The 121,896-nt window shown below is 41.4% G+C and overlaps 6 protein-coding genes and 2 long non-coding RNA genes across 9 annotated transcripts in view; 4 read left to right on the top strand and 4 right to left on the bottom strand.

Annotated features, from left to right (window-relative positions):
• Window positions 1–19,896: 19,896 nt before the first annotated feature.
• LOC142947864 (ATP-sensitive inward rectifier potassium channel 11-like) lies at window positions 19,897–21,054 on the bottom strand. Its single transcript, XM_076089735.1, has one exon. The coding sequence runs from the start codon at window positions 21,052–21,054 to the stop codon at window positions 19,897–19,899; it is 1,158 nt and encodes a 385-aa protein (XP_075945850.1).
• Window positions 21,055–32,873: 11,819 nt separating this feature from the next.
• Window positions 32,874–33,696, top strand: LOC142948066 (uncharacterized). The gene is made up of 2 exons (XR_012953434.1): window positions 32,874–32,981; window positions 33,274–33,696. It is a non-coding gene; the product is annotated as an uncharacterized LOC142948066 (long non-coding RNA).
• A 400-nt stretch (window positions 33,697–34,096) lies between these two features.
• LOC142947312 (uncharacterized) lies at window positions 34,097–37,084 on the top strand. The gene is made up of 2 exons (XR_012953348.1): window positions 34,097–34,738; window positions 34,943–37,084. It is a non-coding gene; the product is annotated as an uncharacterized LOC142947312 (long non-coding RNA).
• A 3,942-nt stretch (window positions 37,085–41,026) lies between these two features.
• Window positions 41,027–42,285, bottom strand: LOC142947863 (ATP-sensitive inward rectifier potassium channel 11-like). The gene has a single exon (XM_076089734.1). It carries the CDS (start codon window positions 42,182–42,184, stop codon window positions 41,027–41,029), a length of 1,158 nt encoding a protein of 385 aa, XP_075945849.1. The 5' UTR covers window positions 42,185–42,285.
• Window positions 42,286–43,320: 1,035 nt separating this feature from the next.
• Window positions 43,321–91,133, bottom strand: abcc8 (ATP-binding cassette, sub-family C (CFTR/MRP), member 8). 2 transcript variants are annotated; one of them, XM_076089828.1, is made up of 38 exons: window positions 90,971–91,133; window positions 88,465–88,606; window positions 88,002–88,123; window positions 86,662–86,828; window positions 84,739–84,981; window positions 81,429–81,617; window positions 79,932–80,096; window positions 79,677–79,832; window positions 76,820–76,954; window positions 75,187–75,349; window positions 74,154–74,194; window positions 73,545–73,690; window positions 70,197–70,311; window positions 69,808–69,984; window positions 68,582–68,654; window positions 68,357–68,462; window positions 62,612–62,641; window positions 61,447–61,485; window positions 60,978–61,076; window positions 56,767–56,851; window positions 56,322–56,402; window positions 55,342–55,479; window positions 54,807–54,932; window positions 54,489–54,585; window positions 52,791–53,038; window positions 50,929–51,086; window positions 50,244–50,471; window positions 49,584–49,676; window positions 48,883–48,985; window positions 48,368–48,481; window positions 47,555–47,675; window positions 46,379–46,509; window positions 46,206–46,284; window positions 45,917–46,025; window positions 45,140–45,243; window positions 44,583–44,716; window positions 43,935–43,997; window positions 43,321–43,458 (listed from the first exon to the last, which is right to left on the bottom strand). In XM_076089828.1, the coding sequence occupies exons 1-38, from the start codon at window positions 91,116–91,118 to the stop codon at window positions 43,321–43,323; spliced, it is 4,806 nt and encodes a 1,601-aa protein (XP_075945943.1). In that variant the 5' UTR covers window positions 91,119–91,133. The 2 variants fall into 2 exon arrangements, with proteins under 2 accessions (XP_075945943.1, XP_075945944.1); XM_076089829.1 differs by having other exon boundaries at window positions 69,808–69,927.
• A 3,835-nt stretch (window positions 91,134–94,968) lies between these two features.
• Window positions 94,969–112,885, bottom strand: ush1c (Usher syndrome 1C). Its single transcript, XM_076089733.1, has 26 exons — window positions 112,850–112,885; window positions 110,754–110,821; window positions 108,976–109,119; window positions 108,594–108,732; window positions 107,380–107,488; window positions 107,245–107,269; window positions 107,086–107,143; window positions 106,800–106,988; window positions 106,650–106,709; window positions 106,272–106,328; window positions 105,122–105,264; window positions 104,350–104,415; window positions 104,110–104,249; window positions 103,383–103,432; window positions 102,939–103,103; window positions 102,558–102,674; window positions 101,352–102,050; window positions 100,665–100,718; window positions 100,346–100,474; window positions 99,213–99,278; window positions 98,243–98,284; window positions 97,568–97,621; window positions 97,338–97,437; window positions 96,866–96,975; window positions 96,603–96,658; window positions 94,969–95,428 (listed from the first exon to the last, which is right to left on the bottom strand). The coding sequence occupies exons 1-26, from the start codon at window positions 112,883–112,885 to the stop codon at window positions 95,416–95,418; spliced, it is 2,889 nt and encodes a 962-aa protein (XP_075945848.1). The 3' UTR covers window positions 94,969–95,415.
• A 623-nt stretch (window positions 112,886–113,508) lies between these two features.
• ccdc77 (coiled-coil domain containing 77) lies at window positions 113,509–119,328 on the top strand. The gene is made up of 12 exons (XM_076088805.1): window positions 113,509–113,578; window positions 114,204–114,252; window positions 114,587–114,773; window positions 114,869–115,011; window positions 115,981–116,077; window positions 116,261–116,351; window positions 116,653–116,741; window positions 116,830–116,978; window positions 117,103–117,364; window positions 117,489–117,614; window positions 117,745–117,897; window positions 118,179–119,328. The coding sequence occupies exons 2-12, from the start codon at window positions 114,218–114,220 to the stop codon at window positions 118,323–118,325; spliced, it is 1,479 nt and encodes a 492-aa protein (XP_075944920.1). The 5' UTR covers window positions 113,509–113,578; window positions 114,204–114,217; the 3' UTR covers window positions 118,326–119,328.
• Window positions 119,329–120,777: 1,449 nt separating this feature from the next.
• hdhd5 (haloacid dehalogenase like hydrolase domain containing 5) overlaps window positions 120,778–121,896 on the top strand; it is a 4,112-nt gene continuing 2,993 nt past the window's right edge. The window contains exons 1-3 of the mRNA XM_076088804.1: window positions 120,778–121,137; window positions 121,554–121,769; window positions 121,876–121,896. The exon at window positions 121,876–121,896 is cut by the window's right edge and continues 92 nt beyond it. Coding sequence (XP_075944919.1) covers window positions 121,027–121,137; window positions 121,554–121,769; window positions 121,876–121,896 — 348 coding nt within the window. The 5' untranslated portion in view covers window positions 120,778–121,026. The remainder of the gene's footprint in view (window positions 121,138–121,553; window positions 121,770–121,875) is intronic.

The following is a 121,896-nucleotide window of genomic DNA, read 5'->3' as shown; positions in this document are numbered from 1 at the left end:
GTACTAAAGAAAAGCTTTAGTGACAAATGTTGGAAACTTTTTCTGGAATATTTAGAGTCAACAAGACTGATGAATATAATTTGAGAAAAAAAGGTAAGGAGAACTGTTTCCCGCGCGTGCGTGTGCAGGCTGTTTCTTGGCGCCATTACGATTAAAACTGTACCCAGGACCCCGCCCATAGTACTACTACACCTAGCAGATTCACATAATACTATATAGCTACATGGGACGGGTGTTACACTTAGTTGTGTAGTAACATAATGTGAAGGTGATATGTATGTTAACATTAAGCTAACATGGTATTGCTCTCAAGTGTAATGTTAGGTGAATTCAATTTTAGTAGCTTTTAGACTGTTTTAGTAGCTAACTGAAATCACGTTAGTAAATGGTGTTGAAGATGCTCTCAGACAGCAAGGGGTTAATGTTACCGTTGCAGCCCTGACACAGTAACTTTATATTGCAGCAGCAAGCTGCCTTTAACGTTAACGTTATATTGCTGCAGCAAGCTGCCGTTAACGTTATATTGCAGCAGCAAGCTGCGTGCGTGTGCAGGCTGCTTCTTCTGCGCTCTGCCTGCCGTCCATTACCCAGCTTCCCCTCTGAACATGCCTTGGATTCGTGAGTACTGACAAACGTGCACGTGCTTTTTTGTTTATTGCTTGTGTGAACAAGTGAAGCGGCCATCACAGTTTTTAGGCCTCGATGCTCCCAAGCCACGACTCAGGCCTGCAAAGAGGGTTTTCTGATTATTCTGATTGTGACATGACATCAAAGCCATAGAATCTATGACGTCACAAAGCTCTCTGTGTTGTCATAGAGTCCATCACATCAAAGCCTGCCTTCAAATGAATCTGACTTCTCCAGCTCACATCTCAGTCGCACATCTCAGTCGCACATCTCGAGATCAGAACAAAATATTAAAGATGGGATCCCACAGTTTCTGTCCATATGGACTCAATAGTTTGGTGGAGTGTATTGCAAGAGCTACACTCCTCTCACAACCTGGGGATATCACAGCCTTTATTACACAGTATTTGTTTGATATGAACAGTTTCACTGAATCTGAAGCTGAAAATACCAAGGTTGGTATTTTCAGCTTCCAAGAGATGTGGGAGAATAAGTTCCTGAAAACCGAAGAGTCTCCACTCACCACCATGAGGCGAAGCAGAGTGAGGCTTCAACCTCTTCTAAAAGTGGGCACAAATAGTGAAAGAGGGCCTCCACAAAAGCGTCAGCCCTTTATTAAAAGACCCATCCAGGACAAACCAGAGTGGCGAGACCCATCACCTGTGAGGCCTAGCAGAGGGAGGCTTCCACCTCTTCTAAAAGTGGGCACAAATAGTGAAAGAGGGCCTCCACAAAAGCGTCAGCCCTCTATTAAAAGACCCATCCAGGACAAACCAGAGTGGCGAGACCCATCACCTGTGAGGCCTAGCAGAGGGAGGTTTCCACCTCTGGTAAAAGAGGGCACAAAAAACCAGACATGCCCTCAATCAGTGTGCCCTCCTTTAACAAAAGTTAGCATTGTTAGACACACCAGAGTCCAGATTACATGCACAGACCCATCACCCGAGAGGGTCAGAGTGAGGTTTCCACCTCTGGTAAAAGAGGGCACAAATAACCAAACATGCCCTCAATCAGTGTGCCCACAATTAACGAATGTTAGAATTATGAGATACACCAGAGTCCAGACAGACAGTTTCATGTCCTGAGTGAGTCAGACAGACAGACAGTTTTATGTCCTGAGTGAGTCAGACAGAGTTTTATGTCCTGAGTGAGTCAGACAGACAGACAGTTTTATGTCCTGAGTGAGTCATACGTATGTATATGTGTATGTGTATACGTATGTATGTGAATACGTATGTGTATGTATGTGTATACGTATTCGTATGTGTATACACAACACACAAACACACAGCCAAGGAAACTCTCAACTGGTTTCAGAGAAATAAAATAAAGCTGCTAGAATGGCCCAGACGATCAGCTGACTTGAATCCAATAGAAAATCTATGAAAGAACTAAAGATCAGAGTTCATATGTATATATGTATACGTGTGTATATGTATACGTGTGTATGTGTATACATATGTATATGTGTATATGTATACGTATGTGTATACATATATGTATGTATATACATATATGTATGTATATGTAGTATATGTGTATATGTATACGTATGTGTATGTATATATTAGTGCTGGGCAAGTTAACGCGTTAATATCGCGTTAACGCATTCATTAATTAACACCGACAATTATTTTATAGCGCGTTAACGCATTTTTAAATTTTTTAAAATTTATTTGTAAAGTGCATTGCTCACTGGCAGCCATGGAGGAAGTCTTCAGACTATGTTGATATCCGGTTTTCAGAATAAGATATTTCAGAATAAGATAACAAAGTATGAATTATACTCACATTAAGTATAAAACATGCTGCATCTCATGAGCTAAAGGGGAAATACACCTAAATTGTGCGTAAAGTGTCTTTATTCTTTGATCGCTGGGTAACCATCATCACCTCGGAGTTACAGCATTATATTGATGAACAGTAGAGCTGCATTCACATGCTCTCACTGTCATGAAGACAGACATTTTTGCTGAAACGTGCTGAAACATTTTATTCCTGTTGCACAGCAGTGGAAAGCACCTGATTTGTTTTAATAAGTGTTTGCAAACCAAATGTTATTGACCTTTTGTTCATATAGCAGTACTTTTAAAATAAAAGTGCACAATACACTACTTTTGAATTCATTATTGAACTTTGCCATAACAATGCGATTAATCACGATTAATCGCAAAAAGTCCATGCGATTAATCGCGATTAAATATTTTAATCGTTGCCCAGCACTATTAAATGTATAAAAAGACATCCAAACTTAAAGACCAGCAATTTTGGGGTTAAGTGTCTTGCTCAAGGACACATCGACATGCGCCTAGCGGAGCCGGGGATCGAACCTCCGATCCTTTGATTGAAGGACAGCCCTGCTCTCCACTTAGCCATAGTCGCCCAAGATCAGTTCGAGACTATGGCTGTGTGGCATAGGGGTCGGCGCGTAAAACCTTGTTGGGAAAACTGGATGTAATACAAGCATCAAGAATATGTAGTGGGGTCTTTAAAACAACATCTGTGCCGGCATTGCAGGTAGAAATGGGGGAAATGCCATTGGAGTTGAGAAGAATCCAGATCATGATGACATATTGGGTCAGTTTACAAGGACATAACAACCATCCAACAATACGTGCAATTGAGCCATGCTGGGAACATGAAGAAAAGGCCAACAAAGAGCTTTGGTTGGGTTGTTAAGAAGAAGGCTAGTGAATTAGGTTTACTGGAGTTATTCTCCAACTGTGGTTCTGCCAGCTATTCCTCTCTGGTTACTGCCACAGCCTGAAAATGATCTTGGCCTCCTTGAACTGATGAGAGATGAACGTGGGGGAAACTGTAAGATCTTCAAGTCATACATCAGTTACCACAATTAAATACAGATTTATGGATCTAAAGACCCTAACACTGGTAGAATAGCAGCAGCAGCAGCAATCCCAGAATTCCATTTGGAGTGTGGGAAGAGACTCAGTGATTTATCTGTGTTTACATGTGAGATGATGGCCATAGTTATTGCCTTAGAGTGGGTAGAGGACGTCAGGCCAGAGAGAGTGGTAATTGCATCAGACTCATGTGCAGTGCTAACAAGTTTGAAATTTTGCCACTCCAGAAGCAGAGAGGATTTACTGTTTGAAATACTACAATCATTTTTAAGAATCCATCAAATGCGGATGGCGGTTAATTTAGAGTGGGTCCCTGTCGGAGTCGATGGAAATGAGAAGGCGGATAAAGCAGCAAAAAGGGCTTTGAAGAGTGGAAGAAATAACGTTAATGTAAATATAAGTAAGTCAGAAGCTAAAGCGGTGATTAAGGGACAAATCAAAAAGATATGTCAGAATGAATGTAATAAAGGGAATAAAGGAAGATATCTGTTTAAAGAGGAACCATTGGTTGGGAGTGCAGGACCTAGTGGACAAACCAGAAAAGAGGAGATGATTATGACAAGACTAAGGAATGGCCATACTGGTCTTAACAGTTCCCTCTATGTTATTAGAAAGCATAATAATGGGAAGTATGCATTTTGTGAAGAAGAAGAAACTGGGGACCATGTTTTATTGTCCTGTCAGAGGTACGAGTCAGAGAGAGAAGTTTTGAAAAAAGGTCTAAGAGAGATTGGAGAGGAGATTATCATTAATGTACTAAAGAAAAGCTTTAGTGACAAATGTTGGAAACTTTTTCTGGAATATTTAGAGTCAACAAGACTGATGAATATAATTTGAGAAAAAAAGGTAAGGAGAACTGTTTCCCGCGCGTGCGTGTGCAGGCTGTTTCTTGGCGCCATTACGATTAAAACTGTACCCAGGACCCCGCCCATAGTACTACTACACCTAGCAGATTCACATAATACTATATAGCTACATGGGACGGGTGTTACACTTAGTTGTGTAGTAACATAATGTGAAGGTGATATGTATGTTAACATTAAGCTAACATGGTATTGCTCTCAAGTGTAATGTTAGGTGAATTCAATTTTAGTAGCTTTTAGACTGTTTTAGTAGCTAACTGAAATCACGTTAGTAAATGGTGTTGAAGATGCTCTCAGACAGCAAGGGGTTAATGTTACCGTTGCAGCCCTGACACAGTAACTTTATATTGCAGCAGCAAGCTGCCTTTAACGTTAACGTTATATTGCTGCAGCAAGCTGCCGTTAACGTTATATTGCAGCAGCAAGCTGCGTGCGTGTGCAGGCTGCTTCTTCTGCGCTCTGCCTGCCGTCCATTACCCAGCTTCCCCTCTGAACATGCCTTGGATTCGTGAGTACTGACAAACGTGCACGTGCTTTTTTGTTTATTGCTTGTGTGAACAAGTGAAGCGGCCATCACAGTTTTTAGGCCTCGATGCTCCCAAGCCACGACTCAGGCCTGCAAAGAGGGTTTTCTGATTATTCTGATTGTGACATGACATCAAAGCCATAGAATCTATGACGTCACAAAGCTCTCTGTGTTGTCATAGAGTCCATCACATCAAAGCCTGCCTTCAAATGAATCTGACTTCTCCAGCTCACATCTCAGTCGCACATCTCAGTCGCACATCTCGAGATCAGAACAAAATATTAAAGATGGGATCCCACAGTTTCTGTCCATATGGACTCAATAGTTTGGTGGAGTGTATTGCAAGAGCTACACTCCTCTCACAACCTGGGGATATCACAGCCTTTATTACACAGTATTTGTTTGATATGAACAGTTTCACTGAATCTGAAGCTGAAAATACCAAGGTTGGTATTTTCAGCTTCCAAGAGATGTGGGAGAATAAGTTCCTGAAAACCGAAGAGTCTCCACTCACCACCATGAGGCGAAGCAGAGTGAGGCTTCAACCTCTTCTAAAAGTGGGCACAAATAGTGAAAGAGGGCCTCCACAAAAGCGTCAGCCCTTTATTAAAAGACCCATCCAGGACAAACCAGAGTGGCGAGACCCATCACCTGTGAGGCCTAGCAGAGGGAGGCTTCCACCTCTTCTAAAAGTGGGCACAAATAGTGAAAGAGGGCCTCCACAAAAGCGTCAGCCCTCTATTAAAAGACCCATCCAGGACAAACCAGAGTGGCGAGACCCATCACCTGTGAGGCCTAGCAGAGGGAGGTTTCCACCTCTGGTAAAAGAGGGCACAAAAAACCAGACATGCCCTCAATCAGTGTGCCCTCCTTTAACAAAAGTTAGCATTGTTAGACACACCAGAGTCCAGATTACATGCACAGACCCATCACCCGAGAGGGTCAGAGTGAGGTTTCCACCTCTGGTAAAAGAGGGCACAAATAACCAAACATGCCCTCAATCAGTGTGCCCACAATTAACGAATGTTAGAATTATGAGATACACCAGAGTCCAGACAGACAGTTTCATGTCCTGAGTGAGTCAGACAGACAGACAGTTTTATGTCCTGAGTGAGTCAGACAGAGTTTTATGTCCTGAGTGAGTCAGACAGACAGACAGTTTTATGTCCTGAGTGAGTCATACGTATGTATATGTGTATGTGTATACGTATGTATGTGAATACGTATGTGTATGTATGTGTATACGTATTCGTATGTGTATACACAACACACAAACACACAGCCAAGGAAACTCTCAACTGGTTTCAGAGAAATAAAATAAAGCTGCTAGAATGGCCCAGACGATCAGCTGACTTGAATCCAATAGAAAATCTATGAAAGAACTAAAGATCAGAGTTCATATGTATATATGTATACGTGTGTATATGTATACGTGTGTATGTGTATACATATGTATATGTGTATATGTATACGTATGTGTATACATATATGTATGTATATACATATATGTATGTATATGTAGTATATGTGTATATGTATACGTATGTGTATGTATATATTAGTGCTGGGCAAGTTAACGCGTTAATATCGCGTTAACGCATTCATTAATTAACACCGACAATTATTTTATAGCGCGTTAACGCATTTTTAAATTTTTTAAAATTTATTTGTAAAGTGCATTGCTCACTGGCAGCCATGGAGGAAGTCTTCAGACTATGTTGATATCCGGTTTTCAGAATAAGATATTTCAGAATAAGATAACAAAGTATGAATTATACTCACATTAAGTATAAAACATGCTGCATCTCATGAGCTAAAGGGGAAATACACCTAAATTGTGCGTAAAGTGTCTTTATTCTTTGATCGCTGGGTAACCATCATCACCTCGGAGTTACAGCATTATATTGATGAACAGTAGAGCTGCATTCACATGCTCTCACTGTCATGAAGACAGACATTTTTGCTGAAACGTGCTGAAACATTTTATTCCTGTTGCACAGCAGTGGAAAGCACCTGATTTGTTTTAATAAGTGTTTGCAAACCAAATGTTATTGACCTTTTGTTCATATAGCAGTACTTTTAAAATAAAAGTGCACAATACACTACTTTTGAATTCATTATTGAACTTTGCCATAACAATGCGATTAATCACGATTAATCGCAAAAAGTCCATGCGATTAATCGCGATTAAATATTTTAATCGTTGCCCAGCACTATTAAATGTATAAAAAGACATCCAAACTTAAAGACCAGCAATTTTGGGGTTAAGTGTCTTGCTCAAGGACACATCGACATGCGCCTAGCGGAGCCGGGGATCGAACCTCCGATCCTTTGATTGAAGGACAGCCCTGCTCTCCACTTAGCCATAGTCGCCCAAGATCAGTTCGAGACTATGGCTGTGTGGCATAGGGGTCGGCGCGTAAAACCTTGTTGGGAAAACTGGATGTAATACAAGCATCAAGAATATGTAGTGGGGTCTTTAAAACAACATCTGTGCCGGCATTGCAGGTAGAAATGGGGGAAATGCCATTGGAGTTGAGAAGAATCCAGATCATGATGACATATTGGGTCAGTTTACAAGGACATAACAACCATCCAACAATACGTGCAATTGAGCCATGCTGGGAACATGAAGAAAAGGCCAACAAAGAGCTTTGGTTGGGTTGTTAAGAAGAAGGCTAGTGAATTAGGTTTACTGGAGTTATTCTCCAACTGTGGTTCTGCCAGCTATTCCTCTCTGGTTACTGCCACAGCCTGAAAATGATCTTGGCCTCCTTGAACTGATGAGAGATGAACGTGGGGGAAACTGTAAGATCTTCAAGTCATACATCAGTTACCACAATTAAATACAGATTTATGGATCTAAAGACCCTAACACTGGTAGAATAGCAGCAGCAGCAGCAATCCCAGAATTCCATTTGGAGTGTGGGAAGAGACTCAGTGATTTATCTGTGTTTACATGTGAGATGATGGCCATAGTTATTGCCTTAGAGTGGGTAGAGGACGTCAGGCCAGAGAGAGTGGTAATTGCATCAGACTCATGTGCAGTGCTAACAAGTTTGAAATTTTGCCACTCCAGAAGCAGAGAGGATTTACTGTTTGAAATACTACAATCATTTTTAAGAATCCATCAAATGCGGATGGCGGTTAATTTAGAGTGGGTCCCTGTCGGAGTCGATGGAAATGAGAAGGCGGATAAAGCAGCAAAAAGGGCTTTGAAGAGTGGAAGAAATAACGTTAATGTAAATATAAGTAAGTCAGAAGCTAAAGCGGTGATTAAGGGACAAATCAAAAAGATATGTCAGAATGAATGTAATAAAGGGAATAAAGGAAGATATCTGTTTAAAGAGGAACCATTGGTTGGGAGTGCAGGACCTAGTGGACAAACCAGAAAAGAGGAGATGATTATGACAAGACTAAGGAATGGCCATACTGGTCTTAACAGTTCCCTCTATGTTATTAGAAAGCATAATAATGGGAAGTATGCATTTTGTGAAGAAGAAGAAACTGGGGACCATGTTTTATTGTCCTGTCAGAGGTACGAGTCAGAGAGAGAAGTTTTGAAAAAAGGTCTAAGAGAGATTGGAGAGGAGATTATCATTAATGTACTAAAGAAAAGCTTTAGTGACAAATGTTGGAAACTTTTTCTGGAATATTTAGAGTCAACAAGACTGATGAATATAATTTGAGAAAAAAAGGTAAGGAGAACTGTTTCCCGCGCGTGCGTGTGCAGGCTGTTTCTTGGCGCCATTACGATTAAAACTGTACCCAGGACCCCGCCCATAGTACTACTACACCTAGCAGATTCACATAATACTATATAGCTACATGGGACGGGTGTTACACTTAGTTGTGTAGTAACATAATGTGAAGGTGATATGTATGTTAACATTAAGCTAACATGGTATTGCTCTCAAGTGTAATGTTAGGTGAATTCAATTTTAGTAGCTTTTAGACTGTTTTAGTAGCTAACTGAAATCACGTTAGTAAATGGTGTTGAAGATGCTCTCAGACAGCAAGGGGTTAATGTTACCGTTGCAGCCCTGACACAGTAACTTTATATTGCAGCAGCAAGCTGCCTTTAACGTTAACGTTATATTGCTGCAGTAAGCTGCCGTTAACGTTATATTGCAGCAGCAAGCTGCGTGCGTGTGCAGGCTGTTTCTTCTGCGCTCTGCCTGCCGTCCATTACCCAGCTTCCCCTCTGAACATGCCTTGGATTCGTGAGTACTGACAAACGTGCACGTGCTTTTTTGTTTATTGCTTGTGTGAACAAGTGAAGCGGCCATCACAGTTTTTAGGCCTCTATGCTCCCAAGCCACGACTCAGGCCTGCAACGAGGGTTTTCTGATTATTCTGATTGTGTGTGTGGCACTGTGGGGGCACAGTATATTGATGACCGCATGTAATAAATGTCAAACTGTTTTTCTAATGCCTTTGAAGTATATTTGGTGTGTCAAAGTTCATCACATTCATGTTTTGATAAGAGTTTGTTAAAAGGGGTAAAATACACTTAAAACACAAGATAAAATGACTTAATAAGAGGCATAGACCTTTTATTTTACTTCCTTAATTCTATTGGAGGCACTGCCAGTTATTTTAGTTTCATAATAAGGGAACAAGAGTTGAAAGAATAATAATATTCATGTAAGAACAGGTAATGGCGCCATTACGATTAAAACTGTACCCAGGACCCCGCCCATAGTACTACTACACCTAGCAGATTCACATAATACTATATAGCTACATGGGACGGGTGTTACACTTAGTTGTGTAGTAACATAATGTGAAGGTGATATGTATGTTAACATTAAGCTAACATGGTATTGCTCTCAAGTGTAATGTTAGGTGAATTCAATTTTAGTAGCTTTTAGACTGTTTTAGTAGCTAACTGAAATCACGTTAGTAAATGGTGTTGAAGATGCTCTGACAGCAAGGGGTTAATGTTACCGTTGCAGCCCTGACACAGTAACTTTATATTGCATCAGCAAGCTGCCTTTAACGTTAACGTTATATTGCAGCAGCAAGCTGCCGTTAACGTTATATTGCAGCAGCAAGCTGCGTGCGTGTGCAGGCTGTTTCTTCTGCACTCTGCCTGCCGTCCATTACCCAGCTTCCCCTCTGAACATGCCTTGGATTCGTGAGTACTGACAAACGTGCACGTGCTTTTTTGTTTATTGCTTGTGTGAACAAGTGAAGCGGCCATCACAGTTTTTAGGCCTCTATGCTCCCAAGTGTTAGGTTCATGGAACCTCTAGACTGTGGGGAAACCGCATGTAATCCAGCCTCTTACACAAAGAGAACCGGTTTCAATTATAAACAAAGCATTAAATACCTCTCATGCTAAAACAATTGCATAGTGGAGTACATTATTTACAGTTACACCGAATATGACCTGCTCACCCCAAAAAGCGTTACCACCCACCCAGTGGTACAGGAGCAAGAGGCCGGACTTTCTTTCTTCCCCGCCTTACATAGTTCAAAAAACATCCCCTCGTGTCCGTGGTTCCTATTGGCTAAATCCAGTTGGCTCCTCCTCCTCGCAGGACCCTCGCGCGGGTATGACCTGTAATTGCCTATCTAGAAATCTATCTGTCCCTTACTCCCAACATACTATTCTTTACAGTTTAAAACATTCAATGACTGTATTTTATGGCTTAACACTTCTATGGTAAACATTCTATATAAAGATAAGGATTTGCAACTTTTGGCAAAAACCTTCACAAGTTTCACAAGCAAATATAAAGGTGCTACTAAGATACACTTCTAACTACAAATTCTAAAACTACAAATCCTAAAACACTTCTACAATTATGAATCTTCTAATTATGTATTCCAAGACACTTCTAATTATGATTTCTTAATTATGAATTATTAAACACTATTATAATTTCTTAAAGCACAGTTCTAAACCCAGATTTCCTACACAAGCCACGACTCAGGCCTGCAACGAGGGTTTTCTGATTGTGTGTGTGGGACTGTGGGTGCACAGTATATTGATGACCGCATGTAATAAATGCCAAACTGTTTTTCTAATGCCTTTGAAGTATATTTGGTGTGTCAAAGTTCATCACATTCATGTTTTGATAAGAGTTTGTTAAAAGGGGTAAAATACACTTAAAACACAAGATAAAATGACTTAATAAGAGGCATAGACCTTTTATTTTACTTCCTTAATTCTATTGGAGGCACTGCCAGTTATTTTAGTTTCATAATAAGGGAACAAGAGTTGTAAGAATAATTATATTCATGTAAGAACAGGTAATGGCGCCATTACGATTAAAACTGTACCCATATTGCAGCAGCAAGCTGCCTTTAACGTTAACGTTATATTGCAGCAGCAAGCTGCCGTTCAGTCAATTCAATGACGCTTAGTCATTCCAGAGCAACAGCAGCTCACTTTGTGTAAGTCTAGTCTGAGTTCACCAGAAGCAGGCTTCAGTAAAGTGAAAGTAATCACCAGGTTGTGCTTTATGATAATATAAGTAAAGGTAGTAGGGTCATGTAAGCAGAACTAAGATAATTAATTATTCCATTAAGATCATGTATAATGAAGTCAGTGTATTTTTTAAGGTCACCATAGGTCCTATATATATTCTAGACATTTTTCGTAATTATTTGTTTTGAGGGATATTTCAACAACTGTAAAATAAATAAAACATGTTACTGGTTTGCAAATACAACTAGAAAATTCCTAAAGAAATTTTGACAGTGTGGCTTCTACTGCCTGAAGAAATCGCAATATATATACACGCCAATATTACCGGTAGTGTCATTCAGGTTCAATTGAGATAGTGCTACTCTCTTTTCTGCATTTTAGATTCATACTCTTGGATTGAATCTTGTATTTGTGGGGCTTATATTTGGACTGGGTGGGTGAGAGAGGGGGAGAGGAGACAGAATCATAATGTTTGACACTAAAATTAGAGGCTTCATCACAAGCATTCCAGTTAGAATTCATTTTGTGGGGCTTTTCATTTGAAATGGGGGGGAGAGGGGAAAAGTCCTCTAAAAATATCGAAGACCTGAATGACTGTATGATAGAGAGGGAGAGAGACACAGATGGAGAGAGACTGAGTGAGACAAGCAGACAGACAGTTAGATGGACTGAGTGAGTGGGGGAGTGAGACAGGCAGAAAGACAGTTAGATGGACTGAGTGATTAGGAGAGAGAGGCAGACAGGAGGTCTAATGATCTTTCCTTGAATATCGTGTGTGTGTGTGTGTGTAGAGAGAGACAGACAGACAGGAGGTCTAACAATGCCTTTGACTGAATATCTCCATGTCGTGTGTGTGTGTAGAGCAGTGGTTCTCAAACTTTTTCTGTCACGCCCCACTTTGGAGGAAGAAAAATGCCCCACCACCCCAACAAAATTGTAACAAAATGGTCCATGTTGAACTTTTATTGAAATAACAACATTTTGACTCCTCCATCTGTGCTTTTTCAAATAATAGAATAAAGAAAATTGCAATCACTTTCAAGTAAACCAGATTGGTCCATCAGACAAAAACAAATACAATGTGCAATCACTTTGTTAGAACAATGCAAATAAAGTTCAATCTGTGCAAAAAATAACTAATATTTGGCAAAAAAATAGCTTATTGTGGCTGCAATTAACCTGTTTTGCACTGAATATCTTTCTAAGATAATAACAATAAACTGCAACCTGTGAAAAACTAAACAAGTTCAAATATTTGGCAATAAAGAGTTTTACTGAGTTTTACACTGCATATCTTTTCAAAACAACAATAACGTGCAACCTGTGCAAAACTAAACAAAATGAGTGCAGATATGTGTGAGCCATATGCTCACACATACCAGGAGCATTTTATTTTTAATATGAGCTTTAAAATGTAGCATTCTAAAAGTAAAATAATAGCTGTGATAATAATAATAATTGCTGCACGTGGGACTGTTAGTACACTGGCTGTGGTCATTACAGTGAGCATTGTGTACAGTGTGATGAGAGGGCATGTGAGCCCTTGTTCCTGTACTTTATCTCCTTGGAGCAGAGGCTGCATTTAGCATACCCTGCCTTATCAATGTATTTAAAATACTGTGACAGCAGGAAGCTGTACTCGCGTATGTTTAGACCTCCACCTTTATCCAGGCCCAGCTCCACTCACATCTCAGCCCTGCGTCAAGCTGCGCTACACAAACAGCCTCCTCTTCCTGAAGCTCTTTGACCTCATCATCTCATCAGTATCATCCTCATTCTACTTTGAGTTAAAACAAACAACCTGCAACCAGATCTGCCGGTGTTCTGGTTTAACGTTAACGAGTGACCGCGTGAACTGAACCGGACCACGGGGGGCTGCATGTTTCATCACGTTACGTTTTTTCTCCTAAATCGTGATAATGACGAACGTTAACGGTCAACAAAGTTCCGCATGCAGTGGACGTTAACTTAACCCAGCAAGTCTGAACGGTAACGGAACATGACGTAACTTAAACTTTAACGGAGGGAAAGACGCTGTAGACATCTTAATGCTGATTGGCCAAGACTTGACACGTCACATCAGAGATGTTTTATTGTGAAGATCACGACATCACCTTTTCTCCGCGTCTCACTCCCATCTGACAAACGCCGATTTTGAACAAAACCCCTAACTCCTTTTAACAAATTAGCAGGAGTCTGAGTGCCAAAATATGGATACCGTGAGAAAGATAAGACTCTGGCAAATGCGGTAATGTGTTTTTTATGTTTGTGGTGTTAAAAATGTGAGCTCCAGAGCAATATACAAAACTGGTACCGTCTGCTTTCTTTGAGAAATGAGTGGTCAGGTTTAACATGGAGTCTAATGGAGCAGTTGGTTGGAGTTCATGTCGCTCTGCGGCTCTTTGAGCCAAATGTGTAAGTACGTTGGATTCCACAGACATCTGTGTGCGACAGCACAACATTTGTGTATGAAGAGTAAAAATTGTGGGAGCTGGAGCAATTTGTTTGGAAAAATCACAGAAGATTTTCAAGCTCCACTCCACTCTGACAGTTATGCTCTCACTCTAGCTCTTAACGAGCCGTGCAATACATACCCATTATAAAATCTGAAACGGACCCAAAATTTTCCTGAAACTTGATCTGTGACTTCATGAAAACTGTGCTAGCTATCAAAATGTCCCTTTGGCTCAATAAAGTGCAGCGTTTTGTCTACGTTTTAAACTTTGAATCATGTTTCTACGGTAATATACGGCTAGTCAATATGGGCCCAAAGTTAAGTGTTTTTTTTTAGCTCTCTTCACGCCGAAACCCCATTCAAGTGAATAAAGAAATTTTGCTCAGTTTTTGGGAATTTTCGGGAAAACCGCTTGGCGAATCTCTCCGAAAAATAGATAGCACACTATTCCCGATCAGGCCGCACGTTTTGATGTATTTTTCACGCCGCTGTTGGCAACGCTGTGTGAGGAGAAGCGCGCCAAACTTAATTTTGCTCCGTTTTTTCCGGGATTTTCGGGAAAACCGCTGGGTGAATCTCTCCGAAAAATAGATTGCACACTATTCCCGATCAGGCCACACGTTTTGATGTATTTTTCACGCCGCGGTTGGCAACGCTGTGTGAGGAGAAGCGCGCCAAACTTTTGGATAAACCTGATTATTAGTATGATTAAGCCCGATGGATAATATACAGTGTGCTTTGGCACAGGCAGTTGTACTGCCTTTGTGCTACAAAGCCACACTGAACTAGAAAATTTCTAAAGAAATTTTGACAGTGTGGCTTCTACTGCCGAAGAAATGGCAATATATACACACGCCAATGTTAGCGGTAGTGTCATTCAGGTTCAATTGAGATAGCGCTACTCTTTTTTTCTGCATTTTAGATTCATACTCTTGGATTGAATCTTGTATTTGTGGGGCTTTTATTTTGAAAGGGTGGGACTGGGTGGGTGAGAGAGGGGGAGAGGAGACAGAATCATAATGTTTGACACTAAAATGAGAGGCTTCATCACAAGCATTCCAGTTTGAATTCATTCAGTGTCATCCAGAATGTGAGACGTTACTGGGAGTTTGGTTTTTCCTAAATGACGAAATAGGTTATGTCTCACAGCTCACCTGTGTGTCGTTTCTCTTCCTGCTTGAATGAATCATTTGTGTACCAGGAAATACTCCTTCTTGTGTCTGAGCATCTCCTACTGCAAGCGTTCCTCAAAACTTTAACTATGATGAATTAATACTCGGCTCACATAGTGGTGTCCTGCTCCTCATTGATCACGTCTTAAATGCTGTTTTGAAAGGCGTGCATGATAACAGTCATGTTTTCTTTGCCGTTCTCTCTCTAGAATATACTACTGGTATGACGAGAGGGGGAAGAAGACAAAGTGCACTGCTCCACAATACGTCGACTTCGTAATGAGTCTTTGTTAGAAACTGGTCACAGATGAGGAAATCTTTCCTACGAAATATGGTGAGTGTCCCTCTTCTGGTTTCCTGTCTGCTAGAAGTCACTGATGCTGTGCTGCTGCCCCCTGCTGCTTCAGTTGGAGGGTCTGAATGAGTGGAAATGAGTTTTTGCTATTTGCCATAGCACAAGTTGACATATTGTGATTGTTTGAGCAACCTATCAATGCATCAACCCGTCATTTTAGCTTTTGAATTTGTCAAACTTTTAGTGATTATTTTATTATATTTCTTTATTGTTCTATTCTATTGTGCCATAGATCTCAATTGTTGTCAAAAAAGTATTAAATACACAGCAAGGAGCCACACTGGGCAACATTTTAGTAGATATTATAATAAACATGAATAAACGTGTTTGAGCACCAATTGTGTTTTAATCCGCAGCTGGAAATATTCCCCAACAAATTTCCTGATTAAGTAATGTTTGCTAAACGCTTCAATGCAAAGGAAAGTTTTTAGCCTTTAAAAAAATATACATATATATTCGTGACCTTTTTTTTCAGTTTACGTCTTCATTGGGAACAAATCGGCTTATGGCTCAGTGTAGTATTGTACAGAAAGTATTTAGAGAGTAACACATAATTAATTTATTTGTTGATAATGTAAAAATAATGCTAGACGGAAACAAGCCTCTCTCATGGTGATTCCTGTGCCTAATCCAGTCTCTCCTGTCTGGTTTTGTTTCCTTCTCTTTCTCTCCCTCCAAGCAAAGAGTTCCCCAACTCCTTTGAGTCCTTGGTGAAGAAGATCTGCCGGTATCTGTTCCACGTGCTGGCTCACCTCTACTGGGCGCACTTTAAAGAGACAGTGGCTCTGGAGCTGCAGGGCCACTTGAACACTCTGTATGCACATTTCATCGTTTTCGTAAGGGAATTCAACCTGGTTGACCCCAAGGAGACCTGTATCATGGACGACCTGTCCGAAGTTCTCTGCACCCCCGCCCCGCCCCCCGCACCCACCCCTGCCCCCTCCGCTCCGGCCTCGGCGCCCTCCCCTTCTTCACAAAACCACGTGACGGAGAGATGAGCGGGGGGCGGCGGTGAGAATCTGACTTCTCCAGCTCACATCTCAGTCTCACATCAAATCTCAGTCTCACATAAAGTTAGTATGTTTACACTAGGAAGATTTTGACTTGGACAAAAGACTTAAAGATGGCATCCCAGAGTTTTTATCCATATGGACTGAAGAGTTCGGTGGAGTTTATTACCACAGCTACACTCCTCACAACCTGCCGATATCCCAAGCTTTATAATGCAGTATTTGTCTGATCTTACCCGCCCCCCGCTCCATCTCAGGCCGAGATAAAGGGGGCCCTGGGTACGAGCTTCAGTGGTTTTGAGTCTTCTGCTGAGAAAGTAGAAGCGAAGCCTGCACCACCTCCCTCTAGAAGAGGGGCACGAGGAAAGGTAAAGGCCAGGAGCAGGCCTCCACCAAAGCGTCAGCCCTGTAGAAGAAGAGGAACCATCCAGGAGAGACCCATCACCCGAGAGGCCGAGCAGAGTGAGGTTTCCACCTCTTGTAAAAGAGGGCACAAATAACCAAACATGCCCTCCATTAACGAATGTTAGAATTATTAGATACACCAGAGTCCAGATAACATCCTAGAAGAGGGGCACGAGGAAAGGTAAAGGCCAGGAGCAGGCCTCCACCAAAGCGTCAGCCCTGTAGAAGAAGAGGAACCATCCAGGAGAGACCCATCACCCGAGAGGCCGAGCGGAGAGACCCATCACCCGAGAGGCCGAGCAGAGTGAGGTTTCCACCTCTTGTAAAAGAGGGCACAAATAACCAAACATGCCCTCAATTAACGAATGTTAGAATTATTAGATACACCAGAGTCCAGATAACATCCTAGAAGAGGGGCACGAGGAAGGGTAAAGGCCAGGAGCAGGCCTCCACCAAAGCGTCAGCCCTGTAGAAGAAGAGGAACCATCCAGGAGAGACCCATCACCCGAGAGGCCGAGCGGAGAGACCCATCACCCGAGAGGCCGAGCGGAGAGACCCATCACCCGAGAGGCCGAGCAGAGTGAGGTTTCCACCTCTTGTAAAAGAGGGCACAAATAACCAAACATGCCCTCCATTAACGAATGTTAGAATTATTAGATACACCAGAGTCCAGATAACATCCTAGAAGAGGGGCACGAGGAAAGGTAAAGGCCAGGAGCAGGCCTCCACCAAAGCGTCAGCCCTGTAGAAGAAGAGGAACCATCCAGGAGAGACCCATCACCCGAGAGGACGAGCGGAGAGACCCATCACCCGAGAGGCCGAGCGGAGAGACCCATCACCCGAGAGGCCGAGCGGAGAGACCCATCACCCGAGAGGCCGAGCGGAGAGACCCATCACCCGAGAGGCCGAGCGGAGAGACCCATCACCCGAGAGGCCGAGCAGAGTGAGGTTTCCACCTCTTGTAAAAGAGGGCACAAATAACCAAACATGCCCTCAATTAACGAATGTTAGAATTATTAGATACACCAGAGTCCAGATAACATCCTCACCTCATCAGTAGTCACATCATCTGGGTTTTGTGTGACTACTTAAAAATGTGTTAAATTAGCCCTGTTAGTTAAGATATTTAAATTTAGAAACATTTTTAAAAAGCATTACAATTTTGAAGATTACAGCTTAAAAAAGTATGAAATTAAAAACAAGACAGACAGACAGTTTTATGTCCTGAGTGAGTCAGACAGACAGACGATTTTATGTACTGAGTGAATCAGACAGACAGACGATTTTATGTACTGAGTGTGTGACGGCCTCTGGATTTAAGCAGGACCTGCTGTGGGCGTTCCCTTGTTTTCAGGACCAAGACCTCACGACACATGAACAGTTTCTTCCCGTCGGCAGTCGGGCTCATTAACAGAGCCCGGGACCCCGACTGACTCTGTCATCCCCAGGACAAATTCCTACCGGTCACTCCCCTGCACATCCCTTCTATTTCACTCGACACTTTTACACTACACTTACATCTCACTTGTTTATAGTCCTGTTATCTGTTCGCTTGTGCACTTTATTTTACATTCCACTTTATTTTATATTTTATTTTATATTCCACTTTATTTTATATTTTACTTTATTTTATATTCCACTTTATTTTATATTTTACTTTATTTTATATTTTTCTGTAAATTTTAATATGTTTCTACTTTGCACTGTTGATTGTTGTTAAATGTTATGCACCTCCCGTCATGTCAAATTCCTTGTATGTTCAACATAATATGGCAATAAACGGTTCTGATTCTGATTCTCTGTGCTGTCTTGCACAGACAGCTGTCTGTCCCTTGTAGGCGGAGCCTCTTGGTACAATTGGCACCTGGCCAGTCTCCCAGGGGTATATAGGACCTGCCTGCCGCAGTCGGGAGCACTCTGTGTCCTCTCGGTTGCCGCCCAGTTCCTGGATCGAACGTGGCTGGGCGCAATCACTGATCAGTGCTACGGTGAATAAAAGGAGAGGAACTCCAGAAGGACAACCCCTTGGGAAATGCGTAGTGGTGGAGCTGTGGATCAGTGGATCACCCCGGATACAGCCGTGTGGGCTGTTGCCATCATTGTGTTCATCAACTAGTGTCGCTCTCTGGTTATCAGAGAGTTGTTTTCTTTTTCTGCCTTGTGAGCAGCTAGCTATTTTTACAAATAAATATTCCTTTGTTAAACAAACCCTTTCCAGTACTCACTCTCTCTTTCCCCGGGAAAAATAACATCCTTACTCCCCGCATCCCTTAGATGCCAAACGGGGAATGTAACACTCATAGTATAGTATGTTGTAAAAACAGTTGTAAAAATGTCATAGTATAAAGACAAAGCATGGAAGAGTAAAGCATGCTTACATGTGTGTTGACTCAGCAGTAATAACATTAAATGAAAAGTTGATCTAAAGGAGAATTCATATTTGACAGCAATACAGACTGCCTGGCAGCCTTACTGCATTATATTCTATCCAATTATATTTTGTTATTCTTTACATGAATGTAGACTCTTCATAACACATCATGAATTTGTTCATGAAAATTCACCAGGAAATTATGTTTGACCCTCAAACTTGTTTAGTATAGTTTGACATAACAATGTCACAAGCCAGTCATAGCATGGTATAGTCTATTCATCTGAAAGACATTGTTCTCAATTCTTAAATAACCAATTTGCAGTAATCCTTATCAAAAATGTTGCTGGATCAATACTTGATTTTTCCAAACTCACAAATATTGATATTGACCTCAAACCTTGCGTCTGGCCTTGCTTGTGAGACCCCTAACTTTATGGAAGGGCAATGCTAAATCATTGAGGTGTCCCTTTTAAATCATATAATTTCGTCTTTCCAGCCACAAAAACACTTTACATGAAATATTCTCCTTTATTGCTTACATGCTTACACTCTTGATAATAATAAAAAGATCAAACACATCCAAACTGTACTTTGTGTTCATTGTTGGTGAATTCTGTGACAATGAGTGAAAAGCTTCTTGATGTGCGCACATCTGACTGCATCTGATGTGAATTATTGATTAGAGGTATTCCATAACACACATACATTAATTATAAAAGAAACATCACTTTGTCATTTAACTATCCATTTTAAATAATCAATCCTAAGATAAAATGCTGGCAGTCATGGTTTACATGAACCGGTCCTAGTTACATCTCCTTCCTGGACCTGCGGACCACCGAGCCCCGCCGCCTTCTCACAGTCGCCCGCAAGGTGACGCCCTCGTTTAGTTTAAACCGAGCGATGCCACCTGCCTCATCCAGTTTCTTGGCGCTGCAGCACGGCGTCGAGACCTTCGTAGTGTTACCGAACTTGCAGTAGTCCACCGCGTACATGCCGTCCTCCGCGGAGACTGTGGGCACGAAGCGCTGACCCCACAGGATCTCCTCCGACACATAGGAGGTCCTGGCCTGGGTGGTGATGCCCGTTGTCTCCACCACCCCCTCCAGCACCACGATCACCTCGATGTCCTCGTGCTGCAGGTCAAAAGCGGACAGCTCATACAGAGGGCTGTCCTTGTCGATCACATGACAGATGATGAGGGGGGACACCAGGAAGACGCCGTTCGTGCCCACCGGGTTATCAATGTGGATGTCGATCTGGTCCAGAGGCACCACCTCGCCCTCGTTGGTGGTGCTTCTCCTGACAACCTGCAACCGCACGGTGGCGCTGATGATCATGCTTTTCCTCAGATCCCCGATGCGGATCATGAAGCACAGCTTGTTGTTTCGGACGGAGATGACTGCGTGCTTGCTGAAAATGAGCGTCTCTGCGCGCCGATTGGCCTGCGCAGTTTTCATGAAGATGCAGCCGAGCATGATGGCGTTGATGACCAGACCGACTATGTTCTGCACGATCAGGACGATGATGGCGGAGACGCACTCCTCCGTGATCATCCGACCCCCGAAGCCGATGGTCACCTGGACCTCTATTGAGAAGAGGAAAGCGGAGGCGAAGGAGTGAATGCCCGTTACGCACGGGACAAAGTCGCCTCCTCTCTGGTCCATGTCGCCGTGCGCAAACGCAATAAGCCACCAGATCATCCCGAAAAGGAGCCAGCTGCACAGGAAGGACATGGTGAAGATGATGATTGTGTGGAGCCATTTTAAATCCACGAGAGTGGTGAAGACGTCCAGCAAGAATCGACCCTGTTCTCGGATGTTGGTGTGCGCTACATTGCAGGTGCCGTTCTTGGCGACGAACCGTGCTTTCCCCGGTTTGGCCTTAAACAATTTTGGCTGCAGGACACCTTCAGCCAGACGTGTCGGCAAGTAATCCTCAGGAATGAGTCCTTTCCTGGACAACATAGCGCTCCCATGCTATGGACCCACAGCCTTTTGACTTTGTGTGATTCGTCTCTGCCCTGCTAAAGATGAATTATTTTCCTCTTCCCCGGTGTCTTTTCTTACAGCTCCTCAGCTTTCGAGCACAGTAGAGTCTTGCTGTCCGTTTTCTGGAGGTATGTGCGCTCCTCACGTTGCCTCCAGATCAGGCGCTCCACAACCGCGAAGTTCCAGGGGAAATTCCTCATCCAGCTCCGCAGCTGTCGCTGTCACTCACACCACCCACAGACAGGGCATAGATGCGCCACACCGCTGCGTTCCATTGAGGATCGGCCCAGTGTGCACTCTCCGTGGAAATTCAGCGAGATGTCAAATATTGATGCTGGAGCATAATGGGCCTCTAGGTTGAGTTTTATCATCCCTTTGATCAGAAGGCAGGCTTTAGTGGCGCATTCGGCTCTGTGCTGACTCCGCCACTTCACAATAGCATGGTAACGTCACATTAACTTGGTAACGTGAGATAAGGTAGGCCTACTCGATCCCTCCACCATCTCTGTTGTGCCCTTCCTTTGATTTTCAACGAGAATGCTAGAGTGGGCCCATTTAGCTTAAGCCACAGGCAGCTCTGAATATATAATGGGTTAAATATAGAGCACTAAATCAGTAAATCATCTTCAGGCTGTTTGGAATTTACTTTGAATTTACATGAATAGAAAGTAAGCTGTCCAACGACAGGATCCTTTTCATACATCCAGGGTTTTAAAACGGCTGGGCTCCTTCTCCTTTCCATTCCATCTATGGAATCTTTATTTTACAGGTGGCTGTGCTCCTCTATAACTTTCTAATGTCACATGTCAGTCCTGGCTGTGACAGACGCAGCTGCTCTTCCCACTGTGACACCCCTGAGTATGTGGAGATGATCAACACTCATAAAGTTTCACTCACACAAGCACAAAAAAACTTTGGAAATTATCCCAGTCCTTTTCCTGATCAACCCCAACAAAAAACCACACATGTTTATGATAATTTACATTTTATTAATAATAAAAACCTTCATTTAAAAACTGCATTTTGTGTTTACTTGTGTTATCTTTGTCTAATATTTAAATTTGTTTGATGATCTGAAACATTTAAGTGTGACAAACATGCAAAAAAATAAGAAATCAGGAAGGGGGCAAACACTTTTTCACACAACTGTATATTTGTGACCTTTTTTTTCAGTTTACGTCTTCATTAGGAACAAATCGGCTTATGGCTCAGTGTAGTATTGTACAGAAAGTATTTAGAGAGTAACACATAATTAATTTATTTGTTGATAATGTAAAAAATAATTCTAGAAGGAAACAAGCCTCCCTCATGGTGATTCCTGTGCCTAATCCAGTCTCTCCTGTCTGGTTTTGTTTCCTTCTCTTTCTCTCCCTCCAGGCAAAGAGTTCCCCAACTCCTTTGAGTCCTTGGTGAAGAAGATCTGCCGGTACCTGTTCCACGTGCTGGCTCACCTCTACTGGGCGCACTTTAAAGAGACAGTGGCTCTGGAGCTGCAGGGCCACTTGAACACTCTGTATGCACATTTCATCGTTTTCGTAAGGGAATTCAACCTGGTTGACCCCAAGGAGACCTGTATCATGGACGACCTGTCCGAAGTTCTCTGCTGAGAAGAGGCGTTTCTCCTCACCTGCAGGCTCCTCCCTCCCTCCTCCTGCAGCCACTACGCTGGCCAGTAGGGAGCCACGTTACTGCCTGACGGGCCGATACTAGCCAATCACTGTTTGGGTTGTTTATGTGGGGGATGATTGAAGCGCTTCCTACTCAGGACCTAAGAGAATATGTCACTGCTGCCAGAGAGAAGTTAGTCTCTTTCTTTTTTCATTCTCTGTTCCTTGGTCACCAGACTGCTCAGCCCTTCATATGGCCGATGTTGATCGCGTTTAACTACAGTATAGTCACATAATTGCCTGGTGTACCCCTAACAGACATGTCCCAGAGTCCACCTGTAGAGGGCAGCAAACACAAAGAGAAGGCAACAGAAACAGGGAGATGGAGAAGAAAATATAAAGATTGTATGATAGATATTTAATCTGATCAGAGAGTCAAGACAGACTGGTGCCGATATGAGGCTGAATCAGAGTTGCGTGCTGGTGCTCAGCATAGCAGCAGCCACTTGAACCACCACCGCCACCCACTTCAGCAGCACAGAAGGACAAAGACATGAGGTAATGTCTGCAGGCCCAGATGGAGACAGAGTGAGGGGTGGGAGTAGATGATGTGGAGCTGCTCTGCTGTGTAACAGTCGGCTGTACTCCCAGTGCAGAACTCAAATTCTCCACTCCTGGTTTATTATTTTTTACCTGTCCCGTTTCAAATTTGCTTTTTTTAAAAGATTATCAGAGGAAAACTAGTTCTTATCGTTTTTATGTATTTTAATTATTAACTAAATTAAAAGCAATTTAATATTTTAAACTCTGCGGATTATAATCTAATAAAAGAGAGAAATGCCACTTTGCCTCAGAGTCTTTTGTATTTATGTTTGTGAAAATGATGCAAAAGGGAAGAAACATGAGCGTGTTGTGTGCAGCTTCATAAAAAGAGGACTTGAATGAATCCTCCCATAGTTTACTCGGGCTTACCCGAGGTAGAACTAAACAGGACCATGTTTTTTCATCATTTTGATGATGATGTTGTCACCAAACTATTTTATACAGGAAAATACAACAAAAAGTGATTGAAATTGCTATGGAGCTCAAGATTTCTAAATGTATCTCCTCTTTCAAGTTTTTAACTAGACACTCCAAGCTCCACTAAAACAAACTGTTACCACATAAGACTTTATACAGATTTTTGAAATTCTTTTTAGTTTTGTTTTTCTCATTTCCATACCCGTTTCTGTTTGCTACAACTTATAAGAAGAAAAATTATGAAAATTGAATAAGATGCAAACACCATTCCAACTTTTATATCTTCATTTATATCAAAACTGACTCCATACTAAGACTTCATGTTGGTTTTAGAACCCGCCTCAACACCGTAATGCCCAATCATGTTCTCTACATCAGGACAAACTCCTGAAAATATTCATCCTGAAGGGATGTCGCATGAATGAATAAATAGTTGTATCACCATAAACACAAAAGAAAAACCAAAATGTAAATTGAATCTCAGATAATTTAAATCACAATTAACACAATAGTGAACAAGGCTTTAAACATTGTCCATTCTTGGTGATAACGGGGAAAGACAAACTGTAGCCAAACAGTTTTCACTTTCAAGCTTAATTGTTATAAAATCAGAGACAATCAGAGCAAACGTTCAACTTGAAATGAATGCAACTTAAAATGCTGACTTGATTTAGACTTTTATTCACCCGATCTTTGTTGTCCGGTCTTCTTTGTTGGTTCTAAGAGAAAAGGCATAAGGTGTTTGGGGAGGAGCGGAAAACTGAATGGAGATGAGGACATCAAGGTCATCTACCGTCTGGACACAATCAATAGTCACGTTGATTTAGATTTTTAATTAAATGATTTTATATTTGAATGATTGTGTGTCTGTAATATGTTTTTTTCCCTGGAAACGCTGGAGGAGCAGCTTGAGAGCAACAAGGAGGCTTTTTGGAAGCAGCTGATCCAACTACAAGACGAGATGTAAGAGGAGCAGAGGATGCTACAAACTCAGGGAAAGGGAACGTTAGTACTGCAAAAGCCGTCTTGATGATTTGTTTATTAAGTATAAGTATGACATAAAAGAGTCCTAGAAAATGTCAGAAAATATTACAGTATAGTCTGTTGTATACCATACGATGTTATTAATGATATCATAGTAAAGTATACCATAATAATGTCATTAAGATATCAAAGCATAATTTGGCATAACATATATTATGTATATATTAAATATAGTATATTAATATATTAAAGTATAGTATGCCATAAAAGAGTCATACAAATATTACAGTATAGTATGCCGTTATATAGTATTTCAATATAGTAGGTCAATGTATAATTTGCCAAGTCAGAGTATAGTATTTAATAAATACATGTTAAGTATAATAGGCTATAAAAATGTCATAAAACATGTCGTAGTATATTATGCCAAAAAAAATACATCACAAAAAAGTTTTCAACTAGTATGCCTTTACCTGTCATAAACAACTTATAGTGTAGTATTTTATAAAGTCAAAATGTAGAACTGCCAAATAAAAGCATAATCTAGTACGTCAAAAAAGTCGGAGTATAATTAACATAAATATTAGTATAGTATGCCATAAAAATGTCATTTAAAAAGTCCTAGTACAGTATGACATAAAAATGCAATAGTATAGTATACCGTGAAAATAATTCATGTTATAGAAGTCTGTCATGACGTTTAATAACAATGTCTCAGGTTTCTCTGAAGTTTCTTCCCCAACAGAATCACTGTAAGTGCCACTGGCATTGAGTAATAGAAGTTTGAACACACTGAAGTAGAAGGTTTTTATTTCCGCCTGAATATTTCTTTGCAAGCTGATGCCTGCAGATGACTATAGCTGGGACTTCTTGGCTCGAGTTTACTCGAAAGAAGAGAGGCGGGCACTGTTGTTCAACGCGGACTCTCGTTGGCTATTCTAGGCTTCTGGAGAGGACATAGGTCCTCTGGAGAGGACATAGGTCAAATAAGGTGTCAATCGAAACATCACAATGCAGCCGCCATTGTGAGATACAGACAGCGCCTCTGTTTACATGAAAACGGAAGTTACGTTAGGAAATAGATCGCTAGTTAGCATATCTGCCGGCTAATTTGAAATGATGCATCAGCAGTCCGTGTGTATTTATGGACGTAATAATGTGTTTTGGACTAAATATTCTACTGGATTGGATCGTCTGGACCTTTGGCAATGTAACAAGAGCGTTTTTGTCTGACTTTTATGGATGGGGGAAATACTATGAAGCATAATTGGTGAGTTGCGTCGATATTTTACGACGACAGAAGCGTTGAGTGTACCTGCTGTTGTGATTGTATCTTGAAATGGTTTGCATAAATCGAATTACAAGAATCTTAGCTTACATAGCAGTTGTGTACATGACACAGATGTCCACTAAACACTCCAACGGCGCGGACGGCCCGTCGGAGTGGTAACAGGTTTGGCAAATGTTTACAGTCAAAGACGGAAACATTTCAAGAAAAAAAAAAAAGGTCACAACAAATATAGCTTATAGTGCAAAACCCCGTTCTCTGTGACGTCATATATTCCATGACATCAAAGCCATAGAATCTATGACGTCACAAAGCTCTCTGTGTTGTCATAGAGTCCATCACATCAAAGCCTGCCTTCAAATGAATCTGACTTCTCCAGTTCACATCTCAGTCGCACATCTCAGTCGCACATCTCGAGATCAGAACAAAATCTTAAAGATGGGATCCCACAGTTTCTGTCCATATGGACTCAATAGTTTGGTACACTCAATAGTTGAGTGTACCTGCTGTTGTGATTGTATCTTGAAATGGTTTGCATAAATCGAATTACAAGAATCTTAGCTTACATAGCAGTTGTGTACATGACACAGATGTCCACTAAACACTCCAACGGCGCGGACGGCCCGTCGGAGTGGTAACGACGGGCCGTCCCGACGGGCCGTCCCGTGGTAACGACGGGCCGTCCCGTCGTTACCGACGGGACTTGGTACCTGTTACCTTGGTAACATAGATTCCATGACATCAAAGCCATAGAATCTATGACGTCACAAAGCTCTCTCACATCAAAGCCTGCCTTCAAATAAATCGGACTTCTCCAGCTCACATCTCAGTCGCACATCTCAGTCGCACATCTCGAGATCAGAACAAAATATTAAAGATGGGATCCCACAGTTTCTGTCCATATGGACTCAATAGTTTGGTGGAGTGTATTGCAAGAGCTACACTCCTCTCACAACCTGGGGATATCACAGCCTTTATTACACAGTATTTGTTTGATATGAACAGTTTCACTGCATCTGAAGCTGAAAATACCAAGGTTGGTATTTTCAACTTCCAAGAGATGTGGGAGAATAAGTTCCTGAAAACCAAAGAGTCTCCACTCACCACCATGAGGCGAAGCAGAGTGAGGCTTCAACCTCTTCTAAACGTGGGCACAAATAGTGAAAGAGGGCCTGCACAAAAGTGTCAGCCATCACCTGAGAGGCCAAGGAATGTCAAGTTTCCACCTCTTCTAAAAGTGGGCACAAATAGTAAAAGAGGGCCTGCACAAAAGCGTCAGCCCTCTAGAAGACCCATCCAGGACAAACCAGAGTGGCGAGACCTATCACCTGTGAGGTCTATCAGAGGGAGGTTTCCACCTCTGGTAAAAGAGGGCACAAAAAACCAGACATGCCCTCAATCAGTGTGCCCTCAATCAGTGTGCCCTCCTTTAACAAAAATGAGCATTGTTAGACACACCAGAATCCAGATTACATACACAGACCCATCACCCGAGAGGGTCAGTGTGAGGTTTGCACCTCTGGTAAAAGAGGGCACAAATAAACAAACATGCCCTCAATCAGTGTGCCCACAATTAACAAATGTTAGCATTATAAGATACACAGAGTCCAGACAGACAGTTTTATGTCCTGAGTGAGTCAGACAGAGTTTTATGTCCTGAGTGAGTCATACGTATGTATATGTGTATATGTATACGTATGTATGTGTATACGTATGTGTATATATGTATATACGTATACGTATGTGTATACGTATGTATATGTGTATACGTATACGTGTGTATATGTGTATATGTGAATACATGTGTATATATGTATACGTGTGTATGCGTATACGTGTGTGTATGTGTATATGTATATGTATGTATATGTGTATACGTATGTATATGTGTATACGTATACGTGTGTATATGTGTATACGTGTGTGTGTATACGTGTGTATACGTGTGTATACATGTGTATACGTATGTATATGTGTATACGTATATATACGTATACGTGTGTATACATACGTATATGTATGTATACGTATGCGTATGTATGTGTATACATGTGTATACGTATGTGTATACGTATACGTGTGTATACGTATATGTGTATACATGTGTATATATGTATACGTGTGTATGCGTATACGTGTGTGTATGTGTATACGTATATGTATGTATATGTGTATGTATGTATATGTATATATGTATATGTGTGTATATGTGTATACATGTGTATATGTGTATACGTATGTATATGTATATATGTATATGTGGCACAATAAGTCATATGAGTTCATGAAGTACAATAGTTGCTTGGGTGTAGTGTAAGTTAAGTGAGTTTATTATGTTTCCTATGTGTTAATGAGGAGGAAGTGTGCATTTTAGTTAGTGGGGTACAGTGTTATTTATCGCCAGTAGGTGTCAGTGTTACGACATCAGCAGTGTCTGTGACAGAGGTGAATACGCGAGAATATGAGATTCTCTGAAAAGCATAGAAGAGGAAAGCGCTGAGAAGCAACAGCATACCTAAACGTATTTCTTTGTATTTACAGAACCATTTTCATTAAATGTGTAGCACCAGATTGAGCCTGTGTGACGTCATTCTGTGCACCGCTACATATACGTGTGTATATGTGTATACGTGTGTATATGTGTATACTCGTGTATATGTATACGTATGTATACGTGTGTATATGTATACGTATGTATATGTGTATGTGTATGTGTATGTGTATACGTATGTATGTGAATATGTATGTGTATGTATGTGTATACGTATTTGTATGTGTATACATAACACACAAACACACAGCCAAGGAAACTCTCAACTGGTTTCAGAGAAATAAAATAAATGCTAGAATGGCCCAGACGATCAGCTGACTTGAATCCAATAGAAAATCTATGAAAGAACTAAAGATCAGAGTTCACATGTATATATGTATACGTGTGTATATGTATACGTGTGTATGTGTATACATATGTATATGTATATGTGTATACGTGTATACGTATGTGTATATGTATACGTATGTGTATATATGTGTATACATATACGTATGTGTATACATAACACACAAACACACAGCCAAGGAAACTCTCAACTGGTTTCAGAGAAATAAAATAAAGCTGCTAGAATGGCCCAGATGATCAGCTGACTTGAATCCAATAGAAAATCGATGAAAGAACTAAAGATCAGAGTTCATATGTATACGTATACTCGATTGATCCGCGGTTCACGAGTGATCTGAACCGCGAGGGGTGATCCGAACGGATCACGGATCGATCCGTGACACCACTAGTGTATATGTATATACGTGTACCTACGTACGCGTCCATCCATCCATTATCCAAACCGCTTATCCTGTTCAGGGTCGTGGGGCGCTGGAGCCGATCCCAGCTGACATTGGGTGAAGGCAGGCTACACCCTGGACAGGTCGCCAGTTCATCGCAGGGCACATATAGAGACAGACAAACATTCACACCTACGGGCAATTTCGAGTCTCCAAATAACCTAAGCTGCATGTCTTTGGACTGTGGGAGGAAGCCGGAGAACCCGGAGGGAACCCACGCTGCAACGGGGAGAACGTGCAAACTGCACACAGAATGATCACCCGGGATCGGGGAACGAACCCGGGTCCCTCTTGCTGTGAGGTGACAGTGCTAGCCACTACACCACCATGCAGCCTGTGTGTATGTGTCTACGTATATATATATGTATACGCGTGTATACGTATGTATACGTGTGTATGTATACGTATATGTATGTATACGTATGTATATATGTATACGTATGTATATTTGTATATCTATACGTATGTATAAGTGTGTATATGTGTATATGTATACGTGTGTATACGTATGTATATGTATATATGTATACGTATGTATATGTGTAAATGTATACGTATCTATATGTGTATATCTATACGTATGTATAAGTGTGTATATGTATGTATATGTGTATATGTATATGTATGTGTATACGTATGTGTATGCGTATACGTATACGTGTGTATGTGTATGCGTATGTGTATACCAATTGTGCAAGTTCTCCCACTTAAAAAGATGAGAGATGCCTGTAATTTTCATCATAGGTACACTTCAACTGTGAGAGACAGAATGGGGGGAAAGAATCCAGGAAATCACATTGTAGGATTTTTAATGAATTAATTGGTAAATTCGTCGGTAAAATAAGTATTTGGTCACCTACAAACAAGCAAGATTTCTGGCTCTCACAGACCTGTAACTTCTTCTTGAAGAGGCTCCTCTGTCCTCCACTCGTTACCTGTATTAATGGCACCTGTTTGAACTCGTTATCAGTATAAAAGACACCTGTCCAAAACCTCAAACAGTCACACTCCAAACTCCACTATGGCCAAAACCAAAGAGCTGTCAAAGGACACCAGAAACAAAATTGTAGACCTGCACCAGGCTGGGAAGACTGAATCTGCAATAGGTAAGCAGCTTGGTGTGAAGAAATCAACTGTGGGAGGAATTATTAGAAAATGGAAGACATACAAGACCACTGATAGTCAAAATGATCACAAGAACGGTGAACAAAAATCCCAGAACCACACGGGGGGACCTAGTGAATGACCTGCAAGAGAGCTGGGACCAAAGTAACAAAGGCTACCATCAGTAACACACTACGCCGCCAGGGACTCAAATCCTGCAGTGCCAGACGTGTCCCCCTGCTTAAACCAGTACATGTCCAGGCCCGTCTGAAGTTTGCTAGAGAGCATTTGGATGATCCAGAAGAGGATTGGGAGAATGTCATATGGTCAGATGAAACCAAAATAGAACTTTTTGGTAAAAACTCAACTCGTCGTGTTTGGAGGAGAAAGAATGCAGAGTTGCATCCAAAGAACACCATACCTACTGTGAAGCATGGGGGTGGAAACATCATGCTTTGGGGCTGTTTTTCTGCAAGGGGACCAGGACGACTGATCCGTGTAAAGGAAAGAATGAATGGGGCCATGTATCGTGAGATTTTGAGTGGAAACCTCCTTCCATCAGCAAGGGCATTGAAGATGAAATGTGGCTGGGTCTTTCAGCATGACAATGATCCCAAACACACCGCCCGGGCAACGAAGGAGTGGCTTCGTAAGAAGCATTTCAAGGTCCTGGAGTGGCCTAGCCAGTCTCCAGATCTCAACCCCATAGAAAATCTGTGGAGGGAGTTGAAAGTCCGTGTTGCCCAGCGACAGCCCCAAAACATCACTGCTCTAGAGGAGATCTGTATGGAGGAATGGGCCAAAATACCAGCAACAGTGTGTGAAAAGCTTGTGAAGACTTACAGAAAACATTTGACCTCTGTCATTGCCAACAAAGGGTATATAACAAAGTATTGAGATGAACTTTTGTTATTGACCAAATACTTATTTTCCACCATAATTTGCAAATAAATTCTTTAAAAATCAGACAATATGATTTTCTGGATTTTTTTTTTTCTCATTTTGTCTCTCATAGTTGAAGTGTACCTATGATGAAAATTACAGGCCTCTCTCATCTTTTTAAGTGGGAGAACTTGCACAATTGGTGGCTGACTAAATACTTTTTTGCCCCACTGTATATATACGTATATGTGTATACGTGTGTATATGTATACGTATGTGTATATGTATACGTATGTGTATATGTATACGTATGTGTATATGTATACGTGTATGTATATGTATATGTGTAATGAATCTATATAATATATCAGTTTCACTTTTTGAATTGAATTACTGAAATAAATTAACTTTTCGATGATATTCTAATCCACCTGTATGTGCCCTGCATTAGTTTACTGCTGACAGAAGCGCTCACTTAAAGGTAAACTCCCTCTGGTGGCCAAATGGGTCAATGACGCGTGTCTTCAATATGTCTTTCACTACCGTTTATCCCTGGGTGCAGACAACTGGAGCACAGTCACTATTCTGTAAACTACAACACCACATGAACAATACATATTTTGGCAACCAGTATACAGTTTAGGTCATGCCATGGAGCTTTAATGAGATGAAATAAAATAACATATATGTTGGGCTGGCTTCTTGCCATTAACTTTGAACTTCTTATCGTAACATATACATTTCACTATCGAATTTTGAGTAACATTGTAGCAGTGGTGGGCCGTCAGGGCCTGCAAGGCCTTCTCTGCAGGCCTAATCAGAATCACAAAGTTATCTCTATTTTATAATTTAATATTTTTTCTTAAGAAGCGCTCCATTTATTTATTCATTTAGAAAGTTCGGGGGCATTTTTTGCCCCTCTCCTAGTGATATCAGGGGCAAAATGATATTTCTTAGGGGCAGTTTTGCCCTTTGCCCTCGTGTATTTCCGACGCTTCACCAAATCCTTCGCGTTCACTCCGTCAACCGTTCCGCGCTTCTAAAAAGTTTTATTTTGTGATAATTCTAACCGGAAGTGTGCTCTCTACCAGGCCTACCGGTTGCCTTGACGCTGGTGATGGTTTGCATTGAAGCAAAAATAAACTCCCTCTTGCTAAATAGTGATCCAGCAGATTGTTGACCGCTCGGTTTGCTGCCGTGTCTTCCTGCCAAATACTGAGATTCTCTGTCTTCTCAGTTTTTTCTTATTTTCTTACAGCAGAATCATTTAACAACATTTGGATTTTGTTTAAATTAATTTAACGTTACCGTCTGCTTCATGCGTGGCTAATAAAAAACAACTGCATTGTAGTGTGCCCGGTGGCCCAGCAGGGGGCGCGCTCTACTCAATAAATGTCTATAAAGGGGCGTAACGTATAAACTGACCCAGTGAGCCAGTTTCATTTCATTTCATTTCATTTTATTTTATGTACTAAACTATGGCTGTGTCTCAATTCAGGGGCTGCATCCTTCAGAGGCTGCATTCGTAGACCGGTTGCGTCACAGCGCTGAGACTAGTGCTGTCCCATTTTGCATTTTTGTTGAAGAGTCCTTCAATGCAGCCTTCTCGTCGGAGATTTGGAGGACACATCTGATGTATGCTTCGCGGCCCAGCATATCCCAAGATGCATTGCGTGCCGGTGCGCTATTACCGGCAGCTCGGCTACCTGCATCCGACCGTAGTAAGCCTTGTAAAGTAACTTTTAATAACTTCACTTTCAAACCTCAGAGGTTGAATAATATCTTACTGAGTTTGTGATGATTTTACAGATGATTTATACTTCATATCATGTACATAAACGGACCAACGTGAGCTCAGGTAGACAGGTTGTGAACCTGAAATATCACTTTAAGTCCGGTAACGTTTCAAACGTTGAGATTAACTACACGATTACACTGAATTTTGCTGATTCTGTTCATGTTTTGTTACAGAGAGCCAGGAGCTGAGGGGAGAACGATGGACAAACATTCAGCAGCCGTAGCTTTGAATTAAGACATTAGTCCATTTGACCATCCTGTACTTAAGGTTACAGTTACATGAGCTCTCATCCTGTACAAAGCCTTCACTAATAACACAACCAGTAGATCATTCTCATGTGTTCATGTTGCTGTCACAGAGATGACAGTTGTGACTGTCACCTTTTTATTTTATTTATTTAAATTTACATAAGACATCCATGTAAATGATTTCTATGTGAATATGTATATATTCTGCTGTGTAAAATGTGTCAATCTTCGAAGTTTGCATCCCTATGTGAACATTATTGATAAATGTTTCTCTTTTCATCAACTTATTTAAAAATATAAAGTATATGCACATGTGTTACTGAGAGTTAATAAACACGTTTGCTGACATTTGATTTGCTGCTGTTAATATTAACTGTCTTGATTGATTTCCTCTGCCTTAGGATTGCTATATATATATGTACATGTAAATATATATGTATGTGTGAATGAAATGAAATAAAGTTATTGATAAATTAATTTAATTACCAGAACTATAACTGATTGAAAATGTGTTATTAGTAACTGATTTAATTAACTGATTATTAATATAGAAAAACAATATTATGAAAAAGATCTATGAATTAATTATTGAATATATGATAAAAAACTGATTAAAACACTAAACTAAAACCTTTTCAGTATATATACTGAATAGGTTTTAGTTTAATGTATTTATATGTATATATATTTATAATCCTGCTGAGCAGGGATTTTAGGGACGGGAGCAGCAAGAGGGGGGCGGGGCGGGAACAGCTGTTGACGCAAACAGGAAGTCCTCTGTGGCGTAGGCCGTCTCATTTCGTAGACAGCACGGTCTGGCCTATGCGGTCCTCAAAGGACGTGGCCCACGTAGACCGCGAAGGCTGGGTCCTCCGAAGGATGCAGACCCTGAATTGAGACACAGCCTATAAGTACTTGAACTACACTCCAGACCAGTTGGTGGTGGTAATGCACCAATTCATTGTTTGCCAACCGCCAATAAACCTCAAAGAAGAAGTGTTTTGGTTAGAGGAAAAGGCGTTCGTTTTTCGTACCAGAGCCGGTACACCCGTAAGGGCGGTGTTTAAACGCGTGTCAGACGAACGGTTTACCGGGGAACGTCGGTAATTAAAACATGGGGAAAACTGTTACATTACAATCAGAGCGGAGGATTTTTTTATTTTGTGGGGGGGGGGGTAAAAAGCCGACGAGCTGCTTTAGTTACCGCCGTTATAAAAGTCCATGATAGCGATAGACACGTAAGCTAACGCTAAGCTAGCTATAATTCGCCCTGGAAGAGACGGATAACCCTCCAGAGGATGCCGAGACACGGGGACTGGATGTGAAGATCGTTACGGAAAGATGTGAGATAAACCGGGAGAAAACCACCGCCATCGAGGTCCGGAGCCCGGTGAGAAGAGCGCTTAGCATCGGCTGGTTAGCAACAGCTAACCTAGCTAACAGCTAACATGAAGCTAATCAGTTGACAGCAGTTGAAATGTGCTGTCATGGCTGTTAGCTAGCTGTACATTAAGTGCTACTAGCTAGCTAAACAGTAGTTTAGCTAGCTAGTAGCTACAAATATTATTATTATGTATATGTAATCCATTTGCAGCTGACGTGGAAAACGCACCATCAAACCTCCAAATGGAGCTGATTGAGCTCCAATCTAATGACACACTGAAGGCAAAATATGAGTCTGTGGGCGCTGCAGAGTTTCCACGTTTCATCCCCGACACAATGCCCCAGCTGCGCTCCCAGGCTGCTCAAACGCTCTCCATGTTTGGCAGCACATACTTGTGTGAACAACTGTTCTCTTTGATGAAGATAAACAAAACTTCACACAGGACTCGTCTTACTGATGAGCACCTTCACTCAATCCTGAGGATTTCCTCAGCTCAGAGCCTGACCCCAGACATTGATGAACTTGTATCCAAGATGAGACACCAAGTGTCTGGCTCAGACCATTGAGCATCACAGAGCAGCAAACGGTGCTTTGACGCATTTTCAGTTTTTAATGCAGTTTCATTTTTGCATTTTTTTTTCTCTTGCTACTACAGGACATTTGATTTTTCTTTGAAGTAAATTATTTTTGGCTGTTTGCCTGTAGAAAATGTTTTCACTTGAAATGACTCTGGAAAAACTGCAGATAGAGCCATAAGCAATTAATGAAACTGATTTTATTACTTTTATTTTTATTTATTTATGTATTATTTATTATTTTTATTTCATAATTAATGTTGTTTTATAGGCAATACTCTATAGGCCTTGTTAGTTCCAGGTTCAATATCTGCACTAAGGTTCTTTCAATAAGTTGTCAATGAACGTTGAACCCGTCTGGCCCTTGACTTGTAGCAATTTTTTAAATTTCGGCCCACTGTGTATTTGAGTTTGACACCCCTGCTCTAGAGGAAGAACCATCCGAGTACCAGAAGTAAAACACATTCCTGTTTTACCACCTATTCCGCCGAAGGAAACCAGAGGTCACCCCGTATCTGGTAAGGATGTGTCCCCTAAATCCAGCAAAGGATTACCAATGGGCATGGGGTGGGGGGGTGCAGGAAAAGGCCAGGAGCAGGCCTCCACCAAAGCGTCAGCCCTCTAGAAGAAGAACCATCCAGGAGAGACCCGAGTGGAGAGACCTATCACCTGAGAGGCCAAGCAGAGTGAGGTTTCCACCTCTTGTAAAAGAGGTCGCAAATAATCAGACATGTCCTCAATCAGTGTGCCCTCGAAAGTTAGCATTATTAGATTCACCAGAGTCCAGATAACATCCGCAGACCCATCACCTGAGAGGCCAAGCAGAGTGAGGTTTCCACCTCTTTTAAAAGAGGGCACAAATAACCAGACATGCCCTCAATCAGTGTGCCCTCAATTAACGAATGTTAGAATTATTAGATACACCAGAGTCCAGATAACATCCTCACCTCATCAGTAGTCACATCATCTGGGTTTTGTGTGACTACTTAAAAATGTGTTAAATTAGCCCTGTTAGTTAAGATATTTAAATTTAGAAACATTTTTAAAAAGCATTACAATTTTGAAGATTGTAGCTTAAAAAAGTATGAAATTAAAAACAAGACAGACAGACAAGACAGTTTTATGTACTGTGAATCAGACAGACAGACATTTCTATGTACTGAGTGTGTGACGGCCTCTGGCTTTAAGCAGGACCTGCTGTGGGCGGTCCCTTGTTTTCAGGACCAAGACCTCACGACACATGAACAGTTTCTTCCCGTCGGCAGTCGGGCTCATTAACAGAGCCCGGGACCCCCACTGACTGTCATCCCCAGGACAATTGCCTACCGGTCACTCCCCTGCACATCCCTTCTATTACACTCGATGCTTTTACACTACACTTACATATCACTTGTTTATAGTCCTGTTATCTGTTCGTTTGTGCACTTTATTTTATATTTCACTTTATTTTATATTTTATATTTTACTTTATTTTATATTTTTCTGTAAATTTTAATGTTTCTACTTTGCACTGTTGATTGTTGTTAAATGTTATGCACCTCCCGTCATGTCAAATTCCTTGTATGTTCAACATACCATGGCAATAAACGGTTCTGATTCTGATTCTCTGTGCTGTCTTGCAGGTCCCTTGTAGGCGGAGCCTCTCGGTACAATTGGGAGCACCTGGCCAGTCTCCCAGGGGTTTATAGGACCTGCCTGCCGCAGTCGGGAGCACTCTCTGTTCCTGCAGCACCATGTCTTTGTTTTGTTGAGAATAAATACAAACTTTTCCATCTAACCACCCGTGTGTCTTCCGGTTTGTCATGTTTTGTCAAGAGCCGGGTCGTGACAGTGAGTCAGGCAGACGGACAGACAATTTGATGTACTTAGTCCTCTAAAAACCTGAACCTGAAGACCTGAATGACTGTATGAGAGAGAGACATTGTTGGAATGCTTAACAGCATTCCAACAATAAATAAATAAAATAAAAAATATAATTGATGTACTTTCTTTATATGAGGTGACAGTTGTTGACTACACAGAGATGTTGTTACTACTACTAGGCTTCTTGAATATATATACTGTATATGGCACTAAATGGTGCAAGTTAGATATTATTGTAACGTTCCAGACCGTTGTACGAGGAGAGTTTCTCAATCTGGACCTTTTGGAATTTTAATTGAATACGTACGATACTATGACTTTTTTATGACTTTATTAGCGGTGCTATACTATTACTTTTCATGACTTTTTTCTAACATACTAGACTAAGATACTTTTATGACTTTTAAATGAGATACTATACTACATTTTATATGAATTTTTATAACATAACATAATCCACATTTGTATGACTTGTTATAATATACTATACTGAGTAACTTTATGACTTACTATTTATACTATGACATTTTGTATCTGTTTTTAGACATACTACACTGAGGAATTTTAAAAGAAACTCATTGTTATCTGCCGTGTTGTGCCTGTGCTTTCCCTCTGCTTAGCCTCTGTGTCCTCTCGGGTGCCGCCCAGTTCCTGGATCGAACGTGGCTGGGCGCAATCACTGATCAGTGCTACGGTGAATAAAAGGAGAGGAACTCCAGAAGGACAACCCCTTGGGAAATGCGTAGTGATGGAGCTGCGTGTGTGTTGCTGTTGTTGAACATGGTGGAGTGTTTTGCGAAATTGTGATGCTCCTAGACGGAAGGCCAGGGTTATTAGGGGTTAACAAACACCTTGAAACAACAACAAATAAAAAGTTAGAAAAACAAAAATAAAATAGAGACATAGGAGGCTGAGTCTCTTATAAAATTGCACCTGTCGCACAGACATGTTTCTGTGGTCACACACACCCTCTGCGTACGGACGTACGGGGAAGGGGGGCGTACACACACACACACACACACACATGGGAGCAGGGACGGTGGGGGCGTTTCCCCACCATTACACATCAAGTTCACACAGGAGTCACCTGCTGAGGTTGGCACTCTGCCTTAGCCTGTTAGCTAGTCACACACATGGATGAGAACCTTGGCCTTACTCTGAACCCTATAGGGGACAGGTAGAGCCTGTGATGTTGTGATGGATGCACAGCTGCAGGCACGATGGACGCTCTGGAAATACCGAGGGCGCCAGCCAGTCTTTGTACTCACGATTTATGACTTAGGGTCTTTCCCGGTTGCCTTAAGCACCGGCACTTGACCACGTCTTTACGCTGGGGATAAAAGGCGTTTTATGTTTTATTGTTTGGAGTGTCATGTATCTCTGTGTCCCGAAGGCATCAAACAGTGAGCGGGGTGTTTCATGTGTTCTGAGTACCAGCAGATATAATGGTGTCGGCATATACTGCTGACTTAGATAAACAGTACGATCAAAGGCCTGATACTGTCCTACCCCACGGAGGCACCAAGCCCCAGGGGTGTTAGAGAGTATAAATATTCTCGGTCTTCAAGGAAAAGGGAGAGTTGGGGAAGAAGCCATCAGGTTAGAACCTGCGCTGAGTTAATCTTTTTTAACTTTTTACTCCGGACAATTGAACACAGGGTTTTAAAATACTTTGTTGATTTTTATATTTTCCTGTTAATCACTTTTTCTCTGTATTTGGACCAAGAGAATATACTTTGAATTGGACAAAAATAAATAAGGAACCTTTTTAACTTTTTCCGACCGACTCTTTTCTTCATCTGTTTTGGGAACTCAGAGAGGAGAGGGCTTCTCTTAAGGGAGAGGCAGCCCAGCCCCTGTGGTAAGTCTGCAGCGATCTCAGCACGGCACACAACTGATTGCATACTTTATGCGCACACACATCTTCAGATACTAACACCAGTTTTCTATAGTGAAGAGAGACCCGGAGAAGTCCCGCTTTATTTTGAAAGAGCTTTATATCTGTTGAGCTCTGAGCAGGGACGGATAAATTGAAATTTGATATTAAATAAATAAATTAAATAAAAGGATTTATAAAGACCAACGGCTATTCGAGCGACCGATTATACTGTTTAGTATATCCCTGTTTGGCGATTCGGAAAAGAAAGCAAACGAGCTATCGATACTGGGCTCGTGTTGGCAATTTATTACTATTTAGTGCAAATCAGCTACCGGTCCGAGGTTCTCTTAAGCGGAGGCATTGAGGCAAATCAGGGAGGGGTGAGCTATCGGCCACGCTCTCCCATTAGGCCAGGTGAGCGATTCACATAGAGAGAGACCTGAACTTCGCCTTTCTCCCCCTTCTCGCAGCCTCTCGTTGCAAATCAGGGGCGCTCACAGGGAGTGACCGGACAGCGGGGCACAGGTGCCGTGGATCCGTGGTCACTCCGACGGCAGCTCGGGGCTGTCCGTCGCCGGCAAGGGTCCTCTCAGTTCGCTCATCCACAGCTGAGAGCCCCTTGTTCCACTTTTGTTCGTTTCAAACAAAAGGCCTCTTATTTATATATTACTTCTTGTTTCTTGATAAATTAAAACATCTTGATAAGAAATAATTGTGAATAAATTAAATAAAAATAATTTTTGATAAAAAAAAAAATAAAAAAATTTAAAATGATTTTTTTTTGTTTATTAATTAAAAATTAAAAATTAAGAAAGCGTGCGGGGGCACCGCGCGCTACATGTGGATCAGTGGATCACCGGATCACCCCGGATACAGCCGTGTGGGCTGTTGCCATCATTGTGTTCATCAACTAGTGTCGCTCTCTGGTTATCAGAGAGTTGTTTTCTTTTTCTGCCTTGTGAGCAGCTAGCTATTTTTACAAATAAATATTCCTTTGTTAAACAAACCCTTTCCAGTACTCACTCTCTCTTTCCCCGGGAAAAATAACATCCTTACTCCCCGCATCCCTTAGATGCCAAACGTGGAATGTAACACGTATAGTATAGTATGTTGTAAAAACAGTTGTAAAAATGTCATAGTATAGTGTAAAGACAAAATGGAAGAGTAAAGCATGCTTACATGTGTGTTGACTCAGCAGTGATAACATTAAATGAAAAGTTGATCTAAAGGAGAATTCATATTTGACAGCAATACAGACTGCCTGGGAGCCTTACTGCATTATATTCTATCCAATCTTATATTTTGTTCTTTACATGAATGTAGACTCTTCATAACACATCATAAATTTGTTCATGAAAATTCACCAGGAAATTATGTTTGACCCTCAAACTTGTTTAGTATAGTTTGACATAACAATGTCACAAGCCAGTCATAGCATGGTATAGTCTATTCATCTGAAAGACATTGTTCTCAATTCTTAAATAACCAATTTGCAGTAATCCTTATCAAAAATGTTGCTGGATCAATACTTGATTTTTCCAAACTCACAAATATTGATATTGACCTCAAACCTTGCGTCCGGCCTTGCTTGTGAGACCCCTAACTTTATGGAAGGGCAATGCTAAATCATTGAGGTGTCCCTTTTAAATCATATAATTTCGTCTCTCCAGCCACAAAAACACTTTACATGAAATATTCTCCTTTATTGCTTACATGCTTACACTCTTGATAATAATAAAAAGATCAAACACATCCAAACTGTACTTTGTGTTCGGTGAATTCTGTGACAATGAGTGAAAAGCTTCTTGATGTGCGCACATCTGACTGCATCTGATGTGAATTATTGATTAGAGGTATTCCATAACACACATACATTAATTATAAAAGAAACATCACTTTGTCATTTAACTATCCATTTTAAATAATCAATCCTAAAATAAAATGCTGGCAGTCATGGTTTACATGAACCGGTCCTAGTTACATCTCCTTCCTGGACCTGCGGACCACCGAGCCCCGCCGCCTTCTCACAGTCGCCCGCAAGGTGACGCCCTCGTTTAGTTTAAACCGAGCGATGCCACCTGCCTCATCCAGTTTCTTGGCGCTGCAGCACGGCGTCGGGACCTTCGTAGTGTTACCGAACTTGGAGTAGTCCACCGCGTACATGCCGTCCTCCGCGGAGACTGTGGGCACGAAGCGCTGACCCCACAGGATCTCCTCCGACACGTAGGAGGTCCTGGCCTGGGTGGTGATGCCCGTTGTCTCCACCACCCCCTCCAGCACCACGATCACCTCGATGTCCTCGTGCTGCAGGTTAAAAGCGGACAGCTCATACAGAGGGCTGTCCTTGTCGATCACATGACAGATGATGAGGGGGGACACCAGGAAGACGCCGTTCGTGCCCACCGGGTTATCAATGTGGATGTCGATCTGGTCCAGAGGCACCACCTCGCCCTCGTTGGTGGTGCTTCTCCTGACAACCTGCAACCGCACGGTGGCGCTGATGATCATGCTTTTCCTCAGATCCCCGATGCGGATCATGAAGCACAGCTTGTTGTTTCGGACGGAGATGACTGCGTGCTTGCTGAAAATGAGCGTCTCTGCGCGCCGATTGGCCTGCGCAGTTTTCATGAAGATGCAGCCGAGCATGATGGCGTTGATGACCAGACCGACTATGTTCTGCACGATCAGGACGATGATGGCGGAGACGCACTCCTCCGTGATCATCCGACCCCCGAAGCCGATGGTCACCTGGACCTCTATTGAGAAGAGGAAAGCGGAGGCGAAGGATTGAATGCCCGTTACGCACGGGACAAAGTCGCCTCCTCTCTGGTCCATGTCGCCGTGCGCAAACGCAATAAGCCACCAGATCATCCCGAAAAGGAGCCAGCTGCACAGGAAGGACATGGTGAAGATGATGATTGTGTGGAGCCATTTTAAATCCACGAGAGTGGTGAAGACGTCCAGCAAGAATCGACCCTGTTCTCGGATGTTGGTGTGCGCTACATTGCAGGTGCCGTTCTTGGCGACGAACCGTGCTTTCCCCGGTTTGGCCTTAAACAATTTTGGCTGCAGGACACCTTCAGCCAGACGTGTCGGCAAGTAATCCTCAGGAATGAGTCCTTTCCTGGACAACATAGCGCTCCCATGCTATGGACCCACAGCCTTTTGACTTTGTGTGATTCGTCTCTGCCCTGCTAAAGATGAATTATTTTCCTCTTCCCCGGTGTCTTTTCTTACAGCTCCTCAGCTTCCGAGCACAGTAGAGTCTTGCTGTCCGTTTTCTGGAGGTATGTGCGCTCCTCCCGTTGCCTCCAGATCAGGCGCTCCACAACCGCGAAGTCCCAGGGGAAATTCCTCATCCAGCTCCGCAGTTGTCGCTGTCACTCACACCACCCACAGACAGGGCATAGATGCGCCACACCGCTGCGTTCCATTGAGGATCGGCCCAGTGTGCACTCTCCGTGGAAATTCAGCGAGATGTCAAATATTGATGCTGGAGCATAATGGGCCTCTAGGTTGAGTTTTATCATCCCTTTGATCAGAAGGCAGGCTTTAGTGGCGCATTCGGCTCTGTGCTGACTCCGCCACTTCACAATAGCATGGTAACGTCACATGAACTTGGTAACGTGAGATAAGGTAGGCCTACTCGATCCCTCCACCATCTCTGTTGTGCCCTTCCTTTGATTTTCAACGAGAATGCTGGAGTGGGCCCATTTAGCTTAAGCCACAGGCAGCTCTGAATATATAATGGGTTAAATATAGAGCACTAAATCAGTAAATCATCTTCAGGCTGTTTGGAATTTACTTTGAATTTACATGAATAGAAAGTAAGCTGTCCACCGACAGGATCCTTTTCATACATCCAGGGTTTTAAAACGGCTGGGCTCCTTCTCCTTTCCATTCCATCTATGGAAACTTTATTTTACAGGTGGCTGTGCTCCTCTATAACTTTCTAATGTCACATGTCAGTCCTGGCTGTGACAGACGCAGCTGCTCTTCCCACTGTGACACCCCTGAGTATGTGGAGATGATCAACACTCATAAAGTTTCACTCACACAAGCACAAAAAAACTTTGGAAATTATCCCAGTCCTTTTCCTGACCAACCCCAACAAAAAACCACACGTTTATGATAATTTACGTTTTATTAACAAATAGTTCACTTTTTATGTACAAATATTATACATCACGATTATAAAATAAAAGGAATATATCTTCCATGGGACAATTGCACTTTGAATGTCTTCTTCTAATGCTTCCTTCCTTCTTGTGCTACTTGTCTGCTCGCACGAAGGAGGTGAAGACGCTGTCCTCCTTGTCCAGCAGGGCCTGGGGCCTGTCGTACTCCAGGATGATCCCCCGCTTCATCACAATCACTAGGTCGGCATTCAGGATGGTGTGGACGCGATGCTGTGCAGTGGAAGGGAAGAAAACCAGTCACTATTGACACTAAATGAGTCTTTTGAAACAATAATCAATGCTTTATCACACAAAATTACAACTCGAATGAAACTGGCTGTTAAGAGAGATGAAATAAGAGGTTCTGATTCAGGAAAATGTTCCTCCACAGTAAAATATGAAATATCTTAAGGTGAAGAGTTCTGATATTTCAATATTCATTGATGATCTTTTCGATTACTTTATCGTGAGATAACCTTACGAATTCAGAGATACAATTTTCTGCTCTGATTTCCACTTTCCTTTTTTGCTCCTACCTTTTTAATTTACAGCATAATCATGCTGAAACAGTTTGAAATAGTTGTTTTGTCTACTCTGCATCTGTTTGCTTTGTATCACTTTACAACAACTGCATCAGCAGTGCAGGACAAAGGTCAGCGCTCTCTGGGGGAAATGGGAGCGCTGCATGCTGTGGGGGAGATACTCACTGCTATAGTAACTACTGTTCGGTCAGCAAATGCAGTCATCACCACTTTCTGCAGGATGCTCTCCTGTGAGGACAGAGGCAAGGGGAGAGGAGAGCAAAGTAAAATAAAGAGCAGTTTTAACAGTTAACATGTTTCTTCATATACTGTTCAACCCTGTTAAAGCTCATTTTTCAAACTGTCCCCTCTCAGTGTCCCCGATTAAGCGCTTCACCGTGTTTCCTCGAGGGCAGTGCAGCTGCAGCGGCAGGGCAGTGCAGCTGCGTTATAGACAGCTAGAAGTGTCGCTCTTTGTGACCGATCATTCTGGAAGAATAAAAACACTGGCTCCCCTCAGGCTCTGAGTATTTTCCCTCCATTTATTTTGTTCTCTCTGAGTCAAGCACACCTCCTCCACTCCGGCTTTCCTTTTATCCTCTTGTTTAAAAAAAAAAGAAGAAGCATCACTTAAAGGTGCAACCCTTGACCCAAAACTGATAAGAATCGCTGTCACTTCCACAATGACAAGTCTTTAAATAAATATACCAAGAGAGAACAACTAAATCTAAATTATTATGTCATTTTAAAAAGAATTTATGATCAGTTGAGAGACACAATGCACATGCCTTTCTACCACCTCACAGTGCTCTCTTGTACCCAAAACACACTGACCGTTGCCATGTCTATGGACGCAGTGGCTTCGTCCATGATGAGGATGCTGCTCTTCCTGACGAAGGCTCTGGCCAGACAGAACAGCTGTCTCTGACCCTGACTGAAATTTTCTCCTCCCTCTGTCACCATAGCATCTGAATAAAATAAAATACATGAATATTGTTAGTTTTCATATTTAAGTATACAGATGTAATTGGCCATTAACTCGCACAGATCAATATCTTATTGATTTTCCATTCACGTCTCTGTGTTACGATGAGGCTACACGTAATACGGCTCAGACAGATTCATGCTCATGTGTTATCTGATACAGCAGCCTGATCTTTGTAAAGAGAAACTGGGGAAGGCACGAATTTGCCTCAAAGCAATTCCCTCTATCCTCAGACCCTTGGTTTGGATAGAAAGGAAGAAACCCCAGGAAGATGAACAGACTAGCTCACACACACACACACACACACACACACACACACACACACACACACACACACACACACACACACACACACACAAACACACACACACACACACACACATTTAAACAATCACTTATTTCTCACCAAGGCCTCCTGGGAGGGATTTAACAACCGGCTTCAGCTGAGCGATCTCCAGAGCTTCCCAGAGCATCTCATCTGTAGCCTTCATCTCTGGGTCCAGGTTGAACCTACACACAGACACATAAACATACATGCGGGCACATACACACTTATTAATACACTTTTGGCATCTTAATTAGCTACATAATATATCTTTAACTAAACCCTCAATAAACCCCTTCCTTTCATTCAACACTAACATTAACATTAAAGAAGGGGCAATGTCATTGTGATCTCGATCTATTTGAAGTAGCTCATCACTCCTTAATCTCTCTCCCTTAAAGTGTACACTACGGGGAGTGACGAGGTGAGAGCCGAGACACCAAGCATGTAAATTAACTTTACAAAAAAGCATATTTTTACGTTATTCGACTGACTAAAATATCCAAAACTACAGTCTGACAGCATCATGTAGCTTCCTTAAATGCATCCTCATCTGTTCTCCTCCAACATGACAAAGCTTTTATGGTCACTGTCCATACTCTCCGTCTCTCTCTCTCTCAGCTGTCCTGCTGTTATCACACAGTCTAAAAATAACCGGTGAAGCTTTCAGAGGAATGTCCTCTTATCTTCAAGCCCTCAGCTCTAATCGTGCTTCAGATGAGTGTCTTTGAAGTGTGTCGCAGTTTGCCAGCTGGCTCAGTTACTGGAGATTGTCACAACTCGATTATCACCAAATATAAACCTCTGTGACAAGCCGTCCTGCTGGTAAAATTAATTGTGAAGTGAAGTTCATCGTACCGGATGGCGCCGCTGAACAGGAAGGGGTCTTGAAGGATGATGGACAAGCGAGACCTGAGCGTCTGCAAAGGCAGCTTGGCAATGTCAATGCCATCAATAACAATCCTCCCTGTGAAAGAAAGAAAATCATGAACCAAACACATCACACACAGACTACATTGCAGAGTGCAGTTTTTTCTTGCTAGAGTTGCATGCAAATGCTTTCTCGTAGTTTTTTAAAATAGTCCTTTTAATGTACTGCATTTTACATTACAAGGAGTTCAATGTTAGCGTTGGTGTTTTGCTGTACCCTCAAACATGTCCACCATGCGGAAGAAGGCCAAGGAGAAAGAGGATTTGCCGCTGCCTGTCCTGCCACAGATCCCCACCTGAAAACAAAGAAGTCTGAATCATCATTATCATCAACATTCACTTTTTTGATTTTTTCTTTTTTGGTTTCACAGGTTTCCTCAGTTTGGCCACCTTCTGCCCAGGTTGGATGCTTGCGTTGACATTTTTGAGCACTGGCTTCAGCGTGGCGTCGTATCGGACACTCAGATTTTGGATCTTGATCTCTCCCTCTCCGGGCCAGCTGTCAGGGACCTGAGATTCAGCTGAGACAGACGCAGAAATATCAGTGGATTTTAGCTTTCCCCTCTTTTACACCTTAATATAATGGGTTATAACTGTTATCGTTAAATGTGTGATCACTGGAGTCAGATTATTATATTTTTAATCCTGTTCATTAACAATGTATTAACAATGCCTTTTTCCAAAATCCCTTCTGGCTGAAATGAAACATGCATGTATGATAGATTACTAGGATATAAAAGCAGTGGGATGACGATACATTTCTCCTCAGCATAATGATGCCCCTTGGGCTGACAATGTTTGACATATAACATGACAAGGTTAAGCTACGTTTGAGTCAAATAACTGTGATTGACTATGATTGTCAAAGCCTCCCACAGCCAACCTATAATCTAATATAAACCTATTACTGATCCCACCTCGTGCCCAAGTGCGCCACAGGTAAGCCTGGCCACAAAACTACAGAAAGTGCGTTTGGCACGCTCCTGATGCACTTGGCAGGGCATCTGACTGCAATCTGGCCTCAACGCTGCGCTCACAAAAATAAAGCCTGTGGTGAGAAACTAACTATGTGGAGGTAAAATAATAAAAACTAAGAGCGCAGAGAATGTACAACTGCTGATTCTTAAGACAGACTGGGTGAACAACATCTACAACATAAGGCCGTGAAAACATATCATGTTGAATAACCCACCACACAGTAAGTGGTAGGCTCATCAGTTTCAGATTTGTCAGCTTTCTATACTTGACATGAATATGCTCAGGTGCATGTTCATATCCAGGTTGAAAAGTGAGAATTGCAGTGTCTCGCAGCAACAACAACTAAATATATATTGAGGTTGATTGATCACGGAGGTAAAGCGGAAACACTGCCGCGCCTATTCATTTTGAAACTGGCCAATGGTCTAATTTCATTACTCAGTCAGTGACAGACTTTCGTGTTTGTAGTGCTGGCCTGGCCTTGCTGCAGCCAAAAACCTCAGACAAGAAACTCCAAATGGGCACCGGTTGAAATGGTGAAAGGAGCTTGAATTTAAGCTGGAACTGTGAGTGTGTTGCTGCACTCACTGAGCAGTCCATCGTAATTCTCCGGTTCAGTTTTGAGTAGGCCGTTAATTCTCTTGACTGAGCCAAGCTGTACTTCCATGTCAGCCAGGTTACGCACCATCCAGTTCATGTAGTTGGATACCTGATACATAGGATGAGGAGGAGGGGGAGGAGGAGGGGGAGGAGGAGGGGGAGTTTTGAGGAATTGGTTAAATGTCACTGCATACACTTCATTAGCTTTGCGATGCATTTGTCAGATAGTCCAGTGGTCTATGGAACATGAGAACAGCTCAACTTTTAAATATTCAGTTCATCTGAAAATGTTAAATTCACCAAATTAGGAAACACGTGGTTTTCATTGGACATTAACTATATTGAGAAAGAAGTTTTATAAACATCTTCAACTATGTAGTTTATATTACTTAATTACCAATATACTTTAATATAGGCGCTGATCTGTGTCAACTGATTTTCAGGCAGATTTTACATGATCACATTTATAGTTATATTGTTTGCTGCCAGATATGCAATTAGCCACTGATTATGGATCTGAAGGTGTTCTCTTTATAAATCTCTCCATAAGTATCCCACCAAGAATGGTAAAAAAAGTGTTTTTTGTCCAGATTTGAGTTTTTTTGAATATTCAATATGATCAGATAAATTCGTCCTTCTAATTAAAACCCAAAGTAACGAGTTAGGAAAAACTAAAATATAATTAAATATAGTAAGAGCAGAACAAATGTAAAAAGTTTGGTAATCATTTAGAATATGCACAATGTAATGTCCTTAAAGACTCCAGTAAACAAGCAATAAAACACACCCACACAGTCTCACCATGAGTGCATATGTCAGCCCCAGCCCCACCAGACCGGGAGACAGCTGGTCGTTGAGAGAGTTTGTGATGGAGGCTACAGCTGCTACCAACACAACACAGGCTCCAATATACTCCTGTAGAGAGAGACCATGTCAACAATAATACATCGCTGAATAATTCAAAAAGGTGAATTTAAAAAAGCAGATCCATCAATGTTTGTTGTCAACACACACAAAAAAGACGGACATGCTGCTAAAAAGCCCTGTTTGTTTTCTTTTGCATCTCTGCACATGAATCCATTAACACCTGACGGTTATCTCCTCTGACAAACTGTGAAACACAAGAAGCCAAATGAGCTGCGAGCCGCATGCAGTCGATCCATCACATGAAGAACACGAAATGTGATCTTAATAAAGCGAGTACTGAAAAATTCAGTTTTTCAGGATCCCAACAGAGGGAGCCAGCAACATCAGCAGCTGCTGTCGGACAGGACTGCACTGAATGTTCTAGCACTGAACAGGGGACAGATCATTACCATTCGGACCTCCAGCCAACGGTTGGCTGCTGTGAGGAAGAGAGAAGCGATGTTGTTGGCGTCCGTGAACTGCAGTAACCTCTGTCTGAACCTGGGCTCATACCTGTCGATGGAAAAAGACACGTCTCATTTCTGTTTGTGTCCTGAGAGTCCATCTGCCTGACTGGCTCAGTGTCAGCAATAACCAATTAACTAATACTAATGTAATTATCTGAATTATTTAACTTCTGGACTTGTGTTTTGAATGAAAGACACATGTCAGGAAGTTAAATAGTGACACAGGTACAACATTTGTTAATTGCAGTCAAAATATGAGGTATTTCTGACTGTACAGACAACATATTAAACATTATCAAACTCCGAACATGTTAAGACAAAAAAAAATTAAATAATAATAAATAAATAAGTTTGGACCATGATTGGCTGCCAAACTAGTTGTGATGTCACTAAATCATCTCGTAAGTACACGCGTTTAACTGAGACTGAAGGTGAGCAGAGAGGAACGTTGCCCCTTCAACAGATGAATGTGAAAACAGACTTTTAGCATCGAGCTCTGCACATACATCACTCTGCATAGTGAAGCTCCAACATACAAGTTAACAACAAGCACATTTTTAAATTTATATCCCTCTTAAACAATGTTGTACAATAATACTGTTGCTCATTCAGTTAAGATAGTTCAACCTGTTGTTGATAATCACCTGAGGGCCCTTATAGTGGTGATACCTTCCACTGTCTCAGAGAAGTGGCAGAGTAGAGGGAGTTGGGTGCTGTCCTCCAGCTGGTGCAGGTCCCTGACCAGAAGACAGAGGACACAGTAGAGAGGGAAATATCAACTGAAGCAAAGTTCAAATAACATCAAAGGTTGTAAGGTTGGAGTGGCGAGGAAAGCAGAACTGCACGGTTAAACAGGTTCAGAGAACAGTTGAATCAAATGAAAAGTAATTTCACTGGCTTCACTGTGACATGCATCCCACTCTCAGTCAGGTACAGTACAGCCACTTGCATTTGACGGATGGACAAAGCAGTGGGTTTATGCATTTTAGCCTGCGTCTATATAGGAAATATAAGCACCAGAGCACTTGTGAAAACAGAGCCAAAACGACAAATCTCACATCCTGCTTTGACAAAATAAATCTAATTTTAGTCACCAAAAAGTCTGTGCCTTATGGGAAATCTATTTTTGGGCAGAAAAAGTAAAATTCAAATATGTTAAGTAAAAAAAAGAAATATCAGAATGAGCCTTTAAAACCGTACTATGTGTTATTTCTGTGTAATTGTAGAATGTAAATTAATGAAATGAAAAATATACAGTGAACAACAAGTCAGTGATATCCGTCCCTCCGTCCCGTCCCACTCACCTGGAGGCCACCCGGAAGTATTTCTGGATGAAGTAGCAGGTGACGGCCAGCGGCAGGAGGGCGATGAGAAAGACGGGGGTCACGTAGGAGATGACGCCCAGAGCGGACATACACAGCATGGTGGAGCGGGAGAGGCACTCCAGGGTAGTGGGGATGTGCTGGTCAATTGTGTTTGTGTCTGTGGAAAACCTGTTGAGAATGCTGCCGAGCGGAGTCGTCTCAAACAGCCTGGATGGATAAAAACATTTAATTAACCCTTTATCCATTTAATAATTTAATTTGAAAATTGTTTTATTTTCCCAGATTACATACATTCCTATAAGCCTTAGAGACTATAATTATATTTCATAGATTTCCACATGTCCACAATGAGACAAAAATACTGGACGTGCTGTGCAGTCAGCTGGTTGAATGAATTATTTTATGTGAAAGGCATCTGTTTATTTAGCTGTGTATGTGAGTGTATATACAGTACATGCAGGTGTGTTATGTGCACGTGAGCGTCTTATGTAAGCAATGTCTCCTAGGTTGTGTGTAAGGCAAACAGATGGTGCTCTGTAACTCTGAGTAATGGGGCGAAACAAGATGCTTTTAACGGTGTTTCTCTGTTTAAATGATCTGTTTCAGCAAACACACAGTATCAGCGAGCTCACATCTCATCACACACACACACTGAGCGTCGAACCTCATGGGGGCCAGGATGATCTTGTTGAGCAAGTCGTGGTGCAGCTCTTTGGCCACTTTGAGGCCGGTCCACTCCACAGCCACGGAGGTGGCCAGACACAGGACGATGCCCAGGCAGCACAGCACGCTGAACACTGACAGATACCACGAGTGACAATCCTACAGAGAGAGAGAGGGACGAGATTATCAAAGACATGATCGCAAATGTGTGTGTGTGTGTGTGTGTGTGTGTGTGTGTGTGTCTGATAAAGTGAGAGAGAACTGGGGTTTTCTGCAATTTTAAACATAATTAAACTCTGAGGCTAATGTTGGTTATACTTGAAAAATGTATGTGGTAGACTTCAGCAATAACTCTCCTCCTCTCCGTGCTGTCAGGCAGCAACCTGGCAGTTACATGCAGTGTCAGTAATGTGCCAGAGTTTGTATTTGATAGTAGAACAGGACTTCTGAGTGTCCCCTCATGGATTTGTCTACAGCGCACTACAGATTAGATAAACCTGGCAACGACTGTTCTGTTTATATATGACAGGAGGACACAGTGCTCTTCAAACTCCTCAAATCCCAGTTGACTTTAGGCTTTGCATGACTGTGTGAAATGTGACTTAGCGTTGCAATTCACGAGACGGACGGACACACAGACACGTATATAACTGTTAATAATAGAGCTGCTGGTCCTGGAACATGATAACCTGCCAACAGCTGGTGTGATCCCGACGTGTGAACGAAGCAGCTTAACCTTCGCCGGTACTGATATTGTGTATCTGAGCGAGGTGTGTGCTACTCTCTGCTTTCTCTGAATGTGTTTTCTGTGTGTGTGAGTGCCAGTTAGAGACTATATTGGGGAAGAGGTCGCTGACGAAAGACGAACTTTAAACTGAATGAAGGTGAAGAAGTTTATAGGTGACAAACTGTCTTTCAGTCAAAGACAGTTTGTGTGTGTAGGTGAAAGACTTTCGCCTACACGCACACTTCATTCTGTTGTTTCTAAATTAAGATGCGGTTTTATTCCAGGTCATATCAGTTGTGACTAAAAGCCTCAGAGATCATTTATGTATATGACATGTGCAGGTATTTCGACCAATCTACATGAAACAAAGCACTGCGTGTTTACATTTCCCAGCTCAACTTTCTCTGAGACTCCATCAATGCGTTGTTGTTGTTTCTCTAACATGCAGATGAGTCTGAGCTGCAGCTGCTTCAGGGTGCGTTAGCGAACGCTCCGTCTGGAGCTGGCAGTGTCTGTGTTTGTGTTTGTGTTTTAGGTCAGTGCTGCTCAACTGAGATTCACAGGAGAATTTGCGTGAAAATTGTTATATAATTTCACTCCAGCATGGTCTAACAAAATAGCTCTGTAACCATTATTTTCATTATTGATTAAAGTGCAGATTATTGTCTTTCCGTAACAATTTTCTGAAGCCCACAATGATCAAATTGATTGATTTGTGCGACCAACAGTCAAAAACCTAAAGATATCCAGTGACACTATCACATAAGACAATGTTTCACTTCCTATTTTACTCAGAAGTCAGAAGTCTATAAACCACAGGTTTTGACCTCCTCAAATCATCTAATTTTAATACATTTTCAAGGCCCAAAGATCCAAAACTATACAATATTTTACAAAAAAAAAGCAAAGATTAGAGATATGATTGGAAAAGCAGTACATCCTCATTGAGAAGCTATACTAGAGAATGTGTGGCTTTTTTGAGGGAAAAATAAATAAAACGATTATAACGAAATATCTCCCCTTAAAGACAGTGACAAGCAGGAAAAGACTTCTTGACTTAAGGCTGCTGATCAACACAAAAGCAAAGAGCAAAGAACAAATCATCTCGACAGAAATGATCCAGTTCAGCCGCTCACCTGAACCACGGTACAGTTACGAGGTGTTGCTTTGATCTTGGCCGCGATGACGTTTGATGTCCAGTGTGCCAGCCAGTAGTCGATGGCGACCATGAGGGAGTGTTTGAGGAGCTGAGACAGGAGGATCAGGGTGAGCAGGAGGACCCCGGCGGAGGACAGGTAGGCGCCACAGGAGCTCCAGGAGATGGTGGCGCGCTGACGCATGACCTGCGACATGTTGTCGTCATCATCACTCTCAATAGATTCCTCTGGGATTAAAACAGAGACAAGTTAAAATGTTCAATAGTCTTTTTTTTGAAAGTGAGAACTTATTGCATTTTATAACACATGAATGTATATTATGTGCGCTATACATAAAGGACTATTTCTGTATTTAACTGTGGTCTCCTCTGCTTTGACTCACTGCTCATGTTCTCCCTGACCTTTCTGCCGTTCCTCCTCCTCCTATATATTTCATTATCTTTGTTTTCTCTCTCCGTCTATCTTTTTCTGTCACACATTTCTCAGAATTTTTTGAAGAACATCTACCAACACAGGACAAGAAGAGAAGAGAAGAAAAGGGAAAGAGGGCCAAATGAGAGGAGCAACCACAGAGAAACTAATCAAAAGGCGACAGCATCTATATTCACATTCTTAAACACCGAGCAAATGCTCATTCACATGAATGGCATGTTTTTTAGGGGCAACGGAGCAGCCATGACACACTGACTGGGGTTGAGGAGCTTGTTAACGACCTCCAGCCTCCTCCCCACCCCTGATGTAAATATATATTATATCACATCATGCAGCAAGCTTTGGAGCATGAGGCTGCAGGTAGGAGTCTACGAGTCGGTGGCAAAAAGGAGGCAAGAGAGTGGAGGAGGAAAGGAAAGGGAGTGGATGACTAGCAGGGCTAAACAGGCAATAGCTACCATCATCTACTGTGCAATCATGCTGGCATTAAGTAGGTTTTGTGGAGCAGGAGTGACAAATGTTTGGGGACAAAGAAAATGATGCATGATGAGATTCTAAGATGGTGGGAGAAGCTGACACAGCTGCGGGTTGCTTGCAGCGTCACAGACTTTTTTTTCAGTCCATGCTTTCTGGCCACACCTGCTCGATCGAACATGAGAGCAGCACTTGATGCTGGAGCCATCGCACAAGTCCACTCAGGGGTGCCACCAGCGCACGGGAGACAACACAGAATACAGATAAAGAGTACAGCCACTGCACCTTAGCACCTTCCACTACAGCTGCACATTCAACAGCAGAGACACATACAGATAAAGGATCAGATTCAGTGTTCAGCCACATCAGGAGGCTGCAAGAGAGAAAGCGGTGTCATATCTGGTTGCTGCTGAAAGTCTAAAGAGAAGCCAAGTCATGTCTGGAGCATTTGACACCCACGTCATGTTTTCTTACAGGATATAATAAATAGATAACAAGGGACGGGAATGGTATACAGGGAATTTGGAATCATTCAAATTATTGCAGCAGGTGTTACATTAAAAATAAGCTGTTCAGCTTAAACTTCAATGTAATGTAAGAGGTGCTGGTCCTCAGCAAGTACACACAACAGCATATGGAAATGATACTCCGCCTTTACTATTATTATCAGTATACACACACGCATTCATTAAAATCAGACTGAAATCAGTAAAGGACTGACTGCAGTGATACAAACATGAAATCAAGCTGTTGTTTCCTGTGACCTCTCACCTTCCTCGTCCTCTTCAGTCCTGGCGGCGTCTCTGGAGTACATGGCCCTGCGAAGGTTTTTCCTCTCCAGATCTGTCATACTCGCTGCCTTTGTCTCCTAGAGGAGATATAAAGAAAAGCTTGTGATTCTCCCCACAATACTAAAGACGACAATCTGGTGAGACATTAAGCAAACATCCAGATAATCAAACTGTTATTCTAAGGAGCACTGGGTTGTATGCAACTCTCCTGAATCTTAAAACTGTCAAATCAACGCAAAGCAAAGATTCAGAGTCATTAAGGATTCATCCGCACTTCAAATGTCTAGAAAGTAATTACGGTCTCAAAATCCTGGTCCTGTCTGTGCATCAGGGTTTTCCAATGTTCAAAGAGTTCAGGCTCAGACTTCTGGATGTTTTTCAGAGTCCCTTCAGTCTGGATAGTGCCATCTTTCATGGCAATGATCTATTCAAACAGATACACAAACAGAGACAGAAGAGGAAATGCAATCTTTAGTATTAGCCGACACTGGAAATCAGTCTTTATGCGCTCTGGAATCTTTCTGAGATAAACTGTCTGCATCCCAAATGTAATGTTTACATCCTGAATAATATAACAGAATCCTAAATGGACAATCGTATCATTTTGTTTGACTATTATAGAGTAAAAGGGTCTGTAAATATACCGTTTATTCAGTTAGTTAAGATAATAGCTGCAAATATCTCTGTTTCTCACACACACACACACACACACACACACACACACACACACACACACACACACACACACACACACACGCGCACACACACACACACACACACACACACACACACACACACACACACACACACACACACACACACACAGGTCTTACCCAGTCTGCTTGGGGTAGATACTGCAGTTTGTGTGTGACCAACACCACCGTCCTCTTCTCCTCTCTCAGGAGCTTGAGGATGCCGTCCTGCATCAGATGGTCACTCAGATGGATGTCTAAGGCAGAGAATGGGTCATCCTAAAAAAATGCAGAAACAGACAATTATACATTAAATAGGTACTGGGTAAGAATAAGTATTTTTCTACCGCATTAAATATCAATGACTTAATAAGCATCAATCAAAGTTGAAGTTTGGAAAGCTTTTATTTGTTAGGAGTTTATTTTAATATATTTATTTATTTTAAGAACTCAGATTATTTACTTGTGGACTGTGTGTATGTGTGGTTTGATTAGATTTGACTGACAGTGGTCTGACTAATGCACAGAAATAAATTACTTTGATTGATCGTTTTATTTCTCAAGAAAAAATGCCCAAAATTCACTGGTCCCAGTTTTTTTTAAATATGAGTATTTGTCTTCTTTCTTTGTCATATATGACAGTAAATTGAGAATCTTACGACTTTAGAATAAAGTCAGAAAAACAAGCAAATTGACAACATCACATGTGGCCTCTGAGAAATTTTGAATCCCATTTTTTTTCTTTCATAGACTAAACGATTTAGCGAGAAATTAATCTGCAGATCGATTGATAATGAAGCCATAACTACAAACATGTAATACAAAGTGATTATTAATATCTGAGAGGCAGTAAAATTCATCAGGAACTGACACTTCCAACTCTCAGTTGAAAGTTGCTTTGAGCTTCTCAGCCCTGCAGCTGAGCTTAAGAGAGCGTGTTGCTATTTTTGTCACGTAGGAAGGCATCAGAAATAGTATCACATCTGCGTCTTCAGGTAAAGCTCCACAATGTTTCACTGTGAATACCGATAGACTGTCTACTAACAAGGTTAGTTAAGTGCAATCCAACAACTGAAATCATTCTTTTGATCAACGATGCGTGTGTGAAGACAAAGACTCACCAGAAACACCACGTTGGTCTGTTGGTACAAGGCTCTAGCTACGCTGATGCGCTGTTTCTGTCCCCCTGACAGGATGATACCCTGCACCAGAGGGCAGAAAACTTTATTACAAGTTTTACAACAAAGAGGATTGAACAACATGATTACAACCATAAATGTGTGTGGCGGTTGCCTCCAGAGTAACAAAGGAGATCACGGCTTATTTCCTGCATTACTGGTGCATGACGGAATCCAACATGACAGTGCTTTGGCTGAACAAGGTCAGTCCAGCTCCCTACACACATACATTAAATCCTGGTTGCACAGTAACGACGACAAATGATTCTGCAGTACAGGGAGCCACAGTGGGAGCTACGGACAGGTCTGGATTTTTTTGTTTGTTTGTTTAGATCTGTAAAATAAAAAGACCACAGAGGAAGAAAAGAAAATCATTAACTTTACTGACCCGCTCACCGATCTCTGTCTGGTCCCCCTGTGGAAGGATGTCGATGTCAGGCTGAAGAGAGCAGGCTTCTATGACAGCGTTGTACCTGGCAGACCGGAACAGAGAGAGAATACAAATGAGGACAGAGAGCAGCTGCTAATACCGGCCAGAAGGAATCCGTGGGCCTGATCATTATCAACCTCAGTAAATGAATTTAAATGATACATATCTTATATATAATTTGCTGATATGTATGCGTAACGAAAGTCGGGACTGAGCCACAAACAAGAAAAACGAAAAGAAGAAGCACGTTTCAGCAGCCCCTGTGCTTTAACTTCAAAGGTTCTGTCCTGAGCACTCGATCAGACTTGCTTCAACAGACACAGAAAGAGAGACAGATTCAGAGAGCACAGAGACACACTGGGATCAAAATTCATTATCGCATCAGTCATTCATTCATGTTCTGATTCAAATGAATCGCATGCTGGTCATTAAAATGTATCGCCATCTCTGTATCATCCATTTGGTCTTGAAACTGCAGTAGACACAAAGCCACCCTCAGTTGTACATGACAGCTTGACAGTTCTGTAATTGCTGGAGCTTTGAGAACATTGTGACTTAAAATTTGGGGTCACGGGCCAGAATAGGTTGACTAATATTAATTAATGAGATGTGCCCGCATCAGCTGGATAATGTGAGTCTGAATTTAACAAATCACAAGGATCCATGCACCAGTCACATCTCTTGGAGCACAGTGTCTGAGCTGACAGAACTGAACGTCTTTTGAACAGGACATTGTAAGACACACCTTAAGGCAAAACTCTGCACTGTAAAAGGACAAGTAACGTGTAAAATACCATGTTAAGACTAAGAGCCATGCTGGCATCTCTGTGAGTCTGTACTTCTATCTAAATAACATCAGCACACGGGAATGCACAGTGACAATGCTGACATGTGGATGTTTAGCAGCATCTTAGTTTAAAGTGTTTGCATGCTACAAATGGACTATTTAGCTAATTGGCTAAAAATAAAGTGTAATGTTAAAAGACTGTAGAAAAGCCAAGCTATGAACATAGTCACACATAGAGGCAGAGCTGTACCTCCCGAGACAGAAATGATGTATCCCGGCAGGTGCAGACAAAATATTGATTATCAACTTTAAAAGTTTGAAATAACTGTGTGTTATTTGTGCTTGGGTATCACTGCAGCCAACATGGTTTCTGTTCCATATGGTTTAGCAGACTTCCAGTGAGTCATCATGCACAATAGCAGCACCCTGACTCTGTTTGACCTGAGTGGAACAGAAGCTTAGTATCCTTGGTAACAACTGTGTCTACAGTACTGTAAAAAAAGGTGTTGAGCCACCAGCATCTTTGTTTTCAACCACCTGATGCCGCCGCCCTTGGGTTCTCTGGATCTTACCATTGAATAAAGTCACAGCAGGAAGGTAACGGGGGCGTGCAGTGAGAAAGAGATGTGTGAAGAGAAAGACAAAGGAGACAGCGGGGAGAGGCAGCACAGGTTGGGCAAACATCTCCACAGTAACAAACCAAAGCGGTCCATTAGATCTATTTCATGAAAACAGTCCATTAGACTCAAAGAGAGCACCACAGATCCAAGCAACTGACCTTTCAGAGAGACCATTTGTCGTGAGGATGAAAATTGTGAGCGTGAGTAATTGTGTTTGACTGTAAGTCATTAAAAGAGAACTTGTGTGTTTTTCATTGTGCTGACGCAGGCGAAAGCAGCATATGTTATTGAGCCAGGAGTGACTGAAACTAGAGAAACTCTACTCAATGAAAAGACAACTTTAGCCAAGACAAACCTGGTTCGGGTTCTCTCAGTGTCAAAACAGGTTATTTGGGAAGGCACACAGTGTTTTATTTTTCACTGGACACAAAGTGTTGACTTAATCAGGCATCAACATGTCCAATTTACCACAGTGGCCTCAGGGAGCGGGAAGGTTATTGGCTCTATTTTGGCTTAACAGCTTGATCTGACAACACGTTGATTACTCTGTTATAACTAACAACTCTGAATGTCAAAGTGGTTCACAGTGGAGCACATCCACAAACTAATGATTCAAGAGGAACTAAAACGATCAAAACAAGAGTTTGCTTTGAAACAGGATGTTGACAAATCAACAAACTGCTACACTCAAGTTGCCGGTTCATCAGGTACAACCAGCCAAAACTAATGCAGTCTAAGGCCATGTCCACACTACTCCGTTTTTACTCCGTATTTGCTACGTTTACACTGAGCAGCCACACTACGCCGGAGTTTTGGAGCACCCTAAGCGGAGGAATCTGAAAACTCCGGCGAGGTTGGAGGTGTTTGAGAACTCCGGGGTTGCGTTTGCGTGTGGACGGTCGGATACGGATGTGCTTAGAAAAAATTACGCCCACACCCGTGTTCGCTACTGGATTGGTTCTTGGCAACCATGACGTCTCCGTCCCTGATTCGTCACACTCACTATCACATGACCCGTACCCGGAAGAAAACAAACTGGGCTACCAGCGATTCATTTCAACATGGATAACGAATTGCAAGCGTTGCTGCTAGCACAACAGCTAGCAGCAGCTATGCAGTAAAAGTCTGCATTTCTGTGGAGGAAGCAGCTGTTATTGGAGTGATTAGCGAGCGGCGTGACCGGCATCAGCCCTATGGAGCAGCTCGTTGTTTTTAGATTCTAATGAGAAGACACGCTGCACTAACGTTTTACTTCTTCCGTTTGGTAGCCTTGAGAGACCTTAGTCTGTAAGTATGTATTTATGGAGCATGAAAATATGTACGTAGATATATTCTATTCGCGTGTTTAGTATAACATTTGTGTTGTATTAAATGCTAATCGCGGTTAGCATTTCTCCATTGGCGGTAATGTTAAAATTAGCTTAGAAGCTAGCTAGGCGGACATGTTACATGCTGGCTATATCATGGATTGTTGTTTTGTATTCGTGTAATGTGTATAGGGACAGTTCGTAAAGCCATATTTCATATTGTGCTTCCACAGTTTTACAAATAAAGATTCACACTGAAGTCTTGAAACTCTTCTATGGATTCCATGGTCTTTATTTCACGGATCTACTGTTAGCGATCTGCTAAGCTTTCCTGCACGAAGGAAGAGCAGAATAGAGTGAGAGACGTGTGTTGACCACATGTATGGACCCATATTCTAGTAAACGTTTACGTGTAAGTGTTGATTTTAAAGTAAATTTGATGTGAGAGAGATAGATAGACCCGCACCGCTGTAATGCTAATCGCGGTTAGCATTTCTCCATTGGCGGTAGTGTTAAAATTAGCTTAGAAGCTAGCTAGGCGGACATGACGTTCAGAGCTACTAGTGAGAACAGACATCAACAACACGGAGGAAACGAGTGAGAGACCACATTGATGGACCCATAATCTAGTAAACGTTTATGTGTAAGTGTTGATGTTAAAGTAAATTTGGAGAGAGAGAGACAGAGTGAGTATTTTTTTTTTTTAACAAAGCAAGCAATTCACTTCCTGTTTACACCGTCACGCGCATGCCCAGTGTAGTTAATGGTCACGTGCTGTCCGCCTTCGACGGCTGCCGTGTGGACGCAGATCAACTCGAGAATGATGCTGAAACTCCCGTGTGGACAGAGATCGTTTCTATTTGACAAATCTGCATCCAAGGAGAAACGGAGTAGTGTGGACAGGGCATAATACAACAGTCGGCAAATAAATCTGTCCCTCTGTTTGCTCATCTTTCTGCACTTCCTCACACTTTCTCTCATTTGTGTGTGATGAATTAAATATATTTCTGGTTGTTGTGCCCTGGTGGCCTCTGGATTTACAGAGATCCTATTTGGATCTGCCGGGGATGAATATTGTTCTAACTCACACAGGCTCTGCCCTCAACTAGACTCCGTGGGTAAGAGACCCTCCTACTGTGGTCCGAGCACACTCTACACGCAGCGTGGCATTGTCGGCAGCTTTGTTCGATGGGGTGAAAGTCGAGCACATATGTACGGCCGTGGCGTGGTCTCTTCTTGTTTCCCCAACTCTCTCCTCTAATTTCTTGTCATCTCTTTACTGTTGACTCTCTCGTAAAATCGTGAAATGCCCCCAAAAAACCTTGGCTAAAAAAGTAGCTCTGGTTAAGTCACATCTGTTTCCATTACTTGAAATGTGCAACACATTCTCATCAACAGGCAGCAGCAGCGGTGGAGAAGCTCAGCCACTGGTTTGGTGCGGGTATGAGGTCTTACCTCGTTGTGATCATGGGCATCTCAAAGGTGATGTTCTCCAACAGTGTCGCATTCAACAGCCAGGGCTTCTGGGAAGCGTAGGCCACAGCACCTCTCTTCCTACCAGAGGTTTTGAAACACATGCAAAAGTGTCGAACGATAAATACTCTGTCTTTATGTTCAAATACTTCTTAATCAGTTTTTTTGTTTCAGGCAATGGTTAATAAACTGTTTAACTGTTTAACCACAGGGTCTCCTCAGCCTCAGAAGCTGTAGCAGCATAATAACAACTCAGGACCATAAATAACTGATGCAGAGATGATGTAAGACTGTGGTGTGTTTGTGATGTCAACATATGCAGCTGAGTAGGGTAAATATGCAGAGGCAATCATTTTTCTCTATTATCGTCAGCGCATGAGGATTGCTGTTCTGCTCTGCTGATAATGGTGATGGGTCTCCATGGCTGGTGTGTAGCATACTGTTGTCTCACCTGATTTCTCCGTCATCTGCTGCATCTCTGTCAGTGGGACTGCAGAGAAAATATCAAACACACACACACACAAAACATTAAATAAGCAATGTTCCCTCTGAGAAACAGATTATTGACTCCCCCTTTGTCATGAAATGATTAACAGATGACAAACGCACACGCACTACCCCATATACTCTTCCCTCACTACGGCAATCATGTATTTGCTCAGCAGCAAACACAAACCGGCCATCAACTGCCCTATATGAACACATCTATCATAAGCTGTAATCTCATCCTCCCTAAAAATAATGCCACCACGCCCTTCCAATATTTCTTCCTGTAATTTGCTGATATGCAAAGAAGCATAAATGCGTTAGGACTCTGACGCATTCAGTTCTCAGAGGATCCGATTCCTCAGGCTGACATTAGTGCGTCAACACGGGATCTGTGGCTGGCGGTTCGCTGGTATCCTGTTCATCTAAGTCTCTCTCTGATAGCTGCGCTATAACTGCAAAGGCAGAGTGTTGAATGATCTGAGCCCACATTAAACTTAAAAAAATGTATGAATGTATTTGCTATTTTTAGAAACTTGTAGACTTTAACCAGAAACACTGATCTGACATTTTGTTTAGTTACTGGCACTTGAACCATGTGGTTTATAATTAAAGGGACTGCTGAGGCCATCTTTTACCATGATGTTCATTTGAGCAAAAGCAATTGAGCAATCGTAAAAAACTGTAAGAAAAAATAAATCTTAGAGTATTTTGTTCACATTGCACACTGAAATAGTTTTGATTCACTGTGCCCACACTATATAAATGAACATATGTGTTGTTCTCTACGGTTATTCACCAGACAATTCTTGTTCCTGTAAACACCCACACTTAAAATATAATGCTTTTTTTAAAAGAGGCATTTATAGTGTCCAGTCCACTGTTGTTTGTGTGCAACAGCTGAATTAAATGTCTCTCCTCTAATCAAAAATAGCACACTGCAGTATGTTTGCACTTGGAAAATATTCCTTTAATCCAGGCTGCCAATATTTTGTAATGTATTTGACTCACTTCTGCCCTCAGATGTTCATTCAGGTTTGAAATGGTCCTTTAAGGCACATCTAAAAAAGCATGATGGCACAGATTTATATTAAGATTTGGATGCTTTTTTCCATTTTTCTCCGACTTACCTTTCATCTCCCTCAGACTTCATTGGCAGGCTGCAGAAAATATAGGAAGGAAATATATAAATGGAAGTGTGTCTAACAATTCTGCATTTCTTCCACATTAAAAGTTGTGAAAATACAATGTAAACCTTCATATGCCAGGAGGGAATATTTATGAAGTCTGGTTATGTAATTTAAAAAAAAGGCATTGAAACTCACAGAAACTCTTATTTTTAGAATCGAATGCCTCAAAGTGTACACATACAATACACACACACACACACACACACACACACACACACACACACACACACACACACACACACACACATAACCATTCACATTCAGACTTGTAACATCTAAATTCATTAAGATCTGATTGGCTGTTTGGAGCTTTGCACATGCTCAGTAGAAACTGCGGTGTATTTTTAGGTTTCCCAAGTTGACACCTCTCTAGTCCTGAGAAGCTTTAAGAACACAGCTGTTAGGAAGGAAACTGGTGACTGATATTTAAGAAGCTGTAACATGCCTCAAGCATACATAAACACCCCTGTGTGCACTACTGACTGTAAGATAAAGACACTGAAGTGAATGATGTCGGCAAAAAATGTATGCAACATGTTCAAATATAATGCACATTTTTGCATTTAGCTGTACATATATTCATTTATTTACTATATTATATATATTTATATATATATATATATATATGCATAATTGTTTTTGTTATAAAATTAAAAAAAACTGACTTTCTAGTATTAATTTATTTCCATTGTTAGTTTTTCCCTAAAATATCAGTGTTGAGTTTTTGGGCTCCAGTTGAATTAGTTTTAAGCAATTCAGTAATTTTATTCTTAATTTTAAAAAACATGAAAAAGTAGAGACCGTCTTGCGATAGGATCACACCAGCTGCGATGCAAAAATCTGGCCTTAGGCGTAAAGTTCCTACCCTACTTCCTGCGCTCAACCTTTATTTTGATCTCAGCTACACACCTGTAAAGTTCTGTGACTGCCTCTTACACAGTTGCAAAGCTGTGACGGTGAAAAGCTCTGTCCACAGACAAATACACTATCAAAGAACTCAAAACTGCTGCTGTGGGGGTTCCAGCCACAGTAGGTGTCTCCAGGACCACATTTACCCACGATGACACACGGACTCACAAGGTGAAAACAATACCAGCTTCGCTGTCGTGGATAGGAAAAATCCATTTGATTTTCCATCCATTTGATAAAAAAGACAACAAGAGAATCACAAAATGCAAAGAGCAATTCAGTACTGCTATGTAGGTTGGCTTTCTATATCTGTGCATCAAGACATCTCAAGGAATACTGTCTGTGCCTGTTTTTCCTGAAAGGAGGGAATCTGTCTCGAATTACAGGTATTCGTTTTACGAAGATGATGCAATGGCAAGTGGCAAGAGTATAAATACATAATCTAAAGACAACAAAAATGCTTTAGTCATTATGTTAAACGTTCTGTCAAAGTCATTTTTTTTCAATCAGATTTGAGCATTGTGGAAAATGAATACTCTAAAGAAGGTCTGAAAAAAGTGATACGATTACAACATAAAAATCCTCACTTCAAATATCAAATCAACTTTTTGAGGGGGATGGACATTTCCTCAATTATCAAGGATAAACAATGTTGAAAAAAACAATGAAAGTACCCCTTGAGGAAATGACCTCATCACCTAATGGCCCTTGAAAGACACTGAAGCGTGATGGAGGGCTGATTGTCTTTATCCTGCAGACACGGTAAAGAGAGGGGAATCGTGCTAACAACTTTCATCTCTGACTGAAGTAGTGAGGGCTATATCCTGCCAATCAGCACCTCAAAGTTACGTAAGACGAGAATTCATTAGGGATTCACACGAGACAGTTTCAATCAGCAGCAAGAAAAACTCAAGTCTAAACATCAAAGCCAGGCTGAGGAACTTCCCACGATTTCTAACTGATGCCATAATGATGCCAGGGAGTAATGGTGCATGTTCATTGTGATGACCACGCCTTATAATTACTGCCCCATTTGTCAACATCCATTTACTTTACTCTCTTAAAGAAGGCCTTTTCTTCACTCGCTTTTCTTGTTTTTTTAGCTCAATAACTGAAACCCAGCTACAAACAATATATTTTGGAGTTAAGTGCTTGTTTCACCCTCTATTTTGGCATCACATCCAGTTGATGTGATGCAGCTTAATACTTCAGCAGGCACGGTTTGGGGTCACATCCTCGCTATACAACTGGCTGTGATGCCCAGTTTGGAGACTCTGGACCTAACTGTAAACAGGGTACCCAACCTGCACTGCTTTGACCGGATACTGAGGTCAAGCTACAAATAGTTATTCACTTTAGCGACAGAGAAGTCCCAGAGGCTCCCTGCTCTGTGCCATACTTGGAGTGGGAGAGCAGAGCGGCGACGGGAGCAGGTGGGCGAGGAAGGGTGGTTGTAGGTTGAGGGGGGTCCCACCGATGGGAATGAAAAGTTGTGTTTGTAAAAGGAAAAGGAAAGATGCCGCCCAGCATGACCTGTAATTTTAATCTAACAGGTTTTATTTCATCAAAAAATAATCCGATTTTATTAAAAGCAAGCGACTAACACAGCAAATAGAGACACTAAAGGCATGAAGCACAGCTTGTTCCCGATGATGTTGTCATACTGCTGTGTTATTGTATTGATTGTACCGCCCTGAAGCTCAGTGAAAAGCAAAGAAAAAAAGTGACACTACACTGAAAGGTGAAAGAAAGAAAAAAACGTTGAACAAGTTTGAGATTGAAAGTTTATTCTTCATCTTGGAACCAGCAGTTGACTGAACAGTGGACCTTGAGGTGAGATATTTTTGTCAACTGATGTATCCAAAAGGTCAGAAAAATGGAGATGCATGGAAACAGGGCACAATTCCATCTGCTGAGGAAGATCACGTGATATGTGTCAAGTAACTAAAATAGTTCTACTTTCTTGATTATATAAACACATGGTGAGCATGTGTTTGCATGGTGAGCTCAGGCAAAGCACCGAAGACATGAACACCATCCGCTGATCAGTTACAGTTGATTCTCAGAGCCACCAGTCGTTGTTAAACGAGTCAATGCGGTGGTCTTCATCAATCTGAAATGTTTGCACACTCATCCTTCTGATTAGTCATGCGGTTTACTTCTGTCAGGCACGTGCTGCACTCATTCATCTTCTTATCGCCTTTTGCTTTATGAGCATTACTTATCTCAGTGGTTTGTATCTGCCGGGTTTTGTTCTGTGCAGAATCTGTCGCATGCACGCAGACCATTACCCTCCCAGATATAACGTTGCATCCACAAATGTTCCTGATTTAAATGCAGCACAACAATAACAACAACAAACATGGTGGAAACATAAGGACAAACTCCTCTTAATCTGTCTGAATGCTTTCAGGAGGATAAAGTCTAAATGACAGCTCCTTAGTTTCTCCCTGGGTACAATCCAACTTAATATCAGAGGGAGTGCCAGCCCGGCCCTGGCATCTGGACAGAAGGAGGATCTGTGTGAGTGTTAGTGTGACTGCCAGGGACACCGTGCCAGGGACACCGTGACAATCAAGTAGGGGAAACTGATCTTTGTTGACAAATGGAGAATGATGGCGGAACTATCCTGGGGAGGTGACGAGATACTCAGGAACAGGAGATAGAGGCTAATGACTCCCAGAATGCATTGGGAGGGATATGAGTATTACGTTTCAGCTGAGCTGTTTCAAACATGCTCTGCTTCCTTTTTTTAGATCCACTGGGTTTACTTCTGTTGAAACTGGCTATCTACAAAATTCACTTCTTTGAGCATGGAGGTTTATTCTTGACTTTGGGAACATATATCCGTAAAGCTAAATATTTCTTTAGCTTTAGGCCTTGTTCAGTGACCACCTGAGTGGGACAAGCTACTTGGAAATTGTAGTGAGCTAAGCTACCAAGCTAAGTTACGGCAACATGGCAAAAGCAGTTTAACTACATCAAAGCTCTCTTTTTCTTTTTACATTGAACCAAATTCAATTTATTTTCAATTATCAATGCACACTGAATTCTAACATCCAATCATGCACCTTACCACCAAAGCAAGATGCACCTGACTTGCACTGAGGTACAGTGTAGACTGAAATGTATTAACATAATGAAACTGTTACAGCCAGGGCGACTGCCTCAGGATCAATTCCTCTCAGTCCTCAAACTCTAACATCTTTCAATCAAGTAAACTCACGATGTATTCCCTGCATCAGAAAAAAGGCGTAGGTATCAGCCCGAGGATTGGTTCATGATGTCACCGTCATACGGTAGTGCCTTTGTCAGCTACACATGCACATCTGTGTGTAACTGTGGCGTCACTTACCAATCCTTAGCTATTTTATTTCAGACTGCAGCATGAAAGCTCTGCTGCACTTGAGCTTCAGAAATGCTTGAGAAAATGTAGCTTGTGTGGACGCTACTGCAACTATTGGATCAACAAAAGAGCGAAGCTACAGAAATGTGATTCAGAAAACAGCAACGCTACCAACACGCTACTGAGAAATGTAGACAATTAGTGTCCACACATATGAACATTTCTTATCATGTGTCACATTAACAACTGAGCTAAATAAATATGCTGGATACGGGCAAAAAATCTGAAAAAAACTAAGTGACCTTTGAGATTATAATATAAATATATGAAACTGCTCGCCACTCAGACTCAGAGATTTCCCGCCTGATACAAGGGGTCCAGTAGAGATTTCCTTTGGGGGAGTCACTCAGCTTAAAAGGTTTTCCAAAAAGTACCTTTTTCCAAAGTAACTTACAATGAGCGCATTCAACCTCCATAGAAATGTGACATAGATGTACTCAAAACTTTAAGAGATTTTTTCAAAGGACATGAAAGGTTAACAGTTTGTGTGGTGTGTGTTGGTGTCGTCTGTTTAAAGGGGTTTCTAGCCTGCAGCCACAGCAAGTCTGTTGGGATGTTTCCCCATCTGCATTTGACTGATTTTGGGTCAGTGGCGCATGAAAGAATCCTCACGTTCCTCTACACTCTATTAGCCATAAAAGCTGCAATATCAGCTCTATTTCACTGACCTACAAATCCATTTATGTTTTATTGACATGTCATAGTAAGAGGTCTGATTGTGATGCTAATTGCGTTGCCTTGTCAAGGACTTGGAATTTATTGTTGCAAGGAAAAGCATGAATAAAAGCTCCCTGACAGACCAATTAATTACCAGAGAGGTTAAAACAGTATGAGTTAGAGTTCCACACAGGCCGAGAATGAGGAAGAAAACATTGACTTGATATCGATCGGAGTGGTCCGAGTCTCTATGAGAAGCAATTCTCCTTAAATTAACCATTCACCTGGATTGAATTTCATTACAAGAATTGTGTAACATACAGTTCATGGATTTCCCTGAGGGCACATGTATGGTATTGCTTTGTAATTACATTTATGGGGAGGTGGTTGATATACTGGGATGACTGTTGTATATTTACTGTTTTTACCTATTAAAGGAGAACCTTCATAGAGCCTCATTTAATTCAGGCCCAGGACAGGAGACACTTCATCACAATAACTATCAGATAATTAGGACAAACAATGACCAGCACCATGGTCCTGCACCCATCTAGAAACGTTATGTTTAAGGGATGGTCGCAATTATTTTCACAAAGGACGTTGTTTTCCCCAATCAATTCAAGTCAATCATTCAAACCTAAAAGTGATTGAAACGTTTGAACTGAATTGTCCGAGTTGGGGAACAGACGGGGAACAGTGAATTTGTAACCGACCTGTTCCAGGCGACTGCTCCTGATACTCTCTGCATTTCTCCCAGCGCTGCCAGCAACAGGGACGACTTTCCACAACCCACCTGGCCCACAATCATAGTCAGCTTACCTGAGAGGTTTGAGAGGGAATAATGTAAACAGCTAAGTAACAGAAGGAAACTGGATACAGAAGCAAGTAGGGAGAATAATTTAGGAGGCAGATTGTACATCACACTGCCTGACACTCACCAAAAGGAATCTTGATGTCCACATTAGAAAGTGTTGGTGGTCCATCGGTCCAGGTGAAATAACCGCTAGTTATCTGAGGAGAGCATAGCGCAGAGTCATCCAGGTGTCAAACTGAGATTAACTCAGCAAATAAACAGTTAACATGCCATCCATCCAAAATGATGGAGAGTGAGGCCATAGAGGTAAATGTAATTTGCAGGATACTGGCGCTATTGACTTGCAAAATTGACAAACAGAAAATGAATTGAGCAGTTTTAAATTGATCCAGAGCTAAAGCTAGTTTTCCTCCATTGTATGAAACTCCAATCAACAGCATCCTGTATATAATAACAAATGCCAATAGTGCACATCAGTGCATTTTTAAAAACTGCAGTACCCAGAAATTAGACACAATATTCCAAGTTGTATCAAAATGTGACTGTGGTGTCCAAAATATTGTGTATGATGTATCATATGTTGTGATGATGAAACCTCACGACAGTTGATTTAACTCTGACAATAATTTAGATGGGATTTATATGATACATAAAAAAGACAGTATATAATGTATATAACGCTAGATGTAAAGTCTGGGCATTCTTCCAAAGTCCAAATTCTTCCAAACTTTATCTTCTCTTCAGCCAAATGATGCTATCTATTCGGATTATGCTGATATTGTATCCTGTCTTTTACCTTTAAATAAATTACAAATAGTTTAAGTAGATTTATTTTGAAATGTGCATAACACACCCATGACTATGATATGATACATGGTTTAAATTTGCTATCTTTGAATGCCAGCATCCCTCGGTGTATTTATTAACACACTCTGACCAACTTTGACTTTCTGTTCCTCAGTCTCTACAGGGAGGTGTCTGTTTTCAGGCTCCCTTTAGATGGAAATAATTCGTAATGACACTTTCAATCTATAACTTCTTTTGGATTATTCAAAACAAGCAGAGGGTCACAGGATCACCGCAAAACACAATTTACTGATTTCTGTCCCTCATGCAAAGACATCTCTGAAGGTCATAACAAAAGCTAGACAGAAAGTTTATTTGCTCCCATTAACTCAAGTCAGTGTAATTCAAAACGACTGACCTATAATAAAAGTTTAATGTTCTGAATTGTGAAGGCCACTCTAACTGCCACATCAACACTTATGTAACCTGGAGGAATATTTCACCTTGTTTCTGACCAGGTGACATCTGGTGCAGGATGACACAATGTCCTTTTATCTTTCTCACCTTGATACAGATGTCTTGGTCCACGTCCTGGTAGGATCCGTCCCCCTCATGATCCCCTGGTGAGCTGTATTTTTTCCAGTCGTCCCTCGAGGGGCGCTTCCGGTTCACCACCTTCAAGGGCTGGAGGTGTCGGGACAAAGAGGATGAGGACATTGATGGGAGAGGTTTAGAGGATGACTAGAGGAGGGTTGTGTAACATCAAACACAAAGGACAAAGAGGTAAATGATGATCTCAATAGGAAGACACAAAGGTGGAGGAAGAAAACAACATTCACAGCAAAGTGAGACGGCCTGGACGCAGCAGCAGGGGAGATAGTAAGAAACACATTTTGTCTACTTCATTGCCTGATTGAATCCAACCCAAAATAAATGCGTGTACATGTACTTACCACGGCCTGGTATCTATTTTGGTTGTGATTGCTGGAGCCGGAGGTGAACATCACTCTGGGCTCTTGTTCATCTCCAATCTCATCACTTGAGAAAAACTCGCTGAGCTTCTGAACACTGCAGATTAATCAGAAAGGAATCAAGTCACTACTCGTAAAAAATGAAATGAATCTGTAGAATAAATTTATAGAAATATGTTCAAAACATACTGATGGATGGGCCATACTGTATTCTACTAGTACAGCAGACAGGCACAAGCAACATTGACTTTGAATGAACTCACTTACATTCAGATAACAGCATCCCTGTTTACTCTCATATTTCATTCAGTGAAACGGAACAGAAAATGATTGGAAAGCTTGGTTCACTACCAACAAGCTTTCACTTTCTCTCCCTATCATACACACTCACAAATCTCTACATCTCTGAGTCAAATCACTCATCTTCTACATCACTACCTAAATAAGAACAGATGCTTCCCTGATAAAGGCTATCTAACTCTAATGACTAAATCTGTACTAAATGTCAGAGCTGACACTGGGACTCATTTCCTTCAGTTAATTCATCTATCCATCCATATGTCTCAGAGACAAAGACATTCAGTATAGAGAAGTACAGGTAACATGCCGCACTGAACCCTGTGTGTTAGTTATATACACTGCAGCAGCGACACCAATGTGAGAAGTTTAATCAACAGCAAGATTAAATGAGAATGGCACTTGAAAAATGTTAAAGTTTCCACAGGAAGATTGACTGATGCTATTATTCAGCACTAAATGTCAACTTGAACAACTGAAATCTAATGAGATATATTTAAAGTTGCACAATGACTTTGTATTTACCATATTAGTTTATTAGCTTTTTTCTACAAAGAGACATTTTCTCATGTTGAGGTCTGAAGATGAATCTAAACTGTTATTTTTTATTTATTTATTTATTTTTTTTATCCCTGGTGTTTGACAGTTTGTCGGATCACACAGCCCCGAAATAGACATCTCAAAGGATCGCAGGCAGCTTCCACATTCCAAAAAGAAAAGACACTCTAGTTAAAATAAGGTGCTTACACCAGCACAGTTACGTCAGCTGGCCTCCATATAGAAAGCCCCATATAGAAAGTGTGTGATGCCAGTTTCCCCATCCCCACTCATTACACTCCTGCCCTGTGATCACTTTCAGTACGTAAAGCTGGAGATGATGCGATTTAAACTGATATGCTCTCATTGCCTGTACAGTCTCAAAGAAAAGAGTTCAGCTTCATTGACTTTACTGCAGTGGCGGGCCGTGCATTTTATACCTGGGCCTTCACTGCTGTCCTGCAGCTGAAATACCACATGATGGCGCCACAGCTATTATTCATTTTTAAGGCTGTAACTATGTACATCTTCGTATTAAACCGTTCGGTACGAGTCGTTTAAATAATGCTAGAGCATTTAGAAAATGCAAAAGCCTAAATTCAGGAAAATATAATGTTCTCAGCTGGTCTGGCTGTGGGATCCACCATCATTCCTTAATGGCAAGCCGCGACCCAAAGAGATTATCATAGGATTTTACTTTCACAACTTCAACGTTGAACGTACTGCTCTGCAATGTCTTTCCTCGTCTCAGCCCCCTGTGTCATGGTGTGTGGTACATCTCACTCGGGTCAGAATGCCCATATTTGATTGGCTGAGCTGCATCACGTGATGTGATTCACTACCCGACAGCCTCTGCTGTTAAGTTTCGTTTCACGATTCACGTGAACCTCGCGGCAGAGCTACACATGGACACTGAGCGGCATGTAATGCTGACATCATTATAGGACGGCTAGCAGGTGCTGACACGTCAAAGAATACGCCCAACATGTCAAACTAAATATCTGATTGGTTGAACACTATGACAATCAACAATATCGTCCCCATTCACTTAAACTGCACTGGATGCACTTGAGAGTCTGCAGGCCTCGGGCCTCTGTTCTTACCTAGAGACACAGAGGTGAAATCTGATTGGATAAAAGCTCTACTTAAAACAAGCTGCACTGGAAGCAGAGCAACTGAGGAAGACAGTAGCTGTGCAATGAGAAAATAAGATAATGGGAAAAATATTTTTATAAATTATAATACATGTAGTGTATTTAAGAAAAATTATTAAATTATAAAATAGATATAACTTTGTGATTCTGTTTAGGCCAGCAGAGAAGACCTTGCAGGTCCTGACGGCCCACCACTGCTTTACTGTATGAGACATCGATTAGAGGACAATAAATCCATCTTTATCTCCGCCGGGAGAATAATGCGATCATGTGTGTGTGTGTGTGTGCGTGTGTGTGTGTGTGTGTGTACGTGTGTGTCTGTGTGTGTGCGTGTGTGTGTGCGTACCACTGTCTAATCTCACATCCTGCTGCAGCAAACTGGTTGGTCAGTTATGGCTGCAGGCTCAAGGAACTCTTGTGGTTGCGGTGACTCACACTTCCTCAAAACAACTTTTATCGCCTGTTTTATTTGACTGCCTGCTGAAAATTACATATTTTTGTCTCATTTCACCGTCTAGCTATATTTGGAAAGTGAATACCTAAATTCTTTTGCACATGTACACTCGTAGCTCAGGTGAAATGTTTTTCCCTTCAATATTGATCTTATAATTATCCCATAGTGGAGTACATAGAACAATTGTTGCTTTTTCTGAACACCCAACCTTTAAGAGAGGTGAGAGTTTATCTTAGAAAACTACTTCTGTGGTGTGCTGCATCCGTCATTCTCAAGTGCTCTTTCTTTATTGCAAGTTATTGTCAAGACATCTTGTGCAGTTTGGCACTCCTCTCTGCAGTTATAATCAAGGAAGGTTTATTTAATTGGATCCTAACTGCCCTGTAGGTCTGTAAAAATATAAGAAGTGTAAATCATCTTCATCACATGGTGGGTCATTCATTTGTGCAGCACCATTAATACAAGGAGAGAGACCTATAACTCTGCAGCAGCCTAATCACAACAGATGTCTTGACTGCCAATCTAACTAATTGTGAAGATATTGCTGAAAATACATAGGCACGACATTCCAGTACCAGAGACAAGTGCGCTAAAAGAACAAAGAAATTAAGCCCTTTGTTACATGAACAAAAGCTGATCCAATAATGACTGCAGGAAAAGGTCAAGCATTTCATCTAAAAATGTTGCTTTTCAATGCTCTGTTCAGTGTCAGTGTTTCTGTTTCAACTACTTCCACAAACATTCATTCAAAATCAAACGAGTATTTCCTAGTTTATCTTGAGATCATGAAAATGTATTTTTGCTCATTTATGAAAAAAAAAGAATCTGCTGTAAGACAATAAATCTGACGTTGCTCTCTAGTATGAAAATGATATTCTAGTTTCTCACCTAACAAGAGCCTTCACGGTGGAGCGCACCACGCTGGAGAGCAGGAAGAGGGGGGTGACCAGGATGTGAAAGAGGGACAGAGAGGCAAAGGCCACAGCTGGGGAAAGATCGGCGTCCTCGGAGATGTGAACGTGAACCACAAACGTCTGCAGGATGAGAGGAAGGACAAAATGGCTGAGGTTAGTCTCAGCATCATGGATTTAGATCCTTAAACCCTTGAACTGCTTGACTGGCTGATGGACACTAACGGTATGTTCCAGGTGAAACCCCAGCAAAGACAAACAGAAGTAATTATTTGGCTGTCAGCATCAAGTTGCTGTTGAACTTGAGTTGTCCAATGAAAAGTTTGAGGAGCTCAATAAAATCAAAGAAGAATCACTTGTCTTCGTCTGTTGTGTATAATCATCCCTCTACCTGGTATCTGTCGGTCTTTTCTTATTTATCACCACTCAGGTCTACAACCATGACAGACTTCTAGAAATACAGGCATGATTTAGTGTCAGAGAGCCCCCCCCCCCCCCACTGTCCCCTTGAAATGACACTGGACACTGTCTCTGCTCTGTCATTCACACATTCACACATTCTGATAGAGCTAGAATTCAAACTCACCGTCAATACAGCTGCGATCGGAATAGCTGCAGTCATGAAAACTGAAAGAAGAAAAGAAACAAACAGGAGGATGACCAAGATTTAACACAGTGAAAATAAACAACGTAAAGTTGAGAATAACTATTTTTCCCTACATTCTCACTAAAAAGGCAGTAATTTGTCCATGTCAGCTCACCGATATTCTGTTAAATATTACTTGGTTACTTTGAATGAATCCTTGACCTCATCCATGACTTTATAGAAACTTTTTTGAAACAAATTAGACAGACTCACAAATAAGTGACTCATTTGTCCCGTTAGATCAGCAGTCTGCAAGTGCACACTGGGTAATCACAGCATGCTGTGTAAGGGCCTTTTTTTACTGCCCATTATTTTCTGTGACCCGCCGTTGTCAACAATGCAATATATAAACAAATGTCATGAAACATTATCTAAAAAAATGAATGGATGTTAAGATAAAAACAAGGTTGTTACTGCAGTGACAGAGTAGTCTCAGCTTTGCATTAATGGTGATTAAATCTTGGTTTCTATTGCTGTCATTAAATTGTTCTGTTCCATTACTCTCTGTTGTCAGGGAGGAAATTATGATCACCCACTCCTCTTCACTATGCAATCATTGATTTTAGATTTCAACACAGTCTATTACAGGACTGGAGCCGTGCAGACTGCAGCCACTGTTCACCTGGAAAGTAAGTCAGCAATCTGTAGAAAACAAATATGTATCATAGTGTGCAGTGATTTCTTAGGTACTGTAAATGGGGAATGAATGGAAGTACAATCATCCATGTTAGCCATGCCTCAAACATGAATTACCTTTACGTCCAGTTATTTTTATACGTATGTGTTGAATTTTAGATGTTGACTGGAAATTGTGGGGTTCAATAAAGGTGGGCCGACATTAGAAACACAATAATCAAGTAAAAAGTGATGCACTGCAAAGCCTTGTGCCTTCCCTGTAAATGTTTCATTTTTTTGCACACACATTTCATAAGCTCAAGTGTAAGAGATCAAAGTTCAGAGCAAAGTGCTTTACTGGATATGCATGTGTAACGAGCGAAGGCCTGCAGGCTGGTGAGCTCTTTGCTCCTGGTCCCCTCCACGCTGTCACAGAAGATGTGTTCCCAGGCGTACAGCTTCAGCAGCTTGATGCCCCGCAGCAGCTCGTTGGTCTTCTTTAGACGTTCACTGGAGTATTCCTGTAAGGGGAAAAGGGAGACTTTTATTAAACAACCATAATGGTTCATCCAGAGGGCGACATGAGCGTAATCACCTCTACATCTCTGGGTTTAATCCCAACACAAACATCTGAGCCATCTAAGCAAGTGTTTTTCCCTGGTATAAAGCCATGCTCTATAGGGCCGTAGGAAACAGTATCATTACATAGAGTTGCTTTGCAGCAGCTGGAAGCAGCAGAAAGGCGTGAGGCAAGATGAGCATATCTTGTGTGATTGAAATTGTTGTTGTTGTTTCTTCTCTTCAAATTAAACAAATGCTATTTTTCTCCAAGGAAATGATTGCTTTGAGGTGTCCAGAGGTACGTGTGTGTGCGTTTGTGTGTATCTGGGTCCTTTTTTGTGATGTCATTCATTACCTGGTGTGATATGGATGAGCCAATATTGACCAACTCTGTTTGCAAAGTTCTGCATTAAACTGATGCAGCTCAGAGCCCAAACACATCGAACACATTGTTTGCATTACGATTCAACATGTGAATATATTGTTGGTGACCAGACACCTAGCCAGTACTTTTAGTTTCTCCATGATGCACTGGAATGATAGGTTTATAAAGTTCACTTGATTTCAACATATTATACCAAAACAAACTGCACTAGCAGCTCTGTGAGGCCTTAATGCTCATTGCAAAGTAAACCATAGACAAACGTTTTGACCTGATGACGATGCTCGATGAAAAGTCAGGGGAAAGTTGACAAAGACCTTGTAAGTCTGCAGCAAATTGCATGATATTCCATCTAATAGAGATTTCACTCTGAACAACAAATGTCAACCTCATGGTGGTACTAAATGAAAAGTCGGGGGATCACCAAAATGATTTCATCCTCGGGGGTTGTTAAGACATTTCTCCAAAAAACAAATTATATTCAGTTCAGTTTTATGTGTATAACCCAATATCACAAATATGCCTTAGAGGGCTTTATAATCTGTACAGATTATGACATCCTCTATCCGTGTACCCTCGCATCGGATAAGGAAAAACTCAAAGCTTAAATGTTGAAAATCCCTTAAGAAACCTGAGGTTAAGAAACCTCAGGGAGAGTAACTGAGGAGGGCTCTCTCTTCCAGGATGGGCAGAAGCTCAATAGATGTCATGTGTACAGAATGAACAACGTAGTGAAATTACAACATATGACAGAAATCATACATGTAATGAGAGTATAACAGCAGTAGTAGCACCAATAATATCAGATATAATAATAAAAACATTATTACTACAAATAATAACAGCAGCAGTGGATATAATGATAATGATAATAAAAGCTTTAATAGCAACATCTTATATTATCAAGACATTTCAGTCTGGACCGAAGCGGTGGACTGACCACTTGACCGCCTGCCCGACCAAAAGATATCGCCATCCATAAATGGCTAAAATCATAATAGTCACATACAATGCTGCATCTCTGTAGAAGAACAATAAAAGTCCTCACCAGGGTGCTCTTTTGTGTCTGGGACAGCTTGGTGGCCACAAAGTATTGTACAGGAGCTAACACAGCGATGACGGTCGCTCCAATCAAGGCACTGATTCCCAAGAGGTAGTAGAGCAGGATCACTCCCACGACAATCTGAGAGAAGAAAGAACATAACATTTAACCTTGTGGAGAGAAAAATGACGAATAAAGGCTTCAGGTACTTAACGCAGACCATTCAAAGAAAACGTATTTCCACATTGCACCGCATTGTGAGGAGCAGTGACCATGAGCATAACATCGTACACGCAAGAATATGTCAAGCAGGTGACATACAGTTTAAAAAAAACAGCCTTCGATAACAACAGCCTTTGTAGAGACATCATTATGTTACTGGATGTATACAATATGCATGTGTACAGGTCAAGGAACATGCAAAGCTGCACATCTCTATACACAACTCTAGATTTTATATACACGACTTTTTATGCAAGAATCAATCAGTAAGTTGAACAATGAATTAAGAATTCGAAATTAAATATTGATGAAAGCTTTCATCAATATTTAATTTCGAAATATAGTCTCTCTCTCTCTCTCTCTCTCTCTCTCTCTCTCTCTCTCTCTCTCTATGTCTTTGGCAACACACTGAGCACATGTCCGATTCAAGAATCCCCAGGAGACACAGAACCAGATGAAGATGGATGTGACATTTAACATTCGCACACCCCCTCCATCATCTGTCACAGGATAATGTGTGCCACTGGGGTCAAGGTGCGTGATGGGAAAAAGTAGAGTCTGTAACCATGGCAATGCAAACATGTGGGGGTTGGTGCTTCACAACTGTACAATACCATTTGCATTGTACAGTTGTGAAGCACCAACCCCCACATGGTGTCTGTCAGCTTCTCACATGAATGCCACCTGATTTAAGTGTGAGAAAGCTTCACGCTGCATAAGGTAACACACGGCGTTATCATTCCCTCTAATTCGACAGACCACTTATAAATTTCCTTTAAGAACTACTGGATACTGACTTTTTTGGGAGGTTGTCCCAATGATCACTTTACCTAATATCAAACTATGAGACTATGAGTCTACAGCCATGGTAGCAGCTACATTTAGTCAGAGTACCTTCTAAAATTGTCTTGATGATGGTGCTGTTAAAATCTATCTTCTATCTTGTAAATGTTGAGATATTTTACAGGATAAGTGAATACTTGGACCTGCTGGTGGCGCTATGATAAAAGTTAGGGGATCGCCAAATTGATTACATTCTTTAACACAGTACACAAGTTAATAAGTTGGCTGCTCATGTCTACTCGCCCACATAAAAGACCTTTTTGACTATTTGGCTTGTAATAGCAGGAAAAGCACAGGTGGAACAGATAACATTAAAAACAACTACATTACATTTAGGTGACTAATTCCAGGAATCTGGTATTGTGCATGCTGGCTCACTGGCTTGTCTTACTGGGACAATTGATGGAATTGAGCCATCTTAAACAACATTTGTTGTTTTTCACATTGTCTGCAGTGACTAATACATTTTTTTTATGGGTTCCAAATCAGCAGCCCTTGTACAACTGTTAAACATGACTAACATGCATTGTGTTTCTAAGCCTAAATCACATTTCCCTCTCTAAATGACAATGAAATGATGTGTCAATCCTAACAGGCAAACTAAACCGGGGGGGAAATGGCTAAAGTCAGCGAGTGAACACAGACAGATGGAAGAGAGTTGACGTGTGCCACAATGAAATGTTCTCTTTAAAGTCTCGTGATCATTGGTATTTAGAAGACGTCAATATCCTCGTATATTCTCAGTCATCTTTGCCACAGCTATGATTGTTGTGACAGCTATTTCTGGTTTCCCAGAGCTTTGATTTCCCTGCACCTCCCCTGGCATGGAGTGTTATTAAATGAACACGCAGCAGCAGCGGGTAAATGCAAATGTGGCAATTTGTGTAACTGTATTTCTGTTTCGATTGTTTTACATCTGTATAAAATGAGAGAGGCTAGAGGGAAGAAAGAAACAGCAGGTATTTGACAAGAAGATATATTGAATAGAATGACAACCAAATAGTTGCTGACATTTTATTTTTATGATTTACCATGATGATTGGATTCAACTCTACTTTCTCCTGATGACTTAATAGTATATGAATAACAACATTGACTATACAGTACTGACTTACACAATCCATAGGACAGCATTACAAAGAATGAAGGTCACAGGCTTGGAATTGAATGCTCATACACACAATGAGCTGTGGGTAAGTGGAGAGCAGGGCCGTCCTCCTTGGTTCGATCCCCGGCTCCGGCTCTGCTAGTCGCATGTCGATGTGTCCTTGAGCAAGACACTTAACCACAAAATTGCTCCTGTAGCCATGCCTACGGTGTATGAATGTGATAGCGTCTGAATTATAAGTCGCTTTGGATAAAAACGTCTACTGTAATGTAATGAATCTTTTCTAACTCCCACAGGGGCGAAAACACCTGACGCTCCTCTCAGCCTTCACATCTCTGTATACAATCCTTTATTGATCCCACGTGATCGTAAAGGGAGCTTTGCCCAACAAACCATGAGCCTGATGAAGAAATGTAGTGTAGCAAACACAATTTAAAAGTACAACAGTGCAATAATACACAATAAACAACGAAAGAGAAATGCAATAACGGACAGGCAGCTTAATGGCAAAAATAAAACAAAATGACACAATGCATTGTGACGCAATGTACAACTTGATTCATAGTTGTGTGTTCAGGGATTGTGGAGTAGCTATGGATCTTACAACTATAGCTGACGTGAGACCACACAAGTCGGGATAACACATGAATACTAAAGTCATTACTTAATAAAGTAAAACATGTTTCCTACCTGTACTGGCATGGCCCACAGGTTAGGACAGAGGAAGAAGAACCACATGAGCTGGTTGGTATCAATGGCGACCAGGTTACAGATCTGAGCAACAGTTAACTCGCCCACGGACATGTTGGAGGTGCACAGCCGCGTGATCTTGTTGTAGATTTTTGTCTGGGGAGAAGATAACCACATTCACATTCATGTGGACAAACAGTAGCACCTCAATAATCTGTTTTGGCAGTCATATGTTCCATGGAATATTTCCTGTACCTGTATGGCCCCGCGAATGTTGATGCCTGTTTCAATGGCCACATAGTAGGAGGCCTGGAGAAAGGTCCTCTGCAGGAGCAGGGCAAAGAAGAGCAGCACAGCCAGCACATATGCATTCTCTAGAAACTCCCTGGAGGATATGAAATAGATTCCCAGCAACTTTGTCTGGAAACACAGACAGGTAGAGAGAGGGGGAGAGAGACATATTGACCAGTTTAGACAGGCAGGGGCCTCAGCAAGGTCAATCACACAAGCCAATCTCTACAGTATTGGATTCAGCTCTGTCAGTGATGACTTTCAACTAATATTGTTCCTGCTAATCGCTTTAAAAGTCGAGGGTTACCATATCTATTTATAATGTATCGTTTCGATTTCCCAGCAGGCTAGAACATTGCATATGAAACTCCATCAAACTGAAATGAAGAGGAGCCGTCAGACTGTATCGCACAGCAGATATGTGTGGCTTGAGCTGGAAACCAAATAAGAGTCCGGCTCAGCTACCAGAGACGGATATGGTATCTCCTTCAAAGATAAATGAATTCTGCATCAGAGAGCATTCACTGAGGCGGAACTGCAAATTATTGATTAGAAATGTGGCTCCACTCCACATCCAATCATCCTCGACATTTATTCGCCTTCTTTCTCATCTCACTGCCAATAACACATTTCTGACCTATATAAGTCCCAGAAATGCTATCCTGCTACAGTCATTGGCTCTACGTCACTATTTCACAAACAAGCCTATTTTCAGTCTTCTCTCCACAATGGCACACAGTCGAGAGGATCTCCTTTGAGTGCATGGCAATTTTTCTAACCATTTCCAATTAACTTTTGATATTCGACTGGCTTGTTTTGGATGTCACTTTCAAACTAATAATTGAATTTGTTATCCTTACAGGGATGCCTGAGTGTAATTTAGGAAACCGAGACAGCTCCGCCAGCAATAGGTCTCATTAATATTTAATGAGAATTTAATTAATACAGGCCAGGTGGGAGGACATCATCAAACTATAACAGTGACCTTTAAGACGTAAAAGGAAGCCTTGTGATGTGTCCGTCTTGTCTGCTGACACACAAAAAAAACAGCAGCTGAAGAGAAACTTTAGACAAGCAGGTGAAACTGGTTTGTTTTTGCACAGAAAACAATAGAAAGTCTGACTGCCACATTTTGGTGAAAGAGAATGAAACAAAGATGAAACCGGGTTGTTGCATTTTCCGACAAACAAAAACTGATGCCATCAAATAATTTGTGCGATGCTATAATCGTGTAAAAATGCTGGGTTTGATTTGGCAGCACACACACAAAAAACGACATCTTACCTCTCTATCACACATGTGTTAAAATATTCTAAACTCAAAGTTAACTTATTAACTCTGGAGCTCATGACGGTATCCCACAGCCTTCTTCAGGGAATGGACCATATTATACATTTTATCACAAATCACAGGTTAGGTTACGTTACTACTGTGTGCATGGCAGTATGGTTGACACCTCACCGGCTGCTGAATGGTGCGGTTGTCCTTGCTGATGTGGTGAACGATGCCGGAGATGCAGAGAGGGCCGGCGAAGCCCAGCAAGTCGGCCAGGAAGCGGAATGTGATGCTGAGGATGAGAGGTCTGCCGAATGCTTTCCTCAAGGCGTGCCAGATCAACTTTGGGCCCTGGGGAGTTGTGCTCTGAGGCCTCTGAGGGATGATAAGAAGAAAAGGGGTCAGAGTAGGAAATATATCAGCATGCTGAGTGAATATGATTAGGGAAATTAACAGCATTTAGAGAATGTCATTGGCTAAAAACAATTTTGTCTATATTACTATAAAGGATTTGGATTATTAAAATCAAAATCACACATATAAATCATCATCTATCAGAACATTCATGTTGTTTCATTGGTCCAAATTGGTTTGTTATTTCTTTGCACCAAACAATATACACTCTGTGGAGTTGTACTGGCAGCACAAGAAGGGAAAAGGCAGCAAGGTTAGACAATGCAGCCTGCTAGAAAGTTATTGCTTGAACATAAAAGCTGACACCATTAATTCAAGAGTCGCTCCCCCACTGCAACAGAAACCTGGAAAATTAGGTCAAGTTCGGGGCTCATACTGCATGGTGCTGCTGCATCATGGGATGTGATGATTAGTGGTGATTTTCACAGTGGAGCTCAGCCGGTCATGTTTAACTGCTCTAATGATGGTAGAAAACCCTGACAGTGATGCAGAGGACGAGAATTAAACAGCAGGTCAAATTAGGCAGAGGGTTTTTTAACTACAAAAGAAAATACATCATCATTAAAAATCACTTTGAGAAATGAATAGATTTTTTAAAAGCATACTGGAAGAGCTACTGATCTTAATTAGTATAGATTCATAAGGTTTAAAATGTATACACCTCCCAACAAGACAACAGCTTGGTTCAGTTCGTTAGCAAGAAGAAAACATCTGGACTGTCACGGTGCAGTAAACACTCCCAGAACATTTTGTGTGTGTTTGTGTGCATTTCTGCGAGCTTGCCTTATTCATTCACCGAACTGTGAGAACAGACGTGACTGATAACATGTGTCTCTATCTTTCCATGTTTTTCATGAACCTCAGCCTTCACACGGAACCTGTGTCACTGTGCGCGTCACACACGCAAATAAACACCCACACATCCTTTCTTTCTACCTTGGGTTCAAAGAAGGAGGACGTTTCTTCTCACACATGCAGAGTGATTCCAGCTTCCCATGAAGCGCAGTGCTTTCACCCCCACAGGGGTCGAGATGTCGCCTCGTTCACAGTAGAATGGGAATGATCCGCCGCCTCCCCGGGCTCTCCTCTAAATGCCCCCCCCCCCACCTCTCCACTGGGATCTCTCAATCTATCTCATCCTTTGCTTCTACCGGAAGGAAAGGGGGTTGTGTTCACATCGGACGCATATGCAGCAGTGACGAATCTCTGTGACCTTCTAAACACTGGAAAACAATGACCTGGACAGGAGGCCCCTCACCTCTGACCACGGACACTTGCACAAAAAGTGAGAAAGAGAGAAAAATCGGAGGAAATGAAAACGTGTCAATGTTTTAATTCATAGGAGGAAGCGCTGTTTGATTTTCAAAATGCCAGCTATTATATTTTGGAACAGCACTCTTCATTTATAAGGTGTTTGCATATGAGGGCACACTCAGTGAACAAAACTTTGTTAAGCCTTTTTCAGTGTCTTGCATTGCATCATTTTTGTCGAAAGTGACTTAGATTTCGTTCCATGTCATCAAACCAGCAAATCCTTGTTGTTGTATTGAACAACATTCATCCATCTACCCACTCACTTTCTATACCAGCTTAAAGTCATAGGGTGCTCAAGTATTCCAGCATGCAACGGATGAGAGCCAACGGTACTCCGAAGACAAGAGTCTATCACACGTTACAGTTTCCAGTTTACTAAATCTGTATGTCTTATGACTGCAAGAGGAAACCCATACAGTTGCAAGGACAAGATAACAACTATTACACTGAAAAACCCTGAGCTGGTGTCTGATATTCTGTCTAATATTCTGTTCACCTTCGTTACATACATGGAGGACAAAAACATTAGAAACACCTCACAGTACAAAGTGAGATAAAACACCACCAAAAGCAGCAGACTTATAACAGGCAACTAAGTCAACACTTCTCTGACACAACACCAACAAAGATGTTTCACAAAAGCAGTGCTAAAGGTAGAAAGCGGAGGAACCACATTCAATTCTGTGATGTGGAAATATATTTTTCAAAATAAAAGACACCTTAACAGAACCATAGAAAGAATAAGCTTGAGTAATAAGCTTGTGCCTGTGTGCACGTTTAACGGCAGTGTGACATTTCAGTGTTTATACTATTAAGTAATCATCTCTGTGACGTCTGAATATAGTTTGATGGTCCCAGATCAGCCAGGGATGAGTCATCACAGGACAGAGATCAACGTCTTTAATGAGAACAGCTGTATAAAAAAAGAGAACACACGAAATCTTGTAGGATTCCCAGATCCCTCCATGCACATGTCAGGCTGACTAACAGACAGCAATTCAACATAACAAACACAAGATTTATTAAGACAGTGAACTAACAAATGTGCTCAAAGGGAAGTGAAGTGGGGCCATAAAGAGCCAAAAAAGCTGCACTCTAAGCTCTTACATAAATAATTACATCCGTATTCGTGACTGTGTGCGATCCAAGTTGATTCCTTGATGAATCAACACATTCAGAAAGAGATATCAGTTTTCTCCTATTTCGTGATCTGGTTTGCGGATTATGTTTGCTTGAAATAAGATAAGAACCCTTCAAATGCAGACACTTGCTGAGTTATTTGCGTATAAAAATCTTCAACATTTCGCTTCTGACAAAAGCAAGAAGTCGTGGGGAGCTCAACATCATCACTCACTGATTTCAGATTTCCTTCCCAACATATCATCTTCTGCTACTTTCAGTTACCATCTGCACCAGTGCTTGATACATCGGTGTTAATTTATTCAGCACCAATGACACAAGAAGTGATGCTTTTGATTTCCACCACATCAGTTTCAAGACCTCAGATCTAAAATCAAACACATCTCCCACAAAATGTCTGCAGAAAATGTACAATATTGGTAACTATTTCAGAAGAAATAGCGTCCCTCCAAACTCTTTGGAAATGCACATGGTAGAAAATGACACAGCATTAACTCATGTAACATTTACTCATGTGATACTCCAGCGGTCTATGGACCGAGTTGATTCCAGCACTAGGCGGCAATCCCATGTTTTCCACAAAGGAGTAAAGATTTACAACACTGAAGCATTCAGTCGGTGCACTAACCTTCTGGTCTTCGAAGGCCTTCCGTAGCTTTGTGTAGTTGGTGAGGGCTCTCATGGCGATGGGCAGTTTGCCGATGACTTTGAGGTCGATGGGTCGTCTGTGAGCGGCGGTAATGAAGGTGTTCATCCACCAGTAGGTGGCTTTGGACAACAGGTTGACGAAGGGTTGCAGGAAACGAACACCCAGGTCCTGGAGGTCCTCAGGGGGCTTCACATCTGTGGGGTCGGAGTAACACATGTAGCGCTGTGATAAAAAGGAGAGAAAGACAAGTTTGATTTATTATTGGACTATCGAGGGTGAATATAAAAACATGCAACTGCTGATTAGACATTGATTAGATTTCCTCAATACTCCATAAATTAGAGTTACAACACAAAAGATATGACAGTTTAAAACGCTCTTTTTCATCTGTTCTACTTTCACAACCATTTGGCTGAACTGAATAAAAGAAATAGAAAATAATAGAAGTGATGCAGTAAAATGTAGCCTCACAATGTAATATGAAATCAGTGAAACAGAGTCAAAGCATGTTTTTAAGCTTTATGGAAACTAGGTCAGTGACTGGAGGATGACATACAGAATATGTCCAGACACTGGTTACTATTTATAAACACAGACACAAACACAAATCACATTATGTCATTATACTGCAGGTTTCTTAATATTCTGTTTTCATGATGTTGTTTTATCAGTCAAGACAAGAATAATACTCACCAACTGTGTTTTTGCAAATTCATGTCTTGTTAGATATTAATTAGTTGAATTTGATTAAACAATCGGAAGGATTAGCAGTTTTTGGTGATGGAAGCCAATCAAACACGTTAAAATGTGATAATTGAAAAACACTTAGTCAGAAAAATGTAATCATAAAAATGTAAATGGAAAGCAAAAACATGTTTTTGACTGTACGATTTAATTCCTATAAAAGGGCTTGTTTAAAACATACTGCTAAATGCTGCTAAAACACGGCTATGATCCAGAAAAAGACAAATGGATAATGCTGAGTGTGTGCTTCCACAGACTGAGTGCAAAGCATGATGGGAGAATTCCTTTCTTTGCTGTTCACACCAGCGAGTCCGATCCAATAAGAGATCTGAGCTTAGTGCAGAGGTTAACAGACACAATCACACTCTAAATTGTCCAGAGGAAAATGTGTACACCCCGTTTGACATTTTCTTCCTTGTGTTCAAAAAGGGTTGGATGACTGAAAATGTCAAAAAGCGATGACCATGATCGACTTGTCGTGCAAGTCATAGAATACAGCCAGACAAATGATAAGTGAGTAACATGAAGCTCATGAACATAAAGATCCAGTTTCGTGTGGCACCAGACTGGAACACCTTTGAACCTCTTACTAGTCAGATGGCAGCGGCAACTTATTACCGGTTTCATAAAGCTGAAAGGATCTGGCCTTCAGGTATAATCTTGATTGTTTAATTTCTCCTTGCTTTGATGATCATTCTAGGTGTGTTTTATTTTTGCTGCGTTTTTTCATGAGAAGTTTGTGCTTTTGTTCCTCTAAAAACATTTTTAGCCATGCCAGCAGCACAGCTCTAGGAATGGCAATGTCCAGCCAGTCAGTTCACCACTTTGATTCAGACTGAAATATCTCAACAATTATTTGATGGATTACAGTGGAATTCTGTATAGACATTCATAGCCCCCACATGATGAAGCCAAATGACTTTAGTGATCCACTGACCTTTCATCCGGCACCACCATGAAGTTTAGTTTTTCAAAAGCAAACAGGCAGCATCATTGCATCTAAACTATTTGTATCCCGACCTAGACATCTTTACTGATCACTGACCACTGGAGCCATTTGGATTTCCGACTAAAAGGAGAAGTGAATGGAGCTAAAAATAGGCCACAATCCGCTGGCTACACACAACTTAACATACAAGACAACGCACACAGACTCACCCTTCCCATGATCACATTGATCTCCACAGCTAGTAGGAGTCCATACAGCAGCACCAGCAGTCCGGTGATGCAGAAGCGTAGCTGCCTGGGGCCGATGCCATGCTCAGTGTACTTGGCAAACTTGATAGTCTTCATGATGAAGGCCAGCACCCAGTAAATCAGCAGGGCTGAGGAGATTTAGCAGGGATCAGAAAAAGACAGCAAATTACTGGGCGAGCCAAAATGTATAAATAACCCGACTGCAAACATGCAGACAGGTCATATTAGAGCGGGAGTTTTGTTTTGTCAGTTTGTCTGAAAGTAGATTTGTTGGATTTGTAGAAAAAAGCAATATGTAGGTGTGCTTTGTCAAACTAGTCAATATGACTAGTCAAAAAATGTATATATATATATATATATTTATTTATGGCTCAATGTTTTCTACTTCTTTCTTTCCCCCTGCTCGTTTCCTCCTCTCGGCAAATGCCAACAGCTACACATCACCAATGTGTGTTTAAGATCAGCACCTTCCATCCACTAAATAGCAGGTTAGTCAATTGTCTTCACTCCATGAAGATCTTCGATCTTCGATAAGGGAGATTCATTTCTGTTCACGCAATGTTGAACCCAGCACTGCTCCACCACTTTCGTCAAGAGAATGACTGTGATATCGAGATTGAAAAGTCGAAGGTGGCTGATCGACTCGATGAGAGTGGCCAGTAAGGTATTGTGAGGTGAACACTGAAGGTAATGATGCATGAGGAGGAGAAGAACAGTCGAAGAGAAGCACTCAGAGTGATCATTGCAGGAGCAAAAGATGGGACCAAAAGTAATGGACTAAGGTGAAGGGTTATAGTGACATGAAATAAAGTTAATTGATTCATTTCAAATGGGTGACATCCTGATCAATGAAGAGATATATTACCTGTTGACAGCTGACCAAGAATACAGTGTATGTCTTACTGTATCTCTTTTTTAACATTAAAATAACTATGTTGTTGCTCTGGGGATATCTTATTATGGCGTATTAATTATCACAGGTCGTAAAGGGTCGCCATGATAATAACAACAAGAAAAAATATATTCTTGTTAGAAACACAGAAAAGTCCTATCTGAATGTAATGACCCATTCATCAGTAAATGGCTGCACTGAGTCAGTTTATAATGATATCATGTTGAAGAGCTCATGCAGTTTGAATCTGCTGTTGCTCTGACACTAAGAGGTAAATAACATGAAAAGGGTCAGTTTGATATTATTTGTGTGCCGAGGAAAGGTTTACTGTGCTGAGTAAACTTTTCCTCTGTAATTTAAGGCAGATGAGAAAGAAAGCAAAGGATAGCTGAATTTAAGAATACTTTACCTAATAGTAGTTTGGGGAAGTTGGAGGTCTCGATGTTATGATAGTAGATAATAGAGGTGATACCAGCCATGAAGGCCAGAGCTGCGGGCATGTACAAGTGAAGATGGGGGGATTCGCTGAACCTGCAAATGAAAACCAGATAGGAGGAAAAAGCTTAGAGTAAGCACAAAATGATTTTCACTAATATGAAAGGCTGTCAGCACAGCACAGGCGCAGAAAAGCCTGGTGAAGAGTTGAGCAGAGCTCCTCTCTTCACTTCACTAACTATCACTGTAGTTACCTGCCTCAAGTCTGCAGAACAACTGTTGCTGAGTTTGTGAGTTTGAGGTGAGTAAATTAGTAAATAATAATAATAATTGGAATAAGCATTGCTAAAAGCTAATAGTCACATCATCAGAGTCGGATGTTCATGACGAAGACATCACTTACACTTGCAAGTTAGATTAGTTATTTAGAAACATACCCATCGGAGACAATGCCCTCTGCAATCTCACAGACGAGGATGAAGAGCAGGACAAAGGTGAGGAGCCAGCGCAGGTTGTGACCAGGAAAGTGAAGCCAGGTGCTGTGGTGGATGTGGACCTTTGAACTCTGGCTGCCCCAGCCTCAAACACGACACAGCAAATAAAGTGTGTCACTTTAAATACACAGCCAGAGACAATAAAAGACACCAGCAGACAGTCTGTAAAATGTAAAGATAGATTAAAATGACAAAAGTTGTTTTTTCTTAGCCGTATATGTGCACTCAATAAAAGTCTTTATATAGTGCTTTCTACTCCCAGTGCCACCCTGAACATCATGAGCTGCATAACAAAGTGCTCTCATAGTAACAGCAAAGCTGAATGAAAAGTACACTAAAAGGAAATGTCTGCTGGGGGTAATGACAGCCTACCAGTTGAGTTTTCCGAGTTCAGGAAACTTGTATTATTATCACATTCAGTACATCATTCGATGCTTGGCACATAAGCCAGTTAGAGTTGCCAGATGGCTGCTGGTCTAAAACCCTAAAGTAAATTATTGTAGCTCATATTGTGTCTATACAGCTTCTTTGTCCTTAGTCCCTTAACTTAGCCAGATGTTTGTCTCAACTCAGACTATCATATAACAATAAGTCAGTCATCGAAGTGCAATTCATGTCATCAATGCGAGTCACTGCTGTCATAAAACACATCTCTGCTGACCAGATTATGTTAATGACTCCTCTGTTGTTGGCACCTTAGCTGTTGGACAGTTTATCTTGTTGAGAAGTGTTGGCACAAGCTAGCAATCACAAAAACAAACACGCACACACACAGCATTCCAGTGTTGTGCCTTACATCAGGGACATTTTCTAAGATATAAAACAAAATCTCCTGAAGTAATTAAGTTTTTGATTATAATTTACATGGACTTATTCGTATATGGCCAACAGCAGGTAATCAGGAATGTGGGTTGTTTAGGGTTGTTGGCTCGACAGTACAAAAAAGCTGAAACGATTAGACGACTAAGAGAAAAATAAATCATCAACTATTTTGATAATCAACTGTTTCAATGTTTTTTTAGAAAGAATGTCAAGGATTTGCTGGTTTCAGCTTCCGAAATGTGAAGATGGTTTTCTTAGTTTTATGTGATATTAAATTAAAAGTCTTTGGGTTTTGGACTGCTGGTCGGACAAAACAAAACCTTTGAATATCAGCTTTCTCTCGCTCTCTGAGGTATAATAATCCTCCTCTCTGAAGGCTGCTCTTATAGCGGTGTTGAGTTGCAATTATATCCACAGCATTCCCTTACTTTGGTAACTTTGATGTGACTGCAACTCATGAGCCAGCACTCTAAAGAGCAACACACTACAGTACATAAGTGCAGGGCAGAACGCATTCACGGGGGCAACCTCAACTGAATTTTTTTAAAAGAGCTCCACACAGGCAAAAAAAGACTAATAGTTTACAACCATGAGAGACAATGCTAACATGCTGATCGGACAAATTGAAATATTTAATTGATGACAGCATGAAAAGTAAAGGAATCCCCAAACTTGTTATAATTTAGGCAGATGAAAATATGAACGTTAAAAGACTACTAAAAAAAAAGAGTTCTAATAATGGTGATAGAAACGAAGTATCAGAGAATACCTTACTACAAAAGCATACAAACATGAAAATAAACACAAATTTAGAAATGTGGTAATATATGGAAGCATGTATGCATGCAGCACAAAGGCACATTGGGATGAACTGGGAGTGTAATGTGTCACTGAGGAAGACAATGTCTCTGAGTGTTAGATATAATCCGATAGGTTGCATATCCAGCGAACAACAGGAACGCAGAGCCAAACCAGTTGTATGAAGCGCCAATATTTTGTCCTGCTTAACAAAAAGGTGCACGTAGTGGACACAGACACACTGACATGAGAAGGACGACGATGAAGCCGGTGCATGTGTGACTGCGGCGCAGCAGAGCTCTTACACACCAATAAAGACACTAATAGAATGCTCAGGAGCAAAGGAGGTGTAACCTAATGCCAACATTGTGGCATCTGCTCCATCTGTACATTCATCAGGGGAGTCACATTTGCTTGCAGCTCAATAAAATGTCCTTACCTCCTTCTACCATAGAGAGACTTGCATTTCTGACCTTGGCTACGGGACAGCCAACACCCAGAGAGGGTGTTTTAATTCAGGGAATGAAAGTGTGTGAAAAGTGTTTCATTAGACTTTACACAAAAATAAGAACTTGATAGTTCACTAATCACATGTAAAAGTAAGCGAAGTGATATATGCAAGAACTGAGAGAGACATTTAGAGAGCATGTTGAAGCTCATCAATCTTTGTGTCATCTGTGTGTGTGTGTGTGTGTGTGTGTGTGTGTGTGTGTGTGTGTGTGTGTATGTGTTTGTGTGTGTGTGAGAGAGAGAGTCGGCTGGTTATGTGTGGTCTGCAGGGGGAAGTAATGTAAAAAAGCTGAGGATCTCACCTCCCAGCGACACTCACCGATGAAGAGGATGGGGAAGGTGATGAAGAGGAGGAAGACATGTGGCACCACATTGAGCGCATCCAGGAAACAGCCGTTATTCAGAACCCCTTTGTCCACGTTATAGGCCACCGAGTTATTCTCGTTCCCGCAGAACGCCAAGGACATGGTGGAACCGGGACTCTGCTGGGAACCGGCCCGAGGAGGAAGAAGAGGAGGAGGAGGGGAGGACCAGAGACAGTGGAGAGACAGAGATTTTAAATAGAGACTCTCAGAGCATGACGTATTTTCAAAGGGAACACTGTTGGCTTCTTCAGCAGATAATTCCCAAAGTGACCTCCTTCTTGAATGCAGCTCCCAAACACCGGCTCCGATGAAAGAGAGGAGACAGAAGGAGAGACGGAAGGAGGGAGATGAGGGTCAGAGGGAGTCACAGTCCAGTGCAGCAGCAGCAGCTCTCTCTCCTTTTCCGCAGACTAAGCTGCTTTCCTAGCCATGCTGGTAAGAAACATCTGTATCCCGTCTGCCTGCAGTCTTCAGACATCCTCTAAAACTGAAGCTTCTCTTGACGCTGCAAAGCTACACTACAATGCGTTCAGACACGCATACACACACAGAGGTGACATTCTGCAGTGCACCTGCTATTCTTGTCTCCATGCAAACCAGAGCTCAAAGTCGACCTTGGAAGACGAGAGCAGAGGGGGAAGACTGTGCAGGCGAGCTGGAGGACTGAGCTACAGAGCCACTGAAGGTAGGGGGGAGCCGTGAATGATGAAGAGAGAGAGAGAGAGAGAGGAGGGAGAGGAGCAAGGAGAGGGGTACAGCTGCTGAGTGAGCAGTCCAATCGTTGTACACGAGGTACGTGTGAAGCATGCGCAAGCGCTCTAATCTAAATCCCAACACCACGTTTTAAGCGGTTACATAACTGCCTCTCAGTCATTTATTACTTTAGTTCACATTATATCTTCAAGAGCACTAAACAAGAAAGGGCACAGCCGTGACTGAATAAATATGCCACATACAAAATAGAAACATAAAATATGAATGAATTCCTGGAACGGATGCAGAGATCTCGCTGCAGCCAATGGCAGCTGACCTGCTGAGAGGGCTCAGCAAAAAGCCACATGGGATCAGATTTTGATAATCCACTCTATCCACGGGGACAGACTAATGGACATTTCTTATTAGTTAAAGTGATTTATGTTTCCACGCCATGGTGACATTCACATAACAACAGGAAGATACGCTTGAATGTAATGAGCAGTTTACATGAGTGTTTACACACAAAGATATGTGCTGAGGTACATTCAGGTGTAGAAAATGATGACTGGGGATACATTTTACTTTACATTTTACTTTTCCATTACTGTGCACTGTAATTATAGTAGCATTGAAGACATTAAGCGGAGCATAAATGCATGTGGTGAACGCTTTATATTTAATCTAGAATGAAAAGTTTTTGATAGAATTGTTGCAATAGTGGCAATGAAATGATCTTCATGTTAGGAAAAATGCTAATATGTCAATTGAAATGCTGGGTTGTTGGTGTGAATGCTGCCAAATGTCTTTGCAAGCTGTTCTCGATGGAGTTTGCAAACCTGCAGACAGAACAGCCAGATGTCTCTTACTTTTATACTGAGTGAAAAGAAAAACACCAAAGTGTTATCTTTTAAGAAGCTGTTGTATGGATGCAGTTCTGATATACATTGACGGTCAATGTACATCTAAGATGAGTTCATAGCAACAGCAGCCACGTCCTGTATCTTCCTCCTGTCACGCATTAATTATCTTCTTCCTCTGAAGACCATACTTACACCAGCGGACCGTAAACAGGTGAGCAGTACATGGGGGTTTGGATCAATTAAGTCAAAGAGAGGGGTATTTTCCCAAACAACTGTTATCTGTTAATTGAAATGGTACAGCACAGCACAGACTAGATGACATGTCAGCAGGGGTTTCACCAACAAAATGAGCATTGATTCAATCTTGGAATGAATATGATGTCAGCATCGATGCCGCAACTAAAGATAACAGCTTTATCATGCACTGTGTCTGTATTATTATCCTTTTTGTTTTTTTTACAGCTGGGAAAACTGGCTGAGCTACAGTTCTGTGGTGGCTTACATCAGAGATAAGACCTCTCCATCACTAGATTGCCTGGGGAGAGTTGAAGCTTCAGTGTGTGTAGGAAGAACACAAATTAGTAGAAGAGTAGCGGCCATTCAGATACCCTCAGAAAGAAAATAAAACGTTTATAGCTGGGGGGCTGACAGCAAAGATAAAAAACAATACATTCCTAAAATCATTACGTATCAGAACAGCCCCAAATATTAACTCTGCCATTGTTATGTGGTGACATCATATCTTTGTTACAGAACCACAGATACAGACAGATGCCAACTAAATATAACATGTGTTATGCTCTGTGATGCTTTTATCTAAAGTGGGGGTAAGAGGTGAATGATGAACCATGCTTTGATCTATAAATCTATCTTGTAGGTCCCTCTAGCTCACTCAAAATTGAAGAATGACAGAAAACAATGGAGGGGGGTTGTCCTCCAACTCATCTTTTAGAAAATGTTCTCCAGCTGTGACAATGTCTGAACCACCCTGTAACAGCCCAGCCACAAAAACCAACACGTCCAGTATTTCACACTCTCCCATATTTCGCCTCTAGCAATGAATAAATCCCACTGATGTATTATTCCCTTACAGCAGACACAAGGATTCTTCAACTACCCGTGATGACAATATGACAAGCTGGCCCGTCTGTATAATGATGTATGCAATTTCAACATGGAGGCCCCAGTGGCCTATGTGTAATTGAGAAATACTTCATGTCAACAATGCAAAAACCAATGCAAAAACCCTTCAATGTTATATGCTGTGCATGTGCAAGAAATGCTAACAAAGCAGTGCAGCCTACTCAAAGTGAGAGTATCCATCAATGAGACCAGGTGACACAAGCACCAGCACTTACCGGTTTATATCGTGAGATCATTGTGTCAGCGGCGTGTTTCCCCGACTCACAAAGCACTCTTCTATACCGTCACATCCGTCGCTTGGATGTGAAATAAAGAAAAGAGGTTAAAAAAAAAAAAAAATCTCCCAAATTCCTGTCTCATATGTTCAGAGTGCGGCCGACGTCTTGCTGTCCCACTTTGTGTTTGAGCGTCCATCCACGGTTTAAGAGTGGAGGCAAATAGCTGTCCACGGTGCTGAACCCGGGTAACGAGGAGGAGGAAGAGGAGGAGCAGGAGAAGGAAGAAGGAGGCAGATCCTCCACCCAAGGCCACCTTTGGTCTCTGTCATGAACCGTCGACTGGCGGGTTTGCAGGAACAGTTGGCCCTCAACCGAACGCACCACAGCTGTCGAAACTCGCAGCAGACAAGAGTCACGTATGTCATCATGGGAGTGGATGACTGCACGGAGCGCTTATGCAACAGTGAAGCGGGATGCTGCACAGCGATGCAACACACATACATCATTACATGGTGCCTTTCTCGGCTTTAGTGGTTTTTATTTTTTATTTGAGATAACCTAAACTGTACATTTATCGCAATTTACTCTTATGAATTAATTTAAAATCGTAATCAAGCTTATCTAATGATTCAGCTTTATTAAAATAATATTATATTAAGAATTATAAACACGGCCTGGATGCCCTCACTCAGTGAGGGTTGATATTCAAGAAGGCACACTATTGCCCCCTATGGACATATCATTTAAAAAACGTATGGCTCCCCACGCTCGTAAATCGATGCAGAGCTGGTGAAATTAGCAGAGAAGGAGCAGGAGGTGATGAAGGAGAGCACTGTTTATCTCAGGCTCCTTGTAAATGAGTAGCATATTGTTTGACTTTTAAATCAACTCAAGATGGGAAAAATCCATATAACTTAAAACCTAAGTAACTCAGTGTGTCAGTTGTGGACATATAATCATGAGTGGGATTGAAATAGATTCTATAGAATAGACAACACCAACCTGGTAACGTCATGTTGAAAAATGCAAAGTAGAGGGAGCAGAGAAACTGCATGCACAACAGAAAATCAATTCTCTGATCATGAGCAGTCCTTTAATTGGCTTTAAAAATACAGATTAGAGTGCTGCTATTGATTACAGTTTGCCTGTTTTTTCTGTGGCCTTAATTGTTATTCTGACAAATGAAACACACGTCTGAAAGAAACAATCAGCATGGCCGTGCAAGGTCAATCGGCTTGACAGAGTGGAGGAAAATTACTGGAGACAACTGAATATTGACTGGATCATCCTTTATCAAATAAAGGCAGTGAGGATGCGTATTAGCTGTATGGTTTCAATATCTTGATACATGAAAAAAGAGCTTTTAATAATGCTAAGTAAAAACAAAAGACCATCGTTAGCTCGACAGTGAATCCTGAAGGAATCATCAGCTATGAAAAGCTTCTTCATCAGTGTGGTTTTCTTGGCAGGCTGTTGATGAGACTAGAAGAACGTTCTGCAGGTGAAGAAAGAGGAATTAACATGTAAGATAAGAATGACAGTTGCACCAAATAAATGCTGTTGAACCTGCTGTACTTTGTTAACTGGACTGCTTAGAAAGGTTTCATCAGGAAAACCTTTTCTTATACTGTGCTTGCTTCAATCACTGCACATTAAACACAACAGACCAACACACATGCAGGTGAGTTTTAGAAACCCCAAATAATCAGAGCTTAGACTAAACCAAAGTTTTCTTGTCTTTTTCGTTTTTTGGCTGATCAAACCCTGGGAACATTTTTTCTGTAACAGAGGAGGAATCCCCCCCCCCCCCCCCCAGTCCTGGGGAACAACATCAATCAGAACAACTGCTGAAGGCTGGCAGGAGTCCTAAGCTGCTTTTATGAGCTGACAACGCAGGACAATACCACAGAGGCCACACATGTACACATTTGTTTATAAATGGCTCGCTGGGGCGGGATTTGGCAGATATATGGAGGGATGGGTCACTGATTGTAGTAGTTGTCTATTCACTCGAATAGCATGGCTGTAATGCTGTAGAGCACATGTTTCAGCAATAAAGAAACATCGCCCTGAGGCATTCTTCAAATAGAAAACCCTCATACTGTATACACTGTATACACTCACTGTCACGCTAGCTTTTCTTTGAAATAGCCAAGCTGTGACAGCAGTACATAAATCTGACAGTTTGACAAAGATGAGGCGAAACAAATATCAAAATACTCTGCTAGTTCCTTCTGATTGACAGGGAGAGTGTCGCATGTGCTCAAGACAAAATAGAGGGGCCAAACAAAAACAAATGCCACACCAAACATCCCCTCTGCAGTGAAGAGGAAGTATAAAGACTAAGTCGATTACCAAGTTGAGGGTGAGGTAGGAGGAGAGGGAGGGCTAGTGCTGAAGTAGGTAGCCGTGTCTGTACAGTGTTGCACTGCCTTCAAACACCTTGGTGTTCACAGTGGGACTGACTGATGCTGACTTAGGGCTGCTTACACATGCACACACACACACAAGCCACGCAGTCATATACTGTAAAATACTGGGCCAGTTTCATTAGATTATGGCCTAAATGATAACAAAAATGTGCCAGATGTGCATTTGAATAATATACATATGATGCAAAAATGAATTATACACGGACTAGAACATAAATATTTATCAGGAATGCTTACACTTCATCTTCATATTGTTTCGGAGGGGAAACTGCAATCGCAACATCAATCCAGTCCTAAAGGTAAAAACAACATTTACTTTAATTTTTTACTTGACTGAATCAACAGATTGTGAAAACAACAAGCATAAACATATATTGAGGTGGAAGTGGTTTAAGTCAAATCGATAAAACACCCTACTGTTGTAGCTACTAGGGTAAACAATAGCTTTCTTTAAAAAAAGGGAAGAATGGCATTTAATTTTCCTCTAGTCTGAGTCCTACCCCTCCACTGTTCCAGGCCCGACCCAGAGAGCTTTGTCCCTCAGTCAAAGTGGCATCAATCAGGATCTTCCCATTGACAGCCATAAGTTCATCCCCGGGTACAACGCCACCTACAAAGACACACATCAGAGATGGCTCACTGTCAAACATGATTATTCACAATAGTAACACACAGACAGTGAGTGCCAGAACCAGCTGCAGAGATAAATATAGTCCTCGTGAAGAGACGCTCACAAACTTGAATCGACTTCAGTAAACACTTAACATGTTGTCCCTCACAGTGATGCACTGTTGTAGTGGGAGTAAATATGTCCTAAAGCTTGTATCTTAACTGTATGCACAAAGGTAGGTCAGCAAGCTGGCACATTCATAATTGAGTGTTTTCACTTAAATCTAATGGGCGATTTTTGTTGTTTTTATGGATTTAAAGATAATCATTCAGTTAATATCTGAAAATAGAAAATGAACTGACCATGCTTATCTGCAGCGCCGCCTTCATACACAGAAGATATCACCAACTTTCCCAGCGGTGAGTCTGCGCCTCCCTCCAGAGCCAGGTCAAGCTGCCCAGTCTTAAGAACAATGAACAAAAGCATCAACACCACCAGCCACGTTTTAGAATATCACACTTTAAATGTGATTCGGGAGATTTTTCTCATCAATCAAGTGAGTTATCTGAAGTGAAGGCAGAAGATGCAGTACCTTCTTGATTCTCAGCAGTCTCACATCTCGCCCGTCTATCTGCTCCGAGGAGAACTAATAACATAGAAAGGATTGAAGAGGGTAAAAGCACAAAACAAGTTAAATAATAAATAGAGGTGCCAACATAAAGAATGTCTTTGTACTCTGAATATATTTGTATGGCAATGCTCAGTAAAAAAACAAGAGATGTATAATACCCTTTGGGGGTTATTAACCATATATAACTTATGAGGAGAGAACTGCTGCTCGACAATTGTTCACTTTAGGTAAATTATTGTTCTAATCAAACAAACTGAAAATATCCCTTATTCACACAAAAGACAATTACAAAAAGTCAAATTGACTATATCTGGCTCACTAGCAAGCTACTAGAAGTTAGCTAATTTAGCATCTAGATAAAGCGGTTACGTGTAATTGTTCTGTAATTTGTCTAAATTGTTGTAATGCTAGTTATAAGGTATCTTTGGTACAACATAATTCACAATGGCTGCCATGGAAATTAAACATTTTATAAGATAATATAAAATTAGCTATAATGGTTATTTAATCCTAGCAGACACAAAAGGTTTACATTTCTAGTTAGCTGGAGCTAAGACCTGCTAAATACCACTGTCATTTTAAACTGCCAAATATCTTTTGCATGTTGTAGTGCAAACACTATGAGGCATACGATACCATGGAGTAGGGATCGAAATCTTCCTCGTATTTCTGAAATCCCTGAAAGAGAATTAACATGTAGTTCATTAAAACAGATCAATACGTTAATAGGTGGTCAACAAACTAGACGAGAGGAAATATGAAGAAATCTCAGTAAATGTCAGCAGGTCAGATTTCCTTTGACAACCAGTTTTATTTTCGAATTTTCATACCGCCCTGTTAAATGAAAACCATGATGACAAATTGGCTTTGAAAGCCTCCCACTTTCATTCAATAATGACAAGCATAGTTAACAGGAACACGCGCACACACAGAAAATCAGCCCTAATCAGTCCCACCAAAGACATCAGCAATTTAATTTAATGGAGGGAAACGGAAACAAAGGACATCACATTAATCCAGCCACGATCACTCAGAGAGTTCCTCTTCTTGAAAAATAAACACACATTAATTTAAATCCTCATTTCCTGTTTTGATGCAACCATAAAGAATGAACCCATTTGTAAACTTTATTTTTATTTGTTGTCGCTGGAGAAGGCAGTTCAAATCAGCCCAAACAATCTAACTGATGTCGCATTTGTAATGAAAGATACAGTTAATTTAAGGACACTGATGTTCTCTGTCTCTGAGAAAAGTGGAGTTACAGGAAGAGGTAAAACAACCAACTTCCTTCCTAGTATTGCAAACTGGACCAACCAATGTAAGAAGACAGATTACAACCACATGGAGTAATTGATGTACAAGCCATTTGTTACCAGATCAAAACCAATAACAGCAGTAAGACTGTGACATGCATTCCCACACTGTATCATGTAGCTACACAACTGGACCTTAAGGCAGTGATGCAGCCTAAAGAGAGAGGACAAAATAAAAGAAGACACAAGAGATCCACGAGGAAACCTGATGTGTGAGCATGTGCAGAAGAATAGGAGCAAAAACACTCAAGAGAAAAAATCAATCAATGGAAGTGTTGATTGGTATGGATTACTTGTCGTTTGCCGTTTGATTTAAAAGACGAGTTGAAAGGCACCATCCGTTTCAGCATTTCCGGAGGCTGAAACACAAGAGCAGTTATCAGCTTTAGCGAACAAATGAAAACAAAACAAACATCCCTCAGTACGATGCTGGAGTTGTGTTCGCTTAGCCACACAGTGATGGCTGTGGTTGGCTGCAATCAGCATTGTGTACTATTTTATCTGCTGTAACTACATTCAACAGTGATGTCACGGCGTACCGCCACGCCACAGAGTACACTGCTACATCACAAGGTGAGAAGTTAAACTATTGGAGGGTGAGTCAACCACGCCATCTAAAAAAATATATCATAAACATGAGATGTTTTGGTCCAATTCACTCAGGTAAAAAACTAAGATAAGTATTGTGATGATGACTGAGACCACCTACTTTATTTTATCATCGTCAACAAATCCCATGAAAAGACCAAAATCAATACTAGTCTAGAAGAATTCCCTTTCATGTCTGTGGCCGTGACCAACAGCAATCCTATTCTACTATTACAGTCCTTGGGAATATACTACGGCACAAAACATTATGTCAATACTTTCAATTCAATATATGAAATACACCACAGTGCTAGAGTTGTGTGCTGCAGCAGTGTAGACTGCTCGACTGACCATCGTGGTAAAACATATCAGGGGAAAGTGATGATGATTTATGGCAACCCTTCAGCGCCTACCGTCAAGGTGCCTCTCAGCAAGGCATTTCACCTCCGGCTGCAGAGATGCTGCTGAACTGAGGGTAGAAGTGTGTGGTTGTGTTCTCAGGTCTATTAACGCAGGGCAGAGCGTTACTGCAAAGGGTTCCTCCAAAATAAATGCAGTTTGAAAAATAAACGATATGGCCAGTTTCATTAGAGCTTTTTGAAAGAAGGGATAGATGGCTTTCCCGTGTGATCTAATAACCAATAACTAATAACTGTTTGTGTGAAACAGCTAGAGAGTCTGGAAGACTCACCAGGACTCAAAAAAGAGGAAGTGATTAATCTCTCACCCAGATGATGGTAAACTGTGTCAGATGTCTTAATGTTTAATGACCCTGTTGCATTGAATCAGGATGGATTTATGCAGGGAGCAAATGATTGCCGTGTGGTGTGTTTCATACCAGGACATCAGAACGGAGTGCAGGTCTGAGTGGATCTGGTCGGTGGGTTTGGGACTGTGGCAGCATGACGGGTTTAGACATGACAGGGGTCATCTGACGCCTCTGGTTGGGGGGACTAGGAGCTAGTTGCTATTGGGGAAAGACCATGATTCCATGCAACAACCGAGTTTATGTTTGGATTTAAACAGTAAGTTATTTTACAAAAAAAAGCATCTTGTTTTGGGAGGATTTTTACAAATGTATAAAGTTCATAATATTGACTTAAATGGAAAAGGGTGTTTGCAAAACTTCAATCCGATTTTTAAACAAAGACACTCACCAAGGGGGTGCTTGAATTGGAAATGCGACTGGCATGGGAGCTTTTTCTCATTACCTGAACCACAGTAAAACAAAATGAATTTCTCAGCCTCCTGGCACAGACGGAGCACTGCAGGCATATCAGTGCAACACACACCCAGATGCACTCCCATCTCTCGAGATATCAAAGCATGGCTGCGGTTTCAAAAGCATTCAATGCATAACCCATTGGATGAAATGCAAATGCCCTAACAAACGCAAGCGCACACACTTTAAAAAAAATAAATCAGCTCCTCTCATGAGCAACAACATGCTACTTTCATCACTTCTACACACCATGCAACACTCCACTCACTAGAACAATCCACACAGCTACAAGCTGACATCAATAAGTAGCTGAATCTTTGAATGCCTTTCCCTCAGTGAAGAAGTAAATTATAAATCAATGACTGCGTAATTCAGTCATGCTATTACAGTGCATCGCTCTCTCTTCATGCATCAAACATCCCAACACATAAAACTCAACACGCTCATAAACCTATTCAATAAAGAGAACCGAGTCCTGCAGCTTTGAAAACGCATTAACTTTATGTGCCCCCTTTCTTTAAAATGCTAATGCAACTTTTCATAAATGAGAAAAAAAGAATCCTTGCCATCTATCAGAACAAAGCAATCCACACATCATCTGCCTCACATGAGAATCTCTAACCTTTGGACTAGAAGGGTAGGACATTTCACTGGTGTTTGACGAGTAAATGCCTCCTCTTGGCAGATAGCCACCTGTCTCCCACTCGCTCCTGTGCTCTGGAGGACTGGGAGGGTGTTGGAGGTGATGGTGATGATGCTGGCGGTAGCCGCTGTGGGTTCCCACTCGTTCTCCTGAGTGTTGTGGGGGTGGGGGCGGTGGGGGAGGAGGTGGAGGAGGAGGTGGTGGTGGAGGAGGGGGTGGCGGCGGAGGAGGCCGTGGAGCAGGCTGAGGGGAGGATGGAGGCCAAGACGACTGAGACGGCGGAGGGTAGTGGGAGGAAGGTGGGCGAGGGGGTTGGGGAGGCTGTGGTTGAGGCTGTGGTTGAGGCCTGCGCCCCTTGTTGTTCAAGGTAGACGGGGCAGAGGGAGGTTTTCTAGCGCTGGTAGGAGAAGGAGGCCGCCGCTGGGGGGATGCTCGAGGCGAGGGAGGGGAGTAGTGGGGTATTGTGGGGTTCAGCTTGGGAGAGGGTGGAGGGAGAGGCAAGGGACGGGGAGGCTGGCTAGTGCTGGGCTGGGTGGGGGCCAGTCTCTTCAGAGGGCCCCTCAGGCTCTGATCCACGTCATCCAGGTTAATGTCATCCAGATCAGTGGTGGCCAGATGGAGGCCGCCGGGGAAACGCTTCACCTTGGGCACCGAAGCAGGAGAGCGCGGCGGGGAGAGCTTAAAGTCACAGTGACATGAAAAATGACTCGTTTCACCTCATATCAATTCTCTGACACACACATCTATCCCTCCAAAACAATGTAGAAATAAAAAAAATTGAATAAGATAATGAGATGGAATGTTTTTTTTCTTTTTGTGGTATTTCAAAATTCATACTCAAAAACTTCTATTTTCACACATCTCCTGCACTTTCCTACTGATTTCACTTCCTGGAAAATAAGCTATTTTTAGTGGTATGAGCATCTTATACACACAGAAGAAAGACTTTCTGATCTGTCCTTCCCCACGTCATTTCACTCCATCACCAACTAAACATGGCAGGAAGGAGGTGCTTTAATGCTATTATCAGCAACGCTATGCTACTGTATTAGAGCTCTACTCATCTCCTTGCAACACTAACAAGAATTGGCATATAACTTTGTGTAATGTTGTATGAAACAAGAAAACATTGTTGAGGAGCTCTGAGTGCAGAGAGGTTTTGACAGAGGAGGTCTCACTCTGTACCTCTGGGGATTCATTCTCCACACAGGATATCTGCTCCAACCGAGTCTGACAAAGACGCTCCACCCAGTGTTGCACTTTCTCCGACTCCTCGAGGTCTTCTCTCTCCGTCTCTGAAACCTGGTACAATGGGGCAGCATCAGACAATAGGAATTAGCCCGATACACACACATTTACACGCTGAGCTTTAAAACAGCCTTTAGAGCATCAAAACAGAAACAACATGGTTGCATTTAGTTAAAACCACAATTGACACCCTGAGAGTTAACGGTGCCATAAAGTACATCATAAATATTAAATGGTTTAATCCACATTGTCACTTTGTTCAGTATTTAAGAACAAATCCACTCCACAATTCACTTTGGTAAGCCCTTGTTTTCGTACCTCCTGCACCAGACGATTGATCTTCAGCTGCTTCTCTCGTTCATACATTTCTTCCTTCTCCTTGGCGAGTTTCAGCTCAAACTCCATCTCCTTCTTGTTCTTTCTCTGCTCCTGCAGTGTGTCCGTGTTGGACACTTTCTTCTTTTTCTTCTTCTTCTCTCCTTTCTGAGGTCGCATCAGTAAGTCAAAATAAAAAAGCAGGGGACCGACAAATCTGCCACTCCAAACCACGCAGCACGACATGCAGAAACAGCTAGCGACACCACACAGTGTTTGACGGATATAAAAGCCCAACAAACAACTTTAAGTCTTAGAAATGTTTCTAAAAACAACAGCTCTGATCTTGAATATGTAACAGCCACTTTGTCATGCTGACATGAGAACTATCTGTCTTTGCTTTGTAGCCACTCTTTCACCACGCTGAAGTCAGGCAGCTGACAGTACCTTGCGGAGTGACGGCAATTTTCCCTCGTAGCGATAAAACCAGCCGAATGCTAAGGATGGAGATGAACACAGGTCACTCAAAAATGTGTTAAGTTACATCCAAGGTTAAAACACAGACTCAGCAAACTCCAAGCAGTGCATCTATTAAAAAAAACAACAACAACATGACACTAAAGAACAACAACACAACACCCCAAGAGAAAAAAGAGACAAACAGATTAAGCCTGCTCCATTTAGGCACTCTGAATAACTACATGGAAAAATGCCTTCAAGTGATGCAAGAAAAGACAGCTTTCAACAGCTGGACTGGTTGTGTGTCATCATTTTCAGCAGCATCTAGCAAAACAAATGCAACTAATTGAAATGGTACGGAAACCTCTCCGATGGTTACATTCTGGTTGTCAAAGGAAATCTAGCACCAGGACACTAGGACAGGGACAGCTGAGGCTCCAGACTCACTTGTCTGTCCTGATCTTCCTCCTTGTCTTCCTCTCTGAAGGAGCCGGCTTCATCCGCTTAGACAAGAGGCCATAAAAGCAACAAAGCACACAGAAGTGACAGAAAGAGACAGAGAGAGCGTGCGTAGGAAAGGAGGGAAAATGGGGTGAAATCCAGGCAAGAGCAACTTCTACAAATCGAATGGTTAAAAGAAAAGTAAATATGTAGGTTCAGGAGTAAATAGAGGATTCATGCATTTCAGGACGAAGACTCATTCAGGTGTCCTTACGAGAACTCTTGGCTTTGGTGGTTTGTGACTCGGGTGGGGCGGGTGATGGAGTGCGAGGGCTCTTAGGACTTTTGGGCCTGTCTTTGGCTCCCCAGTCCTCCTCCCACTCTCTGCTGTGCTTCTTCTCCACAGCCTCAATCCTACGAAGGATGACAAAGCAAGTGAGAGTTGGAAGATATTTACAAAACAATACTGAATCGGCACTTTAAGGACATTAAAAACACAATATTAGTTGTATACTTGTCCATCTCCTTTTTATATCGCTCCTCTTCCTCTACGGCTTTCTGAGAGATCTCCATCTTTCTCCTGTTAAAACACATGATGGAGTTACAAAATAAAACTCTGTCCACACAACATGTGGCACAGATGTGGCATAAATACCATGGCCAGCAATTGCTATAGCACAGGGCTATAAATACAGAATATATGACTTTAATCCAGTTTATGGCAGCTAGTAAGAATGGCAGCCTTGCTTTATCGTCTGATATTGTTGGCATCAAAGCACTGAGAGAACTGAGCGTGTCCTCCGAATTTACAAATGCCTGCGAAGGATGTGCAAAATATTTACTAGTATGAACATAAATCAATATAGTGATGTAACAACAGAGCAACATAGGGTCCTCGGTTGGATGAAAAATCAATGTAAGTTCTGTTTACTTTCTGCGCAGAGGTCAGTTTTCTATTGGTTGATGACTTTCAGTCTCAGATTAACCGCATGTTGGTATTTCCCAAGCTATTTAGACAAACTGAGCCCTCCAGCTAGAGGAGGATTTTTGTTAAAGCCGTTTCAAATGTCAGCAAAAGTTGTTTTAATCAGTTACTGATCTCAATTTCAGGGTAAGGATGTAGTCTTACTCTACATTTCAAGATTTGAAACTATATGCCTCCCATTCGTCACAATAGAGACACTAAAATGTCTTGGGTACAGGTACAACAAGACGGCTGTCATTTTTCTGACATGCAACAAAAACGGAGTAAGTTTCAAGAAAAGGAGTTTTGGCTGTTCACTCACTGCTTCTCTCTCTGCTGCTGCTCTTTAACAATTTTGTTGGTCTCCAGTGCCACCCTCTTCTGGTGCATCAGCTCCTGCCTATCCAGCTCCCTGCGGGCCTCCACTGCCAGACGCTCCTCATCTGTCATGAAGAGCTCTCTGCCCTGAGAGGCGACAACAGCCAGAGACAACGATCAGGGAAAGATTTAGTGTAGAGCAAGCATCCCCCAACATTTTTTGGCTCTGGAGACCGGCAGGCGAGCCCAAAACAGTTTCCCTGAGCAGGGTGAGAGAAACTAAGGCACAGCCTAAGAAGCATTGATTCATTGTGTGTGTGTGAACAATTTCTAATTAGTATACAATTACTATCTATGTGCAGGAACACAAATGTATACAATATATACAAGAAATACTGGACTGTATACATTCCCAAATATTTACTGTTGCAGGGTTCCCTGTTTATGCAGATGAAGATAAATAAATGCATTATTCAGGCATCAATGAAAACTATGAATCAGAGAAGACTACTTGTCTCGAGGTAAAAAACCTGCCGAGTGACTTTACTGATGATAAATGTTGCTCCTGCAGACAGCCGGGCTGAGGCACAGGCAGTGTGGTAATGTCATGTCTCCAAAACAGACTTTTAAATTAATCTGTGCGGTGCAGGAATGCAAAGGGGAAAAGGCAGAAGTTTGTGTTCCCACATGCAGAACAGATAATCCCTTACCCTCTGAGAGATCAAAGAATCCCTATCTACATATTGTTCTATGATTCCCAACGCAATACAAACACCAATTCTAGCCATTTTACTATGAAATTCTTTTTGATTTAACATTTTTAACTGGCAACACATTTTTTTTTATCATCCAGACACTTGAAAATCTATATATATATAGATATATATCTATATATATATAGATATATATATATGTAATAAAAACACCATGGCATAGGTGTCACTTTATCTAAGATGATCAATTTTGAAAGGGTTGAGTGTCTCATATGCAGATGTAATCATATGCACTGTATCTTAAAAGTAGTGTTTCCTGATGTGTTTTAGAGTGAATCCAATAATACTCACAAGAGTTATGAGTTCAAAAAGACAACATAATATTGAATGCTCTTTACATTATCATTTATTTTTGTATTAAAGGTAATGCAGTGTACTTACAGCTCCTGTCAGAACAGTAATAGTCAAACTCCTGCTGCTCTTCAGGACTCTCACAGCCTGGGAATATAATAACAGTTAGAATGTCTTTCATTTTGAAGATATATTTTATGAATTACATTAACAGTAACGGTCTCTCAAAAAGTATAAAAGACTCCTTGTAAATACTGCAGGCTTTGTTTTCTCCATCAGCAACTTTGGGAAACAAATCTTCATGAAGGACCTTTTTTTTTTCTACTGCAAAACCATTTTGGCTGGTGACACGCTGTTCTGGATGGGATCAACAGCTCATAATGAGGCAGAACAGCATGTCACCAGCCAAATAGCCTTTCACCAGCCAAATGTGGAAATGGACAAATACTTAAATTATGCAAAATTCACCTCTTTGTGGTCTGCATTTGTGAAATCCACCCCGTTCACCTCAGCAATCTGGTCTCCAACCTACATTTTAGGATAAGACATAGACGCAGTTTGCAGCAGTAGGAATACGATTATCACCGTTTAATAGAGGTATTCCGTTTGAGCAATCACCTCAAGTCCAACTTCTGCAGAAAGGGAGCCTGGCTTTACATTACTGATGTAAATACCAGGTTTCTGGGTTGGGCCACTGGAGATGCTGATGCCCATACCCTTGGTACCCACAAGGCTGAGAAAAACCTTCTTCTCTTTGATTTCTTTGCCTCCAATGGACGCCAAGCCTGCAATGCTGCCTTGTTTCTCCTGGGGCGGTTACAGAAAGTCCATAAGCTGTCTGCCAATGTGATACAACTTTTTAAACCGATAGCAACATGAAGCAAAAACTACATATGCCTCCTACCCCAGACTCAGACACAAACTGGTCGACAAACTGCCACTTGAGTGGTTCATCTGATGAGCTGGAGGAATTAAAAAAGTAAATAAGAACAAAGCAACGTCATTCTAGTCCATTACCTCCTCATTTCACCATTTAAACAGCTGTTTTAATCAAATAAAGTACCTTTTCACTGGGATCATCCCCACATCTGCACAGATGGAAAAAATAATTACAATAGAATTAATGATGCCATCGCCATTAAACGATATTCATCAATCCTGCTAATGTTGTTTGAGAATGAGTTTGTGTTTGACGTACGCCTGACTTTGAGTGACACAATCTTCTTCGTCTTGATGAGATTGATAACCTCCTCGTGGATACAGGAGGAGATGGAATATCCATTGATGCGCACAATCTCATCTCCAACCTATAAATCAAGACAGGATGGGATGCATGACACCTTCACTTTCAATACAATACATCAATCACACACAGTTACTGCTACTCCAACAACATCCCTGTCTCTGGAATATACCAATCTGATCTGTGTCATCTATTTACATTTAAATGTTTTATCCATTCACATAACTGAGCGTGGCTATCACACGTATGTGTCAATGTCTACACAGTCATGTGCAATACATACACACACAAAGAAATGCATTATATACACACATCGGTTTTATCTATTCTGCTGTTGTTGTCCTGATTCAGTTTTATCAATTCATTTCTTTGGCTGTTTTAACCCAGATTTGAAAGCCTAACAAGGGATGGCTGCTGTAAATGAGTCTCAGCTAGATGCCTCATCTACAGCTCATCTGTTGCATTGCTTCTCTGTAGGAAATGGTGATCTGTACGGTCCCTGTTAAGTAAAACAAATAAATAATAACTAACAATATATATTTTCAAGCAGTTGATAATGCATACTACTGCATACTACATGATTCCTTTGAATGTAGAATAATATTAATAAAAGTAATTATTTTCTCCCCTCACATTTCCATCATACCAGTAGTAATGTCGCCATGTTTTGCATTGACCGTGTGTCTCTCTGGGTTTAATCCAGATATTAGACAGGAGACTACCCTCACTTTGGATGTTATAATACACAATGACCCACAGCGGCCATTCAGTCTCATGCGTATTAAGGCATCGGTCTTAACAGGACATTCAATTTGTCTTTCATGACGGGAGTTATTTCTTTTATTTAACTAACGTCCATCTGGGTGAAACTGGACAATCAGTGACAGACATGAAAGCTCCGTAAGAGTTTTACAAACACGGTGCTTTGCCCCACCTAGTGGAGCCTGGTGTTACAGAGACACATGGCCACAGAAAATTCATTTGACTGACTCTACAGACACAACTATGGCTCCCTTGCCTAATCTTCACATTAATAAATATACTGATTAATGGCATATTATATACAAAAATACACTAATAAAATACTAATATATATATAGAAATATGCACATAACATGTAACTGAATAGTAACATACAAACAAAAGCCAAAACACACACATGTGCATACCTGAAGACCGACATTCCCGGCCTGACCGTCTTTGACCATCTGAGATATATAGAGGCCACTGCCAAACTCCAGCCCTCCTCGGACACTCAGACCCAGTCCATCCCGATGTGTCCGATCCAAACGCACCTCTTTCAGCTTCCTACACGATCAGGAGGGAGAGGAAGATGTAAAACAGGATGTATGAGCCATGTTAGACTTAGAAAAGGGAGACGGAGGATGGTTTCAGTGTGGAAACAAGGAGAATACAGAGAGTGTGGGGATGCTCAGGGATATTATGGTATATAATTGTCTTGGTAGCGTGTTTTCATTACGCAGGCACATACATTTGCGATAGAGACCAGATGTACACCAGTACCAGGACATGAGTCTATGCTGTACTCACCGTGACCTCTTTGGGGTGAGCAGGTCGTACTCCACCTGGTGTTTGAGGGGGATAAGAGGTCGGATGGCATCAAACAAGGGCAAGCGCTTTGGTTCGTTGATGACCAGCTTCAGGTCCCCCACCAACACCGGCAAATCCATTGACCTGAAAGAGGAGGGGCATAAACACTACATTTTATAGTTTACGTTTTGTATGTTTTATATACACAACGACTTCTACCTTCTGTGAAGGTACATTACAGAACAATAAAGAGGTTTTAGTAGAAATACAGTATGCACTGCAGTTGTAAAAATTAGGAAAAGAAAATGTTTTGGTATATATTAAAAACAGAATTGAGATATTTTGAGGTAAAAACAATATAATGAAATCTGATACAACACTGGAAATTGCACCTCAAAATTGACCGTAGAAATTCTCTGCTCGTTTTATTAATTTGTTTATTTACATCTGATGTTTTGTTTTTTTCTGTAGATTAATTCGACACTTAAGGGACGACTGTAGCCCAAGGATTCCTCCACTCAAGAACACTGCAGAGCTTTAGGTTCCCCATGGTATTGTGTCAGAGGCTTTTGTACCCTGACGAGAATGTAAGTCTGGAGGAAACATTCACCGCTTGCATTGTTTTTAGTGTGCACATAGCCACGCTTTATAATGCTGAACGGTCAGATTCAGAGATACTGACTGGGACATTGACTCTAGTTGAAAGCACAGAGTGCTTCACTGATTTAGCATTGCACCATAATGCTAAATTATGTTTGGTCAGGTATTTTAATCTAGCCTCAAGCAGAGATGGAGAACGGGCTACAAAGGTCTGGAAAGCTCACTTTTTTTCTAACTCCACATCCCCAGAGTTTTTACTTTTTCAAACTTATACTCTTCTCACCCAACGAATGCTGACTCAAGTCACTTGTTGAGGCAATTTATCACACTTCACACAGCTCCACTCTGGAGTGCTTTATAGAACTCTTTCACAGTAGCACAGCCCCTTTAATATTTAATTTTAAACAACAGTAGAAGTCTAGGACTATATTATATAATTGGTTTGCTGATGGAAAAACATCCAATTATCTTTCTTTCACAATTCAAAGGAAGCCAAAAGGCAAATAGAACAGCAATTAAAGCAACAAAGTAAAAGCTACTGTGTAAAATCTGTCCCCCTGGCCTCCTCTTTAAATTATTAACAAGTGTCATTTCAGTCCTGCTTGGAGCATGAACATAAAAAGAGCTTTTGTGGGTAACTGGCCAGGCTTGTCGGAGCACAGTGGAAACTGATCAGAGGCGGTGGGGCCACAGAGCTCTGGCTCTGTACAAAGATTAATTGAAACCTAGACCTGTAGCCCCCCCCCCCCATCCTAGACCCTCTGAGACCAGGCTGTTATCAGAAAGCTTGATGCAGCACACGGTTTAAACTGGAGGTCTGTGTGCATCGGAAATGTGTGTTACAAGATAAAGAGCTTTTAAAAACTAAACACAGTTAATAGAAGTTTGGACATCATCTTTCCTGCAGCTTTCATAAAACAATTACAGCAGATAAGAACAAATGTAGACTTTTATCTATTGTTGTTTTTAGATTTGCATATGTAACATGACACAAGTATAAGGTTGTGTTTTAAAAGACACAACCTATTCAATAACCATCAACATTGTATTCATGTAGGACTACAGAGGTGTGAATATACAGGTGTGTGCGTGACAAGAGAGAAAACAAAAAAGTAAAAGCAACTTTCTCGCAGACTCACACACTAACACAACACTGAGAGGTGACAGATGGTACTCACTGGTGATACATGCGAAGGACATCATACAGGTAATCCTTCTCAGCTTCATTTTCAATCAGCAACTCCACCTGCAAGAAAGGAAAAACATCTGGTGTCATCCTCCTTCTCACAGCTGAATCATAGAAAATGTCAGCCCACTGACACACACTGGGCCTCTCTCCTGTGGTCCTGTCAACGCTACAGGGGGTGAGCCGCCAGTGTGTGTGTGTGTGTGCTTGTATGTATGTGTGTGTGTGTGTGTGTGTGTGTGTGTATGTGTGTGAGAGAGAGAGAGAGAGAGTCATACAAACCTGATGGCAGCTCAGCTGCAGCAGAATGGTTTTGAGGAAACGCTTCGGCCAATCACCGATACAACACATTTCACTTTTCCCCCCCGACTAAAAATGTCCCAAACTACAAGCTGCAGGCTTCAAAACCCAACCTGAGTCGCTCTTTTGTCGGAGTGGTAGTTCAAACTAGGCTTTGGGGATGATGAGGCTCCTTGGACTAAAGCAGGTGTAATGGACTCTTCTCTCACTGTCAAACCACTGGGAGGGAATAATGGCAGCAGAGCTGAGGAACGGCTGCAGCAGGAAGGTCAGCAGTGTCATCTTACATCTCAGATACACACAGAGATGAACATTCACACCCAACATTCACACGCATCTCATCTTGAGCAGCGTGTACTCAAAGGTAGGCTTGGTCTTAAAGAGAGAGAAAAAACACATTCAGACACTACAGCCTTTTATGTAGGGATTAAAGCATTGGTACACTCACTAAAGACCCTTTCAAACGTGACAGCAAACATCCTAAATGGAGCCTTTTTGTATTTCCTGTTGCAATGTTTGTTAATTCAGTTGATGACAGGAAGCAAACTTGGACCAAAGCTGTAGTCCAAGCAACAGAAAGGTAATAAAAAGGTCTATGACTGCACTACGTGGACCCTGCTGTGAGGGCGTGTGCGACATGGTCTTTATAACTGCCATAAACGTCTCTTGCTCAGGGCTGTTAAGCACTCAGCCACTCCTGCAGCCTGAACTGCATGCAGACTTTGGCACCATATACCAAAGAGATCGTTGGTCAGTCAGATACCCATTTTAAAAGTGCACTGTCTAGTTTAAACTTTCAGTTTCACAAAAAAAGAGCTTATATAACTTTGTAGATGAATTCAGTATGAACAATAAACCCCCAGAGAACAAGACACCTGGCACTTTTAAATTAACATAACAGATAATAATGAGATTTTCCACTAATGTACAGTGAAACTACGCACACTCTCAACCAGAGAGAGGTACAGACACTATGATAATGCCCCACAAAGAAACAAAGCCTGATTGTGCCATGCTGGTCCCTCAGCCTCTAATTAAACCCGTAAATTGTCCCATCTCTTCCGCTCAGCGGCTCATCTCTGACACGATCTACATGATATAACGCTAGGATGCTCTTTGTGAAGAGCCTGCAATATGTGACACTGCCAGCCTGTGTGCAGCACAGATGGCTGCGTGGTGATCTCATATGCTCTGGGGCTGAAAATGCCCTGAACATATCACGTTCCTTTCCTCTGTTATTTTGTATTCATAGTTACCTTTTCAGGTTGTTGTGTCCCAACACCAACCACAAAACATAGTATAATTGGTGCTCAGTTTATGGAGCCATATACAATGGATTCAAACAACATCTATTTTATCCTGGACCAAAACCCTATGATAATGATGTCATCCTGGACAATCCATGAAAATAAGTTATTTCAGCTGAAATGAAAACACATTTGTCTATTAGCACCTCTAGTTTTGTTTATTATTTCTCTATGGGCTGTAAATTAGGGATCACTAGTAATACATTGTATTTTAACCCTGAGGTTAAACACAATTTCTAATTTGTGTTTGATTTATATAAATGCTTTGTGATTTACTCTAAGAAAAGCATTCTATTGAAATACCATTTTGAATGATTTTAACTTGTGTATTTCGTGCGGCTGTCTGTGTGTGCGTAACGTCCCACCGACAGAGACACCTGAGCCAGTGAGGTGACAACCAGGTGAGGAAAAGGCTTTTTAAGGGCTTACGTTAAGAGACATGTAATCAATATCGGTAGAGGACAATATGGTTGAATCTTACCTTATGCCGAAATTCCCGAGCAACTTTACGCTCCATCGCTGCGAGGCAGGAGCAACCGGAGCGACGTGAGATCCCGGTGAGGGTGAAGTTAGTCAGGAGTGGACCAGGGTCAGTGCGTCAAGCTGGTCGTTGGAAAACGAGAGCTTCCGGTTAAGATTTTCATGGTAAGACAATAATAACGAGGATAAAATTGTTGGGGTAATGAATATGATCAAGGATAACATTTACAAAAACAGAGCTCATCTTACTTTCAAGTAACTACCGATAGGCCTATCGTTTTTGTATATTTCTAGTTATTTACACACTTCCAATTCAGGCCTTTATTATAAAGGATCAACGTTTACTTTCTGTATTTCAGCAAACTTAAATAAAACTGTGGACAGTCGCTGCTTTGCCCTTCATTTGGACAACTAACGCTAGTTATTTAAACGCTTGGTTGAACTAGAATATATCTGTATCACAGATATTCCCTGACCATCATATGTAATGATTAACTGTTGCTTTAATTGTGAAAAATATCCAACATCACTTACCTTAAATGCCTCATAACTGACTTTAATAATGGTGTGGTTGTTTTATTAATTGTTTCATGACACTCCACAACACCGCATGTCGCTGGTGGGAATATAAACATAATTATTTCAACGAAGAAGACAAAGAGGCGGGACTTCCGGGTTTCAAAAGCTCGATAGTAACGACCAAACAGTTGTGCGTTTAGAAAGACAGAAGGTATGTAACATATATTAACGGTAGTGTGTTTGGCAAACACGCCAGAGACACATTTATGATCGCTATGTTGTTGTCCTGTTATGTGTCGACTTTATTTTAGCTACCTCTGAAGTTTCACCTGTAAATATATCAAATATGAAAGACGTTGTAGCAAATTTGCTTTGCGACAGGAATTTTGTCATTCTCATGAATTAACGTTACAACTTCAGTCTGTCCACCTGGGTCGAGTTGTATTATGCCTGTGTTAAAGCGGTAAAATGTGTAACGCTATACTTCTGAGAATAACGTTAGTAGACTTTGTTTTCAAACGTCCCGCTCCCCCTGGCGCCCAACCCATGCACACTGAAACACACGGTGGAGCCTTTCTTCATGTCAAAGTTACTGTTAACTTTTACATTATACTAACAGTTTTGGACTGGGCTTTTGCTTTAAATGTTTCAGTATGAAGCTATATAATGATTGCTCACAGGGGCTCTCCAAGCTGACGTCTCTGTACTTGCATGCATTTTGCAAAAGCTTTGTCTGAGTGGCCTCTTTTTGCAGAAAGTACGTGATATCTAATCACAAACCATTTGTGCACTATTGATGACAAGTCACTATTTTTTTTTTTTACTTATGTTGTCAGTGTTGTGTGCTGGGATGGCGTCGCCAACAAAAGATGCAACGCCACACAGGTAAGCTTCAACAGGAGGACAGACAGAGGAGAGAAACGTACTGAGTGTCCATGGTGATAAAGATGTAATGCTTTTAACTGTAATCTCCCTGATTTATGCTTAGACTGATTGTCAGTATGGTCCCCCACTGTTACAGTCCTAAGTCTTATCCCACATGGAATTAGTCTCACTCCTTAAGTGGGTTTAAATGCCTGGGTAATCATTTATTTTAATGTCTTGCCGTTTCTCAAATATACCACAGACAGGATAAAATATGCACAGGATAAAATATGTTAAAAGATACCACGGGCCTTATAGTTGAGTCTTAGTAAAGTCTTTTTTTATTATACTACAGAGCCAACATTCGTACCCCTGGTCGAGAACCTGACTCCCCACTTCCCCCCATCCATGAGCGGCTAGCGTACCTGCGTCCTTCCAGGGAGCTGCTCGAGTTCTACAGAGAGAAGATTGCCCAGTTTGACGGAGAACACGAGGACCTGCTGCAGATGCTCGACAAGTACAAAGGCATCACAGGCGACCAGGTGAGGCACAGCTCGGAGTCGTATGTGATGTTGTTTTTCAGGTACACCAGAGTATGTTTTAACTGATCCTCTCTCCAACCTTGATATCCTCTCAGCATAAATTGCAGTGTGAAGTACGACAGCGTGAGGGAGAGATTGCAGAGCTGCAAAACGCTCTGAGTGACATGCAGGTCTACCTTTTCCAAGAGAGAGAACAGTCTCTTCGGCTTTATGCAGAAAATGACAGACTAAAGATCAGGTTGGTGCACGGTTGATGATGAACCCGGATATGTAGACATGTGAATGCAGGAAAAGCACAGGTGTAGTTAATACCATAAATAGGGGCTTCTTTCTATCTATGTGTTCCAGATCCATGCCCCTGCTATTGTGCATGTGTGATTACTGACAAGGGTTACTGGGACACTTCAATAGAATAGAGCCATCATTAATCTTAGTAGTTATCAGAGTTGGAAAATCTCCAAGGGAAGTTCAGCTTTGAAATTTAAAATTACAATGTACCTTTAAATAGTGATTGATTATTAATGTGGGCACTGCGCTGTAGGTTGATTGATTGATACTTATTATACTTATTGAGGAGTCTTAATTTATGTATTTCCAATCGTTCTTTATTCTAAAACAATTTTATAAACTAGTTTGCCCCAAGTTTGCACAAATCCCACATTGTTGGCTGAAATTTAAGTACTAGCTAGTAACCTAAAATGAATGAATTTATTTGGCAAATTATTGGATTGTGTCTGCTGATGATATAGTAAAATGTTAGTTTCTATCTGCATATGGCATGGTAAATACAGCCTGAGCAGATAACCTCTATATTTCCATTTTATTACCAGTAACTCTCATAAAACGTTTCTACCATGAATGTTATTGCAACCCTAGTAGTTATACCTGTGCCTTTCCTCATATGACAAATTAAAAATGCTTGCTGTTTAGAAAAGGCCAATTAGATGTTAATAGTAATAGATAACTGGCCTATATGATTGTCTACCATTGGACATACTGCTGCATATTATTTAAAGCCTGTACACACCCATGATTCATCCATACATGTGTTTTTTCTTCATGCGATTGTGTAGCCATGTACAAGCTGAGGTGTAATCAGTCAGATTAAAGGAAAACACCGGTGTGGGTGCTCGGCGCCTTTTAATATCTGTCTTCAGTATTGCACTTCTGTACACACAACTATTTTACCCAACTTACTGTTGTACAGAGAGTTGGAGGACAGGAAGAAAATCCAGCACCTTCTTGCCCTGGTGGGTCCTGATGCAGGAGAGATCACATATTTCCACCGGGAGCCTCCTCACAAGGTCCATGTTTTCTTCATCATAAACTTTCCTCACAGCAGACGTCTTGGCAATTAATCACCTTAATAAATGCTGCATTGGCTGGCACACCTAAATGGAAGAGAGTTAATGTGATCAGTTCTACCTACATTTTTCCATGAGACATAAAAAAAGTTTGTTTCATTGTTAATTCATTCTATATTTCAGGTCACTGTCACACAGAAGAACGCTGAGTCCCGATTGGAGGAAAATCTCAACCTAAGGCCAACGAAGTTGAGACCTGCTGCAACCAGGAAAGGTTTGCAAATGCTTTTCTTTATTTCATATTTTTATTTTTGTCTTAACGATTTAAGAAAAATTTGAGGATCATTAAATATTTTGTTGTGTTCCTTAATAAAAGGTGTCAACACTGCTGTTGTACTTTTTTTGAATAATGTCAGTATCTGATCTGTTAATGTTTCCTGTTTAGTGAAACTCAAACACAGGAAGCAATGTTTCTTGTGAAATTTGACAAGAGGGCCCTTAGTAGACAAGCAAAATTATGAGTAATTGCTCCAGACAGACATTGTGCCACCCTGATTTCATGTCTGTTTAAGCAGAGAGCAGCAAGAGAACAAAATCAGCAGACGGGCTAAATGGAGAGAGCCTGGAACAATACAAGAGTGATAAGCAGACGTTGTTGCTACAGGTAGGACACGTTTTTCTCCTTGCCTCTCCTGTCTACGGTTTTTGTGATGAGTGGAGCAAGCTATTATTTTTGTGGCTCGTGTTTCCAGGTGGAGGCTCTGCAGGCTCAGATGGAGGAACAGACCCGTCTGGCTAAAGAGCAGGTAGAGTGTCTGCTGGAGGATCGACGGATTCAAACAGAGGAGGCACAGGCACAACGACAGAGAGATCAGGAGCGAATCACAGCTACGACTGACAAGTGCGTCTGCGTTTTTTAGTTATTCACGACTCAACTACCTAGTGTATTTTAGGAACGATGCTCCTTCCGCTCCCTTTTCCTCTCAATGTATAACTCGCACCTCTTCTCGCTTTTGACACCTCAGGCTCCAGCGAACCCAGAACCTGTTGTATGAGAGCACCAGAGATTTCTTACAGCTTAAGTTTGACACGCGAGCTCATGAGAAGGGCTGGATGGTGGAGAAGGACCGGCTGCTGAGGGATCTGGACTCCTGCCACAACCGTCTGAGGAAGACTGGATCTGCTGGCGCAGAGCTGGGCCGGACGTGGCAACCCAGCAGCAGCACAGCCCTGCTCCTCTCCCGGCCTCAGCCAGAGCTACAGCAGACACACAAGGAGGAGCTTAAAGTAATATTGTTTTATTCTAAAAGAACTAAAAACTTATATGTAATGTAGATATCAAAGCTCTTTTTGTTTTGGGTTGTTTGCTTGAGTTTTTTTTATTTACCTTATTTAAATTAACCATCATCAGGCAATGCAAGAGGATCTGAAGCAAGCCCACCGACTGGCAGAGATGTACAGGGAGCAGTGCATTACATTGGAGACAGAACTCTCCCAAATCAGAGAGGAAGGGGATGTGGGCAGGGAAATATTTACGGTACCGTGGTTGGACTGATGCTCATGTCTGTAAAATCCTCGCACACATCTCTGATTGTTCATATTTTATGGCGATCCCAGAGTTTCTTGATGTTGATGTTGTGCGTCTTACTAAATCTGAATGTGTGCAGGAGCGTTCTGACAAAATGGCCAAGCGTCTTCAGCTGATGACTCGGCGCTATGAGGCGCTGGAGAAGAGGAGGGCTATGGAGGTGGGGGGCTTCAAGACGGATCTGAAGCACCTCAGACAGAAATTCAAAGATGTAGAAAAACAACTCCTCAAGGTAAAAAGACTTTACAAATGGTTAACTAGTGTCTTAATTTTTTCTAACATTACATGCGTTTGTCCTGGTCATGGGTAAATTATTTTGTGATTTTAACACATGTGGTTTGAGCTCTTTTTCTTTCTTTTAAATAATGAACACCGAAAATATGTGATGTCAATCTATCATAAGTTATTATTTAAAGACAACAAAATGAGAAATAATCGTCTCCTCCAGCCTTGCATACTGCTGATATCACAGTTATAACGTGTAACCTGGTGTTTATGTATCCACTGTTTCAGGTTACTCTTAATATCGGGCCCAACCAGGACTTAGCCATTCTGCATGAGGTACGCCAGACCAACGGCCGGACAAAGAAGGTTCAGGGTGAGCTGATGGCGCTGAAGGCTAAGATCTATGGGCTGGAAAACGAGCTGAGATTCAGCTGAGGACTGGACTGTGGCGTCTACTGTCTACCTATCAAGGACAATCGATGGGAGGTTTATCGCGGTCGAGAATGTTTGTGTCGCTGTGTATAGTACTGAAACTTAGAGTTAATGTTATTTCTATTTTGTTCTTTGAACTAATAAAGAGCTTTTGCTACAACAATTTTGAATTAATGAACATTCTTTACAGAATGAATTCTGCCAATAGCCTATGGCTTCTTCACAGCAGACATCTTGACTTGTCACAGCAGGAAAAGCACAGGTGTTCTGAATAACGTTAACGATGGATCTGTTCTATCGTGTCCCACTAAGCCATGACCGTTTGATAGTGAGATAGCATGCACAGAATCGGGACGCTATAACTGAAGCAGCTACATGCTAAATTCAGCCAGCATGCATTTTATTTTATTAGCATGTCTAATAGATACTGTATTTTAGTTCATTCCTGCTCCAGTTACATTATATCATGGTGGTACCTGTGAAACTGGCAGCACTTCTTCAGTGAATTAACTCAATTTGTTTTCATAAATTAAAGTGTTTCTCTTTATTTTAGCTCCTGTTATTCTGTAAACTAAATATATTTTTACGGAACTTAACACAATAGGCAAATGTAAAATGGTAAGACACTCGACTCAACATATTAAATATTCCTACAAGCTACAGTCAGGAGAAGTTACACGGGTTAATTACTACTCTATCATACTGTAGTTAGTAATGTATTGTGATTATTAGTATGCCTACTGCCTGCATATGTTTATGATTAACAGAATGGTGCACAGATATTGTATTTAACAAACTATAAGCGGTATCTGCTTACCCTCTTTGTTTTTCTTCTGTGTGCTTCTTATTATTCATTGCTAACAAACATTTTGTTTTCTCTGGAAAAAAACAAAACATAAAATCTGTTGTGATGAGCAGTTATAATATGGAAGGGCATAATTCCTTTGATTTCTGTACTTTAAACACTACTTTTTAAGTTGACTATAAAAAGCTAATGAGTATGGTACCTCATCTCACTGTTTTTTTCCCACTAAGGTGTTCTAAAATCCTTCTGAGGTGTCATTTTAGTACTAAACTAAACATGCATTATATATGTGGGAAACCATCACCCACCACTGAAGTCACTGGTCAAATCAGCAGTTTCAGTTAGAAACACTTTATAGCTGAGTTTGGCTTGACAGCGTGTACAGGAATACCCTTCATATAGTTTGTGTTATGAGAATGTGTGTGTGCGTGTGTGTGTGGTTTCTGCAAAAAGGAATAGAACAAAATAGAAACAGGCATCGTAAGGAACTGAGCGATGCACCGCTATGCATAACACTGCCACAAGGTGGAGCTAAGGGGCCACAATGGTGCCAGATACACAAAATGATCCCATGAAAGGGAATAACAGCTAGACAGCAATTAAAAGTCAAGATAACAAACGTTAGCTATAAAAGTGGGATACCATAGCTTGTGAATACAACACATGCTTATGTACGGTCATAGTATCTGACAAAACTTAGTGAAATATGATTACAGCAATATAACGAGTTACAAATGAATTAACACAGAAACAGACAGCAGGCTCTACACAGGTGGAAGCTAATTAGGATGACCAGCAGCAGAGGAAATGAAAAAAGGAGCCATATTTACCTAAAAAGGGATGAATATACTATACATTATTCATAGTAACATGTATCTTGATGTATTTACAGTTCAATGGTAGTAAACAACAGTCTTTCAAAGGCAGTAACGTCCGTTTTAGGCTTAATTGGCCTAACGACTTGAACTCAGGATAAACTCCTGTGATCTGAACTACACTGGGGAGACCATGAAGGTGGAACATACCACTATGAGAGGAATTGGAGATGGAATAGTCCAAGTGGTGCTGACCTTTTTAACAATATCAATCGAAACCTGATCAAAACATAGTTGCAGTTTGTTATAACCCAAGAGTAAAACAGTGCCAATAGACGGCACAGTCAATTTGCATTAAAGGAAATATAAAATAAAAAGGAAAAAGGCAATAAAGGACAAAAATAGTGAATAAAGGAATTAATTCAACACGGAAATAGAGGCACATCGTACTATGTTCAAAAATGTAGTAACATTTGTTTTCATAAAAAATAAAGGTAGTCTATCATACCTATTTATGAATTATATAGGTTTATAAAAACATAGGACATCTTTCAAGAAAAACTTAATTAATGAATTTAAATAAATGTAATTAAATAAACAATTAAATCACACATTTACAATTAAATCAATTTCATCTGACTATTTTGTTATTTATGAATATTACTACGTTACTTTACACGCCATATGTTGTACTATGACATCCTACAGAGAGTCTTAGATTCCGTTTATAATTTAGAAAACTAAAATGTGTGTTTCAGTTGTGAAGGATGTTAAATGAGATTAAATTCACTTTAATTTCTCCAAAAACTCCGATCACACTCAAACGTGCAGTGTTTCCGGTAAGTAACCGGCTCTGCGCATGCTCAGTCGTTGTCATCAGAGGTCGCTCTTGAATGATGGCAGCTACACGTGAGGAGATATCACAGAGTTGAATGCAGACTCTTACAGGTTGAGATACCATGACCCAGTTCTTCTGTCGTAAGTAGACAGTTACCAGTAGCTCAGCTAACGCTAGCTCAGCTAACGCTAGCTCAGCTCTGTCTTTTGTTTACCCGCCTGCTTGAAAACACAAGTGTCACAAGACATGCAGAGAATACGGTCTCTGAGAACTGGTTGGCAGCTGCTGAAATCAAGCTGTGAGGGAGCAGCTAAACAAGTAAACACCTCGCCTTCGACCTCACGATATTATAGCCATGTAAGTGGACGCTATTTTCAAACTTTATTCAATTTATGTTAAGGATGAATGAAGACAAAGTTAAGAAAATGACATGCACTGTAACAGCCGTTGTACTTGTTTGTTTCCAACCTCAGTGTTGAAAGGTTGAGACGTGTAACAGCAGGAAAGACATTTATAGATCAACATGTTTAAAACGAATCACAGCCGCACACACGCAGGAATGGTTACATGGTGGCACAACCTCAGTTATTACTATCTTATTCATCCGCTCATCAATGAGTTATCTGCCCCAATAAAAGTGTGCTGTGTAACTGACACAGTCTGGGAACAAAGTCTCACGCGGTTCCCTGTGTCTGAAAGGACGAGATAATGAGTGCTTGACCTGTAGCAGCACGTTAATGAACAACCCCATGTTGCCCCCTTCTGTGGCCCAGCTCCCTCCTCAGGGCTCCGGCTCCTTCGGGCTCCTCTTTGACATCGATGGTGTGCTGGTGCGGGGCAGGACGCTGATCCCTGCAGCCAAGCAGTGCTTTAGGAACCTGGTGGACAGCAATGGGAAATACAAGGTGCCTGTGGTGTTTGTCACCAATGCTGGGAACTGCATGAGGCAGACCAAAGCGGAGCATCTGTCCCACTTGCTGGAGGTGGAGGTAAATGTACATTTAAATCTTTCAAACAATCATTGTAGGTGTCCTCGTCTTGCTTTGTCTTGTTTTTTCTTCTCCGACATCAATCTTTTTTTTTTTTATTTCTCAGGTGTCTCCAGACCAGGTGGTG

This window comes from Anarhichas minor, unplaced genomic scaffold (assembly GCF_050575085.1).
Source record: "Anarhichas minor isolate MPS153535 unplaced genomic scaffold, ASM5057508v1 ptg000011l, whole genome shotgun sequence".
NCBI classification, from domain to species: domain Eukaryota; kingdom Metazoa; phylum Chordata; class Actinopteri; order Perciformes; family Anarhichadidae; genus Anarhichas; species Anarhichas minor.
This window is presented reverse-complemented; position numbering and strand designations above follow the sequence as displayed.

Excerpts from the sequence above, each read along its gene's own strand:
- ush1c (XM_076089733.1), bottom strand. The coding sequence starts at position 112,885 with ATGGAGCGTAAAGTTGCTCGGGAATTTCGGCATAAG. Across the intron at positions 106,989-107,085 it reads AGTTTGTGTCTGAGTCTGGG|GAGAAACAAGGCAGCATTGC; the intron begins GTAGGAGGCATA and ends TAACCGCCCCAG. Across the intron at positions 97,622-98,242 it reads ATTTCGATCCCTACTCCATG|TTCTCCTCGGAGCAGATAGA; the intron begins GTATCGTATGCC and ends CTATGTTATTAG.
- abcc8 (XM_076089828.1), bottom strand. The coding sequence starts at position 91,118 with ATGTCCTTGGCGTTCTGCGGGAACGAGAATAACTCGGTGGCCTATAAC. Across the intron at positions 56,852-60,977 it reads ATGCCCATGATCACAACGAG|GTACAACGCTGTCATAGAAG; the intron begins GTAAGACCTCAT and ends CCGGTCTGCCAG. Across the intron at positions 43,998-44,582 it reads CGTCCATAGACATGGCAACG|GAGAGCATCCTGCAGAAAGT; the intron begins GTCAGTGTGTTT and ends CTGTCCTCACAG.
- LOC142947863 (XM_076089734.1), bottom strand. The coding sequence starts at position 42,184 with ATGTTGTCCAGGAAAGGACTCATTCCTGAGGATTACTTGCCGACACGT.
- LOC142947864 (XM_076089735.1), bottom strand. The coding sequence starts at position 21,054 with ATGTTGTCCAGGAAAGGACTCATTCCTGAGGATTACTTGCCGACACGT.
- ccdc77 (XM_076088805.1), top strand. The coding sequence starts at position 114,218 with ATGGCGTCGCCAACAAAAGATGCAACGCCACACAG. Across the intron at positions 116,352-116,652 it reads ACCTGCTGCAACCAGGAAAG|AGAGCAGCAAGAGAACAAAA; the intron begins GTTTGCAAATGC and ends CTGTTTAAGCAG. Across the intron at positions 117,615-117,744 it reads TGGGCAGGGAAATATTTACG|GAGCGTTCTGACAAAATGGC; the intron begins GTACCGTGGTTG and ends GAATGTGTGCAG.